The sequence below is a fragment of the Bombina bombina genome, chromosome 8, assembly GCF_027579735.1.
Source record: "Bombina bombina isolate aBomBom1 chromosome 8, aBomBom1.pri, whole genome shotgun sequence".
NCBI classification, from domain to species: Eukaryota; Metazoa; Chordata; class Amphibia; order Anura; family Bombinatoridae; genus Bombina; species Bombina bombina.
The window spans coordinates 126,570,124-126,714,302 of NC_069506.1; the positions used below are offsets into that span (position 1 = coordinate 126,570,124).

The 144,179-nt window shown below is 36.8% G+C and overlaps 2 protein-coding genes across 2 annotated transcripts; both read right to left on the reverse strand.

Annotated features, from left to right (window-relative positions):
• Positions 1–6,392: 6,392 nt before the first annotated feature.
• On the reverse strand, positions 6,393–115,400 carry CLDN19 (claudin 19). The gene is made up of 5 exons (XM_053690567.1): positions 114,873–115,400; positions 57,836–58,000; positions 56,106–56,190; positions 53,844–53,993; positions 6,393–6,992 (listed from the first exon to the last, which is right to left on the reverse strand). Exons 1-5 carry the CDS (start codon positions 115,093–115,095, stop codon positions 6,950–6,952), a joined length of 666 nt encoding a protein of 221 aa, XP_053546542.1. The 5' UTR covers positions 115,096–115,400; the 3' UTR covers positions 6,393–6,949.
• Positions 45,109–48,158, reverse strand: LOC128638545 (uncharacterized protein C6orf62 homolog). The gene has a single exon (XM_053690566.1). The coding sequence runs from the start codon at positions 46,842–46,844 to the stop codon at positions 46,155–46,157; it is 690 nt and encodes a 229-aa protein (XP_053546541.1). The 5' UTR covers positions 46,845–48,158; the 3' UTR covers positions 45,109–46,154.
• Positions 115,401–144,179: the final 28,779 nt, after the last annotated feature.

Sequence of the window (144,179 nt, forward strand, 5' to 3'; positions counted from 1 at the left end):
GTCTATTGTTAGGTTTTCTAGATTTGAAAGGTTTTGAAAGAGTCACACAAATGAAATAACCTAAGCTGCAACGTTATGCTTTCTGTAGTGAATTCAAATGGATTGGAATATGGTTCAACATTAAACATACTATAAAACTACATGTAATTTCTCATCACAAAGGGGGATGGGTGACAATTTATTTTGATAATATGTGTGTTTTTACCATAAATTATATTTCTTAGTAAAGCAAAAAAAAAATAATAATAACATTTTTTTTGAAGGGCACTATACTTTAAAGTATAACATTAAAAACATTAAAGTTTAAAAAAAACACTTAACTATGAGCAAGATTTAGCACCTCTAGACTGCTAGAAGAGACAGGGGCGGCATTGCACAAGCTGTTGGAAGCAATTCCATGTATCGACTGCTACACCACAATATTTTTGTATCCCATAGAAAGTATTTGAAGTAGTTAAAGGGACACTGTACCCAAAATTTTTCTTTTGTGATTCAGATTGAGCATGAAATTTTAAGCAACTTTCTAATTTACTCCTATTATCAAATTTTCTTCATTCTCTTGGTATCTTTATTTGAAATGCAAGAATGTAAGTTTAGATGCCGGCCCATTTTTGGTGAACAACCTGGGTTGTTCTTGCTGATTTGTGGATAAATTCATCCACCAATAAATAAAGTGCTGTCCAGAGTACTGAAACCAAAAAAAGCTTAGATGCCTTCTTTTTTAAATAATGATAGCAAGAGAACGAAGAAAAATTGATAATAGGAGTAAATTAGAAAGTTGCTTAAAATTGCATGCTCTTTCTGAATTACAAAAGAAAAAATTTGGGTACAGTGTCCCTTTAAGTGCTAATTTACACCAGGTTTCCAACGAAAGTGCCCAATTAAAGGGACAGTCTACACCAGAATTTTTATTGTTTTAAAAGATAGATAATCCCTTTATTACCCATTTCCCAGTTTTGCATAACTAACACATTTATAATAATATACTTTTAACCTCTGTGATTATCTTGTATCTAAGCCTTTGCAAACTGCCCCTTTTTTCAGTTCTTTTGACAGACTTGCAGTCTAGCCAATCAGTGCCTGCTCCCAGATAACTTCTCGTGCACGAGCACAGTGTTATCTATATGAAATACGTGAACTAACACCCTCTAGTGGTGAAAAACTGTTAAAATGCAATCTGAAAGAGGTGGGCTTCAAGGTCTAAGAAATTAGCATATGAACCTCCTAGGTTAAGCTTTTAACTAAGAATACCAAGAGAACAAAGCAAAATTGGTGATAAAAGTAAATTGGAAAATTGTTTAAAATTACATGCTCTATCTGAATCATGAAAGTTTATTTTGGCCTAGACTGTCCCTTTAAAGGGACACTGAACCCATTTTTTTTCTTTCATGATTCAGATAGAGCATGCAATTTTAAGCAACGTTCTAATTTACTCCTATTATCATTTTTTTCGTTCTCTTGCTATCTTTATTTGAAAAAGAAGGCATCTAAGCTAAGGAGCCAGCCAATTTTTGGTTCAGTACCCTGGACAGCACTTGTTTATTTGTGAATTAATTTATCCACTAATCAGCAAGAACAACCCAGGTTGTTCACAAAAAACGGGCCGGCATCTAAACTTACATTCTTGCTTTTCAAATAAAGATACCAAGAGAATGAAGAAAATTTGATAATAGGAGTAAATTAGAAAGTTGCTTAAAATTGCACGCTCTATCCGAATCACCAAATAAAATATTTGGGTTCAGTGTCCCGTTAATACACTGTCGGAGGCTGTCAATACAAAACTCGGTGTAGAAGCGGAAAAAAATAGCTTTTTGAGGCCTAGATCCCATTGAAATTTTAAAATTTGCAAATAATGCAAGTGTTTCGATGTAGAAAAAATATGTAATATTTTATGTTTTATTGGAATAGTTGCATTTATGCTCTTATGGAAATATCAGTATGCATTTACATATAAGAATATATGTAAGCACATATTTACAAAATCCAAACTAGACCTATGCCTAAGGCAGCAATAACTATTGCATATATTAATACATTGGAAAATATAATTATAATTAAAAGTAGTATTTGCTTATAGTTTAAAAATATGTATTATAAATAAGTGTATCTTTGTTAAGGTAAGGAGCGCAGACGTTAAACGTAAATTTTATAGTGTAAGGTCGGGTTATCATAGCATTGAACTTGTTATGGCGTGATTTTCAAGAAATCCGACATCGGATGGAAGCATTAACACAATGTTAACTTACACCTACACAAAAAGATTGACTGCACACACTGCGCTAAATATTTAAATGGAAACATGATACTAAAATGGAGCCGTAAGCTACTTTTAGCTGTCAGCAACTTAAAGGGGCATTATACACTAGATTTTTCTTTGCATAAATGTTTTGTAGTTGATCCATTTATGTAGTCCATCTGGAAGTGTTTTTGTAACAATGTATAGTTTTGCTTATTTTTAAATAACATTGTGCTGATTTTCAGACTCCTAACTAAGCCCACAAGTTTTAGATGTAATACTGATGTCTACAGACTCTTGTTTGTGTAATGGGTCTTTTCATATGCAGGGGAGGGGGAAGTGTCTCCCTTTCATGCTTTCCCAGCCCTTTTCAATGGCTGTTCCAGTCTAACCTCATTAACAATGCTAAACTGGGAGCTTCTAAGTACGTGTTTAAAAGTTTTTTTAAAAAACGTATCTGTGTATATTCTTCTTTATAGTATTGTCTATTACATGCAGGTTTATGACAATTGGTGTATACTGTCCCTTAAAATAGAAATAAAATAAAATATAATTAAAAGCACAATAGAACTTTGGAAAAAGAAAATCTCAAATGGAATACAATGTTCTCCTGCTAGGGATTGTCCTAAAAAGAAATATAATCAAAATGCAGGCACTGATGCATACAGTATATGAAAGTCCTGACCAGGATAATGATAAGTTTACCCAGTGAAGAATTATAAATAGAGAAGAGTAGAAGACCCAGGACAGAGCCTTGAGGTACTCCAACAGACAGAGGCAATGAAGAGGAGAAATCGCCAGCAAATGAGACAGAAAAGGACTTGTTAGAAAGATAAGAGTGGATTGAAGAGAAGGAAGTGCCACAGAGACAAAAGAGCTGAGAGTCTGTTGGAGGAGGGGATGTTTAACTGTGTCAAAGGCAGCAGAGAGGTCAAGTAAGATAAGTATAGAGTAATGGCCGTTTTCATCAGAAAGAAGATCATTTGTAACCTTGGTGAGGGCAGTCTCAGTTGAGTGTTGGGGACAGAAGCCAGATTGCAGGGAGTCAAGCAAGGAGTTGGAGGACAGGAAGTGGGTAAGACAGTTGTTAACTAGTTTTTTTCCAGGAGTTTTGATGTTAGTGGAAGCAGTGATATGGGGCAATAGTTTGCAGAAGAATTAGTGTAAAGGGAGAGTTTTTTGAGTATTGGAGTGACCTTTGCATGTTTGAAAGAAGATATGATTTAACCAGTAGAAAGGGATAGGTTTAATATGTGAGTAAGAGCTGGAGTGAGGGTGGAAGAGGAAGACAGAGAAGGTATTAGATGTGAAGGGATAGGATCAAGAGGGCAGGTAGTGAGTCATAAGTAAGACAATAAGGAACCCACTTCATTCTCAGTGGCTGGGGTGAAGATGCAGAGAGTGGCAGAGTTGGTAACCGAGGGTGGAGATGGAAGATTGCAGGCTTGTGTCGGGATGTTGCTCCGGATGGTATGTGTTTTGTTTAAAAAGTAGTCTGCCAGGTCTTGAGCACTAAAGGCAGATGAAGGTGGTGGTGCAGGTGGATAGAGGAGAGAGTTGAAGTGGAGAAGAGTCATTTAGGGTTTGAGGAGTTACTAGATATAAGAAAAATAAAAATAGGTTTGCTTGGCTAAGTAAAGGGCAAAGGTGTAAGAATAAATTAATAGCAGATGAAATCAGGTTCAGAGCGAGATTTCCTCCAGGCACGCTCAGCAGTGTGGGAGCATTTTTGCAGGTAGTAAGTGTTTGCTGAGAGTGCCAGGGCTGTAACTGACAATGTGGGGTTTTGTGTAGTTGGGGAGGAGCAAGAGTGTCTAGTGCAGAAGAGAGAGTATTGTTATAGTGGGTTGTAGCAAGGTCAGGGCAGGATATTGTGGAAGTGTGGTTGAATAACGTTGAAAATTGGGGAGGATCCACAGTGTTCAGATTTCTACAGGTGCAGGGGAGGAGAAGAAGTTTCTCCTGTATATTAAGATTGTGGCATCTACTTATCAAGCCGTCAACCGCAAATACGCCGGAATTCCACAGCGTAATTGAGGCGAGCTTGATTCGTCTTAGTTATCAAAGCCTACAGACCGGCAAAAGTAGAATTTTGTGACGTAACATATGATCCGCTGGTCTCAGTCTGACACAGATCGATGCTTACGTCACTACAGATGTTCTGCCAATAGGATTGAGCTTTCATCCTATTGGCTAATCCAATCAGCCAATAGAATGCGAGCTCAATCCTATTGGCTGATTGCAACAGCCAATAGGATTTTTTCAAGCTAAATTCCGATTGGCTGATAGAATTCTATCAGCCAATCGGAATCTAAGGGACGCCATCTTGGATGACGTCACTTAAAGGAACCTTCATTCGTCGGTAGTCGTCGGAAGGAAGAGGATTCTCCGTGTCGGATGTCTTGAAGATGGACCCGCTCCGCGTAGGATGGATGAAGATAGAAGATGCCGTCTGGATGAAGACTTCTGCTCGTCTGGAGGACCACTTCGCCCGGCTTGGATGAAGACTTGTCCCGGCTTCGTTGAGGACTTCGGCCCGGTTGGATGAAGACTTCTGCTGCTTCCTTGAGGATGGATGTCTGGTCTTCAAAACAGTAAGTCGATCTTCAGGGGGTTAGTGTTAGGGTATTTTAAGGGTGTATTGGGTGGGTTTTATTTTTAGGTTAGGGCTTTGGGCCACAAAAGAGCTAACTGTCCTAGTTAACTACCTAGTTAAAATAAATACAAACTTGCCTGTAAAATAAAAATAAACCCTAAGCTAGCTTCAATGTAGCTATTAGTTATATTGTAGCTATCTTAGGGTTTATTTTATAGGTAAGAATTTAGTTTTAAATAGGAATAATTTATTAATAGTAGGTTTTATTTAGATTTATTTTAATTATATTAAGTTAGGGGTGTTAGGGTTAGAATTAGGTATAGGGGTTAATACAGTGGCGGCGACATTGGGGTCGGCAGATTAGGGGTTAATAAGTATAATGTCGGTGGCGGCGGTGTAGGGGGTGGCAGATTAGGGGTTAATAACATAATGTAGGTGGTGGTGGGCTCCGGGAGCGGAAGGATAGGGGTTAATAAGTTTATTATAGTGGCGGTGGGCTCGGGGAGCGGCAGGATAGGGGTTAATAGGTTTATTAGAGTGGCGGTGGGCTACAGGTGCGGCGGTTTAGGGGTTAATAACTTTATTTAGTTGCGACGGGGTCCGTGAGCAGCGGGATAGGGGTAAAACAGTGTAGTATAGTGTGGGTGTTTGGTGACAGTATACCAATAAAGCTGGGGAAAAGCCGAAGAGCAGCGAGATAGATGACTGTCAGTTAACAACAGTCTGCTGCTCATCGCGCCGTACTTGGTGCAAGGCTTTTTGACAGTTTTTTTGGTAACTTTGGAGAACGTATTCAGGTCCGCGGCAGCAAAGTTAGGCGATCTTAGGCAAGCGTATTGGTGCCGTCGAATGCAAGTAAGTTGACGGCTTGATAAGTAGATGCCTATAGGTGAACAGATGGTGGTCTAAAATAGGAAACGGCGACAGGTGACATCAGAGATAGAGCAGAGGTAGAATACCAGATCAATAGAGTGTTCATTGCGGCAAGTGGGAAAGAGGGAAAATTGTGAGAAACCAAAGGAGTTTGTTAGTGAGAGAAGTTTAGGCAGCAGGGGCAGATGGGTTATCAATGAGGGTATTGAAGTCCCCTAAAATTAAAGCAGATAAATTTGTAGAGAGAAAGTGAGGAAGCCAGGCGACAAAGTTTTCAAGGAATTGTAAGATTGGTCCAAAGGGGCGATAGAAGACTGCCGCTCTGAGAGAGAGGGGGGAGAGCAGGCGAATGCAGTAAACTTCAAAGGAGGAAAAGGAGAAAGATGGAATCGTAGGCAGGTCCTGAATAGGTGTAGGAGGGGGAGATTAAGTTTCCATCAACACCATGAAGTCTCTCACCTAGCCTACGGGTATGGCTAAAGTGGAGACCACCATGTGTGAGAGCAGCAACAGAAACAGTGTCAGAAGAAGATAGCCAGGTTTCAGTAATTGCTAAAAGGTTAAAAGCGTTCTTACAAATCATAAATCTGGTTCACAGTCACCTTGAAAACGATTCATCCTCATATAAATAAATTGATAATTTTGTGTATGTGTGGATAATATTTATATAAAAAATAGAGAGTAAAATATGGTTGTTATTGTAATTTTTATTAAGAAGAAAGTTAGACACACTAAATATTTTAAACTGAAGTACATATCCTTTATATACAGTTTGAAAAAAAAAATACATTTTTGTATAAGTTGTCTATTTTTTTCCCATTTTTTTAATATTCTACAGTTCCTATAGGTCTGCAGTGTTACTGTCTGGCAATATATTGACTTACAGATTTAGCATGTTAGATAAAAAGGCACTTTACAAAGATCTGAAATTTACAGATTAGAATACATTGTTTAAATAATACTAAAATGAAGGAAACAATGAAAATCACAAACATAATATTTTATAGGTAATCAGGCTGTTCTCTTTCATTTACAAAAGCTCTATGGTCAAGTGTTCCGTCCTACAACTTTGCCATAAGCTGCTTTGGCATTTATAAAGTTCAGTAAGAGACTGTTCTTTCAAATGTCGCATTCTTCATGCAGACTCAAAACACCAAATCCTATTTTCAGCCTGCTCCATTGTCCTCATTGCAAAACATGGTCGTGTCTCTTCATTAGAGAGAGTTTCATTTAGTTGTCAGCAATTAACTTGTTTCTTCTTTTTTCTTGCTAGGCACTTTTGTGATTCTAAACAAAATAATGAGCGTATTACAAAACAAAAGGTTATAAATGTTGCTTAATAGGATTATGCTTTAACATTTTGCACAATGGTATAATAAAGTGCACCTAAAATAGAAAAAAAGCAAATGATTCCCTCATGTAGCTTAAACCAGGTTGCCCATACTTTAATGAGATAGGATCTACGTCTTGGGTCTTACTCTTTGTCAGTGGCATATTTAGGTTTTGTGCTTTCCTAGGCACTCAAAATTCTGCTGCCCCCCACCCCCAAGGTTTTAGGCTGTTACATTTTTTGGTCAAGGAGTGAATTTTTTTATGGGGTTTCCAAAATAAATGTTCACACACACAGACACATACACAAACAGAGTTAGTCAAATACACACGCATGCACACACACACACAGACACATAAACACACAGAGTTATAGACATAAACATGCACACACAGACACATACACACACAGAGTTATACAAATACACACGCATATACACACACATAGACACATACACACACACAGAGTTAGTCACATAAACACACGGAATTAGTCACATGCGCACACATATACACACACAGACACATACACACACGGAGTTATACACATACATACACACACAGAGTTAGTCACATGCACACACATATACACACACAGACACATACACACATGGAGTTATACACATACACACGCACACACACACATACACACACATATACTGACACTGACATACACAGACACACATATATCTATTTTTTGCTGCAATATGTATAAAAAACAAACACAGATTTCTTGAAACAATACTTTCCCAAACACAATACTGTATAAAATCCAATCTGATTATATAATATATATATATATATATATATATATATATATATATATATATATATAATTTTAAAAAAGTGAATTCTCACCACTTTAAAAAATGTTAGCAAAAGAAAATGAAAATCATTTAATGTTAATAGGGATTGAAATGTCTGCTTGAGGTTTAAGCTTGGAATACAAATCAAAGTAAATTATAATTGTTGTTGTTATTATTATTATTTTAAGGTGGACATAGAGACCATTTCATACACAACAATAGCAGCCATCTAAAAGGTAAGCAGTGATGAAGCAGTTATATTAATCTGGCAACCAATTAATATGAATAATTAATATTTGGACATTAAAGGGACATGAATTCCAAAATTAAACTGGTTCAGATATAGCTCACAAGTTTAAGACTAGGCTCAGGAGCAGCAGTGTACTGCTGGGAGCTAGCCAGTGATTGGTTGCTACGCACAAATATGACTCTTGTCATTGGCTCACCCAATGTGTTCAACTGACGTCCAGTACTGCATTGCTTTTCTATAGCTGAAATTAACCCCTACAGTGTAATAATAAAATGTTCTAACACATTTAGAGCACTTTTTTCACTTGTATGTCCCTTTAATTTTGTTGGTGTATTTATCAGCAGCAATTGCCACCAACGTGTTACGTTATGTAATTATGAATATTAACAATTAATAGCAGTATAAAATTATTGTCAGCAATATCTCCCATTAATATAGCAGCATCTTGTCAATACACTCCATCCAATAAGATTTTAAATCTCTGTAGTGTAGCCCAAAATAACACTATTGAGTTATCTATAAATTTGACAACAATAATATTATTAAAAAGTAATATTTAATCTCAATGTAAAATATTCCTAAATTCTGACCAGTTAATCTTTATGTACACATTTATTATATTTATGTAGTAACTGAATATCAACTATGCCCAGTTATAACTATCAATTGATAAATACAATATTAAAATATAAAGCAGACTATAGAGATATTTAGATAAATTACTATTCAAAAGATATTGTTTATTATCCCATGAATGGATGAAATATTTCTATAAATTAACATTAACTCAAAATGAATCACTTAACAAATATCCCACATGAATTTTACTAGAACAATTTAGTTAGCCAGAAATGTTAACCAATTCAATATATATAACTTATTTAACAACATTATATCCAAATCTCACTGTAAAATCTTAACTAAACTCCCACAAATCTATTGAAATTTCCAGGGAATACGATTCACTATATTAACTATAATACTTAAAAAAAATCAACCAGAGGTTTTTACACAAATTTATCATCTCAACATATACTAATTAATATAACATTAAATAGATAGTTCCAACCAACACAACTAGTGCAATTTCTAAAATATATCACAGTAACTCAAACTAATTTATAAATATTAATGCCTGACCCTTTTCTCAATAATAATTGACTTAGCGCTAGTATATTTAATATATGAAATACACTGGTCTATTTAATACTAGCGTTGCAATTATAAATTACCTCTTTAAATACCAGCTTCAATTAAACTACAGCAATAAAGAATATCTTTGCTTTGAAACATTAAAAATATAACAACATCAAACCGCTTAATACATTAGCAGTAAACCAATTTGAGAGTTCAATATTCCAGATATTTCTTATGGTCATACGTGAAGGTATCACTATTTTGCAAGGGAACAGGTCACAGGGTATCTCTCTTGCCCAAAGAGATTTTTCCAGCCAGGATTCAGAGAAAGTATGCCCAAACAGTGTGTATCTCTGTTTTACAAGTGAGCCTGTCCCTCTTTCTTGCATAGTGTGGGCTATATCCTTTGACATAGCTCCTCCTTCAATTTAGAATCATTCCATAGAATCTGGGTACGCCTTTAGCTCTCATTGGTTATTGGAAAATGCAGCTCTCCTAACAACCAAATACCTTTTGGTTGCATTCCCTCATGCGAACACTGGGGGGACAACAGGAATTTGGAATGTAGTTTAATTTGTCAACGATATTAACTGCTTAAAAAAATATATATTTTTATAGAAATGTTCATTCAAAACATCCATAATTTCCCAATTTTAATAAACTATTTGTTTAGTATATGGCCCATCTAATACTGAGCGTGTATTTTCAAAACCAAACATGGGTATATTTTGATATACATATTTCCTACTATTTTATATCATATATATATAGTCTGTAAGTAGCAGTCTGATGTAATTATTCATATAGCCATATCTATATTTGAGCATCATTATTATTTACTATTTAATATATATATCTTATTTCATCATTCCATATGTCTTAATAATTTTTGAGTATGGATTAATATCTAGGATTATATTCATAGGATCGCTTATTTAGTAGGCATTCATTTCAAACCCTCTGTAATTATTGGTATATCAGATGTCAGAAATTAAAAAGATAATGTTGTTTAAACATTTTAAATATCAATACAGATACACATTCATTTCATTTCATATCCAAGACAGTATTTTAGACATCAGACACATTACTTATACAATGAGTATAAATGAAATATTTGAAAATCAGTTGTACTTTAAAATCTAAATTTTGATGCTTTCAACTTCTGCCATACCATCAAGTCTGGGTATCTGTGTATTGAGAAGGTACAAAGAGGCCCAGTGATGAATCAATATGCCTGTGCTAATTACTACATCCTGAAGATTTTGCTAGCTACTTCAAATACAAATCCAGACTGAGGGGCATATGTATCAAGCTCCATATGGAGCTTGATGCCCCGTGTTTCTGGCGAGTCTGATGACTCGCCAGAAACAGCAGTTATGAAGCAGCGGTCACAAAGACCACTGCTCCATAACCTGTCTGCTTGCTCTGAGCAGGTGGACAGACATCGCAACAATACAACCCGATCGAGTACGATCGGGTTTATTGACACCCCCTGCTGACGGCCTATTGGCCGTGAGTCTGCAGGGGGCGGCGTTGCACCAGCAGCTCTTGTGAGCTGCTGGTGCAATGATGAATACGGTGAGCATATTGCTCGCCGTATTCAGAGAAGTCTGGCGGACCTGATCTGCACTGGCGGATCAGGTCCGCCAGACTTTCATAACTAGAGGCCTGAATGTCTGTGGTCACTACAGGGATCTATGATAAATTAACTCTTCAGGCAGGAAGCCCTTATATGGACGTACAGACCTGGGCATATTATGTGATAAGCTTCTTTGAAGTGATATATCTTAGAGTCTGACAAATGTCTGCTTTAAACTCTGAGTTGTGTATTTGGGTATAGAGCATGGGGTTTCTTTGTCACCCACCTCAGTCATTTGCAAATGGTCAAAGTACTTCACATAATGCTGAAATATTACAGATATTATATGTTGATATATATATCAATTAAATATCACTCATCAATACCCTGACATAAATCCCCCTCTCCATTTTAAGATATGTGGGACACTTGTATTGGAATGGACTGGAATCCAGAGGTAATTGGTGAGTGTACTAACAGTATGCATCATAGACAGTCTTACTACAAAGAGAGTCCGTTAATTTTGAATCCTCATATTTATGTTCTTTAGCTAGATCTCTTATCTATGCTTTAACTACAGCACTTCATTAGTGAATTTGGGGAAATTAACTTTCATTCTCCCTCTATAACTTTTAGTTGGGAACTAGGGTGGCATGCCTTCAGGTTAATATGGACCCATTTATCCATAAAAGTTTTAATTTTTTTTAAAAAATTATTTTTATTTAGAGAGAAGAGGAAACAGCACAATAAGTCCATGATACATTATGGAAATGACAGACGCAGCTGTGTAAATAACATCATCTACATGTTAACAATCAATATCTCCATCTGTCAAGGAGAGATACAGAAATATGGCTATCAGTACAACAATTATGTCATAGAGAAAACATTATCAAACAGATGTATCTGTCCCCTCCAATTCTCTCATACATCCATTTTATATATTATTATTTTTTAAACTACTACTAACTGTCATAACCCAGTCAACTAACCTCCCCTAACAAGCAAGCCAGTATTCGATTCAATGAGTCCCGGGAGAGGTCTAGTATTCGCTTCGATGAGACCCAGGGGCGAAGGGAGGAAAGAAGAAAAAAAAAATAAATAAATAAAAAAGGGGAGAAGGTAAGGAAAGGGACCAGTCAATATTCAGAGTTACAACACCCATTCGATCATTACATTCACACAGTCTCAGTGAATTCAGTCAGGCGGGTCTCGGTAAGGAAAGACATGAGACCACTCTCCTCTCATGGAGTCTTCTAGAAATATAACAGAGTCTCGAAATAGGGATCCTAATTTTATAGGCAACTGGAGATATTTTGTCTGTAATGACAAAATTACTCTTCCATGACGGAAGGATTTTTCTCTCCTTGGCCTTGTCCCTTCCAAAATTATAAAGATAAACTTTATCATTTATTTCATATTCCTTTTTAGAAGTTTTGACATCATAATAAGTTTTAGCGGCAGTTTCGGTCTTCTCTATGTTCCTTTGAGCAAATGCAAAAACATATTACAGCTGCTTCCTTAAGTTTTCAACATATTGAAGTGCAGTAGCTGTTTTTATTGTTTATTTGATGTTTATTTGATGATAAATTTAGCTCCACTTCAACCCTCAATACCAACGTTGCCTACGGTAGCGGAAAGCTGGAAAAATGTGCTTGTGCACGATTTCCCCATAGGAATCAATGGGGCTGAGCTGGCTAAAAAAAAAACTAACACCTGCAAAAAAGCAGCGTTCAGCTCCTAACGCAGCCCCATTGTTTCCTATTGGGAAATGAATTTTATGTCTGCACCTAACACCCTAACTTGAACCCCGAGTCTAAACACCCCTAATACTACACTTATTAACCCCTAATCTGCCGCCCCCGCTATCGCTGACAACTACATTATATTATTAACCCCTAATCTGCCGCTCTGGACACCGCAGCAACCTGCATTATAGCTATGAACCCCTAATCTGCTGCCCCTAACATCGCCGACACCTATATTATATTTATTAACCCCTAATCTGTCCCCCCCAATGTCGCCGCCACCTACCTACACTTATTAACCCCTAATCTGCCGACTGGACATCGCCCCCCACTATAATAAAAGTATTAACCCCTAAACCGCCGCACTCCCGCCTCGCAAACACTATAATAAATTTTATTAACCCCTAATCTGCCCTCCCTAAGATTTCTGCCACCTACCTACAATTATTAACCCCTAATCTGCCGCCCCCAACGTCACCGCTACTATAATAAAGTTATTAACCCCTAAACCTAAGTCTAACCCTAACCCTAACACCCCCCTAACTTAAATATAATTTAAATAAAATGAAATAAAATTACTATCATTAAATAAATTATTCCTATTTAAAACTAAATACTTACCTGTAAAATAAACCCTAATATAGCTACAATATAACTAATAATTACATTGTAGCTATTTTAGGATTTATATTTATTTTACAGGCAACTTTGTATTTATTTTAACTAGGTACAATAGCTATTAAATAGTTAATAACTATTTAATAGCTACCTAGTTAAAATAAATACAAATTTACCTGTAAAATAAATCCTAACCTAAGTTACAAATACACCTAACACTACACTATCAATAAATTAATTAAATAAATTAACTACAATTATCTAAACTAAAATACAATTCAATAAACTAAAATATAATACAAAAAAAACAAACACTAAATTACAAAAAATAAAAAAAATTACAAGAATTTTAATCTAATTACACCTAATCTAAGGCCCCTAATAAAATAAAAAAGTACCCCAAAATAATAAAATTCCCTACCCTAAACTAAATTACAAAGTAATCAGCTCTTTTACCAGCCCTTAAAAAAGCTTTTTGTGGGGCATTGCCCCAAAGTAATCAGCTCTTTTACCTGTAAAAAAAAAATACAATCCCCCCCAACATTACAACCCACCACCCACACACCCCTACTCTAAAACCACCCGATCCCCCCTTAAATAAACCTAACACTACCCCCCTGAAGATCACCCTACCTTGAGCCGTCTTAAGCCAGCCGGCCACCGATGTTCCAGAAGTGGACATCCAGAGCGGCAGAAGTCTTCATCCGATCGGGGCAGAAGAGGTCCTCCAAGCGGCAGATGTCTTCATCCAAGCGGCATCTTCTATCTTCAATCAACCGGAGCGGAGCGGAGCCATCTTGAATCCAGCCGACGCGAAGCCATCCTCTTCTTCCGATGTCTTAATGAAGGTTCCTTTAAATGACGTCATCCAAGATGGCGCCCCTCGAATTCCGATTGGCTGATAGGATTCTATCAGCCAATCAGAATTAAGGTAGGAAAAATCTGATTGGTTGATGTAATCAGCCAATCAGATTGAACTTCAATCTGATTGGCTGATTGGATGAGCCAATAGAATTGACCTCGCATTCTATTGGCTCATCCAATCAGCCAATCTGATTGAACTTCAATCAGATTGGCTGATTATATCAACCAATCTGATTTTTCCTACCTTAATTCCGATTGGCTGATAGAATCCTATCAGCCAATAGGAATTCGAGGGACGCCATCTTGGATGACGTCACATAAAGGAACCTTCATTCGGCCTTAGGACATCGGAAGAAGAGGATGGCTCCGCGTCGGCTGGATTCAAGATGGCTCTGCTCCACTCTGGTTGATTGAAGATAGAAGATGCCGCTTGGATGAAGACATCTGCCGCTTGGAGGACCTCTTCTGCCCCGATCGGATGAAGACTTCTGCCGCTCCGGATGTCCACTTCTGGCCCATCGGTGGCCGGCTGGCTGAAGACGGCTCAAGGTAGGGTGATCTTCAGGGGGGTAGTGTTAGGTTTATTTAATGGGGGATCGGGTGGTTTTAGAGTAGGGGTGTGTGGGTGGTGGGTTGTAATGTTGGGGGGGGTTGTATTTTTTTTTACAGGTAAAAGAGCTGATTACTTTGGGGCAATGCCCAGCAAAAAGCCCTTTTAAGGGCTGGTAAAAGAGCTGATTACTTTGTAATTTAGTTTAGGGTAGGGAATTTTATTATTTTGGGGGGCTTTTTTATTTTATTAAGGGGCTTAGATTAGGTGTAATTAGATTAAAATTCTTGTAATATTTTATTATTTTTTGTAATTTAGTGGGGGTTTTTTGTATTATATTTTAGTTTATTGAATTGTATTTTAGTTTAGATAATTGTAGTTAATTTATTTAATTAATTTATTGATAGTGTAGTGTTAGGTGTATTTGTAACTTAGGTTAGGATTTATTTTACAGGTAAATTTGTATTTATTTTAACTAGGTAGCTATTAAATAGTTATTAACTATTTAATAGCTATTGTACCTAGTTAAAATAAATACAAAGTTGTCTGTAAAATAAATATAAATCATAAAATAGCTACAATGTAACTATTAGTTATATTGTAGCTATATTAGGGTTTATTTTATAGGTAAGTATTTAGTTTTAAATAGGAATAATTTATTTAATGATAGTAATTTTAGTTTGTTTTATTTAAATTATATTTAAGTTAGGGGGGTGTTAGGGTTAGGGTTAGACTTAGGTTTAGGGGTTAATAACTTTATTATAGTAGCGGCGACGTTGGGGGGGCAGATTAGGGGGTTAATAAATATAATATAGGTGCCGGTGATGTTAGCGGCAGCAGATTAGGGGTTCATAGCTATAATGTAGGTGGCAGCGGTGTCCGGTCGGAAGATTAGGGGTTAAATATTTTTATTATAGGGTTTGCAATGTGGGGGGGGCCTCGGTTTAGGGGTTAATAGGTAGTTTATGGGTGTTAGTGTACTTTGTAGCACTGAAGTTAAGAGTTTTATGTTCCGGCATTAGCCCATAAAACTCTTAACTACTGACTTTTTTTTGCGGTTGGAGTCTTGGTGGTAGAGGGTCTACCGCTCACTTCTTCCAAGACTCGTAATACCAGCATTAGGCAAATCCCATAGAAAAGATAGGATACGCAATTGACGTAAGGGGATTTGCGGTAGCCTCGAGTCGCTGGAAAAAAGTGAGCGGTAGACCCTTTCCTGCCTGACTCGAAATACCAGTGTTAGATAAAAAGCAGCGTTAGGACCCCCTAAAGCTGCTTTTTAAGGCTAACGCAGATCTCACAATCTAGGCGTTAGGGAACTTTTTTCGTATGAAGGCAGCCACATCAAATTTTAGAATTTATTATGGCATCAACCTTTTTCTTCTGAGGATTTAACCCTTCAGAAGTAATTTTATGTCCTAAGAAGTTTACACAGGTACGGCACCACTGAGCTTTTTGTAGGGATAATTTGACACCTGCCCATTTCAATTGGCTGAGGACATGTTTAAGCTCTGGGATGTGTTTTTCAAATTCTGTGCTTTTGATTAACACTTCATCAGCATAGGATAACGTCCCCCTTTCCAGTGCATCAATACTGCAAATTCATATCCTGAATTTATGTTTCCAAACAGGAGTCTTTGGAATGCATATTGGACTTTCTGGAAGGAAACTGCTAGCTTATACTGGTCTTCCTCATGTACCTTTATGGTCCAATATCCCTGCGCACAATCAATGGCAGTGAATATCTTAGATCCCTGCATCTGCGCTAGGCACTGGTCAATGTATGGCACAGGCCAGCCAGAAATGTACACTTGTTTGTGTGCTGACTTAGGACAGCTAAACAAACGCCATTGTCCATTGGGTTTAAGAATACCTAGAATAGGATTATTATAAGAGCTATGCACCTGTCTGTTGATACCCCTTTCTTCCAAGTTCCTTATGATTTTTGCAAGTGAATCATTTGAGGCTAAAGGGAGTCTGTATTGTTTAACAAATACAGGTGGTTCATTTGGATCTGTTGGATTCTTGCAATGTGTAGGTCTGTAGTCCCACAGTCATAAGAATCCATAGCAAAAATATCCTGGTATTCCATCAGGTGTTCTTGTAGCTGTTGGCGTTCATCATCACTGGAACAGCCATTAGCTAAAGAGATTTAATCTTCAACTATTTGCTGAAATCCTGGAAAGATTTCAGGCTGTCTTTTCTCATAGGCTTCTTCAAGCCTAGATGTGAAGTCCCCTTGATTATAATTTACATTACCCCCATGATTCTGGATATTGGGGTATTCTAGTTCTTTGATCGGTTGATCAAGTGCTAGGGAGGCTTCTTCAATTTTACAGATGCCTTCCTCTGAGCTAAAAGGGTAAATAGATTGAATTGAAAAAAATTCTTCTGGCATAGATGCAAGGGATTGTTCTTCAGCTAAGTACCTTTCAGGTATTAGCCCAATTACATTGTTCTGGAATCCAAAAGTATAATAACTGTATTCCAGAGCATATCCTATGGTATTTTCCTTGGATAAGGTGGTTCCTGTGGGGTCATTTTATGCACAATAACATGTATGGGAATAGTTCCAATATTTACCATAGGAGCATGGGCCATTGTTATACCCATATTTTACATTCTCTGGGAGATTCATATTAGTGCTTCAGAAGTTTTTAACTTCTGACCCCTTTTTATCTGTACGGGTTAGAGAAATTTATCAGCCCCAGCAGGTATTGCAATATCATTAGACACCTGCATATTCACACAGTATATGGCATTTGCTGATTTGATTTCAGGGCTGCATTTTCATCCTAAAATACTTCAGGGTCCTCTTTTAACCTGCTCCCGAGGCAAGAGTTAATCAACTCTATTTGTATTTGATTAGGGGGATTATTCAAAACTAAAAACAGGTGTTTAACTGATTTATTACCTATGGAAATAGATAATAAACATTTAGCTAAAATTTTATAGCTTTCAGAGTTATCATCTAGGTCATGGACCCAGTAATCTTGGGGAGAAAGATATTTAATCATTTTAGGATCTATTATTTGTGCTAATAAGCCTTGGCTTATATAGCTAGCTTCCTGTTTTACATTTAATTTAGCATACTTGGTTTTTCCAAGGTCATGCACTTGCATGGGGATAAATAAATCTCCCTTAAGTTTCTCAATCCCTGTAAGGAATTGGAAGTGATCGCCCCCTTTAGGGGACTTAGGATCCCCTAGGTGGAGAGATATGGTTAATACATCACCGTCTAGGGAAATATTGACTATTATCTATTTGTAGGACAGTTATTTCAGGTACAGAGCTATTCCTTAAATTAATTTTGACAGCATCTGGCTTCTCTTCCACCACATGACAGTTATGTCTGGTGTGAGGTATGCTGGACCATTCATAATTAATAGGTATTTTGACTTGTGACCAAATGATATTATTTATGCAATCAATTATGGTACTTAATCGCTTAAGAAGATCAATACCTATTATTAAACGATCATCTGGCAGATCCACTATAATGACAGGGTATCTTATTACCCTGTTTCCCAGCTTTAGCTTTAACTATGCAGTGCCCTAGATATTGAGAGAGTTACCCCCAACACCTTTTAATGAACCTTTTAAATTCAAATTTCAAAAGTTTAGGTTTGTAGGGTGTGAGTTCATTTAGCTGTGTGTAATACCTATAAGATAAAATAGTCGCTTGAGATCCAGTATCAATTAATCCCATAATAGGGTTGGTAACTGAATCCTGGAGCTCAGCAAATACATAATACTTCCCTGCAGTTTCTGCTATTTCACACATGAAATTAGCATGTTTAAACATGGATTCATTACATTACCTAACGCGGTACAATTCTTACCAACCGCCTCCTCTATAATAGGGATAACGGGTTTCCTGCATATTGCATCGCAGTCAGGGCTTTCTTCTCCAGGTGAGGATTGCTCTGCACGTCCACCTATGGAAATAAGGCTTAGGGAGAACTGCAAAAGAGGATAGTTATTAATATTTCCAGGCTGAGGAAACCTGTCCTCACTGTCAGGCTTCTCATTTGATTTCCCTTTTTCTCAGGTAATACCAGAGTATTTATGCTTGTGCCTGTTGGCCACAGGCGGTACTCCAAAAAAAAGGATTATTAGGTTGCTGAGCCATAAGAACTTGACTCATATTAGCAAATTGTCCACATAATTGATTTAACTGATTACTAAATTGTATGTGACCTAAACCAGGAGACAAGAAGGCGCCACAATAGGGTAATAATGTCGGTGCAATTTAATATACTGAGGTGAGACGAATGATACTCACAAGCGAAACGGCACTATGACGTGCCTAAAATTGCAGACCGGGACCTCACAGTCGCCCGGTAGACCAAACAGGGCAGATGCAGCTCCCAGCCAAACATGTGATACGTGCAACCAATCGGGATCCCATCCAGGTACACACCTTCCCTTTCACACTCCAATTGTAGGATAGTTACGAGGAGGCGTGCGATGGCAAGGAACAACAATGTGAACTACTTTCATGCAAAATATGTGATGAAAGGTTTGTGTGAAGAGGGTAGACCAGCTCCAGCAGGATACAAATAAAACAATTTTATTTAAAATGTTTAAAATCCAGATTACAGCCTGATGAAATGGCTCTGTGCAGCTGAGAAACGCATTGCTGGATTTTAAACATTTTAAATAAAATTATTTTATTTGTATCCTGCTGGAGCTGGTCTCCCCTCTTTCCACAAACTTTTCATCACATCTTTTGCACGACCGTAGTTCACATTGTTGTTCCTTGCCATCGCACGCCCCCTCATAACTATCCTACAATTGGAATGTGAAAGGGAAGGTGTGTACCTGGATTGGATCCGGATTGGTTGCACGTATCACGTGTTTGGCTGGGAGCTGCATCTGCCCTGTTCGGTCTACCGGGCGACTGTGAGGTCCCGGTCTGCAATTTTAGGCACGCAATAGTGCCGTTTCGCTTGTGGGTATCATTCGTCTCACCTCAGTATATTAAATTGCACCGACGTTATTACCCTATTGTGGCGCCTTCTTGTGTCCTGGTTTAGGTCACGTACTGTTTGCATCCATTTCGGAAGAGCTGCCTCCCCTCTGGACATATCAGACTTTTTTCATCACTATTCCTGAGCGCACCTCTTTAGGGTGATTATACCCTTGGACTTTGATTACTAAATTGACCCACTTGGTTATATAAGCTATTTCTACCCATTCAATTTTAGATTGCTCACTATTAACATTTAATATGGATATTTCATAGGCCTCTAAGTGATCAATAATATAAGTGGTCCCCCTTTTGGAGAATACAGGTACTGCATTGCTTAAGAATTTAAATTTCTCTTAGGGGTGTTATACACCTTATTATGTGCATTTTGGGTTCTCCTAGGGACCTTATTGTATGGGCTGGAGCGCTCCCTATCTGTCCTTTTTTTACTACAGGGAGATCCCTTATGTGTATTATTATTATATGGGCTATCTGGGTTGCTGGCTCCGCCCTATGACTCACTATAATAACTGGCCTCTCCCTCTGGAGTGTAGAAATTCCCTGAATTTAAAACATTAGGTGACTGCCAATTTGGGAAGTTTATTTCTGAGCCAATCAGGGCGCTATGCATAAATTCTTCCCTTTTTAGTTCACCTCTCACAAATTCTTTTAGGGTTTTCATAATCTCATAATTATTCTCACTATTTTCATCACTAATGGAGGGGGCTTATTATTGCTGAGTTGCTCATTTAAGCTTTCTATTTTAGCGATTCATTTTTGGTTATGTTTATCTAAGGCGGCCATATTTTGTTTAAGTGTAATGATTCCATTTTGGCCTATTTCTAAATTTTCCTCGCATTTGGGTGATGAGCGAATTTAATCCCTTAGCAGCTGTAATTGCCATTCCTTTTCTATCATGTACGTGGATAGTTCATCATTAACACATATTATCAGCGGCCAAAATCTGAGTATTATCTCATCCCGTTTTTTAGAATTCTTGCATTGATTCTTTTTTAATAATTCTTGGAATAATTCACTTGTTTTTTGGCCTTAATGGTAAGCATATCAATATAATCATTTAAATCACCCGAAATATTAAATCTATTTTTTATGTGGCCAATAGCATTCATTCTGAGGGAGTCTGCCTTAGTAAGGGGCAAATTTTGGAGACACATTTCAATATTGTGTATAGATTCATTTGAGTCGCTTCTAGTAATAGACAGTGTGATTATAGCTTAGTATTTAATTGACTTAAAGCGCTAATACAATTTAAAAAAAATTTAATTTTAAAATATCACTAAAAAATGTTTTAGAATAATTTCTGCTTTACTACAAAATATATTATATCAATGTGATAAAGAATAATGATCTACAGCCATGCCACCAATAATGTTGGTGTATTTATCAGCAGCAATTGCCACCAACGTATTACGTATTGTAATTATGAATGTTAAAAATTAATAGCAGTATAAAATTATTGTCAGAGATATCTCCCATTAATATAGCAGAATCTTGTCAATACACTCCAATAAGGTGTTAAATCTCTGTAGTGTACCCCAAAATAACACTTTGAGATATCTATAAATTTGACAATATTATTATTATTAAAAATTAATATTTAATCTCAATATAAAATATTCCTAAATTCTGACCAGTTAATCTTTATATACACATTTATCATATTTATGTAGTAATTGAATATCACCTATGAACAGTTATGTCTATCAATTGATCAATACAATATTAAAATATAAAGTAGGCTATATAGATATTTAGATTAATTACTATTCAATAGATATTATCTATTATCCCATGAATGGACGAAAAATATTTCTATAAATTAACCTTAACTCAAAATGAATTACTTAAATATCCCACATGAATTTTACTAGAAAAATTTAGTTAGCCAAAAATATTAACCAATTCAATATATATAGCTTATTTAACAACATTATATCCAAATCTCACTGTAAATTCTTAACTTAACTCCCACAAATCTAATGAAATTTCCAGGGAATACAATTCACTATATTACCCAAAATAGTCTTATAATACTTTAAATAATCAACCAGAGATTTTTACACAAATTTATCAGCTCAACATATACCAATTAATATAGCATTACATAGTTCAAACTTAGCCACAACAACTAGTGCAATTTCTAAAATATATCACAGTAACGCAAATGAATTTATAAATATTAATGCCTGACCCTTTTCTCAATAATAATTGACTTAGCGCTAGTATATTTGATATATTAAATACACTGGTCTATTTAATACTAGCGTTGCAACTATAAAGTACCTCTTTAAATACCAGCTTCAATTAAACTACAGCAATAAAGAATATCTTTGCTTTACAACATTAAAAATATAACAACATCAAACCGCTTAATGCATTACCAGTAAACCAATTTGAGAGTTCAATATTCCAGATATAACTTATGGTCATACGTGAAGGTATCACTATTTTGCAAGTGTACAGGTCACAGAGTATGTCTCTTGCCCAAAGAGAGTTGTCCAGCCAGGATTCAGAGAAAGTTGTCCCAAATGGTTTGTAACTCTGTTTTACAAAATGAGTCTGTCCCTCTTTCTTCCATAGTGTAGGCTATATCCTTTGACATAGCTCCCCCTTCAATTTAGAATCATTCCATAGAATCTGGGTACGCCCTAAGCTCTCATCGGTTACTGGAAAATGCAGCTCTCCTGACAACCAAATACCTTATGGCTGCATTACCTCATGTCGAACACCGGGGGACAACAGGAACTTGGAATGTAGTTTTATTTGTCAAAGATATTGCTTAAAAATATATAAATTTTTTTTAGAAATGTACATTCAATATATCCATAATTTCCCATTATTAATAAACTATTTGTTCAGTATATGGCCCATCTAATGTAACTGATAATATATTTTCAAAACCAAACATGATATATTTTGATATACATATTTCCTACTATTTTATATCATATATATAGTCTGTAAGTAGCAGTCTGATGTAATTAATCATATAGCCATATCTATATTTGAGCATCATTATTATTTACTATTTAATATATATATATATCTTATTTCATCATTCCATATGTCTTAATCATTTTTGAGCATGAATTCATATCTAGGATTATATTCATAGGACCGCTTATTTAGTAGGCATTCATTTCAAACCCTCTGTAAATATTGGTATATCAGATGTCTGAAAATCAAAAGATTCATTTCACTTCATATCCAACACAGTATTTTAGGCATCAGACAAATCTCATATATATATATATATATATATATATATATATATATATATATATATAGTAGACAATTTCCAGTTCAGCCCACCGATAGCCAACACGCCTGGGTGCAATGATATAGCATCAAATAGAAAACAAGAGAATGCACTCTCAGGACTTTTTCCAAACAACCAATTTAATGGAACGTTTTCGGGGTTCACAACCCCTTCATCAGCATACAGAACAAACAAAATACAACTCATTTATAGTGTTACATACAAATTAAATCACACCAACCATAGTGTCTCTCCAAAAAAGTGCGCCAATATTTCGAGCTTGGAACGCATCTTGCGTTCCACAGTGCTGTCCGAAACCGGAAGTTTCATTACCTCACTTCCGGTTTACGGTTCCAATGTACAATCGTGAACTTAATCATAAAATTGTGCAATCTACATGTCTAAACATTCTTGTGTGACATACTAATGTAGAAAACTTAATATAGACAAACATGTGGAGCATTGTCACAGATGCCTAAAATTGTGATAAATAAATATTAGAAAGTGTTAGTGCATCAAGTTGGCCTGGTGACAGTAACCATGGTAATCGTATACAATATAAATTACCCAAAAGTGCCTTACCTGTGTTAAGTTTAAAACAGAATACCAACTAGACAGAACAACGATTTTCTTAGTGTGCAAAACAGCATAAATTCATGCTGGATATGCTCGTTGCCGTAAAAATAATAATAATGATTAAAATAATAATTGGACCATATATCAGTACGTGTGGTTGGAATGGCATTTTCTAAATAAGAAACAAGTGACATGCTGCAAATATGGATGGAAAAAGTTAAAGTGTATCGCCAATATGACATATAGTAAACTTGGACCCACTGACAGTTAGCATGAATGTTGCTCCAATCGATATGCGAACACATAGATGCATAAAGTGAGAGTAATATGTGGTGAAAGGAATATGTGGGATATTGTAGGGCTGTGCAATTAATCAGCTATACCGCTGGGGCATCACCTCATGTTCATATAAAGTAAATTTGGCCATCGGGCGGTTATAGCATACATCAGCCCAAATACAGATGCAGATGATTATATGTAGTGGCTGGGAAAAAGTATAAGGGTGGAAACCTTATTTTGGAATTATAGCCTCAAACATGACTGCAAAGCAACCTATATCACAAAATAGAAGAGATAATGATAATAAGGACATGTAGCGCATATAAACAATCCCCACATCAGAGATTTCTCCAAGTGGGTATAGTAGTATTCATATCCGCTTTAAGACTGGTGGTGCGTGTTTGAACAATGGGTAATTGCACAGGGCAGACCAGGCTTCCACAGAGAAGATGGAGACAGATGTCCCCCCTGCTCCGTGCCGTTAGGTGCACAACACTTCCCCCTACAAATAGGGGCAAATGAAATGTGTACCAAAACGGAGCCACAATGTCCACCTGACATACCCCAAGTATGTAGCACCCCAATTGTTGATCACATAATGCTCTTAAAGTCCGGCATGGTATTCAAGCCTCCTGGTTGTATCGTGCCCAGTCTGAACATCCACTGGGCCTCGCGTTTCAGAAGTTGCTTGTTCCGGTCGCCCCCCCGATCCAATGGGGGTATGTGATCAATTAGAATGTAACGGATGGAAGACACTGAATGTCCCTTTTTGGCGCAATGTCGCGCTACTGGCTGCTCAGAGTCACCTTGTTTAAGTGCAGTCCTTATGGCGTGGCGATGATTGGCCATACGCTCACGGAGTGTACCAGATGTTTTCCCTATATAAAAACAGGAACATGGACAGAATAATAAATATATTACGTGAGTGGTAGTGCACGTAATAGAGTGCCTGATAGAAAATGTTCGATTTGTGTGTGGATGATGGAATACTTTGGTACCCACTAGGCCATTACATGTTGTGCAGCCCAAACAGCGATAGGATCCCTTGATATTCCTTTTGCTCGTCACTCTGGATGTCAACAGTCTGTACACTATTATACCCCATCTTGATGGACTTAAAGCCATACAAGAACATCTTACGGGAAACCCCCTTTATGAGGGTCCCCCAGTAGAATTCTTACTGTCCCTTATTGAATACTGTCTGTTTAAAAACTATTTTCGGTTTGAAAATAAATTTTATTTGCAAACCGCTGGCACAGCCATGGGTTCCTCCATGGCCCCCTCGTACGCCAACATCTACATGTCACAATTCGAAAACATGTATCTGTGGAACACGCCGAATGTGTCCATCATTTGTTATTACAGATACATAGATGATATTTTCTTGGTGTGGCGAGGGGGCCTGGAGGAACTCCACAAATGGTTTGACGTGTATAACAACACTACCAATAATGTCAAGTTTAAGATGACAGTGGATTTTCAATCCATTCATTTCTTGGACTTAACAGTCTTCAAGGATTCCAATAATCTAGGAACCACATTATACCATAAACCCACTGACCGCAACTCTATACTAAGGGCAGATAGTTGCCATCCCCCAGCCCTACTAAAAGGCATAGTAAAATCACAATGCCTAAGAACAATGCGCAATAATTCTAATGCTGAAACGGGGGTCTCCCAATTGAAAGGAGTGGGTGAGAGGTTCCAGAACAGGGGATACAAGATCCCGGTAATACAGGACGCCATGGAATCCGCTTCAACATTAACACAGACGGATTTGATTCTACCTAAACCCAAAAGGGACACAAGTGATAAGCTCATTATGTCCACCACTTTCACTCCAGCGACAAAAAATGTTGGCCAGATCCTTCGCCAGCACTGGCCAATTATGTCTTCAGACCCTAAGCTCACATTCACTCATAATTTACAACCTATGGTTGGGTTCAAGAGGGGGACTAATCTTAAGGATCTATTGGTGAAAACAGACCCCAAACAGTGTTATCTGACCGGGACCAAAAGGAATATCAAGGGATCCTATCGCTGTTTGGGCTGCACAACATGTAATGGCCTAGTGGGTACCAAAGTATTCCATCATCCACACACAAATCGAACATTTTCTATCAGGCACTCTATTACGTGCACTACCACTCACGTAATATATTTATTATTCTGTCCATGTTCCTGTTTTTATATAGGGAAAACATCTGGTACACTCCGTGAGCGTATGGCCAATCATCGCCACGCCATAAGGACTGCACTTAAACAAGGTGACTCTGAGCAGCCAGTGGCGCGACATTGCGCCAAAAAGGGACATTCAGTGTCTTCCATCCGTTACATTCTAATTGATCACATACCCCCATTGGATCGGGGGGGGGCGACCGGAACAAGCAACTTCTGAAACGCGAGGCCCAGTGGATGTTCAGACTGGGCACGATACAACCAGGAGGCTTGAATACCATGCCGGACTTTAAGAGCATTATGTGATCAACAATTGGGGTGCTACATACTTGGGGTATGTCAGGTGGACATTGTGGCTCCGTTTTGGTACACATTTCATTTGCCCCTATTTGTAGGGGGAAGTGTTGTGCCCCTAACGGCACGGAGCAGGGGGGACATCTGTCTCCATCTTCTCCGTGGAAGCCTGGTCTGCCCTGTGCAATTACCCATTGTTCAAACACGCACCACCAGTCTTAAAGCGGATATGAATACTACTATACCCACTTGGAGAAATCTCTGATGTGGGGATTGTTTATATGCGCTACATGTCCTTATTATCATTATCTCTTCTATTTTGTGATATAGGTTGCTTTGCAGTCATGTTTGAGGCTATAATTCCAAAATAAGGTTTCCACCCTTATACTTTTTCCCAGCCACTACATATAATCATCTGCATCTGTATTTGGGCTGATGTATGCTATAACCGCCCGATGGCCAAATTTACTTTATATGAACATGAGGTGATGCCCCAGCGGTATAGCTGATTAATTGCACAGCCCTACAATATCCCACATATTCCTTTCACCACATATTACTCTCACTTTATGCATCTATCTGTTCGCATATCGATTGGAGCAACATTCATGCTAACTGTCAGTGGGTCCAAGTTTACTATATGTCATATTGGCGATACACTTTAACTTTTTCCATCCATATTTGCAGCATGTCACTTGTTTCTTATTTAGAAAATGCCATTCCAACCACACGTACTGATATATGGTCCAATTATTATTTTAATCATTATTATTATTTTTACGGCAACGAGCATATCCAGCATGAATTTATGCTGTTTTGCACACTAAGAAAATCATTGTTCTGTCTAGTTGGTATTCTGTTTTAAACTTAACACAGGTAAGGCACTTTTGGGTAATTTATATTGTATACGATTACCATGGTTACTGTCACCAGGCCAACTTGATGCACTAACACTTTCTAATATTTATTTATCACAATTTTAGGCATCTGTGACAATGCTCCACATGTTTGTCTATATTAAGTTTTCTACATTAGTATGTCACACAAGAATGTTTAGACATGTAGATTGCACAATTTTATGATTAAGTTCACGATTGTACATTGGAACCGTAAACCGGAAGTGAGGTAATGAAACTTCCGGTTTCGGACAGCACTGTGGAACGCAAGATGCGTTCCAAGCTCGAAATATTGGCGCACTTTTTTGGAGAGACACTATGGTTGGTGTGATTTAATTTGTATGTAACACTAAAAATGAGTTGTATTTTGTTTGTTCTGTATGCTGATGAAGGGGTTGTGAACCCCGAAAACGTTCCATTAAATTGGTTGTTTTGAAAAAGTCCTGAGAGTGCATTCTCTTGTTTTCTATATATATATATATATATATATATATATATATATATATATATATATATATATATATAAATCAATGTAAATATTTGCATAGGAAATTAGTACATCTAAGCAAGTATCCCCGCTTGCTTTCCCCCAGAAATTCTTAATATGCAATGTTTCCAATGCACAAGAGAATTGTGGGTAAGATATGCAAATTAGGTATGCAAATTCTCAGTTTTTTTGCTTCAAAAATACTGTTTTAACACAGCGATCCTTTTAAACAGGAATATGACAGCAAACCAGAAATCACTCACTAGACAAGCCTGTTTCGTTCTTTTTAGAACTCATCAGTAGGAGATAGATTTCTGATTGCTGCATAGGAAAATCTATCTCCTACTGATGAGTTCTAAAAAGAACGAAACAGGCTTGTCTAGTGAGTGATTTTTGGTTTGCTGTCATATTCCTGTTTAAAAGGATCGCTGTGTTAAAACAGTATTTTTGAAGCAAAAAACTGAGAATTTGCATACCTAATTTGCATATCTTACCCACAATTCTCTTGTGCATTGGAAACATTGCATATTAAGAATTTCTGGGGGAAAGCAAGCGGGGATACTTGCTTAGATGTACTAATTTCCTATGCAAATATTTACATTGATTTAATTTTGAGACATGGAGGATTTTAATTTCAGTTTTTTATCCCCCCCCCCCCCATAATTTTAATGAATTTTGGTTTATATATATATACATATATATATATATATATATATATATATATATATATATATATATATATTATTTATACAATCTGAGTATAAATGAAATATTTGAAAATCAGACACAAGTTGTACTTTAAAATCTAAATTTTGATGCTTTCTACTTCTCCAATACCATCAAGTCTGTGTATCTGTGTATTGAGAAGGTTCAAAGAGGCCCAGTGATTAATCAATATGCCTGTGCTAATTACTACATCCTGAAGATTTTGCTAGCTACTTCAAATACAAATCTAGACTTAATGTCTGTGGTCACTACATCTATGATAAACTAACTCTTCAGGCAGTAAGCCCTTATATGGACGTACCAACCTGGACATATTATGTGATAAGGTTCTTTGAAGTGATATATCTTAGAGTCAAATGTCTGCTTTGAACTCTGAGTTGTGTATTTGGGTATAGAGAGGGGGTTTCTGTGTCACCCACCTCAGTCAATTGCAAATGGTCAAACCACTTCATGTAATGCTGAAATATTACATATATTATATGTTGATATATATATATCAATTAAATATCACTCATCAATACCATGACAATTTTAAAAGTAAAACATTGAGAATAGGTAATCATGTAAGTGGAATAATGTTTTACACCACCCTTTATTTCATGTAAACATATACTACATGACAATATAGTATACTGCATAACAATATAGTATACTGCATGACAATATAGTATACAGCATGACAATATAGTATACTGCATTACAATATAGTATACTGCATCACAATATAGTATACAGCATGACAATATAGTATACTGCATAAAAATATAGTATACTGCATAAAAATATAGTATACTGCATGACAATATAGTATACAGCATGACAATATAGTATACTGCATGACAATATAGTATACTGCATGACAATATAGTATACAGCATGACAATATAGTATACTGCATAACAATATAGTATACAGAATGACAATATAGTATACAGAATGACAATATAGTATACTGCATAAAAATATAGTATACTGCATAAAAATATAGTATACTGCATGACAATATAGTATACAGCATGACAATATAGTATACTGCATGACAATATAGTATACTGCATAACAATATAGTATACTGCATAACAATATAGTATACAGCATGACAATATAGTACACTGCATAATAATATAGTATACTGCATGACAATATAGTATACAGCATGACAATATAGTATACTGCATGACAATATAGTATACTGCATAACAATATAGTATACTGCATAACAATATAGTATACTGCATGACAACATAGTATACTGAATGACAATATACTACACTGCATAATAATATAGTATACTGCATGACAATATAGTATACAGCATGACAATAGAGTATACTGCATGCCAATATAGTACACTGCATAATAATATAGTATACTGCATGACAATATAGTATACAGCATGACAATATAGTATACTGCATGACAATATAGTATACTGCATAACAATATAGTATACTGCACGATAATATAGTATACTGCATGACAATATACTACACTGCATAATAATATAGTATACTGCATGACAATATAGTATACAGCATGACAATATAGTATACTGCATGACAATATAGTATACAGTATAACAATATAGTATACTGCATGATAATATAGTGTACAGTATAACAATATAGTATACTGCATGACAATATAGTATACTGCATAACAATATAGTACACTGCATGACAATATAGTATACTGCATAACAATATAGTATACAGCATGACAATATAGTATACTGCATGCCAATATAGTACACTGCATAATAATATAGTATACTGCATGCCAATATAGTACACTGCATAATAATATAGTATACTGCATGACAATATAGTATACAGCATGACAATATAGTATACTGCATGACAATATAGTATACTGCATAACAATATAGTATACTGCACGATAATATAGTATACTGCATGACAATATACTACACTGCATAATAATATAGTATACTGCATGACAATATAGTATACAGCATGACAATATAGTATACTGCATGACAATATAGTATACAGTATAACAATATAGTATACTGCATGATAATATAGTATACTGCAAAACAATATAGTATACTGCATGACAATATAGTATACTGCATAACAATATAGTACACTGCATGACAATATAGTAAACTGCATAACAATATAGTATACAGCATGACAATATAGTATACTGCGTAACAATATAGTATATACAGCATGACAATATAGTATACTGCATAACAATATAGTATACTGCATGACAATATAGTATACTGCATAACAATACATTATACAGCATAACAATATAGTATACTGCATGACAATATAGTATACAGCATGACAATATAGTATACTGCATGACAATATAGTATACTGCATGACAATATAGTATACTGCATGATAATATAGTATACTGCATAACAATATAGTATACTGCATGACAATATACTACACTGCATAATAATATAGTATACTGCATGACAATATAGTATACAGCATGACAATATAGTATTTTGCATGACAATATAGTATACTGCATGACAATATAGTATGCAGTATGACAATATAGTATACAGTATGACAATATAGTATACTGCATAACTATATAGTATACTGCATGATAATATAGTATACTGCATAACAATATAGTATTCTGCATGACAATATAGTATACTGCATAACAATATAGTACACTGCATGACAATATAGCATACTGCATAACACGATAGTATACAGCATGACAATATAGTATACAGCATGACAATATAGTATACTGCATAACAATATAGTATACAGCATGACAATATAGTATACTGCATAACAATATAGTATACTGCATGACAAAATAGTATACTGCATAACAATACATTATACAGCATAAAAATATAGTATACTGCATGACAATATAGTATACTGCATAACAATACATTATACAGCATAACAATATAGTATACTGCATGACAATATAGTATACAGCATGACAATATAGTATACTACATAACAATATAGTATACTGCATGACAATATAGTATACTGCATTACAATATAGTATACTGCATAACAATATAGTATACAGCATGACAATATAGTATACTGCATGACAATATAGTATACAGCATGACAATATAGTATACTGCATAACAATATAGTATACTGCATGACAATATAGTATACAGCATGACAATATAGTATACTGCATACAAATATAGTATACTGCATAAAAATATAGTATACTGCATGACAATATAGTATACAGCATGACAATATAGTATACTGCATGACAATATAGTATACTGCATAACAATATAGTATACTGCATAACAATATAGTATACAGCATGACAATATAGTACACTGCATAATAATATAGTATACAGCATGACAATATAGTATACTGCATGACAATATAGTATACTGCATAACAATATAGTATACTGCATAACAATATAGTATACTGCATGACAATATAGTATACTGCATGACAATAAACTACACTGTATAATAATATAGTATACTGCATGACAATATAGTATACAGCATGACAATATAGTATACTGCATGACAATATAGTATACTGCATAACAATATAGTATACTGCATGCCAATATAGTACACTGCATAATAATATAGTATACTGCATGCCAATATAGTACACTGCATAATAATATAGTATACTGCATGACAATATAGTATACAGCATGACAATATAGTATACTGCATGACAATATAGTATACTGCATAGCAATATAGTATACTGCATGACAATATAGTATACAGCATGACAATATAGTATACTGCATGACAATATAGTATACTGCATTACAATATAGTATACTGCATCACAATATAGTATACAGCATGACAATATAGTATACTGCATTACAATATAGTATACTGCATCACAATATAGTATACAGCATGACAATATAGTATACTGCATAAAAATATAGTATACTGCATAAAAATATAGTATACTGCATGACAATATAGTATACAGCATGACAATATAGTATACTGCATGACAATATAGTATACTGCATGACAATATAGTATACAGCATGACAATATAGTATACTGCATAACAATATAGTATACAGAATGACAATATAGTATACAGAATGACAATATAGTATACTGCATAAAAATATAGTATACTGCATAAAAATATAGTATACTGCATGACAATATAGTATACAGCATGACAATATAGTATACTGCATGACAATATAGTATACTGCATAACAATATAGTATACTGCATAACAATATAGTATACAGCATGACAATATAGTACACTGCATAATAATATAGTATACTGCATGACAATATAGTATACAGCATGACAATATAGTATACTGCATGACAATATAGTATACTGCATAACAATATAGTATACTGCATAACAATATAGTATACTGCATGACAACATAGTATACTGAATGACAATATACTACACTGCATAATAATATAGTATACTGCATGACAATATAGTATACAGCATGACAATAGAGTATACTGCATGCCAATATAGTACACTGCATAATAATATAGTATACTGCATGACAATATAGTATACAGCATGACAATATAGTATACTGCATGACAATATAGTATACTGCATAACAATATAGTATACTGCACGATAATATAGTATACTGCATGACAATATACTACACTGCATAATAATATAGTATACTGCATGACAATATAGTATACAGCATGACAATATAGTATACTGCATGACAATATAGTATACAGTATAACAATATAGTATACTGCATGATAATATAGTATACAGTATAACAATATAGTATACTGCATGACAATATAGTATACTGCATAACAATATAGTACACTGCATGACAATATAGTATACTGCATAACAATATAGTATACAGCATGACAATATAGTATACTGCATGCCAATATAGTACACTGCATAATAATATAGTATACTGCATGCCAATATAGTACACTGCATAATAATATAGTATACTGCATGACAATATAGTATACAGCATGACAATATAGTATACTGCATGACAATATAGTATACTGCATAACAATATAGTATACTGCACGATAATATAGTATACTGCATGACAATATACTACACTGCATAATAATATAGTATACTGCATGACAATATAGTATACAGCATGACAATATAGTATACTGCATGACAATATAGTATACAGTATAACAATATAGTATACTGCATGATAATATAGTATACTGCAAAACAATATAGTATACTGCATGACAATATAGTATACTGCATAACAATATAGTACACTGCATGACAATATAGTAAACTGCATAACAATATAGTATACAGCATGACAATATAGTATACTGTGTAACAATATAGTATATACAGCATGACAATATAGTATACTGCATAACAATATAGTATACTGCATGACAATATAGTATACTGCATAACAATACATTATACAGCATAACAATATAGTATACTGCATGACAATATAGTATACAGCATGACAATATAGTATACTGCATGACAATATAGTATACTGCATGACAATATAGTATACTGCATGATAATATAGTATACTGCATAACAATATAGTATACTGCATGACAATATACTACACTGCATAATAATATAGTATACTGCATGACAATATAGTATACAGCATGACAATATAGTATTTTGCATGACAATATAGTATACTGCATGACAATATAGTATGCAGTATGACAATATAGTATACAGTATGACAATATAGTATACTGCATAACTATATAGTATACTGCATGATAATATAGTATACTGCATAACAATATAGTATTCTGCATGACAATATAGTTTACTGCATAACAATATAGTACACTGCATGACAATATAGCATACTGCATAACACGATAGTATACAGCATGACAATATAGTATACAGCATGACAATATAGTATACTGCATAACAATATAGTATACAGCATGACAATATAGTATACTGCATAACAATATAGTATACTGCATGACAAAATAGTATACTGCATAACAATACATTATACAGCATAAAAATATAGTATACTGCATGACAATATAGTATACTGCATAACAATACATTATACAGCATAACAATATAGTATACTGCATGACAATATAGTATACAGCATGACAATATAGTATACTACATAACAATATAGTATACTGCATGACAATATAGTATACTGCATTACAATATAGTATACTGCATAACAATATAGTATACAGCATGACAATATAGTATACTGCATGACAATATAGTATACAGCATGACAATATAGTATACTGCATAACAATATAGTATACTGCATGACAATATAGTATACAGCATGACAATATAGTATACTGCATACAAATATAGTATACTGCATAAAAATATAGTATACTGCATGACAATATAGTATACAGCATGACAATATAGTATACTGCATGACAATATAGTATACTGCATAACAATATAGTATACTGCATAACAATATAGTATACAGCATGACAATATAGTACACTGCATAATAATATAGTATACAGCATGACAATATAGTATACTGCATGACAATATAGTATACTGCATAACAATATAGTATACTGCATAACAATATAGTATACTGCATGACAATATAGTATACTGCATGACAATAAACTACACTGTATAATAATATAGTATACTGCATGACAATATAGTATACAGCATGACAATATAGTATACTGCATGACAATATAGTATACTGCATAACAATATAGTATACTGCATGCCAATATAGTACACTGCATAATAATATAGTATACTGCATGCCAATATAGTACACTGCATAATAATATAGTATACTGCATGACAATATAGTATACAGCATGACAATATAGTATACTGCATGACAATATAGTATACAGCATGACAATATAGTATACTGCATAACAATATAGTATACTGCATGACAATATAGTATACAGCATGACAATATAGTATACTGCATACAAATATAGTATACTGCATAAAAATCTAGTATACTGCATGTCAATATAGTATACAGCATGACAATATAGTATACTGCATGACAATATAGTATACTGCATAACAATATAGTATACTGCATGATAATATAGTATACTGCATGACAATATACTACACTTCATAATAATATAGTATACTGCATGACAATATAGTATACAGCATGACAATATAGTATACTGCATGACAATATAGTATACAGTATAACAATATTGTATACTGCATGATAATATAGTATAGTGCAAAACAATATAGTATACTGCATGACAATATAGTATACTGCATAACAATATAGTACACTGCATGACAATATAGTATACTGCATAACAATATAGTATACAGCATGACAATATAGTATACTGCGTAACAATATAGTATACTGCATGACAATACAGGGAGTGCAGAATTATTAGGCAAATGAGTATTTTGACCACATCATCCTCTTTATGCATGTTGTCTTACTCCAAGCTGTATAGGCTCGAAAGCCTACTACCAATTAAGCATATTAGGTGATGTGCATCTCTGTAATGAGAAGGGGTGTGGTCTAATGACATCAACACCCTATATCAGGTGTGCATAATTATTAGGCAACTTCCTTTCCTTTGGCAAAATGGGTCAAAAGAAGGACTTGACAGGCTCAGAAAAGTCAAAAATAGTGAGATATCTTGCAGAGGGATGCAGCACTCTTAAAATTGCAAAGCTTCTGAAGCGTGATCATCGAACAATCAAGCGTTTCATTCAAAATAGTCAACAGGGTCGCAAGAAGCGTGTGGAAAAACCAAGGCGCAAAATAACTGCCCATGAACTGAGAAAAGTCAAGCGTGCAGCTGCCAAGATGCCACTTGCCACCAGTTTGGCCATATTTCGGAGCTGCAACATCACTGGAGTGCCCAAAAGCACAAGGTGTGCAATACTCAGAGACATGGCCAAGGTAAGAAAGGCTGAAAGACGACCACTACTGAACAAGACACACAAGCTGAAACGTCAAGACTGGGCCAAGAAATATCTCAACACTGATTTTTCTAAGGTTTTATGGACTGATGAAATGAGAGTGAGTCTTGATGGGCCAGACGGATGGGCCCGTGACTGGATTGGTAAAGGGCAGAGAGCCCCAGTCCGACTCAGACGCCAGCAAGGTGGAGGTGGAGTACTGGTTTGGGCTGGTATCATCAAATATGAGCTTGTGGGGCCTTTTCGGGTTGAGGATGGAGTCAAGCTCAACTCCCAGTCCTACTGCCAGTTTCTGGAAGACACCTTCTTCAAGCAGTGGTACAGGAAGAAGTCTGCATCCTTCAAGAAAAACATGATTTTCATGCAGGACAATGCCCCATCACACGCGTCCAAGTACATATAGTATACTGCATGACAATATACTACACTGCATAATAATATAGTATACTGCATGACAATATAGTATACAGCATGACAATATAGTATTTTGCATGACAATATAGTATACTGCATGAAAATATAGTATGCAATATGACAATATAGTATACAGTATGACAATATAGTATACTGCATAACTATATAGTATACTGCATGATAATATAGTATACTGCATAACAATATAGTATACAGCATGACAATATAGTATACTGCATAACAATATAGTACACTGCATGACAATATAGCATACTGCATAACACGATAGTATACAGCATGACAATATAGTATACAGCATGACAATATAGTATACTGCATAACAATATAGTATACAGCATGACAATATAGTATACTGCATAACAATATAGTATACTGCATTACAATATAGTATACTGCATAACAATACATTATACAGCATAACAATATAGTATACTGCATGACAATATGGTATACTGCATAACAATACATTATACAGCATAACAATATAGTATACTGCCTGACAATATAGTATACAGCATGACAAGATAGTATACTACATAACAATATAGTATACTGCATGACAATATAGTATACTGCATTACAATATAGTATACTGCATAACAATATAGTATACAGCATGACAATATAGTATACTGCATAACAATATAGTATACTGCATGGCTAGTATACTGCATAACAATATAGTATACTCCATAACAATATAGTATACAGCATGACAATATAGTATACTGCATAACAATATAGTATACAGCATGGCAATATAGTATACAGCCTGACAATATAGTATACTGCATAACAATATAGTATACTGAATAACAATATAATATACTGCATGACAATATAGTATACTGCATAACAATAAAGAATACAGCATGACAATATAGTATACTGCATAACAATATAATATACTGCATGACAATATAGTATACTGCATAACAATATAGTATACTGCATAACAATATAGTATTTATGTTATGCGTTTGGTTTTTAAGAAAATCTTAGAAATCAACAAATATAATTTAAAGCAGTTATAAAGGCAGGATTACATTAATCTGTAGAATCTTCCTAGTGAATCTGTAGGGGAAATGATATTACGGTGCTTTTGTAATGTGTCACAAAAATAAATATGCTGTAATATATGTGTTTAATAACAATATTTAAAACCTTTTAGAAAGAAAAAACAAACAACAAACAAAAACATAATAATTCTCCCTCCAAACAGGAAAATGCAATGGTCTAGGTCAGGTCATGAGAGTAGGGAGATGTTTGTCAGTGTGATGTACTTGTGCGTGTAGCAACCGCCCAACATTTCGCAGAGGCTTGTAGGGTCAGGGAAGTGAAGGGACTTGTGGGAGTTGTCCCCCAAGTGTTTTGTGGGTGGGGTTGCATGTGGAAGGTGGGAGGGTCAGATGCGGCCCCTACACATTGTTTTAGGGACTACAGAATCCTTTTATGTATTGAAAAATGTACAAGAATCCAAAAAGTTAAAAACCAGTAGTAACATTTTAGGAGCCATGACTCCCTGGTTCCTGAGATTTATCAAGCCTTGCTCTAGAACACAATTGTTTGTTTTCATCTTGAAGTGTTAGTTTCACTAGTGGTAAAGGAGAAATCACACAGAAACTGTGTGATCTACTGGTTAGTATTTCAAGATCTACTTGTAGACTACTGTCTATATTTTGGGCATAGCTGCTTTTGATTTTTTAAAGGGATATTAAACAGTGCTCCTATAGTAAAACATAATATGTTAAATTAAAGAAAACATAAAAAGAAACTGATTGTGTAAAAACAGCAAACAACGTACTTGTTTTCTTGAAAAACGAGCACTTAGAATTTCTCATGAAGCCCCGATCCTTAGGGAGATACAAGAGTAGACATGTTTTGAACTTAAGTGGCATTCAGTTTCTTCTGAACATGAGCAAAGCAGACTTACTGTGTCTCCAGCAATATCTAAATAGTAAACCAGCTCAAATTACTCTAGAAGATTTATGCCATCAAGGTAGATTAGCTTTCCTGTACAGACCACAGCCTCCTGTGACAGCAAGTAATGTACACTGCACAGATTAAGTTAAAAATAAGAAATAAAAGGTAAACTCCCTTTTAAATGATGATTAATACATATTGCAATGATTTCTACTAAGAATAACCCACTTTTCTAGTGCTTTTTTATTACAAAAAGAAAATTGACTTTTTAACATCCCTTTAAATACCAAAATAATTTTTAGTCCATTCACAAATATCATTAGAATCAAATTAAGGTACATTAGCAGATCTTCTAACCTACCTGCATCTTGCAGGGTTGTCACAGGTTGGGAGGTCTGCACTGGTCAGGGCATATGTTCTTTTTTAAGTCCTGCTCCAGCTCCACTCAGGTCACACCCATGTCCACCCAGAATGCACCTTACTCTGCTTACCCATGATGACTCTGACTTGTCCACAAAACGCTCATGGCCCTGCCCACCAAACACCGGTGGATCTATTCACCTCCCTGTCCAGTGAAAACACCCGAAAATGTTGTGAGGTATTCATAGGCTCAAAAAAGTCTGTCATATGTATAAAGACATACTATTTAAACATGGTAACCTGGTAACATGGTTACATGCAACACAATATTTTTTAATTTTAAAGCTATTTGATTTGGAAAATTACAGGAAGGGGAACTGGGTCTTAAGGCCTTATAGATCACTGATATAAGTCCCAATCTGGTGTAATTGTGGTCTGCAGACTTGTTCCACTGTGAGTTCCTTAAACAAAAAGGAAAAAAGGGTACAAGCATAAAATCCTGCTTAGGCCAAAGTTATGGTAGAAGCCTTGAAATTATACTCTCATACTCATGAGTTTTAGACTAAGCTCAAAGTGTAATGAGCAGATATCCACAGATGGAGCTCAGGTTAAAATATACATTAATTAAAAGGACAACATTATTAGGATATAAAACATATGAACCGCACAAACAAAAAGATAGACGCCATACATCCAGCGTTTACAACTGTATCAACAAGCAGACATCCAATCAGAATATCTAACGTATGTTTCACCAATGGGTTGGGTTTTTCAAGGATATGTCCACTATCACTTTGTGCTCCTTTTGATAGTGTGTTCTTCCATTCAATTGGTCGATACTTTTAACTCTCCAGCGTCTTACTAAAAACAATGTTATGGAGAATTTACAATATCGACCGATTGTATGCAAGAACACGCTATAAAAAGGATCACAGACTGATAGTGGACATATCCTTGAAAAAGCCACAAGCATTTGTGAAATGTATGTTGGATATTTTGATTGGACGTAATGTCACAAGGAGGGTGGGACTTTGTTCAGACAGAAAAGTTGGATGTATCACGTCTATCTTTTTGTTTGTGCTTTTCATGTTTCATGTCCTAATAACCCTAGTGATATGTTGTCCTTTTAATTAATTAATTAATTAATGTATATTTTAACCTAAGCTCTGTCTTTGAATATCTGTTTAACCCGGGTAGGGTCTCCCAATGCCATTACACTTTGAGCTTAGTCTAAAGGTTATGAATATGTGAATATACTTTCAAGGGTTCTGCCATAACTTCAATCTTATCAGGATTTCATGACTGTACACTTTTTTCCTGTTTGTTTGAGGAACTCACATTGGAACAAGGCTGATGACTACAATTACACCAGATCTGGACTTTTAATCACATATCCTTTGTGCACATATACACATTGTAATTTATATTGTCTTTTTGGTGTATTAAACCGCTTTCTATATTTTATTTAGCTTATAGCTCACTGGCTGATCTCCTACTGTATACATTAACAATACCCACAAGAAATTTTTTTTCAGCACAGATATATTTGTTTTAAAAAAGGCAAAAGAAATATAATACAATGTCACGTGTACTTATCTAGATGCAGCAGAGAAAGAAACAGTATTTAATGACACATTGGCCTCTATTTATCAAGGTCTGTCGGACCTGATCTGACAGTGCGGATCAGGTCCGACAGACCTCGCTGAATACGGTGAGCAATACGCTCGCCGTATTAAGCATTGCACCGGCAGCTCACAAGAGCTGCTGGTGCAACACCGCCCGCTGCAGACTAGCGGCCAATAGGCCGCCAGCACGGGGGTCTCAATCAACCCGATCATACTCGATCGGGTTGATTTCCGGCGACAGGTTATGTCCTGCAGGCTCGCCAGAAACACGGGGCATCAAGCTCCATTTGGAGCTTGATAAATATGCCCCTTTAAAAACTGTGGACTTCTTTGTTTCCTGTGTACATTTTCACCCGATTTACATTTTGAGATTTTAAAATATATTTTTCTAAAACTTGAGAATTAATGTCTTTTAACAAAACAAACAATACCAGAGCAGGTTGTCAAGATCTTAATTTTGTAGGTAGTAAATTGGGCAGTACTTTGTGTAAGCTGTTCTTTATAGACAGAGTGGTTATTTATACCATAGACTTCCTATATAGATGGCAAGAAAAGCAATGGAAGTATATTAAAAAATGTACAGGATATTAATAATTATATACTAAGAAGTCATTAAGGTGACAGTTCAGAAAAAAATATGGGCAGACTTGATGGGCTTCTGGCTATTATTAGCGGCTACAAATCATTCGCCTAGATTTAGAGTTCCGCGTTAGCCGTCAAAAGCAGTGTTAAGGGGTCCTAACGCTGCTTTTGGCCGCCCGCTGGTATTTAGAGTCAAGCAGGAAAGGGTCTAACGCTCAATTTCCAGCCGTGACTTTTCCATACCGCAGATTGCGTATCCTATCTTTTCAATGGGATCTTCCTAACACTGGTATTTAGAGTCTTGGCTGAAGTGAGCGGTAGACCCTCTACCGACAAGACTCCTAACACCCATGGAAAGGCTGTAGTTAAGAGATTTATGGGCTAACGCCGGTATATAAAGCTCTTAACTACAGTGCTCTAAAGTACACTAACACCCATAAACTACCTATGTACCCCTAAACCGAGGTCCCCCCACATCGTCGCCACTATAATAAATATTTTTAACCCCAAATCAGCCGACCGCACATCGCCGCCACCTACATTATCCCTATGAACCCCTAATCTGCTGCCCCTAACATCGCCGACACCTACATAATATTTATTAACCCCTAATCTGCCCCCCCAACGTCGCCACTACCTTACCTACACTTATTAACCCCTAATCTGCCGACCGGACCACGCCGCTACTATAATAAATGTATTAACCCCTAAACCGCCGCACTCCCGCCTCGCAAACACTATAATAAATAGTATTAACCTCTAATCTGCCCTCCCTATCATCGCCGCCACCTAACTTCAAGTATTAACACCTAATCTGCCGACCGGACCTCGCCGCTACTATAATAAATGTATTAACCCCTAAAGCTAAGTCTAACCCTAACCCTAACACCCCCCTAAATTAAATATAATTTTAATCTAACGAAATAAATTAAATCTTATTAACTAAAGTATTCCTATTTAAAACTAAATACTAAATACAATAATTATATTGTAGCTATTTTAGGATTTATATTTATTTTACAGGCAACTTTGTATTTATTTTAAATAGGTAGAATAGCTATTAAATAGTTATTTACTATTTAATAGCTACCTAGTTAAAATAATTACAAAATTACCTGTAAAATAAATCCTAACCTAAGTTATAATTAAACCTAACACTACACTATCAATAAATTAATTAAATAAATTACCTACAATTACATACAATTAAATAAACTAAACTGAATTACAAAAAAAAACCCAGTGTACTAAATTACAAAAAAATAAAAAAAGATTACAAGAATATTAGGTTAATTACACCTACTCTAAGCCCCCTAATAAAATAAAAAAGCCACCCAAAGTAATAAAGGTCCCTACCCTATTCTAAATTAAAAAGTAATCAGCTCTTTTACCAACCCTTAAAAGGGCTTTTTGCGGGGCATGCTCCAAAGTAATCAGCTCTTTTGCCTGTAAAAAAAAAATACATCTCCCCCCACAACATTAAAACCCTCCACCCACATACCCCTACTCTAACCCAAACCCCCCTTAAATAAACCTAACACTACCCCCCTGAAGATCTCCCTACCCTGAGTCGTCTTCACCCAGCCGGGCCGAAGTCTTCATCCGATGGGGCAGAAGAGGACATCCAGACCAGCAGAAGTCTTCATCCTATCCGGGCAGAAGAGGACATCCGGACTGGCAGACATCTTCATCCAAGCGGCATCTTCTATCTTCATCCATCCGGAGTGGAGCGGAGCCATCTTCTTTCCAGCCGACACGGATCCATCCTCTTCAACCGAATGAAGGTTCCTTTAAATGACGTCACCCAAGATGGTGTCCCTCGAATTCCGATTGGCTGATAGGATTCTATCAGCCAATCGGAATTAAGGTAGGAAAAATCTGATTGGCTGATTGAATCAGCCAATCAGATTCAAGTTCAATCCGATTGGCTGATCCAATCAGTCAATCAGATTGAGCTCGCATTCTATTGGCTGTTCGGATCAGCCAATCAATTGACGGCTTCTTCTGGAATGAATGTTTCTTTAAGTGATGTCATCCAAGATGGCGTCCCTTAGATTCCGATTGGCTGATAGAATTCTATCAGCCAATCGGAATTAAGGTTAAAAAAATCCTATTAGCTGATGCAATCAGCCAATAGGATTGAACTTCAATCCTATTGGCTGATCCAATCAGCCAATAGGACTGAGCTCTCATTCTATTGGGTGTTCCAATCAGCCAATAGAATGCAAGCTCAATCCTATTGGCTGATTTTTTCAACCTTAATTCCGATTGGCTGATAGAATTCTATCAGCCAATCGGAATCTAAGGGATGCCATCTTGGATGATGTCACTTAAAGAAACATTCATTCCAGAAGAAGCCATCGATTGAAGAGGATGCTCCGCGCCGGGTGTCTTGAAGATGGAGCCGCTCCGCGTCGGAAGGATGAAGATAGAAGATGCCGTCTGGATGAAGACTTCTGCCCGTCTGGAGGACCACTTCTGCCCATCTGGAGGACCACTTCTGCCAGCTTCGTTGAGGACTTCTTGCCGCTTGCATGAAGACTTCTCCCGGTAAGTGGATCTTCGGGGGTTAGTGTTAGGATTTTTTAAGGGTTTATTTGGTGGGTTTTATTTTTAGGTTAGGGCTTTGGGCCGCAATAGAGCTAAATGCCCTTTTAAGGTAAATGCCCATACAAATGCCCTTTTCAGGACAATGGGGAGCTTAGGTTTTTTAGATAGGATTTTATTTGGGGGGTTTGGTTGTGTGGGTGGTGGGTTTTACTGTTCGGGGGGTTGTTTGTATTTTTTTTACAGGTAAAAGAGCTGATTTCTTTGGGGCAATGCCCAGCAAAAGGCCCTTTTAATGGCTATTGGTAGTTTAGTTTAGGCTAGGTTTTTTTTTATTTTGGGTGAGCTTTTTTTATTTTGTTAGGGCTATTGGATTAGGTGTAATTAGTTTAAAGATCTTGTAATTTGTTTTTTATTTCCTGTAATTTAGTGGGGTAATCTAGCTAATTGTTTTGAATTTAGTTAATTGAATTAAATTTAGGGAATTTATTTAATTGTAGGGTTAGGCTAGGTGTTAGTGTAAGACAGGTTAGGTTTATTTTACAGGTCAATTTGTATTTATTTTAGCTAGGAAGTTAGTAAATAGTTAATAACTATTTAGTAACTATTCTACCTAGTTAAAATAAATTTAAACTTGCCTGTAAAATAAAAATAAACCCTAAGATAGATACAATGTAACTATTAGTTATATTGTAGCTAGCTTAGGGTTTATTTTATAGGTATTTAGTTTTAAATATGAATTATTTAGTTATTAATAGTAGGTTTTATTTAGATTTATTTTAATTATATTTAAGTTAGGGGGTGTTATGGTTAGGGTTAGACTTAGATTTAGGGGTTAATAAATTTAATATAGTGGTGGCGACGTTGGGGGCGGCATATTAGGGGTTAATAAATGTAGGTAGGTGGCGGCGATGTTTGGGACAGCAGATTAGGGATTAATAATATTTAACTAATGTTTGCGAGGTGGGAGTGCGGCGGTTTAGGGGTTAATATGTTTATTATAGTGGCAGTGATGTCCGGAGCGGCAAATTAGGTCTTAATAATTTAATTTTAGTGTTTGCAATGCGGGAGGGCATCGGTTTAGGGGTTAATAGGTAGTTTATGGGTGTTAGTGTACTTTTTAGCACTTTAGTTATGAGTTTTATGCTACAGCGTTGTAGTGTAAAACTCATAACTGCTGACTTTAAAATGCGGTACGAATCTTGACGGGATAGGGTGTACCGCTCACTTTTTGGCCTCCCAGGACAAGCTTCTAATACCGACGCTATGGAAGTCCCATAGAAAAAAGACTAAACGCAAATTGCGTAAGTTGATTTGCGGTAAGGCCAAAAAAGTGTGCGGTGCCCCTAAATCTGCAAGACTCGTAATACCAGCGGTAGTAAAAAAGCAGCGTTTTTAGGCTTATCGCTGCTTTTTTTTTTTTTTTTTTTTTTTACCTCATTTATTTAAATTTTCAATGTAATCCAATTTCAAAACAAAAGCTAGATACAAATTTAAACCAGATAAGCACTAGTTTTAGCCAAAGGGAGTAGACTTACACAAGTATAATCAAAAAAGGTGTAGAGACCTTTAAGTAAAGCCTTCTCTCAAAACAGTAGTCAACCTTATTTTCATTGCACAAAATTAAAAAATATTCCTTTCTGAACCAACTTTTTACATCAACCTTTTTTAGTTTACAACTTTATAACTTATTTTCCAGAACCCACAATGATTTTACAGAATTACTTTCATTTAGAAAAAAGTAATATCTGCACTAGCAGGTTTGTGTCGCAATTCCTCTCTCCAGAAAACTATGTGGTTTCTGCAATAACTAGTATTTAAAGACAATGTAGCTACTGCAGACTCCTATGCTATATTTGCATCTGTGCACCCTCTGTGGGGAATATATCGAGTTATGCAGCAACTGGGAGAATAGATTGAAATTAAAAAGTGCAACTTTGAGCTTAAAAAGCAAACTAAGACATAAAAAAAGCAAATGCTGGACAGGATCTTTCATATATAGGTCCCAAATGGGCTTTCATTCTACATCAGTAAATCATGGTTTCATATTACAGAATAGCAGCTGAGCTTCTCTCACCTGTGGCATTCATATTCCACCCTCAATACTGTTATCTAACACTAAATGTTACGTGACATGACCAGTGCAAATGGGAAGACCACCAAACAAAATACCTTGTGCTCTCTGATACATTTGATTTAGTGTGTCACAGTCCCTTCATTTCACATTAAAAGGCTAAAGCAGAGAAGTTGTAGAACTTCCTCTTCATACAAAGGTCCAAGCAAAAAAAAGAAAAAAAAGTTCTGATACAAAATGAGGAAAAAAAAAATCCAGCATGAAGGTTCACAACATACAAGTGTTCTGAGCATGAGTCCATATTCTTCTGGAATTCGGAGAAAAAAAAAAAAAAAAAAAAAAATTGCTGCTAATGTCCAATCTTCCCAGTTGGCTGGTCATCCTTATTCTGGCATGTAAGGGCGGAGGTGATCCTCAACTGTGCCAACCACCCAGTGGGTGAGCTGTTCTTGTGGCAAGTACAAGCAGATGCTGCATAACTTGAATATTGTGGCTTTGCTTTTAGGAGTCTGAAAGTGCTGTCTATCAATAAAGAGGAAAACCGACTGGCTAGGATTGTTTATAACAATTCCAGTCTTGTCCTTTCGGCTCAGTAAGTGCAGAAGATGTTTTTCATAATCTCCATGATGAAATTCAAATTTGGCCTGAACAGGCCTAAAGGGCTCCTCAGATCCCTTCCATCTTGAAAAGAGAAGACAGACAATTTTTTCAATGTCATTTCGAGGCCAAAGAAAAAAGTCCATCTCCTGAGTGCATCCAATTACATCCCTGCGCATGGACTGATAGCGTGGTGCATGAAGCTGTACAACATCCTTCTGCAGAAGCTCAAGGGAACTTTCCAAGGAATAGCTGGAATCCTGCACGCCTTTCAGAATATTTTCTTCATAATTATTGGTCATAACCGGTATCACATCAGCCACTTCAAACAGAGCCGACTTTTTCTTCTTGTCTTTGAAAACAAAGGCAATATATATCTTGAAGTCAAACTGGTCAGCTAGAGACTCTTTCTTCTTTCTTAGCTGAGAGCGCAGTCTGTTCAGAGCCTGTTTCTTGCGAGAATTTGGGTCCCCCATTTTGCAACAGAGCTGATACTAATGCCTATGATGCCTGTTACTAATTTGTGTGTATATTTAGGACACCAGTTCAACACAAACCAGCCATGTTACCCTTTTTTATGTGACGTATTAAGTAAATATAACTGACAGGGTTCTTTCGGAAACACGTGATAATCCTTTGATACTAATGGGGTCAAGAAACAACAGAAAGGGCTGCAGTACCATTACAGACAAGGTGTTATTTTCTGATGGAAATAAGGGAGGCATTTTTTTAAACAAAAAGAGAAAAACTTTCGAACAAAAGCCATCAAAACGTCAAGGATAAGATGTTAAAATGACGTTCCTACAATTAACCTGTACCATAAAAACAAAAGCCATCCTGCAAAGCCAAGTCATCTCTCAGCTAACAAAGGGAAAAAAATAAAACCAATAAATCAGCCCCAATTCTACATTATATAGTTAAAGAATGTTACTTTTCCTTAGATAAGACCCCCTTTTTCAACTTCTGTATGGAGATATTATTTATGTTTGTTGTAGGAAAAAAGTTGTACACAGCAAAAGTCAAGTTGTCCCAAGCAAAAGTCAAGTTGTCCCACATTATCTGGGACCACAGAGCGTATGAGTAGGCCCATGTTTGACCGCTGCTGACACCCACCGGGGAGGAAAACCATTATGACAGGGATAAAGGCAGTAGGGGAAGGGGTGTACTAAAGGAGTTGCACTAAATGGAACTATCCCTGTCAATTGCAATTTTTTCTGACTTCCCTTTGTGGGATCAGCGGTGAGGAATTGGTTTTGTCATGTCGCGATAGAAGGCGACACCATATAACTTAAATGCGGTAGTACGATATCTACAGTGGGAATTAGAAGACTGGACTAGAAAAGTCACGAATAAGGGTGTCACTGATGTCCTAAGCGCAACGGCTGCCTGTCATGTCTGTGCGGTAGGCTGCGTGCGGGTTGTGGGGCGGATGTCTCTGCAGGGGAAGGCTAGTTAGGGCGAGAGCTCCGGGGGGATCCATGTCAAGAGAAGACCAGGGCCCCCAACGGACCCCGCTGCATCCTGGCTGCACCGCTTAGCGGGCCGCACACCCTGCTCCACCCCGACCCACCCATAGTCCGGACCGGGGAGTGCTGTGACTTGCGGGAAGGTGGAGGCTAAGGGGGAAGTTAAGGTAGCGAATCCAGCACACCCTAGGAGTTATGAAGGTCTGAAAATTAAACACGTGCGGCTTCCCTCAATCTAATTGCAAGAATTAAGAAACACAAGCCGGAACACCGGCGGGTGCCCAAACTCCACAGACAAACACCTCGCACACACAAGAACAAGATGGCCACCACTCTTATCGCTGCTTTTTTACTCATAATGCAAGACTCTTTTTTATGTCCATTTTCTGTTTCCACAATGTAATTGTGTGCCTGTATTTTAGTAGTGTGATAACCGCTAGCGTTGGAACACAGATAACTTTTGTTTGTATAGGTAGATTCCTATATAACAATGTTTATGTTGTCTCTTAACTAGTTTATGTCATTAAGCTGTTAGAGATCATAGGTTTAGACTTCAAGAATGTGTTCCACATACTTGATATTAAGATAAATGTCTCCTATAACATCGTTTGCATCTAGTTGAAAGAAGATTACTTGCAGGGCCGCCACTAGAAATTTTGGGGCCCCTGACTTAACCATTGATCAGGGCCCCCCCCCCCCCTCCTTTGACATGTGCAATTTTTGACCAAGTGACTAAAATGTATATGCACTTTATTCTTAATTGTCTATTTAAACTTGGAAATGTTGTAAAGGTAGTAACATACAAACACACCGGCACACTCATACACTGAAACACACACACACACACACTCACACATAAGGATTCACATATAGACACTCTAGCAGACATGCAAAGAAACTCAGACACAGACACCCAAACAGACACTCAGCACTTGTTTACATTGACCTGACAAGTAATGAGGTAAACTACAGTTTTGTAAAAAAAGGAGATTTAGAAAACAAAAAATGGAGTTCTGATTATCTTTTTGTAAAGGAAGATGCCAACTAAATGATGACAACAGCATGCATTGGCTGAAAGGAAGGGCCCTGAACTGCCTAAACAATAATATAAAGGTTAAATGGTGGATTGGTGACTTCCGGAAAGGTCTCATTAGTCTCAAAGTCTGTAGAAAGATGTGAATAATCAGTAGTAAGGTCAAAATGTCCTAAAATGGAACAGACAAAGGACACACACACAAACTCAAACTTGCACATACACACAAAGAAACACCAACAGAGACAGCCTCAGAAAACACACAAAGACATACACACACACACACAGACACCCACAGAAAACACAGAAAGACATACATACACACCCTCACTGAGACATCCACAGAAAACAAACAAAGACATACACACACCCTCACAGAGACACCCACAGAAAATACACACCCTCACAGAGACATCCACAGAAAACACAGACATACATACACACACACCCTCACAGAGACATCCACAGAAAACACAGACATACACACCCACCCTCACAGAGGCATCCAGAGAAAATGCACAAAGACATACACACACCCACCCTCACAGAGATACCAACAGAAAAAAATACATACACACTCATAGAGACACAAACCAAAGCACAAAGACATAAACACAGACACCCACAGAAACACTCACAGGAGGAAACATTTATGCACCTTGCATCCCCTTAATCAACAGTGTGTGACATGCATGATAAAAAAAATGCAGAAATTAAGAGATCACTTTTTAAAGAATCATATTTGTAAATGTGCAAACAAAAATAATTCTGTGAATTCAAAATTGTACATTAATGATCTGGGTAGATGGCTAGATGAAGAAAAGTACTTTTAAAAGGTTGACATATGTTTGTTTGATATTTTCCCCAACAAAGAGCACCACTTCAAATATAGTGTACAAATGTTCCCATCTGTCAGCTGTACTTGTGTATTTTGAAAATGCTGTACTCTATATGGTCTTGGTGGAACCATAAGCTGTGGTACTCATACCATTAGATCTGGTTAAATGCAGGATTTAAGCTTGTTGGTATGCATTTCAAAATTAAGTCAGCTGTAGAGTAAACTGAACAGTTTTAAGTTAACCTGTCTCATTCCAACACTGAGCAATCTTAGTCTGAGAGTATAACATGTTATGCAGATGTAAAAATCTTAGATAAAATGTCTCCTTGTATCTGGAAGGTCCTTGCATAAAGGGGCAGTAAACTGGAATGTAATATATATCATTTGTGTATTGAGGAGGAAAAATTTCTGCATGGTTTTAAATATAGAATTTCTACAGCATTGTCAAATAATCATAAATACACTGCTGCTAAAAAATGTGTTTTTATGGACCCCTGGCCCCCACCATACAACTACTACCACACTGAAGTTACAATCTTAAATTGCACAAAGAAATAAAAAACATTTGCTAAGTAATTCCTATCTCCTCTGCAAATGAAAGTGATCAGCCGTCTGACTCAGGCACATGCTGTACAAACAAAGTGCCAAGTCTGTCTCACACTGTGCATAGTGGTTTAGTGCACACTCAGAAATCCTCTCAAATGCTAATACTTTACTCCTTGTAATAACATTTCCCATGCTGAATTAGCACTCTGCTGTAGTACCCACTGGTGGTTGCCAAAATTTAGTAGTTCTTTACTCATGGGGCCCCCCTAGCCCATTGGGCCCCTGACAGGAGTCACCCCTGTCACCCCCTGATGGCGGCCCTGATTACTTGTCCTCAAAATGGAAAGTTCACGTGTCAGACAGTCTCTCTTTCAATGAAAAATAAGTCCACATTGCATTTGCAGTAATAGCTCTCTGTGATCTCTAATATTGTCGTTTTCAAACAATTAGGCTACAAAATGTCAGCCATTTCTATTACAGAACCACAGATATCCTTGACCAGAATTTAGCCAGTGAACTTTAAACATTAGACACCTCGCCCTTAATTCCTGGATGTTTGGTTAGAAAACCCCAGGTTTGTATTTTTAATTCTCAGCCTCAGTCCCCTCATATGTGGGTTGAGATCTAAAAATCTGTTTTGTCGTACAAAAAAAAAAAAGATTTCTTTTTAGGTAATTATCTTTATTAACATATACGGTCAAATTACAGAAACAAAAAATACATTGGTTATAGATAAAGGCCATATACATATGAGCCTTTAGGTAATAAAAGAAAAGTAGAGGAGATCACCTCGTCCAAAGCACATTAATAAGGTATATGAAGGCCACAAAAGAAATATAAAAATATATAGACTACCATCAATCACTGTAGTCAAGTCCATAATAAATGAAACATCTAATTGTACAACGTAGAGAAAAACGCTCAGTATAAATATGTACTATATAAAATGTAGAAAAAATAGTAACATTGATATGCCTAACTCTCCAAATACAATGGAAACAGTAAATATAAAATGATAATCAAACAAAAAAACAAAAGCTTTCTCTCTCTTTAATATCTTCTCTCTCCAGGGGGAATACTCATCCTAGGAAGGGCGGACCGGAAGAAGGTGCAAACTCCATCTGTAAAAACATAATCACCTAAAACACCAGATCCCATGAGGAGGACAAACTGGGACACATCCAGTCTGGAGTTATTTTAACTGTAAAGTGTGTCCTTTTTTGGGGGCTTTGAATAGCTAGATGAAAGACGTAATCTCTACTAGTATTATATCATTCTTATTATCATTATCGCTATTTTATCATCTATTATTTATAAAGCACCATCATTTAACTCATTGCTATACCAGGTTACATTGCATGCATGAGATTGATATTTATATTACCAAGCTTAAATAGGGGGAGAGGGATGTCCTTCCATTAAAGGGACACTGAACCCAATTTTTTTCTTTTGTGATTCAGATAGAGCATGCGATTTTAAGCAACTTTCTAATTTGCTCCTATTATCAATTTTTCTTTGTTCTCTTGCTATCTTTATTTAAAAAAAGAAGGCATCTAAGCTTTTTTCTTGGTTCAGACTCTTGACAGCACTTTTTTATTGGTGGATGAATTTATCCACCAATCAGCAAGGACAACCCAGGTTGTTCACCAAAAATGGGCTGGCATCAAAACTTACATTCTTGCATTTCAAATAAAGATTCCAAGAGAATAAAGAAAATTTGATAATACGAGTAAATTAGAAAGTTGCTTAAAATTGAATGCTATATCTGAATCATGAAAGAAAAAATTTGGGTTCAGTGTCCCTTTAAGCATATTTAAACATTGTGAGCTACAGGTAGAATGGTTCCTAGCTTATAACGTAAAGCATAAATGACATGGGGGAAGGGGGGAGAGAAAAGTCAGAATGTGGTCACTGTAAAGAGAAGAATGTGTAGATGGGAGATTATCTGTAGTTAGAATGTAGGTAGGAGAAATTGTGACCAACGGTGATATAGCATCCCATAATGAGAGAACTGTAGAAGAATATACAAGGCTTGGAAGCCTTAGGGTGTAAGAATGTGTGAGTGTCTTTCTTTTCTTGAGATCACTTGCGCACCTGTTTGTAAGTGGGTATCTAAAAAAAATAGGGAGGGGAGTGTTTGTTGACTAAGTGCATGCTGTGGTATCACTTAGCTGCCTATTTTTTAGGGCTCTATCCTTTTGAGAGGCTCAGATACAAAAAAAAAATGCAAAGCAAATAACTCTCTCAGCCCCCATCTCAATGTTCATTTTTGCCATTATTACTAGAAATTGATTATTAACCCCAAGTGATCTTCTGTATATATTTATCATGTAAGGAGGCTGAACCAGTAAAAAAAGTTTGTAAACAATCCCTCAATTTAGATTCTTATTATTACAAAGGTAGAGCAATATTATGCTGACATTACTCACACCCTTTAAAGGGCATTAAACACCTCTTGATTTTGCATGAAAATTGTGCCTGTCCCACATTCCCTAGGTAGGCCAAAAAGCAACTTCTGTAACTTGTAAATTCCAAGATATAGGTGCACTTTTCTTTTTGGCCTCTAGGGAGTGTGGGGCAAAACACAATTGTTACACAAAAAGCAAGAGGAGAAATGGTGTTTGTAAATGACCCCTCAGTTTAGATTCTTATTATTCCAAGGACAGAACAAAATTATGCTGACATGATTCACACTCTTTAAAGGGAATTAGACAGCTCTTGATTTTGCACGAAAATTTTGCTTGTCCCACACTGCCTAATGAGACCATAAGCAATTTCTGTAACTTGTAAATTCCAAGATACAGGTGCACACTTTTCTTTTTGGCCTCTAGGGGGTGTGGGACAAAACACAATTGTTACACAAAAAGCAAGAGGTGTTTAAAAATGAGTTGAGAGTGTACAGCAGGATCTGGGCCATGCTACCATATAAAATATAAATATTAGCATTAAAATAAAATAATAAAATATGCTAATTTGGGTTCAGAATAAACAAGTATAGCAGACTTATGCTAAGTCAAGGTTAAAGTGTTATTTTATAAATATATAAAAACACATTTGTGGATTATAAAACAATGAGGTAATGCCAAAAATGATTTATTAGGAAAAATGTATTTGGTCTGTTTTAGTTTATTACATTATCACCTACATTATACTCAACAGGTAAACAAATCAGCACTACATCAAACTTCAAATTTAGCTCTTTTATAATTTAGAATATTCCTTAGTTTTTATTATTATTTGTTTTAGAATTGTTCCCACTACATAATGTGCCTGCTATGCATTATATTAGTAGAGGGGTAGACAGTAAACAGTAGTTGGGTTTTCTGAATCATGCAGAGATATTTGTTAGAGATAGGACAACTTCATAAAGAATTTAACACATTTATTTATTAGTGTAATATTAATTCTGCACACGTAAACAGGAATAAGCACTATTTTATATTTTCAGGTTTGATGATGTAAATAACTTGGATGTTAAAATGAATTTATTTACAAATGGTAAAAAAGAAAAACAAATGAATATCAGTGCATTTTTATAGCAGAACACCTGCGTATAAAGTTTTTTTGTTTTGTATAACTAAGTTAGACGTACTCCCTGGTTGTGGCGGATGGCTGTGACTGTCTGTAGTATTGCTGTCCACTTCTCTCCTCATTCGGACACGAGCAACAAAGAAAAGATCCTCCAAGCATAGTAAGGCTGGCAGCTGCCCACCCTACAAACAACGCGGAGCCAAATTCATACCTGGAATATAAACAGATGTTTATGGTTCAAATAACAGTTCAGAAATAATGGGGTTAAACCATCTGTACTTGCCTGAAAGAAAAAAATCAGTTACCTTTTAGAAGAAAAAGAATATAAATGTATATAACTCTGACAGAACAAGCAAATTGAAAAACTTTATTGTATTATATTACATTTGTTCTCATGATATCCTTTGTTAAAAAGCGTATCTAAGCAGGCTCATGAGCGTGCATGTGTCTATAACACTATATGGCAGCAGTTTTGCAACATTCAGGTAGATTCCAGTCTTTCCCATCGTGTTTATCAAACGTTTTACCGCCTTCAATACTCCTTTTCTGCCATTGGAGCGATTACAATGCAATCAATAACTCAATTTACGTATTGGAAAAAGAGCAAATCAGATCTGAGCAGATATTAGAAAATTCACCTATAGGACGCATGGACTGCATTGACATAGGCAATCAACATTTTTATAGCCAGTGTGGACAAGCCAGGTCTATAAAAATGTTGATTGCCTATGTCCATGCTGTCCATGCGTCCTATAGGTGAATTTTCAAATGTGCTTCGTTCTCTTAATATCCCTTGTTAAAAATATGTGCTTTGTTCTCTTAATATCCCTTGTTAAAAATAAATACGTACATATCATACACCAGTGGGAGCTGCTGCTAATTGGTGCCTGCACACATTTTCTCTTGTGATTGGCTAACTAGATGTTTTCAGCTAGCTGCCAGTAGAGCAATGTTGTCCCTTCAGCAATGGATAACAAGAGAATGAAGCAAATTTGATAATAGAAGTAAATTGGAAAGTTGTTTAAAATTGTATGTTCTATCTGAATCATAAAATAAAATGTTTGAATTTACCATCCCTTTAAAGAGACAGTTATTATTATCTTGTAATTTCAATAAATTATCATAACAGGTGAGAGAGATCACTTTGTTACAGAAATGGGTTTCTTTTGTTATTCATAAATAATTACATTTCTATAAACTGGGTACTAGCAGACACCTGCCAGTAACTAATATGGCTGCTATTAGTGAGAGGGGCGAGGGTTAGAGAGTTGTCTGGGAGGCATCATGTAGGAGGGAGGGTTAAGGAGGGATTCCTACAGTAAAAAATGCCCTAAACCTGTATACTGGCAGCTTTTCTGCCAGTACCTAAGATGGTGGTGACAAGTGGGGGGTTAGGGAGGGAAGAGGGCTGTTTAGGAGGGATCAAGGGGTGAAAGGCATCAGGTGGGAGGGTAATCTCTACACTACCACTAAAGAAAAAATAACTTTACAAGTTACCCCTTCACTGCCTGGAAAAATTAGAAGTGTGGTGTGCAGCTGCAATTACTGGCCTTCAAATTGCCAAAAACCAATGGCAAAGGTTGTAAAAGCTTTTACAACCATTTGTGTTATGACAGCACATGCGATATATAAATAATTTCAGTGGGGAAATCAAAGGTTTTGAAATTTTTTTTAAATATGATTGCATTTAATGGCAAAACGGTGACATGAAATATACCAAAATGGACTTAAATTAATACCTTTGGTTATCTACTAATAATATATATATATATATATATATATATATATATATATATATATATATATATATATAATTTTGATTGGTAAATAAAAAAACAAGTCTTTATTTCTATTTAAATGGAGTGATGCTAAAAAAATGCTAAGGATTCTCAGGTACTATAATCAAGAAGTCAATTTGGCGCCCACCGATATCATGTGACAGTCATCAGCCAATAACAGACTGATATACAGTGTCAACATGCTCAGTAGTAGCTGGCACCATAGAAAGTGTGCACATAAAATGATAGTGGGAAAAATCGGAAAGTCTTTTGAAATTGCATTCTCTATCTGAATATTGAAAGTTTAATTTTGACTTTAGTATCTCTATAACGGGTATACCTTTTTACAGTACAATGTCAGGTTAATCTGATACATAAACATTAGTTTTTGTATTTGCATATATATTTATTTGTGTTGCACTGGTGGCTTGATAGTGATACATTAAGAACAGTTATTATTCGGCAGCACATTGAGCATTTTATAAGCATTTTATTCCTTTTGCTGTATTATGAAAATAAAATAATATTTTTACATATTTGCTCACCTGGCATTGACTGGGGTGTTTGGGTTGAAAAACTCATGAGTAACTTGTGTCGCGTACCATGAAACAGCTATCAACGTTAAAAGACCTGATAAAAAAATACAAAGAACAAGGGTTATTTTATAACCAAAGGACAAAATATAATTAACTAAATAAATTCACTGGGGGTTTGGGGACCATGGGAAATAAATAACATTAAACAAACAAGCATTATAGAAATACTGTATATATTTCAGAACTTAGCTACATTAAACAAATCTAAATAACACATTTACATTTTTGTTTTCAAAATTAAAAATACATTTGGATTTTTTTTAATTTACAAAAGCATAAATAAAAATAAGGTGAACTATTATAATGAATATATTTATATACTGTGTATATATATATATATATATATATATATATATATATATATATATATATATATATATATATATATATATACATACAGTATATATAGATATACACAGCATAAATCAGACATCTTCAAATTTGGCCCTCCATAGGTTTTGGAACTATTTCTCATGATGATCAGCCAGCATATCAGCATCATGGGAAATGTAGTTACAAAACCTCTGGAGGGCCAAGTTTGAGGATGTCTGGTAGATAGATATGATATATATGATATATTAGATAGATTAGATACATTAGATAGATAGATTAGATAGATAGATAGGATAGATAGATAGATAGATAGATTAGATAGATAGATAGGATAGATAGATAGATAGATAGATAGATAGATAGATAGATTAGATAGATAGCTAGACAGATAGATAGATAGATAGGATAGATAGGATAGATAGATTAGATAGATAGGATAGATAGATAGATAGATAGATAGATAGATAGATAGATTAGATAGATAGGATGGATAGATAGAGAGATGGATATATAGATAGGATAGATAGATAGATAGATTAGATAGATTAGATGGATAGATAGATAGATTAGATAGATAGATAGATAGGATAGATAGATAGATAGATAGATTAGATAGATAGATACATAGGATAGATAGATAGATAGATAGATAGGATGGATAGATAGAGAGATAGATAGATAAATAGATATGATAGATAGATAGATAGATAGATAGATAGATAGATAGATTAGATAGATAGATAGATAGATAGATAGATAGATAGATAGATAGATAGATAGATAGATAGATAGATAGATAGATAGAGAGATAGATTAGATGGATAGATAGATAGATTAGATAGATAGGATAGATAGATTAGATAGATAGATAGATAGATAGATAGATAGAGAGAGAGATAGATAGGATAGATAGATAGATAGATAATAGGATGGATAGATAGATAGAGAGATAGATAGATAGATAGATAGATTAGATAGATAGATAAATAGATAGATTAGATGGATAGATAGATAGATAGATAGATAGATTAGATAGATTAGATAGATAGATAGATAGATAGATAGGATAGATAGATAGATAGATTAGATAGATAGATTAGATAGATGGGTAGATAGATAGATAGATAGATAGATAGAATAGATAGATTAGATAGATAGACAGACAGACAGATAGATTAGATAGATAAATTAGATAGATAGATAAGATAGATAGATAGATAGATAGATAGATAGATAGATAGATATATAGATAGATAGATAGATAGATTAGATAGATAGATTAGATAGATGGATAGATAGATAGATAGATATAGTTTAGGTGAGGAAAATTGTGCAATGTTTTTTACCTGCAAGTAAAAACAAAACCCCTCCAGAGACAGCAATTCTGCTTTTTGTGACAGGATTGTTATCACCAACTTTTGTACATTTCATCCCAACAACACTTATAATGATGCCAGTGAAGCCAAGCAGCATAGCGACTACCATAAGCGCCCTTGTGGTCTGGATGTGAACTGCAAAGCAAGCAAACATAATGTTATAAGGAACATATTAGTTAAAGGACCTGTAAATACAGTAGATTTGCATAATAATCAAATGCATGATAAAAAGACAATGCAATAGAACTTAGTCTGAACTTGAAATGAGTAGTAGATTTTTTTCTAAAAAAACTTCAGTTATGTCTATTTCCACTCCCACTGATTCATGTGACACGTATATTCTTGGTATTCTTTAGTAAAATGTAACTACTTTCCATGAAAGTATACACAGGTAGGCTAAGGAGCGTGCACGAGTATTGAACATAATATGACAGCATTGTGTGTAACTTGTAACAATGTTATACATATTGTGCTCAAGAAACATGCACACTCTTGCACATACCTAGGTATTCTCTCATAGAAAAAATCCAAAGTTTCAACAAAGGATACCAAGAGAAAGATGTGTACTTTATAAAAGAAGTAGATTGGAATTTTCTATTAAAATATTGTGGCGATATTGATAGTACAGGGTACGCTATCAATATTGCAAGAACTCGCTAGGATTAGCGCACATATTGGTATTGGTATAAACATTACTCATATTACAAGTTGAACGTTATGTGTTACCCTCAAATGTATCCACAAAACAAAGGAGGTAGTACCGCTGATCAAATTAAAAAGTCACTTTATTTGAAAACAATGGTAAAAACATGGAAGCATCCAGAGTAACGGAGAGCGTAGCACCTGTTGGCTTACATGTTTCGGCACTGAGCCGTATTCATAGCCTGAAGAGGTTAACATAAGTCCCGTAGACCGGAGTGGTAACAGGTGTTTACTTACTACGAGGGATACACTCTCTTTCTTGTACTGCCCAAAAATGTATTACATAACAGTACTAAAAAAAGAAAAAGTTTAACAATTGACATGTGAAACGTATTAAAATAAAGTTTTAGACTCATAGATATATACAGGCATACCTTGTTTTATTGTGCCTCACTTTATTGCAGATAATTTTTACAAATTGAAGGTTTGTGGCGACCCTGTGTTCAACAAGACTATCGGTGCCATTTTCCCACATATAAACACATAAATACACATGAGGATTTGGGGGGTTGTCTTCATACAATGTGGATGACAACCCAATGTGTTCTCTTAATTTATAATGTTTATACAAACAGGGGCATAACAACGTGTCACTGCTTCTTAATTGCTGATTATGCTATACGCAGGGCCCTGGGCAAAACAATTTTGTGGGGACCCTCAGCCACGCCTCCTTGTTCCCCGTCCCCTGTATGCCCGGCCTCCTGTATTGCCAACTCTTGTTCCAACATTCCATGTGTTCTACATAAAGAGTAACAATATATATTACACTTCTTGATACCATAATCACTTCTTCATAAACTAAATACAGGTTGTACATTGCACCCTCTAATAACCTCATCCCTGACAGTCCAGGGTACCCAAAGTGCTGTGTCTGGTGCACTGCTCACTCAACCCAAAGGCCAGACCTAGCTATGATGAGTATCATCTTATTAAAATTAAGCTACTAATAAAAATCTGCTGATGTTTTTTTTTCTCCTCATAATGGGTCTAAATTTAGCAACCAGCATATTATCTATACCTGATTATTTAGAGCAAATTTGTTTAAATGTGACTCCCTGTGACTGGTTACAGCAAGGAGACCAGATATGCAAGTTCTAACAGGGATTCCAATGAATTTCCCCCGAACTGCACTGAATCTACAAAACCAGGCAAGAAAGACATATTTAACCATTTATTTAAGACATTGCAGCCCTGTCAGGCAAATAAAGGGTTAGCAAGACTTTACAATGGATCTGTTAATAACTATAACCCTATTACATTTTGTTTTGTGACATACACTTAAGACATTTGCAGAGGTTAACATGCAATATGTGGGCTTTATGATATAACCTTTAAGAGGTACAAAAAGGTCAAAATAAAATATGTCTGAGTGCATTTAAGTTTTGAATAAAAGCATTTTTGCTGAATATTTATATTAATAAAAAAGCTTTTGTTAGAAACTGTTACTTTTTCAGAGACATATATATATATGCTGTGCATGCCATGTACACTAGCATTAAAATACCCCACCTGCTCAGAGAGTCAATGGAAAATTGTAAAACTCCAATTAAGTAATTGGTTATATGATATATACTACCACTTGCTTTCTGGAATGTGGGCTAATTGGCTTAATATTAGGGTTATTGGAGCAATCAAAAACAATATAGTCAAAGAATGTAACTGACAAGAACATGCAATTTAAGCCCTATCAAATTAACTGAACATGGAGAGTGGAGTAGTAGCGGTAACTTATCTTGATTATAATAAGCATTTGACACTGTCTCACCCAATAAATGTATGCTTTTTGTTGTACTACACTCAAGAATCAAGAGGATAAAAACGATAGTCTTAGAACAGACAGCAGAGGCTTGGGTGAATTCAGTAGAAGGATTGGTGTCCATCAAAGTTCAGTGCTGGTGCCTGTTTTATTTGACAGATTTATTATTAATACAGTACTTGTACTACAGTACTTTTTACAAACAATACAATATTTGTAACATTTTTTTTTGTTTCAGTAAGAGTTAGGCTAAATAGCACCTATTTGAAGGTTAGTAGTTTATGCATTTATAAGGCAGGAAAAGCCAGTTGATTCGTTATTTAGAAAAAGAAAAGTGGGATACTCATTCATACTCAATAGATCAATGGTTAAGTCTCATCTTAAATATTAGGTACAGTTCTGGAGTAAACGCTAATAAAAAAAACGCTACCAAAAGCTACACATAAACTAGGAATTACAAAAATGAGGGTGACAAAAACGGTTCATGGATTGTAATGAGTTATAAAGAAAGACTTTCTATGTGTAATATGTATTGCTTAGATGAGGGAAATTAGATAGGAGATGGGATAAATACAATCAATTATATGAATCTTTTTAGTGCAGAACAATTTCACCTCTGTTCTGACCAATGTGCTGGTGTTTTTTGTACTTTTCTGTTTTTTTCTTTTTCAGCGTCAATGTCAGTGCCTTTTTTCTCACACAATCGTATAGTTGCAACGCAGTTTATGCCTTTTCAGAAAAATATTTTAGTTTGCTTCCATTGAGTCGTTAAAAATGGAGCCTTTAAGCTACCGAAGTAGCTGACAGCTAAAAGTAATTTACGACTCCATTTTAGTACCAGGTTTCCATTGAAATATTTTGTGCATTGCATGCAGTCGCTCTTTTCGTGTAGGTGTAAGTTAACATTGAGTTAAGGCTTCCATCCGACGTCGGTTTTCTTGGAAATCAATTAGTTGCTATGGTAACCCGACCTTACACTATACAAATGTACGTTTAACTGTGCTCCTTACCTGTGATCACCTCTTAAGAGAAACGAAAAACAAAGATACACTTATTTATAATAAATATTTTTAACGATAAGCAAATACTATTTTTTATTATAATTATATTTTCCACTTTATTAATATTTGCTATATGTATTGCTGCCCTAGGCATAGGTCTAGTTTGAATTCTGTAGATATGTGCTTGCATATATTTTTATATGTAAATACATACTGATATTTCCATAAGAACATAAGTGCAACTATTCCTACACATGGGACAACAATAAATATTACTTTTTACAATTTATTTCCACATTGACACACTCACATTATTTGCAATTTTTAAAATTTCAAAGGGAAATAAGTCTCAAAAAGCTCAATTTACCTCTTTTACACCTAGTTGAGCTAGGCGTATTTTTTGTCAATGTATCGACAGCCTCCAACACTGTATTAACGGTTTGCGATTTCATTGGAAAAAAGTTATCGCTTAACGGCTTCTAATACTTTCTATGGGATATGAAAATGTTTTCGGCAGCCGGAGTCCGGCATATTTATCGGTTTGCAAGCTCACACAAACCTAATTATGGCTCATAGTAAATGATAATGGGCTAGGTTTGTAGATACTTATTTGGCTGCTGAGGCGCTTCATTGTTAAAGGGACAGTAAATACCTTCAGCCCGTAACAGGATGACTGATTGTAAGTTGGTGGGCACAATGTGGAGAACACAAATGCTACGTATTAGAATAATGCAACAAAAGTATAATCAAATCTCTATGTAGAATAGATCTGAGACATCGTGTATCAGCCGGGTATATTAATACTATTTATATGACTTGTGTGCTTCTCCTTACCGTGAATGGGACAGGAGTTACAGAAAAAAAAGGTATCTTTTGTTGAACAGCTTAGGAGCGTGCACGTGTATGGAGCAATATATGGCAGCAGTTTTGCAAGAATGTTACCCGTTTGCAAGAGCACTATATGGCAGCACTTTGGATTGGATTTTTTTTTAAAATTGTGTGCTCTGTCTGAATCACAAAATAAATGTGTTTGTGTTTTATATCCCTTTAAGCATGCACACTGCAATAGAAGCATTCATTGCAATTTGTATATACGTTTACTGACTCTTTAAAGGGAAATATTTTATTATTTCACTATTGTTTAATTATAGCAATGTATTGTAACATAAACAAAGTCAGCTTTTGAACGGCAACCTACTTTTGGGATTTAGGGCCCGGTGCTCTAAAGGTTTCTGGGCTGGCGAGATTATTAAAGAATGCTCGCCATTACTTCTCTTTCCTTGGTGGGATGCTCTAATTCTAAAGCCACTTTTTAAGCTGAAAACAGGGTGTCTCCCTAAGGGGTGTATACTGTATTTTCGTATGAAAAGTGCACAATAAAATTCGTATTTGAAACATCATACAAAAAATTGCAGGGAAAAATTGTGTTGTTAAAAAATCGTAATGAAATTGTTCACCAAAAATCGTATTTTATCAAAAATGTAAAATTTTTATGTAAATTACCCAGGAATAAATCGTATTAACTATGCACAGCGTAAATTGTAATTTAAGTACATTGGATGCGCAAACAAAAAAGCAAGAAATTCGTACTTAAAAGTACAAAATACAAAGCGTAATTGTTGTTTTTTTCGTAAAATGGGCATTCCTTGGGTGTATATGAAATTGTCTCTCTAATCCCAGCGTAATCCTGTAAAAGATTTTCGCACTACAGATCCCACAGTTTTTTCTCAAAATACTTATAACTCTAATAGAAAAACACATGCATACAAAAATATAGGCGACTGTTGTAATATGCTATACGGAGAAAGCAGTGTAATGTGATTAATATTGGCTGCAGGATTTAATGTTTAAGGTTCCTAAACCTACAATTCAGATTGAAAAATACTCAGATTAGGTGCGCTTCTGTATTTGTATGATTGAGATTGGTTTTGGCATACTGACAAACATTATACAAACTGAAACTTTGTAGTCTATAAAGTCGTTATCTTTTTACTAAAATTGAGCTCCTGTATTTTTTATTTTTGTATTTTATTTTAGAAAACTATAATGCAAATTTATATTATGTGTCTGCATAAAAACCTGCACATATTGTGCAATAAAGACAGTTTATTACAGTATATTGCTACAGAGACTAATAGTAAAATCTGTTTATTACTAATCATTTCCTAGGAAACAGCAAAGAAAATGTAAAACTACAAGTTCAGGCAACATAAGCAGCAAACACAACAGGTCACATTTTCATTATGAAGCAAGAAGGGGCAATACAACGAGGGGTACCATATTTTTAGGAAAATATACAAACCATGCAAATTAGCATACACGGACAAGCATATGTGCGCAGCAAAATTCAGAAAATAAATCTAACAGGACTTATTTTCAACAAACATTTAGTTCCCACACACTTGAAGTAGTTTCACTATAACAGGGCCTATAGTTCTACATTTAGGGATAGTATACAAGTAAAACGCCATCGTTAGCGCTAGGAGGGTAAACGCATTTGCGAGTGAAAGTAAATGGTTTTTTTTTTGTTAAAGGTTAGGGTTAATTTATTTTGGGTTAACTTAGGGGGTGTTAGGTTAGTGGGTTATCATGCGTTGGGGGGCTGGTGGTTTAGGGGTTAATAGTGTAGTGTTTTACTTTGTGGTGGGGGTTTGGCGGATAAAGGGTTAATAGTGTAGTGCAGAATTTAAACAACCATCCAATTCACTTCTATTATCTAATTTGCTTTATTCTTCAGATATCCTTTGCTGAAGAAATAGCAATGAACATGGGTGAGCCAATCACACGAGGCATCTATGTGCAGCCACCAATCAGCAGCTACTGAGCCTATTTAGATTTGCTTTTCAACAAAGGATATCGAGAATGAAGCAAATGAGATAATAGAAGTAAATTGGAAAGTTGTTTAAAATTGCATGCTCTTTCTGAATCATAAAATTAAAAAAATGGGATTATGTATCTTTAATGCTGTTTGTCTTGATTTAGAAGCTAAAAGGAACCACAACTGTCCCTTAATTATTGGTTACCTACTGGCTGATAAGCAGAACTAATGAACAGTGACACCTTATGAGCACAAGTACAGATATATCCAGTTTACAAATAAACTATAATACTGTTTATTATAGCCTCTTTTAGATGCGCAAAAGAAAAAGAAGAAATACTTTTGTTTGCCTTTGACAATACTGGCCATACCAGGAGAATAATGTCTTAGGGCAACCCTAACCCGTTGACAATGAGTGTGTATAAATATGTAGTCTGCTACTTATATGAGAAATTCACTGTATTCATCATGCTAGTTATTTAATAAGAAAATACACCAAGAGCTCCATTTATCAAACTAGTGCGGACAGGGGCGTACATATGTACCCCTGTCTGCCTTAGCTCGCCTCTGGTGGGCAGCAATCTGCTGGCGGCATTCAGCATTGCACGCAAGCTCTATTTTGCGCTCACGTGCAGCACGCTGATGACTGCTGCTTGATAAATACTGACTGCAGGCTCTCTTGTAAAAACCTGCAGTCGTAGCAAGGCAAAGGGCTTGATAAATCTGGCCCCAAATAACAATGACAGTTGCTATATAAGAATATAATAATTTATCATTTAAAAAGACATTAAAGGGACTTGAAACCCAAACAGTTTTCTTTCATGATAGAGAATACAATTTTAAACAACTTCCCAATTTACTTCTATTATCAAAGTTGCTTCATTCTCTTGGTATCCTTTGTTGAAGGAGCAACTGGGCACTACAGGAATCTAGCTAAACACATTTGGTAAGCCAGTGACAAAAGGTATTTATGTGCAGCCACCAATTAGCACCTAGCTCCCAGAAGTGTATTGCTGTTACTAAGCCTACCTAGGCATGCTTTTCAACAAAATATATCAAGATAACAAAGCAAATTAGATGTAAACTGGAGAGTTTTTTAAAATCTCATGCTCATCCGAATCATTAAAAAAAAATGGATTTCATGTCATTTTAAATAGCTCTTGCTTTAGTGTACAAATTGGGCTTTGTCCCACACTCCCTAGAAAGACTAGAAAGCAAAATCTGCAATTCAGGTTTTCAAAATGCTTAACATTTCCAAAACCAGCTATTGATTTGCAGCATTTGCAGGTCATAGATTTTCATTTTTGGCTTCCTGGAGACAAAACACAATTTTACACAAAAGCAAGAGTTGTTTTATGTATTTTTAAAGACTAAGGCCCTGATGATCAAAAGTGCTACTAGGTGGGGAAATATTCAAAGAGATCCGTCGCTATGTCGAGCAAGCCTGTCAGAATATTCCAAGCTCTCAACATAGCAGCATCACCGAGAGGCGTTTACTATACATGCCAATGGTCGGTGAAGCTGGCTTTAGTAGTGATGTCGCGAATAGCTCGCTGGCGAATAGTTCCCGGCGAACATAGCATGTTCGCGTTCGCCTCGGCAGGCGAACATATGCAATGTTCGATCCGCCCCCTATTCATCATCATTGAGTAAACTTTGACCCTGTACCTCACAGACAGAATATACATTACAGCCAATCAGCAGCAGACCCTCCCTCCCAGACCCTCCCACCCATTTTAGATTCATTTGGAAGGTGCATTCTTAGTGAGAGGAGGGACAGTGTAGCTGCTGCTGATTTAATAGGGAAATCGATAGCTAGGCTAGTGTATTCAGTGTCCACTACAGTCCTGAAGGACTCATCTGATCTCTGCTGTACAGTATGGAGAAACTTGCTGCCAAGGCTACGGAAGCCCTAAGTGTCCCAAAAAAGGAAAGCGTTATCTTCCTAGGACTGCTGTAACTACGGATCCTCTGGATGTCCAAACTTCATCAACAATAACCCCAACGCGTTTCATCTGCTATCGTGCAGACTTTCTCAAGGAGGAAGATGAGTATTGTGATGTGTGAGTTCTTATTGAGGTGAGTTTAAAACTCACACATCACGATACTCATCTTCCTCCTTGAGAAAGTCTGCACGATAGCAGATGAAACGCGTTGGGGTTATTGTTGATGAAGTTTGGACAGCCAGAGGATCCGTAGTTACAGCAGTCCTAGGAAGATAACACTTTCCTTTTTTGGGACACTTAGGGCTTCCGTAGCCTTGGCAGCAAGTTTCTCCATACTGTGAAAGTTCCGGCGGACTTCAGCAAAGGAGTTTATATCACAGAAGAGCAAGCAACTTTGAATAGCTGAGTATTTGGAACGTTTGTTTTGGATAGCCGAAGCTACGTTTTTATGGGCTTTTATTGTTAATAAACATTGTAAGTGTTAAATTTTAAAGCGCAGTTGTATCTGTGTGTTTTATTGCACTTGAGTCTTGTCTGCGCTTTTTTCTTTTAGAGTAAAAATAATTACAATAGCTTCCAATCCGGTCCCCCATTCCTCTCAGAAGGTAGCACCCCCAAACAAGTGGTATCCTTAGGTGCCTCATCAAATTGACGACAACATACTAAAGGACCGACTTCATCCCTTGCACCATACACGATCGACACCCATTTAAAAAGTGATAGTCTGGGGCTCAGTTCTATTCCAGCGTTGAGTTCATGGAGCCCAGATAGGCAGGAGAGGTTTTGCTGGTCCTCCGGCAGTTGGCCGTTGGCATTTTAGCGTATCTCTGTGACACATTAATTAACATTGATACATTGATTATAACTTTAGCGACATAGCTTCATATTTATAAAAAGGAGGTGTATTATTTATAGTATAGTTTATTATAGTGAGTTATTTTTTAACAGTAGGCTGTTAGCTGGACGTTCCAGGGGAGTGTAGTTAGACATTACGTCAGTGTAGGCGATATTAGGGACTTAGCTGGGCATTCCGGGTGTGTGTAGGTTAGGCTTGACGTAGGTGTAGGAGGTCAGGGGGAGTAAGCTGGGCGGCGAAGGGGGAGTATAGGTTATCTGTGACGTAAGTGTAGGCAGTCGGTGGGAGGTAATGAGGCGATGCAGGGGGAGTGACTTAGTTATAAGCATTCAGGGGGAGTAAGTGGGGTGTGCTAGTGGAAGTAGCCTGCACTTTAATTTGAACACATTGACACAAGATCGATATGTTCAAAGCAGCAAAGTGCAGGTTGAGAGGAGGGTAGCCGCCATTGCTCGGACACGCCCCTTTTCTTTGGATATTTAGACAGACCGTCGGGCTTCGATGCCGAGGAGGCCATTGAAACAGTTTCCCGATGGTCTGTCTATGCTTTGAATATCGGGGCCTAAGACTGGACAATGCTATCTATTTTCAGCTACCTTACATTAATTAGTTCTATGAAATCAACGCAATATTATCAGTAAAGCTTATTTTCCAAAAATGTGTTAATATTAAGAGGACATGCCAATAAATTGAGAACTAACTTTTCAACATCAGAGCAGAGTCCTATAGTAACACTTTTTGTAGGTCTGTGTCATACTGCAGAAAAGTACATTCCTTTGTTTAAAAGCTGGGAATGCTGACGTCTGAAATAATCTCTTTGTTTTTCTAATTCCTCCCTTGCAGAACTGCCTGAACTTTCTTACTGGAATTTTAATTTTAAGTGAATGCCAAAAAAGATTTGAGGGAATTTATTAACTTAATTTAAGGGTGAAAACAATGTAACAACACATGTAACAATGATTGGGAAAGATATGAGCGTTCAGACTTTAGCCTTTAGCTTTTGTACTGTGCATAGACGTATAATTACATTACTGTGGTGCATCAAGCAGCAACATTGTTCAGAAATCATAAAATTCATTCATGATCACATACGATTTTGCCTTTTTTATATGCTTGTAGCTAATCTTATTTGTGGCTGTTTGAAGATACATTATTAAAAATACTTATCTTATACGTGCCTAGTTACATTGCAAAAGATTTGTAGTTTAGGAATACTGAAAACATTTTTTTTTCTTTCATAATTCAGATAGAGCATGCAATTTTAAGCAACTTTCTAATTTACTCCTATTATCATTTTTTCTTCGTTCTTTTGGTATCTTTATTTTAAAAAGCAGGAATGTATTTTACAAGCCGGCCTATTTTTGGTTCATCACCATGGATAGCGCTTGCTAATTGGTGGCTGCATTTAGCCACCAATCAGCAAGCAGTACCCAGGTGCTGAACCAAAGATGAGCTGGCTCGTAAGCTTTACATTCCTACTTTTCAATTAAAGATACCAGGAGAACAAAGAAAATTTGATAATAGGAGTAAATTAGATAGTTGCTTAAAATTGCATGCTCTATCTATCTGAACCATGAAAGAAAAAAATTGGGTTCAGTATCCATTTAACAAAATATGAACGTTTCCCGCAAAGTCAGAGCTGCTGGGGAAATGCCCACTAAATACAGTAGAATTGCTTAAAGGGACACTCAAGTCAAAAGTAAACTTTCATTATTCAGATAGAGCATGCAATTTTAAACAACTTTTCAATTTACTTCCATTAACAAAATGTGCACAGTATTTTTATATTTAAACTTTTTGAGTCATCAGCTCCTACTGAGCATGTGCAGAATAAATGTGTATGCATTTGTTATTGGCTGATGGCTGTCACATGGTACGTGTATGCATTTGTGATTGGCTGATGGCTATCACATGGTACGTGTATGCATTTGTGATTGGCTGATGGCTGTCACATAGTACAGGGGGAGTGGAAATAAAGATACATTTTAACATTGTCAGAAAAAAACTAAACAACTAAAGGGAAATTAAAGTCGGAACAGCCAATAGAATGCGAGCTCAATCTGATTGGCTGATTGGATCAGCCAATCCGATTGAACTTGAATCTGATTGGCTGATTCAATCAGCCAATCAGATTTTTCCTACCTTAATTCCGATTGGCTGATAGAATCCTATCAGCCAATCGGAATTCGAGGGAGGCCATCTTGGATGACGTCACTTAAAGGAACCTTCATTCGTCGGGAGTCGCCGGAAGAAGAGGATGGATCCACGTCGGCTGCTTCAAGATGGTCCCGCTCCGCGCCGGATGGATGAAGATAGAAGATGCCGCCTGGATGAACATGTCTACCGGTCCGGATGTCCTCTTCTTGCTGGATAGGATGAAGACTTCGGAGCCTCTTCTGGACCTCTTCTTGCCGGATAGGATGAAGACTTCGGACCCTCTTCTGGACGGATCGGTGATACTCGGCGTGTTGAAGATAAGGTAGGGAGATCTTCAGGGACTTAGTGTTAGGTTTTTTATGGGGGGTTTGGGTTAGATTAGGGGTATGTGGGTGGTGGGTTGTAATGTTGGGGGGGGGGTATTGTATGCTTTTTTTAAATGCAAAAGTGCTGTTTACTTTGGGGCATGCCCCGCAAAAGGCCTTTTTAAGGGCTGGTAAGGTAAAAGAGCTGTTAATTTTTTATTTTAGAATAGGGTAAGGCATTTTTTTATTTTGGGGGGCTTTGTTATGTTTTTTAGGGGGCTTAGAGTAGGTGTAATTAGTTTAAAATTTTAGTAATATTTTTTAATTTTTAGTTTAGTTGATTTAATTGTAGATAATTGTAGGTAGTTTATTTAATTAATTTATTGATAGTGTAGTGTTAGGTTTAATTGTAACTTAGGTTAGGATTTATTTTACAGGTAATTTTGTAATTATTTTAACTAGGTAGCTATTAAATAGTTATTTACTATTTAATAGCTATTGTACCTGGTTAAAATAAATACAAAGTTGCCTGTAAAATAAATATAAATCCTAAAATAGCTACAATATAATTATTCGTTATATTGTAGCTATATTAGGGTTTATTTTACAGGTAAGTATTTAGCTTTAAATAGGATTAATTTATTTAATAAGATTTATTTTATTTCGTTAGATTTAAATTATATTTAATTTAGGGGGGTGTTAGGGTTAGACTTAGCTTTAGGGGTTAATACATTTATTAGAGTAGCAGCGAGGTCCGGTCGGCAGATTAGGGGTTAATAAGTTTAGGTAGGTAGCGGCGACGTTGGGGGGGGGCAGATTAGGGGTTAATAAATATAATATAGGGGTTGGCGATGTTAGGGGCAGCAGATTAGGGGTACATAGGGATAATGTAGGTTGCGGCTGTGTGCGGTCGGCAGATTAGGGGTTAAAAAATTTAATTATAGTGGCGGCGATGTGGGGGGACCTCGGTTTAGGGGTGCATAGGTAGTTTATGGGTGTTAGTGTACTTTAGAGCACAGTAGTTAAGAGCTTTATGAACCGGCGTTAGCCCAGAAAGCTCTTAACTCCTGACTTTTTTCTGCGGCTAGAGTCTTGTCGTTCTAACGCTCACTTCAGCCAAGACTCTAAATACCAGCGTTAGGAAGATCCCATTGAAAAGATAGGATACGCAATTGGCGTAAGGGGATCTGCGGTATGGAAAAGTCGCGGCTGGAAAGTGAGCGTTAGACCCTTTCCTGACTGACTCTAAATACCAGCGGGCGGCCAAAACCAGCGTTAGGACCCCTTAACGCTGGTTTGGACGGCTAACGCAAAACTCTAAATCTAGGTGTTAGTTTGAATTTCAAATGAGCAGTAATTTATTTATAACAATTTTAAAGTTAGTTCTATTTTCCAACCCATTGCATCATGTGACAGTCATCAGCCAATCACAAAATGCATATATATATATATATATATATATATATATATATATATATATATATTCTGTGAATCTTGCACATGCTCAGTAGGTGATGGTGCCTCAGAAAGTGTACATATAAAAAGATTGAGCACATTTAGATAATGGAAGTGAATTGAAAAGTTGTTTAAAATTGTGTGCTCTATCTGAATAATGAAAGTTTAATTTTGACTTGAGTGTCTATTTAAAACAGAAGTAAATTAGAGTTGTACACTATCTGAAAATTAAAAGTTTAAAGTGATTGTCAATTTTCATGGATTTGAAAACATATTCCTGTAGGCAATCCTTATATTAACCTAACCACCACTATACATTTTTTATAAAATTAATAATATGTTGTTTATTTTTTATTTGAAATATCCACGATTCACTGTACCTGCTCCTCCCACAGTTTACTTCCTTATTTTTAGCCATATAACGTATACAGCGGTCCCACCCGCTGTTTACGTCTCGTCAATGCGCGCTCCCGTTTTCATTTCCCATTGCGCATGCGTGAAATGCTGTTTCCGCTGTCAATCAACGATAGTATTCATTGAATTAATACATTCAATGAATACTATCGTTGAGAAGAGAAGGAAAGGATCTGCTATTCCAGCCCGTAATACCACCAATTAAAAATACAATTCAAAATTCGTGTTAAGAATAATAATTAAAATGTATTTTCGGAATTCAAACACTATTGGTTTGCAAACTAAGCTGTCATTAAAAAATACGGAGCCCTTATACTGATGTACTTACCGAGTGGTACAGTAATTCAGAAATGACAAGGCTCCGTAAATTAAAACTATTGCGCATGCGCAAAATGTGCACAAGCGTAAAAGGAAATCGTCTGAACATGATTACAATGCAGGCGCAAAAAGGAGTAGTTATGTCATCGTAAGGGGGTGGGTCCCCCTGTGGTTAGAGCATTGATTGGTTAGTAAGACGTCAATCAGAATGACCAGAAGTAGGTGCGCGTGCCGGGTGGAGGATAAAAATAACGGGAGCCAACGATAAAAATAAAAAAAGAGGTATATAACAACAATATGGAAAATCGATAAATGAAACTACTATTTATTTTTAATACACATTAAGGGTAACGTTTGTCAGGATGCGCACTTTACATTTACTTTAATTCAGGCTTTTGTGTCCCTTTAAGGCAGACAAAAGCTAATTATGCTATGTGTTTTGGACTTATAACTGGACTTCATTATTTTACAATCTTGAAAATACCAGTTTGCAGGCCAATACATGTAATGATATATTATACTTTTTCTATAATTTTTTAACACTTTGGGGCCTATCTATCAAGCTCCGAATGGAACTTGACGCCCAGTGTTTCTGGCGAGCCTGCAGGCTCGCTAGAAACAGCAGTTATGTAGCAGCGTTCTAAAGACCGCTGTTACATAACCCTGTCCGCCTGCTCTGATGAGGCGGACAGGAATCGCCGGAATTCAATCTGATCGAGTACGATCGGGTTGATTGACACCCCCCTGCTGGCGGCTGATTGGTCGCGAGTCTGCAGGGGACAGCGTTGCACCAGCAGCTCTTGTGAACTGCTGGTGCAATGCTGAATACGGAGAGCGTATTGCTCTCGCATTCAGCGAGGTCTTGCGGATCTGATCCGCACTGTCAGATCCGGCCTGCAAGACCTATGATAAATAGACCTCTTTGTGAGAAATGCAGACTGCAGTAACAAACCACCAGTCCCTGGGGTTATCAGGGGATTCAGGGTACAAAAAGCCAGAAATGAGATGTAGTTCAGATAATCACATTGTATTTTTATTATATAATTACTTATGTGTATAGCATCAGGAGTTAAATGTATGTATAATACTCATGGGAGAATAATAGGGAGCTTATGGTACTTGTTGCCTTATGTCTTGCATTATAGGATATGTGTTGGTTATATATCAAGTCCTTGTAATACACACTCACTGGTCTTCTTAAAGCCCAAATGTTTTAATGTATACAAATTACATAGAAACCAAAAATGATGTTTCAGTGAAGATGTTTCTTCATCAGACCAAATGTGACCCAAAATGTCACTATTGTTTTCTATATCTCAATAAACATTTGGGACTATAAGAAGCCCGGTGAGTGCATATTACAAAGATCTGATATCTGCTTTTTGCAATACTGCAATCTGGAATCACAGTTCTTTTGGTTAGAGTGCTAGGTAACATGTGACATCTATCTATCTATCTATCTATCTATCTATCTATCTATCTATCTATCTATCCACCATATATTTATCTATCTATCCACCATAAATGTATCTATCTATCTATCTATCTATCTATCTATCTATCTATCTATCTATCTATCTATCTATCTTTCTATCCATCTATCTATCTATCTATCTATCTATCTTTCTATCTATCTACCTATCAATCATCTATCTATCTATCTATCTATCTATCTATCTATCATCTATCCACCATAAATTTATTTTATCATCTATCTATCTATTCACCATATATTTATCTATCTATCCACCATAAATGTATCTATCTATCTATCTTTCTATCCATCTATCTATCTATCTATCTATCTATCTTTCTATCTATCTACCTATCAATCATCTATCTATCATCTATCCACCATAAATTTATTTTATCATCTATCTATCTATCTATCTATCTATCTATCTATCTATCAATCTATATCTATCTATCTATCATCTATCTATCTATCTATCTATCTATCTATCTATCCACCATATATCTATTTATCTATCATATTGTTGCCTGTCTGTCTGTTATCTATATAGATATCTATCTTTCTATATCTAACATTCATTTATATTATGCAATACTATAATTATGCAAATTACAAGTAACCTATCACAGTCATAGTTGGTCTTAACATTGCAAAAGGAGAAGTAGCAGGTACTCAAATGTAGGTAAACAATTCCAAACTTTATTCCAAACTTGTGTGGAAGATTAAAAAGGTTCAAAGTCCACAAAAAAGGCACAAGACATGCAGGGCCGTCTTTAACACAGTACAAAAGGGGCAGCTGCCCAGGGCCCAGTCTCTGTTGAGGGGCCCAAGAGTCCTAAAAAAAAAAAAAAAGATTTTTTTTTTTTTTTTGTTATGGTTCATACCAGACAGTTGATGTGACACGGGGAACACACACATTCAGTCCTAATACTGTCACAGCCAAAAGTACTCTTCTTATATATTTAAAAAAAAAAAACTGTGCCAGACCGTGCCGGTGTCATGTGACATGCCAAGCTAGTACCATGTGCTGATTTAGATGTGCACTTTGCAGCACTGAATGCAAAGCCCTAACTCGGCATCCAGCCATTCCCACTGCATCAGAAAAGGTCCTACTGGGGTTACCACTGTTACCAGGTAACTGCTCTGGTGGTGGGGATTGTTTCTGGGTAGGGCTGACTGTAGGCGCATGCAGCAGAAAGCTGGAGTGGCAGGCACACAAGGATTTGAGCATCTGTGCAGCTGCATACACTACTCTCTTCAGTCTTGAGGCTGTGTGACTCATCTCACACTGTATCCATGCAGCCTTGGGCAGACAGCATCCAGTCTGCTGGTCCCCTTAGCCCTGCTCTTTCTGCTGTGGCCCTAAGATCAACTAACTGAAGTTTGTTAGAGGAACAGTGCTTTGAAGAAAGGTGTCAGTGGGAAGAATAAGTGAGTGCACACACGCCCCTCCCAATGTAGCATTGTCTAGTGCAGGGTGAGAGGGAACTTGTTCCTAGCAAATAAGTGACATGTGCTGCTGTGGCTGATGTATAGTGTCATGCTGATACTTCACACATTAATGTAAGGTTTATTTTTATAGTTTTTGTTTTCACTGTCGCAGATTTTACAGCTTCCCATATTAGTTCTGCTGTTCCAGTCAGTAAACTTATATTTGTCTGCACCTCCATGCTTCCTCCTCAGTCTTTACCTTGCTTTGCTCCTGTTGGCTGCCCTAAATCTCTTTAACCAGCTAACCTCACACCAGAATCACATTCAAAAGAATAATAAATGAATCCACAGTGGAAGAATTTATATATTTATTTACTTATAAGTACTGCTTAGGTCCAGTTTCAAATATTGCAATTTATTTCATTTTTTTAAAATGATTAGCCCAGCAGTGGATGATCCACTGCTGGGCTAATCATTTTTAAAAAATTATAAAATAAATTGATTTAGTTGTTGTTTTGGGATGTTGGGGTGGAGAGCGAAATTGCATTGGGTGTGGGGGGGGGGGGCAAGAAATGTTTTGCCCAGGGTCCAGTCAATATTAAAGACGACCCTGAAGACATTACACAGGCAGACATACAGGTAACGTCTAACATGTTTCGTGCCCCCTACAGGTGCTTACTCATAGACATGGTCTTAACATTTCTACCAGATTGAGAGAATGCCAAAGGACAGCAACTTAGATGACCAAAACAGAATCAGATATGATGACCATATTACATCCAGCCCAGGAGGGTTTAACCTAAGAAGACTCCAAATCCTGCTGCATCTCACAGGCTACGTATACTGTATATATTTTACTATAACTGATTCATTACCTCACACATGACCCCTCACATAGGAAAATTACTGCAATATAATATACCTTCTCTTATTTTGTTTGTTGTTGTCTCTCACTACGTTATGTCTCTCACTAAGGGCCCAGGTACTGTCGGGATCATTTTTTTCATATCAGAGTAATATATGTTATTTGATACCTGATAATAATAATAACTAAAAAGTTATCTACATTTCACATTGCACATTTTTCTTTTTTCCTTATACTGTGGTAATTTGTCACATTTCTAAATGCATCACACATTGAGGCCTATTTCTCATATGTCTGTCGGACCTGATCCAACAGTGCGCATCAGCTCCGACAGACATTGCTGAATGCGGAGAGCAATATGCTCTCCTTATTTAGCATTGCACCAACAGTTCTTGTGAGCTTCTGGTGCAACGCCGCACCCTGCAGACTCCCGGTCAATCAGCCGCACAGAAAACACAGTCGGCTATATTATGAGTTTTGCGTTAGGAGTAAAAAAGCCTCATAACGCTGCTTTTTCACTATCGCTGCTATTACAAGTCTTGTAGGTATAGCTGTACCGCACACCTTTTGGCCGTCACGCAACATAACTACCTCACTTTTTAAAAAGTCATTTTTCAATGGGACTTCCATAGCACCGGTATTACGAGTTTGCCTGTCCGGCCAAAAAGTGAGCAGTACAGCCCATAACTACAAGATCCATACCGTAAACTGAAAGTCAGTAGTTATGGGTTTTACGTTACAAAGTTGTACCAAAAACTCATAACTAAAGTGTCACAAAGTACACTAACACCCATAAACTACATATCAACCCCTAAACCGAGGCCCTCCCACATCGCAAACACTAAAATAAACTTATTAACCCCTAATCTGCCGCTCCGGACATTGCCGCCACTATAATAAACATATTAACCCCTAAACCGTCGCACTCCCGCATTGCAAACACTAGTTAAATATTATTAACCCCTAATCTGCTGTCCCTAACATCGCTGCAACCTACATTACTGTTATTAACCCCTAATCTGCTGCCCCTAATGTCGCCGCCACTATACTAAATTTAGTAACCCATAAACCTCTGGCCTCCCACATCACCAAAAGTAAATAAAAATATTAACCCCCTAAACCTAACCCTAAGTCTAACCCTAACCCCCCTAACTTTAATATAATTAAAATAAATCTAAATACAAATTACTATTATTACCTAAATAATACCTAATTAAGACTAAATACAGGTGGCCCTCGTTTTACAACGGTTCAATTTACACCGTTTCAGAATAACAACCTTTTTATCCAGTCATGTGACTGCTATTGAAAAGCATTGAGAAGCAGCGCATTTATTAAAATAGCCAGTAGGTGGAGCTATCCGCTTGTGTTGCAGCAAAGCCAAGCAAGCTGAAATTAATCAGTTTAACCAGACCTGAGCTATCGAGCAGATTTCAAAGGAACAAGATCTTCCTGTCTATAAATCAGTCCAGATTGGAATGCATAGAAAGAACTGTTTGCAGAAAAATGCAAGTAAAGTCTGTGTTGTGTGATTATTTTATTAGGTTTATAATGCTGTTTCGCATTTAAAGTCTTCATTTCAAAGCTTTAAAAATAATGTATTAGGTGTTACTTATGACAATTTTGAGAGGGGCCTGGAACCTAACTCCCTCACTTCCCATTGACTTACATTATAAACTGGGTTTCAATTTACAACAGTTTCGATTTACAACCATTCCTTCTAGAACCTAATCCTGGCGTAAACTGAGGGTTACCTGTACTTACCTGTAAAATAAACTCTAAGCTTGCTACAATATAACTAATAGTTACATTGTAGCTATCTTAGGTTTTATTTTTATTTCAGGGGCAAGTTTGTATTTATTTTAACTTGGTAGACTAGTTAGTAAATAGTTATTAACTATTTACTAGCTACCTAGTTAAAATAAATACAAAGTTACATGTAAAATAAAACCTAACCTGCCTTACACTAACACCTAACATTACACCAAAATTAAATAAACTACATTAATTAAATACAATAAAATAAATTACAAAAAAAATGATTGGGGCAGCAGATTAGGGGTTAATAAGTGTAATGTAGGTGTCGGCGATGTCAGGGGCGGCAGATTAGGGGTGTTTATACTCGGGGTTTATGTTAGGGTGTTAGGTTTAAACATAAATTTTCTTTCCCCATAGGAATCAATGGGGCTGCATTACGGAGCTTTACTCTCCTTTATTGCAGATGTTAGGCTTTTTTTTTCAGCCGGTTCTCCCCATTGATGTCTATGGGGAAACCTTGCATGAGCACGTAAAACCAGCTCAAAGCAGCGCTGGTATTTGTGTGTGGTATGGAGCTCAATGCTGTCATATTGCCCGCTAACGCAGGTTTTTGGAAAACCTGTAATAGTAGCGCTATTAAAGGTGAGAGGTGGAAATAACTTGCAAGTTATTACCGAGCCGCTCATAACGCAAAACTTGTAATCTGGCCGAGTAAAGATATATTTTTTACCTCTGTGATTACCTTGTATCTAAGACTCTGCAAATTGCCCTCTTATTTCAGTTCTTTTGACAGACTTGCATTTTAGCCCATCAATGCTGACTCCTAGGTAACTCCACGTGCATGAGCTCAATGTTATCTATATGACACACATGAACTAATGCCCTCTAGTAGTGAAAAACTGTCAAAATGCATTTAGATAAGAGGCGTCCTTCAAAGTCTAAGAAATTAGCATATGAGTCCACCTAGGTTTAGTTTTCAACTAAGAATACCAAGAGAACAAAACAAAATTGGTGATAAAAGTAAATTTTAAAGTTGTGAATCATGAAAGTTTACTTTGGACTTGACTGTCCCTTTGATAAACAAATTACAAACAACAACCTTAATGAATATTGTAGAAATGAAAGAAAATAAATTGTGACAAATGACTAATTGAAAACAATATTTTGGCCTGTGCACATGTATGTGAATGCTTTAGAACACCCATGGGCAGCCGCTGGAGACACCCTTCATTCTATCCAGTGAGAATACTTTAACATAAAAAGCAGACGTGAATATTTTACAACTATAACCAATTTCTGACTTAAACCATGGTTCTCATTTTATATGTGAGATATCATTTATTGGGCACCTCAAGCAACTATAGATGTTAATGGCTGGAATGTCCACAAACAAAATGGTGGAAAATATGGTGAAATGATGATCAATTAATTTCAAACATTATCCCTTATTATCCCTTTACAATAAGGCCCTTTGGCAACCTCATGAACATCTATCAATCTAGGCCACTCATCCTATGACATTATTTAGGTAATATCAATTTGCACAGATTCTTTTTACAACAGTTCCTACAGGACGGGACCTGGGTGTAACCTGGGGATACCAGTGTTTATTTATTTTTAAATAGTCTTGGGCACTGTAATGCATAATATGTGTCAGGCAAATACATTATAGGGACCTTTACACACAAATCACTAAAGCTTGCTTGCTATACAAAGTGTATCTCTTTGTTATAAATGTTTTTTCATTGCTAAAAGTTTCTCACGACTGCTGTCCGCTCTGGTGTTCATTCTTGACAAAGATATCTTACATTTTCAAGATAGTTATAAACAATTATGCTTTGTCTTATTATAAATGAACTAGTCCTAAAGTTTGTGTACACAGGCCATTTTTTGCAGCACAGTGGTTCCACCCCTTTCTCTTTCTCTCCCCCCCTCTTTTTTGCTCTCTCTCTCCCCCCCTCTCTTTTGCTCTCCCTCTCTCCCACCTCTCTTTTGCTCTCTCTCCCCCCTCTCTTTTGCGCTCTCTCTTACCATCTCTTTTGCTCTCTCTCTCCCTCTAATTTGTGCTCTCTCTCCCCCTCTCTTTTGTGCTCTCTCTCATCCCCTCTCTTTGGCTCTCTCTCTCCCCCCTCTCTTTTACTCTCTCCCCCCCTCTCTTTTGCTCTCTCTCCCCCCTCTTTTGCCCTCTCTCTCTCTCTCCCCTCCTCTCTTTTGCTCTCTCTCCCCCTCTCTTTTGCTCTCTCCTCCCTCTCTTTTGCTCTCTCTCCCTGCTCTATTTTGCTCTCTCTCCCCCTCTCTTTTGCTCTCTCTTCCCCCTCTCTTTTGCTCTCTCTCTCCCCTCACTTCTGCTATCTTTCTCCACTCTCTTGTCTTATTATAAATGAACTAGTCCTAAAGTTTGTGTACACAGGCCATTTTTTGCAGCACAGTGGTCCCACCCCTTTCTCTTTCTCTCCCCCCTCTTTTTTGCTCTCTCTCTCCCCCCTCTCTTTTGCTCTCCCTCTCTCCCACCTCTCTTTTGCTCTCTCTCCCCCCTCTCTTTTGCGCTCTCTCTTACCATCTCTTTTGCTCTCTCTCTCCCTCTAATTTGTGCTCTCTCTCCCCTTCTCTTTTGTGCTCTCTCTCATCCCCTCTCTTTGGCTCTCTCTCTCCCCCCTCTCTTTTACTCTCTCTCTTCCCCCCCTCTCTTTTGCTCTCTCTCCCCCCTCTTTTGCCCTCTCTCTCCCCTCCTCTCTTTTGCTCTCTCTCCCCCTCTCTTTTGCTCTCTCCTCCCTCTCTTTTGCTCTCTCTCCCTGCTCTATTTTGCTCTCTCTCCCCCTCTCTTTTGCTCTCTCTCCCCCCTCTTTTGCTCTCTCTCTCCTCTCCCCCCCTCTCTTTTGCTCTCTCTCCTCCCCTCTCTTTTGCTCTCTCTCTCCCTCCTATTTTACTCTCTCTCTCCCCCCTCTCTTTTGCGCTCTCTCTACCCCTCTCTTTTGCACTTTCTTTGCCCCTCTCTTTTGCGCTCTCTCTCTTCCCCTCTCTTTTGTACTCTCTCCCCTCTCTTTTGCTTTCTCTTTTGCTCTCTCTCCCCTTTCTTTCGCTCTCTCTCTCCTTTTGTGCTATCTATTGGCCATGCCCACTCCCGCCAGATCACGCCCCCACCACGGTCGCTCCCGTCGCCCACGCCCCCATCAAGCACTCACCTGGCCATGCTATTCAAGCACGCACCTGGTCACACCCCCACTACAGTGCTCCCATCCAGCCACGCCCCCCACCATAGCCACTTTTGTTCACACTCTCTGCTGCTCAAGGCCAGGTATGTTTTTCCTTGTGCAATCTCTACTGCGCATGACTGCATCTGACAAACATGCCTGGCCTTTTATTATATAGGATAGTGATTTTCTTTTTTGCTAAATAATCAGAGAGAGACTGACAATGACTCATTTATTGAGAAATAAAAACTATAAACTTGTGAACCTCTGCAATGAACAACATCATGTGTCTTGCACATTTGGAAAGATTGTGACCCATGTTTATCTACACGGAGTATCTGCTTTGAGATGTGAGGCTCCTCTGTTTTGTTGTTTTGCTTTAAAGGGACAGTAAAGTCAAAATTAAACTTTCATGATTCAGATAGGGCATGCAATTTTAAACAACTTTCTGCTCATGTATTCTTTGTTGGAAGCTAAACCTAGGTAGGCTCATTAGCTGATTTACAGTATCTCACAAAAGTGAGTACACCCCTCACATTTTTGTAAATATTTTATTATATCTTTTCATGTGACAACACTGAAGAAATGGCACTTTGTTACTATGTAAAGTAGTGAGTGTACAGCCTGTATAACAGTGTAAATGTGCTGTCCCCTCAAAATAACTAAACACACAGCTATTAATGTCTAAACAATTGGCAACAAAAGTGAGTACACCCCTAAGTGGAAATGTCCAAATTGTGCCTAACGTGTCAATATTTTTTGTGGCCACCATTATTTTCAAGCACTGCCTTAACCCTCTTGGGCATGGAGTTCACCAGAGCTTCACAGGTTGCCACTGGAGTCCTCTTCCACTCCTCCATGATGATATCACTGAGCTGGTGGATGTTAGAGACCTTGCGCTCCCCTACCTTCTGTTTAAGGATGCCCCACAGATGCTTAATAGGGTTTAGGTCTGGAAACATGCTTGGCCAGTCTATCACCTTTACCCTCAGCTTATTTAGCAAGGCAGTGGTTGTCTTAGAGGTGTGTTTGGGATCATTATCATGTTGAAATACTGCCCTGCGGCCCAGTCACCGAAGGGAGGGGATCATGCTCTGCTTCAGTCTGTCACAGTACATGTTAGCATTCATGGTTCCCTCAATGAACTGTAGCACCTCAGTGCCGGCAACACTCATGCAGGCCCAGACCATAACACTCCCATCACCATGCTTGACTGTAGGCAAGACACACTTGTCTTTGTACTCCTTACCTGGTTGCCGCCACACACGCTTAACACCATCTTAACAAAATAAGTTTATCTTGGTCTCATTGGACCACAGGACATGGTTCCAGTAATCCATGTCCTTAGGCTGCTTGTCTTCAGCAAACTGTTTGCAGGCTTTCTTGTGCATCATCTTTAGAAGAGGCTTTCTTCTGGGACAACAGCCATGAAGACCAATTTGATGCAGTGTGTGGCGTATGGTTTGAGCCCTGACAGGCTGACCCCCACTGCTTCAACTTCTACAGCAATGCTGGCAGCACTCATATGTCTATTTCCCAAAGACAACCTCTGGATATCACGCTGAGCATGTGCATTCAACTTCTTTGGTCGACCATGGTGAGGCCTGTTTTGAGTGAAACATGTCCTGTGAAACTACTGTATGGTCTTGCCCACCGTGCTGCAGCTCAGTTTCAGGGTCTTGGCAATCTTCTTATAGCCTAGGCCAGTGTTTTTCAACCAGTGTGCCGTGGCACACTAGTGTGCCGTGAGAGATCCTCAGGTGTGCCACGGCAGACTGACAACAGTGTGACATATTTTTTAAACTTTGCTTTTTTTTTACTCCCAGTGCAGGGGTAGTTTGTAGGAGGCATGGCATAACAGCACAATACATACAGTATGTGTGTGTTTGTGTGTATGTGTATATATATATGCTGTATTAGGCTACAATGTGTGATTTTTTAAAAATTTTGGGATGGTGGTGTGCCACAGGATTTTTTAATGTAAAAAAGTGTGCCACGGCAAAAAAAAGGTTAAAAATCACTGGCCTAGGCCATCTTAATGTAGAGCAACAATTATTTTTTTTAGTTCTTTGCCATGAGGTGCCATGTTGAACTTCCAGTGACCAGTATGAGAGAGTGTGAGAGCAATAGCACCAAATTTAACATACCTGCTCCCCATTCACACCTGAGACCTTGTAACACTAACGAGTCACATGACACCCGGGGAGGGAAAAAATGGCTTATTGGGCCCTATTTGGACATTTCCACTTAGGGGTGTACTCACTATTGTTGCCAACAATTTAGACATTAATGGCTGTGTGTTGAGTTACTTTGAGGGGAAAGCAATTTTACACTGTTATACAGGCTGTACACTTACATTGTAGCAAAGTGTCATTTCTTCAGTGATGTCACATGAAAATATATAATAAAATATTTACAAAAATATGAGGGGTGTACTTACTTTTGTGAGATAGTGTATAAGCCCTTGAAGGCCACCTCTTATCTTAGTGCATTTTATTAGCTTTTTACAGCTAGACATTGCTAGTTTATGTGTGTCATATAGATAACAGCACTAATTGGCTGAAATGCAAGTTTGTAAAAAGCACTGAAATAAGGTGGCAGTCTGCAGAGGCTTAGATACAAGGTAATTACAGAGGTAAAAAGTATATTAATATAAGTGTTGGTTATGCAAAACTGACAAATGGGTAATAAAGGGATTATCTATCTTTTTAAACAATAAACATTTTCAAGCAGACCGTCCCTTTAAACTACTGTAACATCTACCTCAGAGCTAAGTATATCACCACTATTACTGATACAGAATTATCAGTGAATATATTCTGATTACACTTTAAGCATTTTACTTTTTTTAATATTTAAGTATTTATCAATAAACTGTATTACATTACATTTTGTCTGACTCCCTTACCTACCGCTATAAAATCTGTGCCAACAGAACAGGTAGGATCTTGTCCCCCAATGTGCATATAAAAACACTGTGCAAAATTTGACAATGGAAGTAAATTGATAAGAGTGTTAAAACTGCATGCTCTGTCTGAATCATAATAGTTTACTTTGATTCGAGTGTCCCTTTAAGTCTCATTTTTTGTAATAATCAATTCCCAAATTCAATAATTCAAAGCAATCATTTAAATATTTAAAGCCTCATTTATCAAGCTGTAAACTTTCGGCAAGATTACGAGTTTTGCATTATGAGTGGCTCGGTGCTAACTTGCAAGTTATTGTCACCGCTCACCTCCCTATAGCACTGCTATTACAGGTTTTCATAAACCCGGCGTTAGCAGGCAATATGTGAGCGTTGAGAAAAATTGAGCAACATACCGCACCCAAATACCTGCGCTGCTATGAGCTGGTTTTATGTGCTCGTGTACGATTTCCCCATAGACATCAATGGGGAAAGCCGGCTAAAAAAAAGCCTAACATCTGCAATAAATCCTATTGGCTGATCCAATATTTGTATTTATTTTAGCTAGGTAGCTAGTAAATAGTTAATAACTGTTTACTAACTAGTCTACCTAGTTAAAATAAATGCAAACTTAGCTGTGAAATAAAAATAAAAACCTAAGCTACATACAATGTAACTATTAGTTATATTGTAGCTAGGTTAGGGTTTATTTTACAGGTAAGTATTTAGTTTTAAATAGGAATTATTTAGTTAATGATAGTAAGTTTTATTTAGATTTATTTTAATTATATTAAAGTTAGGGGTGTTAGGGTTAGACTTAGGGTTAGGTTTAGGGGTTAATAAGTGTAGTTAGGTGGCAGCGATTTTGGGGGCAGCAGATTAGGGGTTAATAATATTTAACTAGTGTTTGCAATGCGGGAGTACGACAGTTTAGGGGTTAATATGTTTATTATAGTGGCTGCGATTTCCGGAGCGACAGATTAGGGGTTAATAATTTTATTTTAGTGATGCGGGAGGGCCTCAGTTTAGGGGTTAATAGGTAGTTTATGGGTGTTAGTGTACTTTTTAGCACTTTAGTTATGAGTTTTATGGTACAGCTTTGTAGCGTAAAACCCATAACTACTGACTTTCAGTTTACGGTATGGATCTTAATGGTATTGGCTGTACCGCTCACTTTTTGGCCGGACAGGCAAACTCGTAATACCGGCGCTATGGAAGTCCCATTGAAAAAACACTTTTTGAAAGCTGCGGTAGTTATGTTGCGTTACGACCAAAAAAGTGTGCGGTACAGATATACCTGCAAGACTCGTAATACCAGCGGTAGTGAAAAAGAGCCATAACGCTGCTTTTTTACCCATAACGCAAAACTCGTAATCTAGTCGTTTGTTTTTTTGCATCAAAATCGAGGAACAAGCTGTAATCCATATTCAAAAAGTCATAGGACACTCATGGTATAGAATATGTAAATGAACATTCTTTTCTACAATATATGAGCACTCGTGCACCATTCAACACATTGTTTTTCAATAATATAATTAATTTAATTATAAGTTTGTGTGTATATCCACCTCTAGATCTGCAATTTATATTCTAAAGTTTTTAGGTGGAGGACATAGTATAAATTAATAAGGCATCCAGGTAGATATCTTCAACATTAAAGAAGACATTGTCCGGAGCTATATAAAGGGCAAACATAACAGTTTTTTTTTATTATTTCTAAGTGAAAAAAAGGAAAAATGAACTAATTGTCTCAGCTTTACCTCAACTTTGTCCCTTCTCTCCATCATAAGCCCTGTTCCATCTATTTTATATTTCTTTGCCATTATCAACTAGGATTAATTGCCTTGGTGGCATTTTTATTTATTTTTGTTATTAGTTGTTTCACATATAAACATTATCAGTAATGCAGTGTTTCAAATAATATTAGGTAAGGCATAAAGCATTTTATCTGTAAAGAAAGGAAAATAGCGTAGCTCCGACTCAGTAACATTTATTTAGGCAACGTTCAAGAGCTGTACATATTGCACTTACATGAAGTAAGAGGAATAAAAGCACATCAGACATTCAAATTGCCCTCCTCATTATAGCCATTCCGCTTGCTTCTGTATGTCACCCGGGTCCTAGTTTATCCTATTGATGAAAACGTCTCTTGCTGCTTTCTGCACTGGTGACATAGTAACAGAGATATGGAAGCCTGCAATGTCACAGAAGACTTAGGTGGATGGGAACTAGCTGCTACCTGCAATATTGTGACTTCATGAGACCGGTATTCCTCTTGAGAAAGCCTGCATGGATACAGGGCCGGATTTACATCTCAGGTGCCTGTAGGCACAAAAACCTGAAGCGCCCCCCCCCACCCCCCCACCCCCCCTAGAAAAAAGTGGAAAAAATGAGGACTTTTTTTTATTATTATTTAGGACAACTAAAAATAAATATTAGATGTAAAATTACATTTTCCCTTTTATGGAGATACACAAATACACACACCAATTGCAATATTTGTTGTAATGGAAGCTACACCAAAAATCAATATTCACTTGACTCAAATGGCCATACAATTTCTATTATGTATAACAAAAACAAATCATGTTAAACTTTTAATGCAAAATATTCTAAAGAAAACCCTATTTAAAGGGACATCAAATGTGACAGTTTGCTGGGCATTTTATTATTGCACTAGTGCTTGCAGAGAAGTGTGTTAGCCTCTTGCAAAAGAGTTAAACACATAGTCAATGTCAGTTCTGAGACAGCAATACACATCTGTGCAGACCCAGATGGGCTCATAGGACATGTTTATTGACAAGCCATTAGTGTATTGCTTTTCTGGAGATGACTTTGACTATGTGCTTAACATTTTGTTGGAGTCAAACACAGTTTTGTGTAAACAATAGCAATATTAAAACTAGCAGCATGCAAGCTCATCACCATCAACAACCTGTGCAGCCAGTGGAAGAAAATATAAAATGTAGGGAAAAAAATCTTGTAAACTCTGATATTTTTGGTACAAACACACACAGATGTTACATTTATTTTGTTCTGAAATATAAATATCATATGATGTTGCTCTCAAAGGAAAACATGGAATGTTGTAGATTATATGTAATCCAGGGGTCAACAAATGTGTTTAAAATTAGAATTTAGAAATTCAATGGGAGGGGTTTAGTTTTAATCTTTGCCCCTCTCTCCTTCATGGCTCCCTCAACTGCTGTAACATATTCCCAATGAAACACTCGACTTTGTAGGCACCTGGCAGCACAATTCTTACTAAAATAAATGCCCTCATAAAAAAAAAAAAAAAAAAAAAAAAAAAATTTTTTTTTTTTTTTTTTTTTTTTTTTATTATTGACAGGCAGGCGCCCCTCACTGCAAGGCGCCTGTAGGCACATGCCTACTGTGCCTAATGGGAAATCCGGCCCTGCATGGATAGTGGGCGAAATACGTTGAGGTGTTTTGTCCCTCGCTGGCTTCAGTATCCCTGTTACCTGCGCTAAGCCAATAATGCACAAATAGTTGCGGTCCTCATGCAGTTCTGTGCTGTACTATTAATAATAATGTTCTCAAGAAGTATTACATTTTACAGAAGTATTTTGAATTGCGCTTGAGGAGAACACTTAACTCCCCACTTGTAAGGTGAGCATGCTAATGTGATGCCCTGTTCTATCCATTAAAAGCTAAATTTGTTACAGTCCACTAGATTGTGTTTTATTCTTAGCGCAAGACCAATTGTAAGATAACGCACCCTTTACATGATTTCGCTCCAGTTTTAATCTAGGCCGATCATATATTACAATTACATTTTCAGTTTATTATATTTTTAAAATCCTTATTTTGTTATTATTTACTCTCTCCTCATCCTGCTAGAGTTAACAGATCTGTAAAAAAGGCTCTGCTCTACAAGTGTAAACCTGTTAACAATACTGAGGGGCCGAATTATTAAAGTGCGGATGGACATGATACGGACATGTCCGTCGCTCATTGATAAATGCCGACAGCATATGCTGTCGGCATTTATCATTGCACAAGCAGTTCTTGTGAACTGCTTGTTCAATGCCGCCCCCTGCAGATTCTTCCACTAGCAGGGGGTGTCAATCAGCCCGATCGTATAGAATTGGGCAGATTGATGTCCGCAGCCTCAGATCAGGTAGATAAGTTATGGAGCAGCGGTCTTTAGACTAAAGACTCGCACGGAAACAGGGGCATCAAGCTCCATTCGGAGCTTGATAATTTGGCCCCTGAGAATTGAAGCTGCTATAACAATCACAGGGGATATCCAACAACTGCCTGACATTTTACAACCAGCAATTGTCAAAACTACAATCCAAACAGCTGAATGGTTCTTCTTGGAATTTGGCAGGGGGTACATTTAATGGTTGCCTAATGCCTAGCAGAATTTTCAGAGACATTTGCTTCCTTTCTATTCATGTGCAGTATTAAAAATGTATAAAATTCTACCTGGGCACAAAGAAATATATTAAAACTGCAGTAGTTTGTAAGATGTGTATCTACTGCATTGCTTTAGGTTTGCATACATGAAAAGATATTTAAAGGGACATAATACTCATATGCTAAATCACATGAAACTGATGCAGTATAACTGGAAAAAGCTGACAGGAAAATATCACCTGAGCATCTCTATGTAAAAAAGGAAGATATTTTATCTCACAATCTCCTCAGCTCAGCAGAGTAAGTTCTGTGTAAAAAGTTATACTCAGCTGCTCCCAGCTGAAGGTAAAAATAAAAAAAAATGAAGAAATGAACAGCAGCCAATCAGCATCAGCAGTGCTGAGGTCATGAACACTTACTATGATCTCATGAGATTTGACTTAACTCTCATGAGATTTCATAGTAAGCTTCCTTTACCTGATTGGTGAAATAATATGAGAGTACACGAGGCTCATCCTTTCAGCTGTCCCAGGACAGACACACTAAAATGCTGCTTAGAAATCCTTTACAATGGGAGGTGGCTACTGAGGAACTTTTGAGGTAAAATATCTTTCTTTTTTACATAGAGATGTGCAGGTGATATTTTCTAGTCAGCTTTTTACAGCTATGCTGCATCACTTTCAAGTGTTTAAACATTTGGGTATTATGGCCCTTTAAGCCAAAAAAAAAATTATAATCTCTGATAACACAGAGCATCCCCAATGGTGCACATGACCTCAATTGTTAAGGTTTCTGGTTCAACTCTTGCTGGTTTACAGATTGTCTACAGGAAGTAAATTTAATGTCAATTTTTTTTTGTTAATGACAGATTTCAAATTCTTATTAAAATGTAAAAAATGTATGTAGATTCCTTTTTGCAAATGTGTTTCCTATGGCCTAGATTTAGAGTTTGGCGTTAGCCGTGAAAACCAGCGTTAGAGGCTCCTAACGCTGGTTTTAGGCTACCGCCGGTATTTGGAGTCACTCAAAATAGGGTCTAACGCTCACTTTTCAGCCGCGACTTTTCCATACCGCAGATCCCCTTACGTAAATTGCGTATCCTATCTTTTCAATGGGATTTTTCTAACTCCGGTATTTAGAGTCGTTTCTGAAGTGAGCGTTAGACATCTAACGACAAAACTCCAGCCGCAGAAAAAAAGTCAGTAGTTAAGAGCTTTCTGGGCTAACGCCGGTTTATAAAGCTCTTAACTACTGTGCTCTAAAGTACACTAACACCCATAAACTACCTATGTACCCCTAAACCGAGGTCCCCCCACATCGCCGACACTCGGAAAAAATTTTTTAACCCCTAATCTGCCGACCGCCACCTACGTTATCCTTATGTACCCCTAATCTGCTGCCCCTAACACCGCCGACCCCTGTATTATATTTATTAACCCCTAATCTGCCCCCCTCAACGTCGCCTCCACCTGCCTAAACTTATTAACCCCTAATCTGCCGACCGCAAAGCGCCGCCACCTACGTTATCCTTATGTACCCCTAATCTGCTGCCCCTAACACCGCCGACCCCTATATTATATTTATTAACCCCTAATCTGCCCCCCACAACGTCGCCTCCACCTGCCTACACTTATTAACCCCTAATCTGCCGACCGGACCTGAGCGCTACTATAATAAAGTTATTAACCCCTAATCCGCCTCACTAACCCTATAATAAATAGTAATAACCCCTAATCTGTCCTCCCTAACATCGTCGACACCTAACTTCAATTATTAACCCCTAATCTGCCGATCGCAGCTCACCGCTATTCTAATAAATAGATTAACCCCTAAAGCTAAGTCTAACCCTAATACTAACACCCCCCTAAGTTAAATATAATTTAAATCTAACGAAATTAATTAACTCTTATTAAATAAATTATTCCAATTTAAAGCTAAATACTTACCTGTAAAATAAATCCTAATATAGCTACAATATAAATTATAATTATATTATAGCTATTTTAGGATTTATATTTATTTTACAGGTAACTTTGTATTTATTTTAACCAGGTACAATAGCTATTAAATAGTTAAGAACTATTTAATAGCTAAAATAGTTAAAATAATTACAAATTTACCTGTAAAAGAAATCCTAACCTAAGTTACAAATAAACCTAACACTAGACTATCAATAAATTAATTAAATAAACTACCTACAATTACCTACAATTAACCTAACACTACACTATCAATAAATTAATTAAATACAATTGCTACAAATAAATACAATTAAATAAACTAGCTAAAGTACAAAAAATAAAAAAGAACTAAGTTACAAAAAATAAAAAAATATTTACAAACATAAGAAAAATATTACAACAATTTTAAACTAATTACACCTACTCTAAGCCCCCTAATAAAATAACAAAGCCCCCCAAAATAAAAAAATGCCCTACCCTATTCTAAATTACTAAAGTTCAAAGCTCTTTTACCTTACCAGCCCTGAACAGGGCCCTTTGCGGGGCATGCCCCAAGAAATTCAGCTCTTTTGCCTGTAAAAAAAAACATACAATACCCCCCCCAACATTACAACCTACCACCAACATACCCCTAATCTAACCCAAACCCCCCTTAAATAAACCTAACACTAAGCCCCTGAAGATCATCCTACCTTGTCTTCACCATACCAGGTTCACCGATCGGTCCAGCAGAGCTCCTCCGATGTCCTGATCCAAGCCCAAGCGGGGGGCTGAAGAGGTCCATGATCCGGCTGAAGTCTTCATCCAAGCGGGCCAGAAGAGGTCTTCCATCCGATTGAAGTCTTCATCCAAGCGGCATCCATCCGGAGCGAAGTGGCAGCATCCTGAAGACCTCCACCGCGGAACATCCATCCTGGCCGACGACTGAACGACGAATGACGGTTCCTTTAAATGACGTCATCCAAGATGGCGTCCCTCGAATTCCAATTGGCTGATAGGATTCTATCAGCCAATCGGAATTAAGGTAGGAATATTCTGATTGGCTGATGGAATCAGCCAATCTGAATCAAGTTCAATCCGATTGGCTGATCCGATCAGCCAATCAGATTGAGCTCACATTCTATTGGCTGTTCCGATCGGTTTATTTAAGGGGGGTTTGGGTTAGATTAGGGGTATGTGGGTGGTGGGTTGTAATGTTGGGGGGGTAGTGTATGTTTTTTTTTACAGGCAAAAGAGCTGAATTTCTTGGGGCATGCCCCGCAAAGGGCCCTGTTCAGGGCTGGTAAGGTTAAAGAGCTTTGAACTTAAGTAATTTAGAATAGGGTAGGGCATTTTTTTTATTTTGGGGGGCTTTGTTATTTTATTAGGGGGCTTAGAGTAGGTGTAATTAGTTTAAAATTGTTGTAATATTTTTCTTATGTTTGTAAATATTTTTTTATTTTTTGTAACTTAGTTCTTTTTTATTTTTTGTACTTTAGCTAGTTTATTTAATTGTATTTATTTGTAGCAATTGTATTTAATTAATTTATTGATAGTGTAGTGTTAGGTTAATTGTAGGTAATTGTAGGTAGTTTATTTAATTAATTTATTGATAGTCTAGTGTTAGGTTTATTTGTAACTTAGGTTAGGATTTCTTTTACAGGTAAATTTGTAATTATTTTAACTATTTTAGCTATTAAATAGTTCTTAACTATTTAATAGCTATTGTACCTGGTTAAAATAAATACAAAGTTACCTGTAAAATAAATATAAATCCTAAAATAGCTATAATATAATTATAATTTATATTGTAGCTATATTAGAATTTATTTTACAGGTAAGTATTTAGCTTTAAATTGGAATAATTTATTTAATAAGAGTTAATTAATTTCGTTAGATTTAAATTATATTTAACTTAGGGGGGTGTTAGTATTAGGGTTAGACTTAGCTTTAGGGGTTAATCCATTTATTAGAATAGCGGTGAGCTCCGGTCGGCAGATTAGGGGTTAATAATTGAAGTTAGGTGTCGGCGATGTTAGGGAGGGCAGATTAGGGGTTAATACTATTTATTATAGGGTTAGTGAGGCGGATTAGGGGTTAATAACTTTATTATAGTAGCGCTCAGGTCCGCTCGGCAGATTAGGGGTTAATAAGTGTAGGCAGGTGGAGGCGACGTTGTGGGGGGCAGATTAGGGGTTAATAAATATAATATAGGGGTCTGCGATGTTAGGGAAGCAGATTAGGGGTACATAGGGATAATGTAAGTAGCGGCGGTTTACGGAGCGGCAGATTAGGGGTTAATAATAATATGCAGGGGTCAGCGATAGCGGGGGCGGCAGATTAGGGGTTAATAAGTGTAAGGTTAGGGGTGTTTAGACTCGGGGTACATGTTAGAGTGTTAAGTGCAGACGTAGGATGGGTTGCCGCATAACAAACAATGGGGCTGCGTTAGGAGCTGAACGCGGCTTTTTTGCAGGTGTTAGGTTTTTTTTCAGCTCAAACAGCCCCATTGTTTCCTATGGGGGAATCGTGCACGAGCACGTTTTTGAGGCTGGCCGCGTCCGTAAGCAACTCTGGTATCGAGAGTTGAAGCTGCGTTAAAAATGCTCTACGCTCCTTTTTTGGAGCCTAACGCAGCCTTTATGTGGACTCTCGATACCAGAGTTATTTTTATGGTGCGGCCAGAAAAAAGCCGGCGTTAGTTTTTCGGGTCGTTACCGACAAAACTCCAAATCTAGGCCTTAGTGTTCCTATTGTAATTATTGCTTTTCTGTTTTTTGCTAGTGGTTCTTGTTTGCTGTGCGAGATATCGTGTATTGGGCACTTATGCTCATTTATCAAGCTGCAAAAGCATCTTCTGTACCCCTTAAAGGGACAGTCAAGTCCAAAAAAACTTTCATGATTCAGATAGGGCATGCAATTTTAAACAACTTTCCAAATGACTTTTATTATTAAAGGGACATGAAACCCAAAAAAATGTATTTCATGATTCAGATAGAGAATACAATTTCAAACAACTTTCCATTTTACATGTTCATGTGCAGCAGAGAACCTAGGTTCTAGTTTTGATTGGTCGCTGCATATATAAACTGATTGTCATTGGCTCACCCATGTGTTCAGTTAGAAACCAGTAGTGCATTGCTGCTCCTTCAACAAATGATACCAAGAGAATAAATCAGATAGATAATAGAAGTAAATTAGAAAGTTGTTTAAAAATGTATTCTCTATCTGAATCATGAAATAAAATTTGCTTTGTTCCCTTGGTGGTATTTTTGAAAAGCTAAACCTAGCTAGGCTCAAACTGATTTCGAAACCGTTGAAAACCGCCCCTTAGCTCAGAGCATTTTGAAAGTTTTTTACAGTTAGACAGTACTAGTTCATGTGTGTCATATAGATAACATTGTGCTCACTCCAATGGAGTTATTTAGGAGTCTGCACTGATTGATTAAACTGCATGTCTGTCAAAAGCACTGAGATAAGGGGGCAGTCTGTAGAGGCTTAGATAAAAGGTAATCACAGAGGTAAAAAGCGTATTAATATAACAGTGTTGTTTATGCAAAACTGGGGAATGGGTAATTAAGGGATTATCTATCTTTTTAAACAATAACAATTCTGGTGTATACTGTCCCTTTAAGACCGCTGCTGCTTTACCATAAATAGTTATATAAATTAATGACAAGAAAACCAACTGATAAAATTCCCATTAGCAGCCTAACGAGAATCCATAAATCTAACCCACTGACTCTGACTAAGCACAATATTAAAAATCAAACAAGTTTGTTACATTTAAAATCCCAAAGTGGATGGAAGGAACAAGATTTCTTGGATCACTTTCCCAAGTTCCATAGAAAGCAGACTATGGGGTCCATTTATCATTGTGCAGACAGACATGATCTGCTATAGCGAACCATGTCCGTTGCACATCGATAAATGCCGACAGCATACGCTGTCGGCATTTATCATTGCACCAGCAGTTCTTGTGAACTGCTGGTGCAATGCCGCCCTCTGCAGATTTGCGGCCAATCAGCTGCTAGCAGGGGATGTCAATCAACCCGATTGTATTCGATCGGGTTGATTTCTGTCCGCCGCCTCAGAGCAGGCAGACAGGTTATGGAGCAGCGGTCTTTAGCGGTCTGTTTCCTGCGGGCATGAAGGCTCGCCGGAAACACGGGGCAGTAAGCTCCATTCGGAGCTTGATAAATAGACCCCTATAAGGGTTTATCAATAAACCCTAATCCTTTAATTTAAAAAAAAAAAACTCAGACCAATGAAATGCTTTGATTTATTTTCAGTGTAAACTTCCTTCAGCCCAAAACACCTTTGGAAACAATGTAGTAGCATTTTTATGCCTTTCAAAAAAAGTTCGTTCTTCGACTCATAAACCACTGACCTCAGTTCATCATCTCCCGGGAAAAAAAACTTGTTCCTCACCATTGATTCTTCAAACATTTAAAGGGGTAATAATCCCTTGGGCCAAGGTCTGGTGATATGGGCTTCCTATTGTGCACATTTACTAAAATGAACTGTATTGAGCCATATGATACCCCATGGATGCAGTTGTTTTGCGTATTGCCAGTCTTTGATCACCATTTCATCATTTTTTACACAATCTCTTCAGTAACAACCTTTGGTTGGTAGAAGTAGAGCAAGAGGTATCATCACATGACTCTCATCTCAGCTTAACTAAAGGGTAAAATGGAGCAAAATAATATAGAACAAACTTTTATTGCAGTGATGTAAACTTGGAGTGCCCCAGTTAGGATTAGTACTTATTGATCTACTCTTGTAAATGGACTTTTACCTTTTGGTAAAAAGCTCTGATTCTTTTTCCTGCCCACAAAAATGTGAAGTTTATGCAGTAGACAGCCATCGACATCTTATAGGCACATAAAAGTGTAAAAAGTAAATGCTGTTATGTTTTACAGCTTTTTATGATTGCCCGTTGCTTGCATATAACTACTCCTACAATATCCCGAAAGTATCCACTACTGAAATGAATATAATTGAAATGTAATTAAGACTAATGTTTCATCTATATTCACTCCAGATGGGGAGATTTTAACAATGTCTTTGCAACTATTGTAGTGCCGCACAGCTCTAGCCGTTGCTAGGGACGCGGCGCCTGCTGTTATGCTCGTTGCCAAGGGGGGATTCAGCTCCTTTCTGTGTGCGGTGGTGACGAACCCTGCGCCTATGTAACTCACTTGCAACCTATCACTGCCCAAGAATAGGTGTTACTTACTGTTCTCCTGGGTGTTCTTTGTTCTTATGCTGGACTGTTATATTGTTGCTGACCCTTGCTTGTCTGACCACTCTGCCTGTTTACCCCTTAACTGCTGGATTGATATTCTGCTGCTGAACTCTGCTTGTCTGACCACTCTGCCTGTTTTACCCCTTAACTGCTTAATTGATATACTGCTACTGAACCTTGCTTGTCTGACCACTCTGCTTGTTTAACCCCTTTTGCTCTGGATTGCCTTACTGTTGCCAAACCCTGCCTGCCTGACCATACTAGTGGTTTACCTCTGCACTGCCTTACTGTTGCCAAACCCTGCCTGCCTGACCATCCTAGTGGTTTACCTCTGGACTGCCTTACTGTTGCCAAACCCTGCCTGCCTGACAATACTAGTGGTTTAACTCTGAACTGCCTTTCTCTGGTTTCCTGCCTGTTGCCGCCGAGGACTGTTCTGCCTGTGGTGAGTACCGCTTACCTCATCTTACAAACCTCTGCTCTGGGATATTCCCTATCTTTCCAGCTCGATGCCGGGATAACAAGACTACTGGCCGAGTTCGGTCTGATAGCGGAGTATCCCACGAGCATTACAACTATCTTATATTAGAGCTGCTTGGTAAAATACATAAAGACCCTGTCTTGTACAATAACAACAATTACATTCATGTTGCTGTTTGCTGAATACACTACTAACAAAGGAAGATCCCATATCTTGGCAACCTTAGATCTTGATCTTGTTGCATTTTAGCCTCACCTTTAGTATGATCATACTCTCATATGTTTGCTTCTAGACTGGACATACTTTTGAGTACAACCAGGGCCAAAATGGGAATAAAATGCAGCCTTGGAAAATTTGGAGACCAGCCCTATTTTTCATTGAGTCAGTAGAATGCGCACGCTCCATTTTTCTGAAAGGGGATTACTGGGATACTAATTCCCCCAATATTTTTTTTCAGAATTAAATTATAGTTTGTGTTAAACAAAAGTGTTGGATTGTTGTTATATATGCACATCTACTATTCGAATACATCTATTATTCAAAACCCAGCTGCTGCAGCCAACCGGAAAATCTCCTGGTATCCTGGTAGGCCAATGCAGCCTTGAAGGGGCAGTCAAGTCCCAAAAAAACTTTCAGATTTCAAATAGGGTATGTAATTTTAAACAACTTTCCAATTTACTTTTATCACCAATGTTGCTTTGTTCTCTTGGTATTATTAGTTGAAAGCTAAACCTAGCAGGTTAATATTCTAATTTCTTAGACCTTGAAGACCGCCTCCAATCTAAATGCATTTTGATAGTTCACCACTAGAGGGCATTAGTTCACGTGTTTCATATAGATAACATTGAGCTCATGCACGTGAATTTACCATGCAGTCAGCTCTGATTTGCTAAAGTGCAAGTCTGTCAATAGAACTTAAATAAGGGGGCAATCTGCTGAGGCTTAGATACAAGGTAATTACAGAGGTAAAACATGTATAATTATAACTGTGTTGGTTATGCAAAACTGGGGTATTGTTAATTAAGGGATTATCTATCTTTTAAAACAACAAAAATTCTGGTGTTGACTGTCCCTTTGAGTACGACCCTTATCTGTATCCTATCATAATCATTATCTCTTTTTATGTCTTTTAATATGAAACCCATTGTGCAAATAATGAGACGTAAGTTGGCCACTTGTAAATAAAAATAAATAATGTCATTTTTATTTGGAGTAGATTTATACTTTAAAAGCTGTTTTTGTAAATCTAATATTCTGGATTTGATACTGTTGTTTAAATGGGTGTTAAAAAGTGAATATAACTTTGCATATTAATATGCACAATAGGGACAATATTTTATACTATTTGCTAATTAAACCATTCACTGGTTTACAAGACCCTCATGATGTAAATGAAAGGGACATTACACACAACATTTTGCTCTGCTCTATTAAAAATAGAATATTTCAAAATGTATTACACACTACTTGCATAAATGGATGTTTATATTCTGACATTTTTTTTCATGTGGGAGTTGTCCCTATTAGCCTGTGGGCAATAGATACCTGGGTATGAGTTGTACACAAACATGCACTTCCTGTTAGTTTGAATTCAAATTTAAACAACTTCTACTCAACCTTATTTATCGAAAAAACATAATTTATGTAAGAACTTACCTGATAAATTAATTTCTTTCATATTAGCAAGAGTCCATGAGCTAGTGACGTATGGGATATACATTCCTACCAGGAGGGGCAAAGTTTCCCAAACCTCAAAATGCCTACAAATACACCCCTCACCACACCCACAAATCAGTTTAACGAATAGCCAAGAAGTGGGGTGATAAGAAAAAAGTGCGAAAGCATATAAAATAAGGAATTGGAATAATTGTGCTTTATACAAAAAAATCATAACCACCACAAAAAAGGGCGGGCCTCATGGACTCTTGCTAATATGAAAGAAATGAATTTATCAGGTAAGTTCTTACATAAATTATGTTTTCTTTCATGTAATTAGCAAGAGTCCATGAGCTAGTGACGTATGGGATAATGACTACCCAAGATGTGGATCTTTCCACGCAAGAGTCACTAGAGAGGGAGGGATAAAATAAAGACAGCCAATTCCTGCTGAAAATAATCCACACCCAAAATAAAGTTTAATGAAAAACATAAACAGAAGATTCAAACTGAAACCGCTGCCTGAAGTACTTTTCTACCAAAAACTGCTTCAGAAGAAGAAAATACATCAAAATGGTAGAATTTAGTAAAAGTATGCAAAGAGGACCAAGTTGCTGCTTTGCAAATCTGATCAACCGAAGCTTCATTCCTAAACGCCCAGGAAGTAGAAACTGACCTAGTAGAATGAGCTGTAATCCTTTGAGGCAGAATTTTACCCGACTCGACATAGGCATGATGAATTAAAGATTTCAACCAAGATGCCAAAGAAATGGCAGAAGCTTTCTGGCCTTTTCTAGAACCGGAAAAGATAACAAATAGACTAGAAGTCTTTCGGAAAGACTTAGTAGCTTCAACATAATATTTCAAAGCTCTAACAACATCCAAAGAATGCAACGATTTCTCCTTAGAATTCTTAGGATTAGGACATAATGAGGGAACCACAATTTTTCTACTAATGTTGTTGGAATTCACAACCTTAGGTAAAAATTCAAAAGAAGTTCGCAACACCGCCTTATCCTGATGAAAAATCAGAAAAGGAGACTCACAAGAAAGAGCAGATAATTCAGAGACTCTTCTGGCAGAAGAGATCGCCAAAAGGAACAAAACTTTCCAAGAAAGTAATTTAATGTCCAATGAATGCATGGGTTCAAAAGGAGGAGCTTGAAGAGCCCCCAGAACCAAATTCAAACTCCAAGGAGGAGAAATTGACTTAATGACAGGTTTTATACGAACCAAAGCTTGTACAAAACAATGAATATCAGGAAGATTAGCAATCTTTCTGTGAAAAAGAACAGAGAGAGCAGAGATTTGTCCTTTCAAAGAACTTGCGGACAAACCTTTATCTAAACCATCCTGAAGAAACTGTAAAATTCTCGGAATTCTAAAAGAATGGCAAGAAAAATGATGAGAAAGACACCAAGAAATATAAGTCTTCCAGACTCTATAATATATCTCTCTAGATACAGATTTACGAGCCTGTAACATAGTATTAATCACAGAGTCAGAGAAACCTCTTTGACCAAGAATCAAGCGTTCAATCTCCATACCTTTAAATTTAAGGATTTGAGATCCTGATGGAAAAAAGAACCTTGCGACAGAAGGTCTGGTCTTAGCGGAAGAGTCCACGGATGGCAAGAGGCCATCTGGACAAGATCCGCATACCAAAACTGTGCGGCCATGCCGGAGCTACCAGCAGAACAAACGAGCATTCCTTCAGAATCTTGGAGATTACTCTTGGAAGAAGAACTAGAGGCGGAAAGATATAGGCAGGATGATACTTCCAAGGAAGTGATAATGCATCCACTGCTTCCGCCTGAGGATCCCGGGATCTGGACAGATACCTGGGAAGTTTCTTGTTTAGATGAGACGCCATCAGATCTATTTCTGGAAGCTCCCACATTTGAACAATCTGAAGAAATACCTCTGGGTGAAGAGACCATTCGCCCGGATGCAACGTTTGGTGACTGAGATAATCCGCTTCCCAATTGTCTATACCTGGGATATGAACCGCAGAGATTAGACAGGAGCTGGATTCTGCCCAAACCAGAATTCGAGATACTTCTTTCATAGCCAGAGGACTGTGAGTCCCTCCTTGATGATTGATGTATGCCACAGTTGTGACATTGTCTGTCTGAAAACAAATGAACGATTCTCTCTTCAGAAGAGGCCAAGACTGAAGAGCTCTGAAAATTGCACGGAGTTCCAAAATATTGATCGGTAATCTCACCTCCTGAGATTCCCAAACCCCTTGTGCCGTCAGAGACCCCCACACAGCTCCCCAACCTGTAAGACTTGCATCTGTTGAAATTACAGTCCAGGTCGGAAGAACAAAAGAAGCCCCCTGAATTAAACAATGGTGATCTGTCCACCACGTTAGAGAGTGTCGTACAATCAGTTTTAAAGATATTAATTGAGATATCTTTGTGTAATCCCTGCACCATTGATTCAGCATACAGAGCTGAAGAGGTCGCATGTGAAAACGAGCAAAGGGGATTGCGTCCGATGCAGCAGTCATAAGACCTAGAATTTCCATGCATAAGGCTACCGAAGGGAATGATTGTGACTGAAGGTTTCGACAAGCTGAAATCAATTTTAGATGTCTCTTGTCTGTCAAAGACAGAGTCATGGACACTGAATCTATCTGGAAACCCAGAAAGGTTACCCTTGTCTGAGGAATCAATGAACTTTTTAGTGAATTGATCCTCCAACCATGATCTTGAAGAAACAACACAAGTCGATTCGTATGAGATTCTGCTAAATGTAAAGACTGAGCAAGTTCCAAGATATCGTCCAAATAAGGAAATACCACAATACCCTGTTCTCTGATTACAGACAGAAGGGCACCGAGAACCTTTGTAAAAATTCTTGGAGCTGTAGCTAGGCCAAACGGCAGAGCCACAAACTGGTAATGCTTGTCCAGAAAAGAGAATCTCAGGAACTGATAATGATCTGGATGAATCGGAATATGCAGATATGCATCCTGTAAATCTATTGTGGACATATAATGCCCTTGTTGAACAAAAGGCAAGATAGTCCTTACAGTTACCATTTTGAACGTTGGTATCCTTACATAACGATTCAATATTTTTAGATCCAGAACTGGTCTGAAGGAATTCTCCTTCTTTGGTACAATGAAGAGATTCGAATAAAACCCCAGCCCTTGTTCCAGAACTGGAACTGGCATAATTATTCCAGCCAACTCTAGATCTGAAACACATTTCAGAAATGCTTGAGCTTTCACTGGATTTACTGGGACACAGGAAAGAAAAAATCTCTTTGCAGGAGGTCTTATCTTGAAACCAATTCTGTACCCTTCTGAAACAATGTTCTGAATCCAAAGATTGTGAACAGAATTGATCCAAATTTCTTTGAAAAAACGTAACCTGCCCCCTACCAGCTGAGCTGGAATGAGGGCCGCACCTTCATGTGGACTTAGAAGCTGGCTTTGCTTTTCTAGAAGGCTTGGATTTATTCCAGACTGGAGATGGTTTCCAAACTGAAACTGCTCCTGAGGATGAAGGATCAGGCTTTTGTTCTTTGTTGAAACGAAAGGAACGAAAACGATTATTAGCCCTGTTTTTACCCTTAGATTTTTTATCCTGTGGTAAAAAAGTTCCTTTCCCACCAGTAACAGTTGAGATAATAGAATCCAACTGAGAACCAAATAATTTGTTACCCTGGAAAGAAATGGAAAGTAGAGTAGATTTAGAAGACATATCAGCATTCCAAGTTTTAAGCCATAAAGCTCTTCTAGCTAATATAGCTAGAGACATAAACCTGACATCAACTCTGATAATATCAAAAATGGCATCACAGATAAAATTATTAGCATGTTGAAGAAGAATAATAATATTATGAGAATCATGATCTGTTACTTGTTGCGCTAAAGTTTCCAACCAAAAAGTTGAAGCTGCAGCAACATCAGCCAATGATATAGCAGGTCTAAGAAGATTACCTGAACACAGATAAGCTTTTCTTAGAAAGGATTCAATTTTCCTATCTAAAGGATCCTTAAAGGAAGTACCATCTGACGTAGGAATAGTAGTCCGTTTAGCAAGGGTAGAAATAGCCCCATCAACTTTAGGGATTTTGTCCCAAAATTCTAATCTGTCAGACGGCACAGGATATAATTGCTTAAAACGTTTAGAAGGAGTAAATTAATTACCCAAATTATTCCATTCTCTGGAAATTACTTCAGAAATAGCACCAGGAACAGGAAAAACTTCTGGAATAACCACAGGAGATTTAAAGACCTTATCTAAATGTTTAGATTTAGTATCAAGAGGACCAGAATCCTCAATTTCTAAAGCAATTAGTACTTCTTTAAGTAAAGAACGAATAAATTCCATTTTAAATAAATATGAAGATTTATCAGCATCAACCTCTGAGACAGAATCCTCTGAACCAGAAGAGTCATTAGAATCAGAATGATGATGTTCATTTAAAAATTCATCTGTATAAAGAGAAGTTTTAAAATATTTTTTATGTTTACTAGAAGGAGGAATAACAGACATAGCCTTCTTGATGGATTCAGAAACAAAATCTCTTATGTTATCAGGAACATTCTGAACATTAGATGTTGATGGAACTGCAACAGGTAATGGTACATTACTAAAGGAAATATTATCTGCATTAACAAGTTTGTCATGACAATTAATACAAACAACAGCTGGAGGAACAGCTACCAAAAGTTTACAGCAGATACACTTAGCTTTGGTAGTTCCAGCACTAGACAGCGATTTTCCTGAAGTATCTTCTGACTCAGATGCAACGTGAGACATCTTGCAATATGTAAGAGAAAAAACAACATATAAAGCAAAATTGATCAAATTCCTTAAATGACAGTTTCAGGAATGGGAAAAAATGCCAAGGAACAAGCTTCTAGCAACCAGAAGCAAAGAAAAATGAGACTTAAATAATGTGGAGACAAAAGCGACGCCCATATTTTTTTAGCGCCAAATAAGACGCCCACATTATTTGGCGCCTAAATGCTTTTGGCGCCAAAAATGACGCCACGTCCGGAACGCCAACATTTTTGGCGCAAAAGAACATCAAAAAATGACGCAACTTCCGGCGACACGTATGACGCCGGAAACAGAAAAGATTTTTTGCGCCAAAAAAGTCAGCGCCAAGAATGATGCAATAAAATGAAGAATTTTCAGCCCCCGCGAGCCTAACAGCCCACAGGGAAAAAAGTCAAATTTTTAAGGTAAGAAAATAATTGATTCAAGTGCATTATCCCAAATATGAAACTGACTGTCTGAAAATAAGGAATGTTGAACATCCTGAGTCAAGGCAAATAAATGTTTGAATACATATATTTAGAACTTTATTAAAAAAGTGCCCAACCATAGCTTAGAGTGTCACAGAAAATAAGACTTACTTGTAGAAAGCCAAACCAGTACTGAAACGAAAATCAGCAGAGGTAATGGTATATATATAAGAGTATATCGTCGATCTGAAAAGGGAGGTAAGAGATGAATCTCTACGACCGATAACAGAGAACCTATGAAATAGACCCCGTAGAAGGAGATCATTGAATTCAAACAGGCAATACTCTCCTCACATCCCTCTGACATTCACTGCACGCTGAGAGGAAAACCGGGCTCCAACCTGCTGCAGAGCGCATATCAACGTAGAATCTAGCACAAACTTACTTCACCACCTCCATAGGAGGCAAAGTTTGTAAAACTGATTTGTGGGTGTGGTGAGGGGTGTATTTGTAGGCATTTTGAGGTTTGGGAAACTTTGCCCCTCCTGGTAGGAATGTATATCCCATACGTCACTAGCTCATGGACTCTTGCTAATTACATGAAAGAAATAAATAAACATTTGTAACTGTTCCTATGACACATATAGTACATGAGAGAAACATTTTTAGTAGTGTCACCTTAAATTTAAGGGGTATTGTTAATTTTCTGTGTATTCCATCTAGGAGGACATAAGGGCTTGTCTCTATCGACCAACAGAACTGAAAGTCATTCATATCAGTAAATAAGCAATGAATAGCTAAGCATGCAGTATACATTTCCTGTTTGTTTTAATTTAAATAAATTTTACTTAAAGGGATATAAAACCCAACAATTTTCTTTTGTGATTCAAACGAGAATACAATTTTAAAAAGATTCCAATTTACTTCTATTTTCGAATTTGCTTTGTTCCATGGTATCCTTTGTTGAAGAGATATCTAGGTAGGTTTCTGGAGCACTACATGGCAGGAAATAGTGCTGCCATATAATGCTCTTGCAAATGTATACAATTCTTGCAAAACTGCTGCCACGTAGTGCTCCAGACAAGTGCATGCTCCTGAGCTTACATCCCTGCTTTTCAACAAACGATACCAGTAGAACGAAGAAAATTTGATATTAGAAGTAAATTAGAAAGTTGTTTAAAACTGCATGCTCTGTTATCATGAAATATATGTCATTCATGAATATATATTGAATTCTGTTTTTTATAGACATGAGCGTTTGTTTTGCACAATCTTCAGTGAAATAGGATAATTGATTTTATAATATGGTACTCAATAGATTGTTGAACTTGTTAAATATAGACTTTAAAACAAAGAAAAGATTATTGATAGTGAAACAATACTTACATTGGTTAAAGATTAAAAAAAAAAAACCTTGGGGCACGCAGTGAAGAAAGTCTTTTTTTATTTTAATAAACGGTTATCTATAAATTCCTATTTTTTTTTTTTTTTTTTTGCAGTGAATGCACTGTTGTGCTTTATGCTCACTAATTATTACTATCAGTGGAAAAATTGGAGAGCTGTTTTTTGCAAAAATGTGTGTTTTTCTATGGAGTAAGCTTCAGAAACAGTGATGTGATAGAGCAATTTAATGTACAGTTTGATTCACTAGTAAAACAATTACAGTCTTATTATTCCTTACAATAGCCTTCTGTTTCTGGTACAGCTCAGCTAATCAGCTTATAGATAAAAGGATGGCAGTGCATATGCATTATAATATAACATATATATATATATATATATATATATATATACTGTATATATATATATATATATTGTTTGTATACAAATATATATATACTAGTCCTAAAGCCCGTTCACACGGGCCGTGTGGTTTTATTTTTATATTCTCTCTCCCCCCTATCTCTCTCTCTCCCCTCTTTCCCCCCCCCTGTCTCTTTCTCTCTCTCTCTCCCCTGTCTCTCTCTCTCACTCTCTCTCCCCTGCCTCTCTCACTCTCTCTCCCCTGTCTCTCTCACTCTCTCTCCCCTGTCTCTCTCACTCTCTCCCCCCTGTCTCTCTCACTCTCTCCCCCGTGTCTCTCTCACTCTCTCCCCCCTGTCTCTCTCACTCCCGTCTCTCTCACTCCCCTGTCTCTCTCTCTCTCCCCTGTCTCTCTCCCCTGTCTCTCTCCCCTGTCTCTCTCTCTCCTCCCCCCCCTCTATCTCTCCCCTGTCTCTGTCTCCCCTGTCTACATAAGTCCAGACCCAATTTTTTTAAGTACAGAGCAAATGTTTGTTTTTAAAATTAAAATATGTGTTTTGTATGTGCTGTATAGCACATAGATAAGTCCGGACCTTTCAAATGACCTTTCTATCACTGCGTTGCGCATTTGTATTAAGTTTTGTGAAGCCTCGCAACGCCTTCAACTGCTAGTCACGCGACTACTCGCGCCGGTAGCTCGTGCTGAGGCTATGTTTGCGTGCGCGTGGGTGCGCGTGCGCATGCGTGCTAAGTGTGTGTGTGTGCAAGGGTGCGCGTGCGCGTTCGGCCAAGTAAGTGTGTTAATGGCTAAGTGTGTGGGGATAGGCTAAGTGGCGTGCGGGCAAGTTTGTGGGTGCGAGTGTGCGCGTGCGAGGTACAATGGCTAAGTGTTAATGGCTAAGTATGTGGGGATAGGCTAAGTGGCGTGCGGGCAAGTTTGTGGGTGCGAGTGTGCGCGTGCGAGGTACAATGGCTAAGTGTTAATGGCTAAGTATGTGGGGATAGGCTAAGTGGCGTGCGGGCAAGTTTGTGGGTGTGTGGGTGCGAGGGTGCGCGTGCGAGGTACAATGTGGGTGTGTGGGTGCGAGGGTGTGCGCGTGCGGTGAGGGTGCGCATGCGAGGTACAATCTGTCAGCTGTGCCGAGGTGCGCGTGCGAGGATCTAAGGCCAAGTGTTTGTCTCTACTGCGCAGGACGGCTTCAGACAAACACTTGCCTTTTATAATATAGGATTTGTATATATATATATATATATATACATATATATTTATATATATATATATATATATATATATATATATATATATATAGTTTTATGTATGTATGTTTATATATATATATATATATATATATATATATATATGACCTTCTAAAAGTATAAAAGGAACACCAAAGTCAAAATAGAATTTTAATGATTCAGATAAAGCTTGCAATTTTAAACAAATTTCCAATTTACTTTTATTTATTTATTTTTCTACAATTTACTGTTCTCTAATTTGGTTCATTCTGTTGGTATTCTTTGTGGAAAAGCATACCTAACCAGGCTCGGGAGCAGCAATGCACTACAGAGAGCTAGCTGCTGATTGGTGGCCTCTTGTCATTGGCTCACCCAGTGTGCTTAGCTAGCTTCTTGTAGTGCATTGCTGCTCCTTCCACAAAGGAGACCAAGAGAATGAAAGCAATTTTATCATAAAAGTAAATTGGATAATTGTTTAAAATTGTTCTGAACCATGAAAGACAAATGTTGGGTTTCATGTCCCTGTTATTATATTTAAACCAATTCTAGTGTGGAGGAAGCAGAAGAAAACTTTTGTGTTAGAGATATATACATAAGGGTTTTGTGCTTGAGCATGTTATCACTGCTTGTATTGGGCAATAATAGACCATGCGGGTTTACATCACTATACAGAAAATTGCTTAAAACTCAAATAAGATTGCCTGCCATTGGTAGTTTTATCAAACTATTGTATTAAAGGGACAGAGTTCTCTAATCTTTTCTACCATTTAAAGTGATGGTAAATTCAGCCAAACTGCTCCACATATTTGTAATAGTCTTATCCTAACTAGCATATCGATATGCTTTTTTTTATTAATAAATATATCAGCACACTGAATAATTTCACTTGTAATCCTGCTACGTTACCGTTTTTAATTCAGCCTCTCTCTAAAATTTTCGAAGCTCCTTCTTTGAGTGGCATCTGTTCTAGCCAATCAGAGCCACCATGCGCCCCATGTTAAACTCTATCTGCACGCTCCCGTGCTCAGAACGCTGTAATCTTACTAAAATGCGCATGCGCGATACCAGCTGCACTGTTTACTGTAAGCGGAGCTGTGGATTCCCTTATTCTGTTGCACAAGTAGTGTAAATAGTTGCGCATGGACATTTTAGTAAGATTACAGCGTTCCAAGCACAGGAGCGTGCAGATAGAGTTTAACATGGGGCGCATGGTGAGGCTCTGATTGGCTAGAACCGATGCCACTCAAAGAAGGAGCTTTGAAAATGTTAGAGAGAGGCTGAATTAAAACCTGTAACGTAGCAGGATTAAAAGTGAAATTATTCAGTGTGCTGATGTATTTATTAATAAAAAAGCAGATCGATATGCTAGTTAGGATAAGACCATTACAAATATGTGGAGCAGTTTGGCTGAATTTACCATCCCTTTAATGCGTTCTCAATGGTCCATGTTACCTTCTGGAGAATATTAAATTATTTACAAATAAGCTTAGTTGATAAGCCTTCAAGTAAAGGAAAAAGGAGAGATAGTCATGAAATTCTGTTATAAAACCGTATTCATATTCTTCAAAGCTGTGCCTCAACTCTGAAGTGTGTATAGCGTTTTATCCCTCCCTCCAAGGAAAGGATGGTAGAAAACCTGAACTCTATAAAATAAAATTGTATTACAATTAAAAACAGTATTAACAGATTGTCAGCTGCCAAAGACTTCTACAATATTAGAAAATAACTTAGTATTACAACTGCATTATTAACCATGAGTATTGCAGTCAAACAATAGTCTTACCCTCCTCATTACGTATCAACAAAATGTAACGGGTGGATTTTACAAAAAAACTATTTTGGAAACATTTATCTATATAACTACTTGCTGGGTCTGTGACCAAACTTTAGAATTTGGGTTTATAGTTGACGGGGGCTGCAGGGCCATATAGTCTCACCTGAGGTCTAATATTGGCTACTAACTGGTGCATACAGAATGAGAAGAGCGCTCAATAGGAATGAACAACAGCTCAGTAGCTTGTTCGATGGCGATTTACCACCTAGGAGCAGCCTCTTTTAGAACCTACAGTGCTATGTGGTCTTACCTGAGACAACAATCATAGCCCCCTACTTCTTTCCCCTGATCAGCCTCTGGTTATCCAGTGTTTTTGTGTAGGACAGCTGGCGACCCAATAAGGTAAATTTGCTTTAGTGCGATTGGCTACGTAAGAGCAGGGGGGGGTGGGATTGCACAAGAAAGACCTTGCACAATCTTACCTTCCGCTATCTGATGCTGCATTCCAAGTGGAGATAATAGTAGGACAGATTGTCTACTTGAGAACTTGTGCGCCTGCAGCTTAATAAATGCTCTCATATGTGTCCCTGCATTTATGCTATTTATTGTTTAATAATCATAATGATATATTTTAATCTTTTCATCAACTAACAGGCTCTTGTCCAATGGGCTTTTGAGACTTAAATAGAAAGTAACATGGCATATTCAATTAACTGTACTAGAAACTATTAAAAACATCAGAATTCACAGCATGACACATAATTAAATAGACAGTGCACCCTAAATTTTTCTCCATTTTAATTTGTTCTCAATGATTGATTTTACCTGCTGTAGTGTAATAAATTGTTTAGAAATAGCTAACTGCTCCCTCTAAATATTGGGTTTTGATAAGCAAACAGAGATATTATAAAGAAGTATATGTGTACAGAAAGTGATAAAATAAGGAGATATGATTTCTCTGCAAGCTCAACCCATTTTAAATGAGTTGTGGTTTCAAAGAACAAAACCAGCTATTTCATAAACTAAAATAAAAAGAGTTGCAATTTCTCATTAATGTTATACTCTGCAGCTGGTATAACAAGTCATTGTTCATTTGAAGGGATACTAAACACATACATTTGCTGGACACAAAGATACATTCCAAGCAAAGATGTGCCTGAGAATAATTTGCAGATGTGTTGCTTACAAATATAGGGCTGATCACAATCTTGCTCTTATTTTTGGTAGATAACAATGTATGTACAACGGCTGGAACTGTAGTTTTTTGAGTGACCACAATCATATAATGCTTAATGCTTACGAGATTTATTACATTGAATCCCAAAGTGCATATTTTAGATTTTTTCTTTTTAAGATTATAGTTGTTTTTATTTTTATTTTTATATACAGAATAAAAGATTTCAGCTATAGTATGATGTATAAAATTACGTGTTAGGATAATGCAAACAACTAATCAGACAGTAAAGTAAAAAAAAAACTTATATGGATTTGATAGCGCATGACATTTTAAACAACTTTTCAATTAACTTTATTATTATTATCAATTTTGCTTAGTTCTCTTGGTATCCTTTGTTAAAGAGTATTCCTGAGTGAGCTCAGGAGTTTACACGTGTCTTAACCCAACCCATATGGCAGCAGAGTTTGCAACAATGTTTATAACAATGTTATACATAGTACCAAACACTGCTGCCATAGAATGCTAAAGTCACATGCATGCTTCAACCTTTTATAAAGATATATAAATATACAAAAGAGAGAGTATAGGTATCATTTTACCCCCCAAAAAAACAGAGATTTCAGCATACTTTCAACCATAATATTTTATTATTAACTGCAAGAACGGGCATGGACTGTGTATAGAAATAGACCATGAAAGTCTGAAAATAGTGAGAAAAAGAAAAAACTATTTATTATCACCAGTGCTAAGTCAGCTCACAACATTATAGTTCAGATGGGCCCATATAAAGAAAAACCCTTGCAACACCTCCACTAGCAGGTGACTTCGCCACAAGTGCGAAAATCTATCACCATAGTGCACTTTGAGGATCTTTGAAGAATATTTGTTCAGGCTATTATAGACCTCCCTACCCCTCTTTTTCATATTTTATAAATATACCTACTCTTTAACAAATGATACCAAAAGAACAAAGAAAATGTGATAATAGAAGTAAATTTAAAAGTTTTTTAATTTTGACTTTCATTTTCATTTAATTTACAGGCCAATGTAGTCTGGATTAAGACTGATTCGGTAATAATTTGCGATTGGCAAAAAGAACAAAACACCATGAAAACAGTCTGAAACAGTCCCACGTGTTATAGAAAGATGCCTAATTTCCAAGTTAGGTTAGTTTCAAAATAAAGCAAAGTATCTTTGAAGTGTCAGACGCCTGCTGAGAAAATGAGTTAGCAAACTAGCGGCTAGATTACGAGTTTTGCGTTAGGGTAAAAAAGCAGGGTTAACAGGTCCTAATGCTACTTTTTTACGCCCGCTGGTATTACGAGTCTTGAAGGTTTAGGGTCACTGCACACTTTTTTGGCCTTACCGCAAAACGACTTACGTAAACTTCGTAAAGTCTTTTTTCTATGGGACTTCCATAGCGCCGGTATTACGTGTCTGTCCTGGGAGGCCAAAAAGTGAGCGATACACCCTACCCCGTCAAGAGTCCTACCGCATTTAAAAGTCAATAGTAAGAGTTTTACGGTACAACGCTGTAACATAAAACTCATAACTAAACTTCTAAAAAGTACACTAACACCCATAAACTATCTATTAACCCCTAAACCGAGGCCTTCCTGCATCGCAAACACTGAAATAAAATTATTAACCCCTAATATGCCGCTCCGGACACCACCGCCACCTACATTATATTTATAAACCCCTAATCTGCTGCCCCCAACATCGCCGACACCTACATTATTTTTATTAACCCCTAATCTGCCGCCCCCAATGTCGCCGCCACCTACCTACACTTATTAACCCCTAATATGCCGCCCCCAACGTCGCCGCCACTATAATAAACATATTAACCCCTAAACCGCCGTACTCCCGCCTTGCAAACACTAGTTAAATATTATTAACCCCTAACCTGCCGCCCCTAACATCGCCGCCGCCTACCTACATTTATTAACCCCTAATCTGCCGCCCCAACGTCGCCGCCACTATACTAAATGTATTAACCACTAAACCTAAGTCTAACCCTAAACCTAACACTCCCTAACTTAAAGGGCCATAATACCCAAATGTTTAAACACTTGAAAGTGATGCAGCATAGCTGTAAAAAGCTGTCTAGAAAATATCACCTGAGCATCTCTATGTAAAAAAGAAAGATATTTTACCTCAAAAGTTCCTCAGTAGCCACCTCCCATTGTAAAGGATTTTTAAGCAGCATTTTAGTGTGTCTGTCCTAGGACAGCAGAAGGGATGAGCATTGTGCACTCTCATATTATTTCACCAATCAGGTAAAGGAAGCTTACTATGAAATCTCATGAGAGTTAAGTCAAATGTCATGAGATCATAGTAAAAGAGTTCATGACCTCAGCACTGCTGATGCTGATTGGCTGCTGTTCATTTCTTAATTTTTTTATTTTTTTTACCTGCAGCTGGGAGCAGCTGAGTATAACTTTTTACACAGAACTTACTCTGCTGAGCTGAGGAGATTGTGAGGTAAAATATCTTCCTTTTTTACATAGAGATGCTCAGGTGATATTTTCCTGTCAGCTTTTTACAGTTATACTGCATCAGTTTCAAGTGATTTAGCATATGAGTATTATGTCCCTTTAAATATAATTTAAATAAATCTAAATACAAATTACTATAATTAACTACATTATTCCTATTTAAATCTAAATACTTACCTATAAAATAAACCCTAAGCTAGCTACAATATAACTAAAAGTTACATTGTAGCTATCTTAGGGTCTATTTTTATTTTACAGGCAAGTTTGTATTTATTTTAACTAGGTAGAATAGTTACTAAATAGTTATTAACTATTTAATAACTACCTAGCTAAAATAAATACAAAAGTACCTGTAAAATAAAACCTAACCTAAGTTACAATAACAATTAAATAAATTAACTAAATGAAATACAATTAAATAAAATAAATTCAATTAGCTAAAGTACAAACCCCCCCACTAAATTACAGAACATAATAAACAAATTACAAGATATTTAAACTAATTAAACCTAATTTAATAGCCCTATCAAAATAAATAAAAGCCCCCCCAAAATAAAAAAAAACCCCTAGCCTAAACTAAACTACCAATAGCCCTTAAAAGGGCCTTTTGTGAGGCATTGCCCCAAAGTAATCAGCTCTTTTACCTGTAAAAAGAAATACAAACAACCCCCCAAACAGTAAAACCCACCACCCACACAACCATCCCCCCAAATAAAATACTATGTAAAAAAACCTAAGCTCCCCATTGCCCTGAAAAGGGCATTTGGATGGGCATTGCCCTTAAAAGGGCAGTTAGCTCTTTTGCAGCCCAAACCCTAAGCTAAAAAATAAAACCCACCCAATACACCCTTAAAAAAAACTAACACTAATTGGAACAGCCAATAGAATGCGAGCTCAATCCTTTTGGCTGATTGCATCAGCCAATAGGATTTTTTCTACCTTAATTCCGATTGGCTGATAGAATTCTATCAGGCAATTGGAATCTAAGGGACGCCATCTTGGATGACATCACTTAAAGGTACTTTCATTCGTCGTTAGTCCATCGGATGAAGAGGATGTGCCGCGTCGGATGTCTTGAAGATGGACCCGCTCCACGACGGATGGATGAAGATAGAAGATGCCGTCTGGATGAAGACTTTTGCCCGTCTGGAGGACCACTTCGCCCGGCTTGGATGAAGACTTCTCCCAGCTTCGTTGAGGACTTCGGCCCGGATGGATGAAGACTTCTGCCGCTTCCTTGAGGATGGATGTCGGATCTTCAGAACAGTAAGTCGATCTTCAGGGGGTTAGTGTTAGTTTTTTTTTTTAAGGGTGTATTGGGTGGGTTTTATTTTTTAGCTTAGAGTTTGGGCCGCAAAAGAGCTAACTGCCCTTTTAAGGGCAATGCCATCCAAATGCCCTTTTCAGGGCAATGGGGGGGGGGGGCTTAGGTTTTTTAGATAGTATTTTATTTGGGGGGTTGGTTGTGTGGGTGGTGGGTTTTACTGTTTGGGGGGTTGTTTGTATTTTTTTTTACAGGTAAAAGAGCTGATTACTTTGGGGCAATGCCCCGCAAAAGGCTCTTTTAAGGGCTATTAGTAGTTTAGGCTAAGGGTTTTTTTATTTTGGGGGGCTTTTTTATTTTGATAGGGCTATTAGATTAGGTGTAATTAGTTTAAATATCTTGTAATTTTTTTTATTATTTTCTGTAATTTAGTGGGGGTTTTTTGTACTTTAGCTAATTTAATTTGATTTATTTAATTGTATTTAATTTAGTTAATTTATTTAATTATAGTGTAGTGTTAGGTGTTATTGTAACTTAGGTTAGGTTTTATTTTACAGGAACTTTTGTATTTATTTTAGCTAGGTAGTTATTAAATAGTTAATAACTATTTAGTAACTATTCTACCTAGTTAAAATAAATACAAACTTGCCTGTAAAATAAAAATAAAGCCTAAGCTAGCTACAATGTAACTATTAGTTATATTGTAGCTAGCTTAGGGTTTATTTTATAGGTAAGTATTTAGTTTTAAATATGAATATTGTAGTTAATTATAGTAATTTGTATTTAGATTTATTTAAATTATATTTAAGTTAGGGGGTGTTAGGGTTAGGTTTAGACGGTTTAGTGGTTAATACATTTTGTATAGTGGCGGCGATGTTAGGGACAGTAGGTTAGGGGTTAATAATATTTAACTAATGTTTGCGAGACGGGAGTGCTGCGGTTTAGGGGTTAATATATTTATTATAGTGGCGGCGATGTTGGGGAGGCAGATTAGGGGTTAATAAGTGTAGGTAGGTGGCGGCGACATTGGTGCGGCAGATTAGGGGTTAATAAATATAATGTAGGTGTCGGCGATGTTGGGGGCAGCATATTAGGGGTTCATAAGTATAATGTAGGTGGCAGCGGTGTCCGGAGCGGCAGATTAGGGGTTAATAAGTATAATGTAGGTGGCGGCTATGTCGGGCGACAGATTAGTGGTTAATAAGTGTAAGATTAGGGGTGTTTAGACTCTGGGTTCATGTTAGGGTGTTAGGTCTTTTTGTCTTTTAACGCCGGGTTTGTAAAAACTCGTAATACCAGTGCTGTAGGTAAGTGAGCGGTAAGAGAAAACTGCTTGCTAGCACCGCACAGCTCATAACGCAAAACTCGTAATCTAGCCATAGGACTTCACTGGAATCTATTACAAAAGTAAATATTGACACTCAGATAAATAAGCTTCACAAAGTAACATAGATTCATTTTTACCTCCCTTTATGAATAATTAATTTCTCTATGACATCAGTTCATGTTCAAAGAGAATAAATCATTAAAAAAAACATGGAGCAAGTTTTCCTTTTCCAGTTTAAAAGGATAGAAAGGTCAAAACTGAAATGTGCATGCGTACTTTTCATTTTTAAATAGAAATATTTTTGCAATATGTTTCCATTAGCCGAAAATATTAATGTATTTCAGTAGCATATGCACATATGTTGTTAGGAGCCGTGCACTAGCATTCAAACACCATGGATGCTCAAAGAGCTGTCTGTCATGTCTATTGCATCTGTGAATTTGTTTCATACCAGCACCTAATGACTCTCTGAGGGGGCGTGGTTTGTACTGGTGCACAGTATATTGTAAAATGTTTATATTTAAAATTAAAATGTAGACATGCACATTTCCGTTTTGACCTTTCTATCCCTTTAAATTTTCTTTAAAGAGGAAGTATCAGAAGACCTCAGAAAGCTTTGCTACAGGAAATAGTTTTCAGGTCAATAATTTACAGTGTTTACAAATTCTTCATCATTGTAAATTATCTTCATTTTATTTTATACACACAGCTGCCTACTCAAATGGGAACTCTAATATTTTTTTTGTTGTTTTAATATGACATATCAAAATATGTTTCATTATTTTTTCTTCTTTTTTTTTAAAGAAAATTCATGTTTTTCTCATGCATAAGTTAATGTATTTTTATTATACTTGCAAAGGCAGGTCCCTTTTAACCAGTAAGGCAAAACTGTCCTTATTAACTAGTGAGGCTTGGAAGGAAGTACACAGTCAATACTAGATTATTAGTTTTAATTTAAACAGCTTCTAGTTAACATTTCTCAGGGGGAAAAGAAATATTTCTGACATGTATACATGCTACTTTTTCACATGAATGATAGAAAAAGATTCAATAGACTGCCCCAAAGGCTCATGTTCTGTTATATCTTTTATTACTTAATCACTAGAATAACTGATCTGTGTCTGTCTTTTATGTAAAAGACAACACTTCTATAACATATGCAGTATTCTTTATTTGCAATTCAAAAATAGATGGAAAGAAAATAAAAAATTAAAAGGTCTAAGCAAAAAATGCTATGTTTTTCATCGTAAAACTTAAATATAGAACAAACACAAAATTGGAACTAATAATCATAATAATAATCTAAGGACAATTTAGTAACCGATATACAGGTTGTATACTAGAAAATAAGAGACATTTTCTTTAACTGCATTGCTTGATATGATATTCAGCTACCTATTTAGAAATAGTTATTCGCTTTAATTTATTCATACATTTTTAATGTTATTAAATATTATCATAAGAAAATATTAAAAACAAACAAACAAAAGAAATGTATTTTAGATGTTTAAATATGACATGGTTTACAAAGTATATATATATATATATATATATATATATATATATATATATATATATATATATATATATATATACAGAACTGAAGAAACATATAATTATTATAAAATTGTTATCATTACTTATAGTTACAAGAAGTGGTTTAATAAAATGATGTAAGATCTATTCATTCTGTGTGCCAGTGTTACTTACCGTCCAAGGACAGCAGCGAGTCGTAGACTTTACATTGCACCTGCCCAGTGCTTTGGGAAGCACAAGACATCCATAGTCCCTCATACAGCCCTACAGCTGTGATAATAGCATCCCCTGCATAGGAAGATTGCTTCCATTGGGGTAATGCTGTAGTTGATATGATACCAATCCACCCTCCTAGAGCAAGGAAGTAACCAAGGAGCTGGAATCCTGAATTGGCCATAGTTTTATTGATATAAATTTTGTTTGTTTGTTTTTTGTTGTTGTATTTTGTTAACCCTGTGTTCCCAAGCAGTTAGTGAGCATCCAATTCAGGTTAAGTTTATTAAAGAAGTAGATAAGAACAGTTATCTTCACTAATCTCCAAATCACTGAAAATACCAGACCAAAAAGACCCAGTTCAGTAGCAAGAGATTAGAAGGTTCTTCCAGGTTGGCATCTGTAAGGGACAGTTGGGTGTTGAAAACTTCATGTTCACACTTCACTGAATCTCTAGGGCACCCAGGGGACAAAACAGTAATAAAGAAAAAAAAATACAAACTCTCATGTCCTGATGTTTAAGCAGCCTGCAGAATGCAAGGGGGCTGGTCCACTGATTAATGGAATTTCATAGTAACACCCACATAAGAAAGGACATAGCTCACATGGAATTTAGGATTAACACATTGAGCTCTGGAACAGTATGCTACATAATCAAGCATAGAGTCATTGCCAGCCTACACACCGCTGCAGGGATTCCTAATATTTAGCAACAATATAATTTAAAGTTGTCCTTTTCATTGTAATTTGCACTGGTTTTTAATTGAATCATGGTCTGTCTGTCTGGCTGGTCGGTCTGTCTGTCTTACCGTCTGTCTAATTCTTTTTCAAGACCTACATATCCACTTTAGTACAGAAGAAAATATAGGGTAGGTCTGCATCTCAGTTCCTTATTACATTGTAGTTAGCCCTCAACCACAAATAACTTATACAAAACAAAGGTAGGGCTCTATCATTTAGATAAAGTGCAGGTGGAAAGAAGTATTAGCTAGAAACCCATATATAAAAGGTAAAGCATGACAACTCATAGGCAAAGGACACCTTCATAACAGTTTCACACTGCTCTATGTGCTAATAACACAGTGAGGGTTAAACAACTGCTATTTGTGTTTATATCTTTTGTGCCAGGAACACATAGAGGAGAGGTTTTTAACACCTTTGTTCCTGTAACATATAGAGTAAAGGTTTTACTCATTTCATTCCATCTCTAGGTTGTTGTATTTACCAGTTCATCCAATTCCTGTGTACATGGGCCAACCCAATGTTCTGCCCTCTACAAATATGGTTGCAACCTTTCAAAGATGGCTACCGTGATGAAGTTACTTTGGGCATGTGTGGTAAAGTCACTCATATGCAGTATTAGTTCTCAATGGCTATCAACACTAGGCCAGCAGTTGCTTTTACAGCACATAAATAACATCACTTAATCATAAGGAGGTATATTGGAAAAGTTGCCACCAACAACCATAATTTTTAATGATACACAAAAAGAGAGCAAAACTCTCTTGAGTTTTTTCCCCACAAATTACAATAACATAGTAACATAGTAACATAGTAGACGAGGTTGAAAAAAGACCGAAGTCCATCGAGTTAAACCTATACAAATATACAGTAAAATACTTACAAAAAACTCCAGTTAAGCTTAAATAATCCCACTAAAAGGTGACCCATTTAATACAAGCAATCATATCCATGAATTTTGTTTCTAGACAGAAATGTATCTAAACAATTTTTAAATGTATACTGTATATGGTATTAGCATTCACTACCTCCTTTGGTAATGAGTTCCACAATTTTATTGCTCTTACAGTTAAAAAAACTTTTCCGTTGCAGGAGATGAAATCTCCTTTCCTCCAACCTTAAATTGTGACCTCTTGTCACAAAACTTTTTCTTGGAATAAACAGAGCTTCGTCCATATCTGTATATGGGCCTTGAATATATTTATATAAAGTAATCATGTCACCTCTCAAGCACATTTTGTCTAAAGAAAACAGACCCAGTTTGGCTAGCCTCTTCTCATAGCTTAAATTCTCCATTCCCCTTATTAGCTTTGTGGCCCTTCTCTGAACTTTTTCTAGTTCTGCAGTATTTTTTTTTTGCGTTCGGTCCCCAGAACTGCACTCCATACTCAAGTTGAGGTCTTACCAGGGCTTTATATAGTGACAGAATTATACTTTCCTCCCTTGAATCAATGCCTCTTTTAATACATGCTAGTATCTTATTAGCCTTTGTAGCCACTTCCCTGCATTGTGCACCCATCTTTAGCTTGTTATCTATTACTACTCCCAAATCCCTTTCCTCCTCTGTTTGGCTAAGTCTTGTTCCATTTAAATAATAAATTGCCTGCTTATTTTTACTTCCAAAATGTAGAACCTTGCATTTACCCGTATTAAATCTCATTTTCTATTTACTTACCCATACTTCTAATTTTTGCAGATCCCTTTGTAACGAAAGTTCATCTTGCTCTGACCTAATGACCTTACTTAACTTAGTATCATTTGCAAAAATAGAGATGTCACTATTTAATCCTTGCTCCAAGTCATTTATAAAAAATATTAAAAAGAACAGGGCCCAGTACTGATCCCTGGGGGACTCCACTGATTACCTGTGTCCAATCTGAGTATGATCCATTCACTACTACTCATTGTTCCCTATCTTTTATCCAGTTATTTATCCATGAGCTAACATTTTCAGCTATTCCCTGCCCCTTCATTTTGTGCATTAATCTCTCATGTGGCACTGTATCAAATGCCTTTTGCAAAAATCTAAGTATTTCACATCAACTGATTCCCCTTTATCTATATTTTTACTTACATCCTCATAGAATCTAGATTAGTTTGACATGATCTATTTCTCATAAAACAGTGCTAATTTGAACTCATAATCTTGTTTACACAAGTATGCTCATCTATATAATGCCTTATAATCCCTTCAAATATCTTCCCCGCTATTGATGTCAGACTAACAGGTCTATAGCTTCCTGGATCATCCCTGCTTCCCTTTTTGAAGAGTGGCACCACATCAGCTTTACGCCAATCCTGGGGGACCATGCCTGAGGATAATGAGTCTCGAAAAATTAAGAGTAGAGATTTGTCTATAACAGTGATACATTCCCTTAACACCCTTGGGTGAATTCCATCTGAGCCTGGAGTTTTATTTAGCTTTATATTATCAATTTTTTTCCTGATATCATCTATACATAACACAGTTAATGGTATGGGCTGGCATGTTCTAGTTTGTTCCAAAGTATCCTCCATTAGTTCCTATCTTGTGTATACTGAAAAAAATAACTGGTTTAGTACCTCAGCCTTCTTCCTGTCACTATTAATCATGCTACCATCCACACATTTAAATGTACCTATATTGTCCTTCTTAGATTTTTTGCTATTTATGTACTTAAAGGGACAGTCTAGGCCAAAATAAACTTTCATGATTCAGATAGAGCGTGTAATTTTAAACAATTTTCCAATTTACTTTTATCACCAATTTTGCTTTGTTCTCTTGGTATTTGTAGTTGAAAGCTTAACCTAGGAGGTTCATATGCTAATTTCTTAGACCTTGAAGCCCAGCTCTTTCAGATTGCATTTTAACAGTTTTTCACCACTAGAGGGTGTTAGTTCACATATTTCATATAGATAACACTGTGCTCCTGCACGTGAAGATATCTGGGAGCAGACACTGATTGGCTAGACTGCAAGTCTGTCAAAAGAACTGAAAAAAGGGGCAGTTTGCAGAAGCTTAGATACAAGATAATCACAGAGGTTAAACATTATTATTATAACTGTGTTGGTTATGCAAAACTGGGAAACGGGTAATAAAGGGATTATCTATCTTTTAAAACAATAAAAATTCTTGTGTAGACTGTCCCTTTAAAGAACCTTTTAGGGTTTGCAATTAATTTTTCATTTTCAATTTTGGCTAATTTGATTGCTTTTTTGCATGCTTTGTTACATTCCTTATAAATATTGTATGTTAAGTCTGTACTATTTTCTTTGAATAATTGAAATGCCCTACGTTTTTTCCTAATTTTTATTTAGCCACATTGGCTTGGATTTTTAAATGCTATCCATTTATCCTCTGTATTTTTATTAGAGAATACTTTGTCCCAATTTATGTAACTATCTCTTGCTTATATACTTATGTTTCTAACCAAACCTTTAAACAAAGTGTACACAGACATTTAAATAGGTTGAAATTCAGACTCAGACTGGATCTCAGGAATTATCATGAGGCTGGATTGTCTATTCACTGTCACAGTTTTGTGTGATTATCAAGGTAACATTCACTTATATGTTTGCGTTATTCATGTCATTCATGGACATGTTCAGATAATTTTCCGGCACATACATTTTTCCTATCACAGCTGATATTTAGGATTCTTAGATCTTCCTTTCAGTGCCTGTTTTTTGTATCATGATGATAATTAGTCCTCTGGCTTTTTCCTGACCACTTCCCTTCTGGCACATTGTGGAATTTTCACAGTTTAGGAGCTCAGCCCTGATGCCCCTGGCACGTAATGAACGTGTACTCTAATTGTATTTGAATAATAAATTGTTAAAAACAAAACATTACTTTCATTATTTCCCTTGTTCCCTTTAAAATGCTGCAAATTCCCTAAACCAGTTACAAATCAGACAGTGGTTATATAGAGCAGTGGGCAATCCCATTTGCAGACAGCCAGAATTGGCCACACTAAAGTAAAAATTGAACTTCCATGATTCAGATAGAGTATGCAGTTTTAAGAGACTTTACAATTTATTTCTATTATCAAATGTTGTACATTCTTTTTATATACACACTAAGGCACCAGCTCCTACTGAGCATGTGCACAAGTTCATAGGGTATACGTATACTAGTCAGTGATTGGATGATGGCTGTCACATGATACAGGGGGCTGTCAAATGGGGGTAAAATAATCTTGCCAGAAAAAAAATCTTCTGCATTGCATTGTCTTTTTATTATGCATGTGTTAATTATGGAATTCTACTATATTTAGTGGTCCTTTAAGGGAGATAAAATAGACATATTCATTAGAGCTTTCAAGTAGTTTTGCAAATATTAAAGGGACACTGAACCCAAATTTTTTTCTTTTGTGATTCAGATAGAGCATGAAATTTTAAGCAACTTTCTAATTTACTCCTATTATCAATTTTTCTTCGTTCTCTTGCTATCTTTATTTGAAAAAGAAGGCATCTAAGTTTTTTGGGGTTTCAGAACTCTGGATAGCACTTTTTTGTTGGTGGACTAATTTATCCACCAATCAGCAAGGACAACCCAGGTTGTTCACCAAAAATGGGCCGGCATCTAAACTTACATTCTTGCATTTTAAATAAAGATACCAAGAGAATGAAGAAAATTTGATAACAGGAGTAAATTAGAAAGTTGCTTAAAATTTCATGCTCTATCTGAATCACAAAAGAAAAAATTTGGGTTCAGTGTCCCTTTAATAAAATTACCGTTTAAAATGTTACTAGAGCCCCACACCAAATATCTACAGAACTTATAGAGTAGTTTAAATACGCAATAAACTGCTATATATATTAAAATTAATAAATGTATCTATTTTCATGAAAAATAATACACAAATAATATTGTAATGATATAAACAAATATAAAGAAATAAATCTAAAGGATATATCCTTGTACTGTATTGTGTCAAATCAATTTGTAATCTTGACACACAAGATTAAACACCTCTTATTTCCTTCACACTGGTATTCTCATAAACTGCTGCAGAACTAACAAGTAATGCTGAAAAACATGCATGTACCGACCAACGAAGAGAGCGGGAGGAAGTATAGGTAATAAAATAACACCTATAATAACCAACAAAATAACTAACTCACAATGTGTGACCTCCTCCAAAGAAATGTCCAGATATCCCACTTGGTGATTCATAAAGAAGAGCATGTTGGCATTCCCCGGAGATGATTTCTGGGGAAGAAATAGCCATACATGTGAATTTACTCATTTTTATATATACTGTCACCGGAATACATTTCTTTGGGGACTTGTGTGATGGCACAGCTTTAGAAGGTTTCCCCGAATCATTGATGGGGATAATGTAGACCTGGCTTCAAATAGACGGTATTGGTATGAGTGAAGGATTTTGTGCTATTTAAATACCTTATATCTTTGTGAGATCCCACATTGTGTTATTTTATTCACTACACTTAGATCTACCTCACGCTCTCCGCTCTCTTTGTTGGTCTGCACTTGTTTGAACATTTATTTTTATATTTTTAGTTATTTTGCAGTTCAGTAGTTAATTGCTGAAATACACTATGCATATATATATATATATATATATATATATATATATATATATATATAAAATGTTTAGGTATGTTGTCAGCATTCACGGGTAATCTTTAAGGTAAGGGTTTATCAACTCACTGCATACATTAATATTAGCAGAGAGTGAGTGCACGGGGATAGTAGAGTCAAATTAAAGAAATTAAGCTATAGAACTCTACCAATAGAGGAAAATGCTATCCTGTCCATCACTGCCCTATAATCCCCCTATAAAAAACTCAGGTGATGACAAAAGACAGAGAGTCAGATCAGTATGTTGTATTTATATTACTTCAAAAACGAAGAAAAATTCACAACATAATGAAATTCATGATCCCTAGTATATGGGTAATTGTGAAAAGATGTAGAATTTGCTAGTGGCAATAATCACGTAGTCCTTAATGTGCAAAAACAACACCTATCTAGAGAACTCTCTAGGCTAAATGATTAAATTGGAGTCAGGGGTTCAAGGGGATAACTAAAGGAGCAGAGGAACTGAGGTAAGAGAATGTTAGTGTATATTTTATGCATCCCTGAAGAGTCTTTAATGAGCGCTTGAAAGTTTGAAAACTAGGGGAGAGTCTTGTAGAGCGAGGTAGAGAGTGCCACAAGATAGGGGACATTCTGGAGAAGTCCTGTACATGGAAATGTGAGGAGGTAACAATAGAGGAGGAGAGGAGGTCATGAGCAGAGGGATGGGGACGTGAGGGAGAGTATCTGGAGACGAGGCCGGAGATATAAGGTGGAGCAGTGTTATTGTGGTCCTTGAAAGTCAGTCAGGATTTTGTGTTTTATTCTGGAGGTTAGAGGAATCCAGTGAAGGGACTGGCAGAGAGATGCAGCACACACATAAACGTTCCAATTTACTTGTGTTATCAAATTTGCTTCATTCTTTTAGTATCCTTTGATGAAGGTGCAGCTATGCACTACTTGGTGCTAGCTGAACACATCTGGTAAACGAATGACTAGAGAGATTTATGTGCAACAACCAATTAGCAGCTAACTCCCAGTAATGCATTGCTGCTACTGAGCCTAATCTGCTTTATTGACATTACTGATAAATTAACATTAGTGATTTAACATAACACAGACAAGCACAGATCATTTCATAGCATGTTTTTCTAAACAAACATTTTACTAGATAATATTAATATTGGCAGACTGTAGACTTGTTCTGTTTGTTTAGATGTGTTATACATAAGTATAACCAGAACCCATTTATTATACAAACATTCATAATATATTATCTGCAAGTGATTTGTTAACTTAAACAGCTTCTTAAAGTGACATAAAACCCCAAATTTTTATTTCATGATTAAGTTAGAGCATTCATGTTTGAACAGCTGTCCAATTGAATTCTATGATCAATATTGCTTCATTCTTTTTGTATCCTTTATTGAAGGAGCAACAATGCACTACTGGAAGCTAACTTAATACATTGATATGCCAATGACAAGAGGAACACATGGGCAACCACCAAATAGCAGCTAGCTCCTGAGCCTACCTAGGTATACTTTTCAACAAAGGATATCAAGAAAAAGAAGCATATTAGATAATAGAAGCAAATTGAAAAATTGTTTAAAATAATATGCTCTATCTGAATCATAAAAAAAAAAAAATACATTTGTTTTTTGTGTCCCTTTAACTTTTTGGTGACGTATATAAATAAACTGGGTAATTTATCCTCCGATAATGATAAAGGGAACAATACACAGTTTATACACTTTCTTTATTTTACATAGCAGTATTCTAATCACGCAGAAACCTCGTTTTCAGCAATGTTTGACAGGAGTTTTACCTTTCTTATTCAATACTCCTAATATCTTGAAAATACACTGTGGCTGGTTTGGCCAATCTTGTCAATTTCCAATGTTTTTTTTTATCATTTTAGTTTTTGTTTGTTTTTATTTTTTTTTTATTTGCCATAATGCTGCAATTAACTAAAATTCAAGCCCAGAATAAAAAAGCTTTCTTTATATATAAACATCTAGTTTGCTGCTTTTGTTTTTCAGTGGCAAAACTTCGCCTAGCACTTATCATGTTTGGAGGAGCCAATCTGGACTTAATAAAGACTAGTTTAGCCGCTATCATGGTGCAAGCAACATTTGTATTGATTTGCAGTATCTTTTCCATTCCCTTCTGCTAAAGCTATGAATAGAGGTAGAGTTTGAGCGAGATGTAGAGGGGGAGGAGGTAAGGGGTGATAGCGTAGTTAGTGCAAATAATGGGAGAAAAGAGGGGTTGAGAGAGGGCTGGATGGTGATAGTTAGAAAGAGGGAGAGTAATGGGTGTGGTGGTTTTCTGATGCTAAGAGTTAAATGGCCAGTGGTGCATTGGGAGGAGCCAGTTATGGTGCCCCACACTAAAGTAGACAGTTCTAGATTAGGGATGGACAAAGTCTGTCTGGCGCCAGAAGAGCCCAGTCCTCAGGGACAGCTCAGGGAGATAGAGGGCTGATACCTCATCATAGGCGGGAGGGCATGAGTCTGCTGGTCCCTAATAAGAATAGCAAGAGCAGGGAGAAGCAGTACTCTGCGGAGGATATGCCAGTTCAGATTGATCTATTTAATGAGGGCACTACAACTGGGAGATGATTATAGGACCACTAAAGTCAGGGCCGGAGCAGTACTTCTACTCTGTGTTACACTCCTTTGTGGGGGTTAAACACATAGCATTGTAGGGTTGCTAGTTTTAAAATTATATGGTCTAAGGCACTGGTTTTCAAACCTGTCCTCAAGCATCCCCAACAGGCCAGGTTTTCAGGATTACCTTGGATGACAGCAGGTAAAATAACCACGGTTACTAATCAGCTGATTATTTTACCTTTGCTCCAGTTCAGATATCCTCAAAATGTGGCCTGTTAGGGAGGCAGAAGACAGGTTTGAAAGCCAGTAGTCTAAGGAATTAGAGCATGTCATTTTTGGGCTGGCCCTTTTAGCTATATACATTGAAAACTCTTGGAAAATGGAAAAAACAAAGGGGCCAGATCATGAGTGGAGCTAACAGTTACACTCAACTGATAAGGGATTTATGGTGGGTGTTTATGCTAGAATGATTACATCGTCCTCAGAGCTCTGGTTAACTGTTTTGCGAAAACAAAAATGTGTCAAAAAACACTTTAAAAATACATTACAAAGTACAGTTACACTCATAACACTATCTAATAAAAATTATTACAAAAAAATATTGCACACCAAAGTTATTAGGGCTCTAACATATGAGGTCTCAGGTGTTGGGGGGGGAAAAGGCAGGCAAAGGGCTTTAACATAGAGATACATACATATACATGTCTAAAGATAAATATGTATATATATATATATATTATATATATATATATATATATATATATATATATGTGTGTCCATATCTATTTACAGACATATATACACATATAAACACATAAATACATATATACACATAAATACATATATACACATATAAACACATAAATACATATATACACATATAAACACATAAATACATATATACACATAAATATATACACATATAAACACATAAATACATATGTACACATATATACACATAAATACATATATACACATATAAACACATAAATACATATATACACATAAATACATATATAAACATATAAACACATAAATATATATATATATACATATATAGACATACAAATAGGTGCAACGGAGCTCTTTGCAATTAAGTAGATGAAAACATGTAAAACATATGTATGCAATATTCATATTTAATAAAGGTTTTAACTATGTATTTACTGTAAACATTTCACATTCCAATGTTCTGCACGAGCGCAACCCCACAAACGCAAAAAACTTACTTCTATTGGAGTTAACACTCTAGCGGGAGCGCCAAATAATACTCCAATCGTAATCCAGCCCTAAGTGTTTGGGCAAATATGTGTCTGTATATAATACATATATATTCACACTTGTATACATACATACATATGTAAATATATATTTTAAAAAAATTGGAGATGTATTATATATGTGGGTATATTTCCCAACCACTCTTTAACAATACACGCACCATATGTGTCTGATAAAATTACATTAAAAATAATAAGCTACAGTGTGTGCTAATAGCAGGAGCACAATTTGTGTCGACACTAAGCTCTTCAAAACCTGTATTACTCATTGGCATCTTATGTCTGTTTACTTTAATATAATTGATTGCAAGTATATTATAAATATAAATATTTTTTCTTCAGCAGCGGCATTATTTTAAGCTGTAAAAAGGGAGACAAGTTTGAATATCCCTTAAATGAAGAGGGTAGATACACTTATAAAGGCTCCTATATAGCATTCCCAGCCTTTCCTGAAGCGCCCCCCATGTCTCAAGCCAAGTGCCTACAACCCTATCCCTTTAAGATATGCAATCTCAATGCCTGTTGAAGCCACATTTGAAGGACCAATCACCTCTAAGTATAAGCTTCCCCACATGTCACATCATCTGTCACCTCTTCTTCTTCCACCACAACCTTGCCTTACTGCTGCCTTATTGACTTCTACCACCCACTCTGCTAATGTTGCTGTAGTTGTGATGGGAGACTCTCTGTGTGCAGAAACAAATACTGAAAGAACTGCATCTAACCCAGCGGGACAATATAAGGGCAGTCTGGCAGCAGCAGCTTCTAATGGACACGCAAACAGCCTGACGCTCAGGAGTGCAGAGACAATGGAGTTTAATATACAAACGTGATTCCCACCACCAGTGTAGATCCCACCTCTGTATCCACATTTGAGAATGTTGAGGAATTTTAAAAAAAGTACATGTGATAAACTGCCAATTAAATTATTGTTGCTTCTATGTGAAATCTCCAGTTAGTAATACTTATGACATTAAACCTAAAGATAAGCTATATCATTATTTCATATACCGTTTTAGCATCCATTTATGGACCTAGATGATTCTATGGGCCCCAGTTATCAAGCTGCAAAAGCAGCTTCAGGGGCCCCAGAGTTTCAGGCAATGCCACTTAAAATGTTGCAGAGTAAAAATCATCCCGATCCGATTGGGCAGCGAATCATGTCCACCCAACCTTTGCTAAATAGAGCGCTATATGTACATTACATTCAGAGTCATGACAATAATGACTAAAGTCAATAACTCATACATAAATTATATAAACCTTGACATGCATTTTGCATACAATATATTTTTTTTCTTTCGTGATTTAGATAAACTGACTCTCCAATTTACTTCTATTATTAAATGTTCTTGGTATCCAGTGCTGAAGGAGCAGCAATGCTCAACTGGGAACTAGTTGAACACATCAGCTGAGCCAATGACAAGAGGCGTATATGTGCGGCAACCAATCAGCAGCTAGCTCCTAGTAGTGCATAACTGCTCTACAGTCTACCTAGGTATGCTTTTCAACTGAGGATGCCAAGAGAACTAAGCAAATTAGATAATAGAAGTAAATCGGAAAGTTGTTTAAAATTGCAAGTTCTTTCTGAATCACTAAAGCTTAATTTGACAGAGAATTTGAAGACTACAGGATTACAATGCAGATATCAAGTTTTCTTCTGCCTTTTGTATGGCCTACAGTCTTGCAAATAATTGTTATAAGAAATAAGTAATTCATTAAAATAATCAAACATTTCAAAATATTATTTAACATTATTTAAAATGTTTATATAAAATGTATTTATTAATGGTCTTATAAACAAATAAATATAGTAAATAAACATATACAAATGCATTATGTTTTTATCTGGTATTTAACTTGATATATTATTCACTGCGGCAAAAATTAATATATCGAAAGATAAATTAAAGTAGTCTTGTATTTGTAAAAATGCAAATCTTGTTCAAAAAAGACATAAATAATTGTGTAAAAAAATAATACAACAAAAGATAAAGTAGTCTTGAATTTGTAAAAATGCAAATCTTGTTCAAAAAAGACATAAATAATTGTGTAAAAAAATAATACAACAAAAGATAAAGTAGTCTATTTGTAAAAATGCAAATCTTGCTACAAAAAGAAAACTATTATTTTTAATTTGGGATAATTTGCACAAAGTAAAGGATATATAGTAAAACTCCAGCCTTTTTGTGTCTTATTTCTTGAATTGCTCCAAAGTGATAATTCCTCAAAAAAAGATGGAAAGATAAACAGTTACATTTTAACAAACATCAGTGATTCCCACAGCCAGTTGCTCTATCGTGTTAAAGGATTACTTTCTGTTATAATTTTTAAGCTAAACAACTAACATATTAAAGTTAATAAACATTCATTAAAACCTACTGACCTATATTTTCTCCAAAACGAAGTTTCATAACGTTCTAAAAGTTATATATTTTATTCGCCGATGATGTCACGTTATCCTGCCCACTATTTTCAGCACTGCATGTTCAAAATACTTAAACCAATAACTTTGGCCTAGATTTGGAGTTCTGCGGTAGCCGTGAAAACCAGCGTTAGAGGCTCCTAACGCTGGTTTTGGCCGCCCGCTGGTATTTGGAGTCAGTGATTAAAGGGTCTAACGCTCACTTTTCAGCCGCGACTTTTCCATACCGCAGATCCCCCTACGCCATTTGCGTACCCTATCTTTTCAATGGGATCTTCCTAACTCCGGTATTTAGAGTCGTTTCTGAAGTGAGAGTTAGAGCTCTAACGACAAAACTCCAGCCGCCTGAAAATAGCAGGAGTTAAGAGCTTTCTGGGCTAACGCCGGTTCATAAAGCTCTTAACTACTGTACCCTAAAGTACACTAACACCCATAAACTACCTATGTACCCCTAAACCGAGCTCCCCCCCACATCGCCGCCACTCGATTAAAATATTTTAACCCCTAATCTGCCGACCGCCACCTACGTTATACTTATGTACCCCTAATCTGCTGCCCCTAACACCGCCGACCCCTATATTATATTTATTAACCCCTAACCTGCCCCCCACAACGTCGCCGCCAGCTACTTAAAATAATTAACCCTAATCTTCCGACCGCAAAGCGCCGCCACCTACGTTATCCCTATGTACCCCTAATCTGCTGCCCCTAACACCGCCGACCCCTATATTATATTTATTAACCCCTAACCTGCCCCCCACAACGTCGCCGCCAGCTACTTAAAATAATTAACCCCTAATCTTCCGACCGCAAAGCGCCGCCACCTACGTTATCCCTATGTACCCCTAATCTGCTGCTCCTAACACCGCCGACCCCTATATTATATTTATTAACCCCTAACCTGCCCCCCACAACGTCGCCGCCAGCTACTTAAAATAATTAACCCCTAATCTTCTGACCGCAAAGCGCCGCCACCTACGTTATCCCTATGTACCCCTAATCTGCTGCCCCTAACACCGCCGACCCCTATATTATATTTATTAACCCCTAATCTGCCCCCCTCAACGTCGCCGACACCTGCCTACACTTATTAACCCCTAATCTCCTGAGCGGACCGCACCGCTACTATAATAAAGTTATTAACCCCTAACCCGCCTCACTAACCCTATCATAAATAGTATTAACCCCTAATCTGCCCTCCCTAACATCGCCGACACCTACCTTCAATTATTAACCCCTAATCTGACGACCGGAGCTCATCGCTATTCTAATAAATGTATTAACCCCTAAAGCTAAGTCTAACCCTAACACTAACACCCCCCTAACTTAAATATAATTTACATCTAACGAAATAAATTAACTCTTATTAAATAAATGATTCCTATTTAAAGCTAAATACTTACCTGTAAAATAAATCCTAATATAGCTACAATATAAATTATAATTATATTATAGCTATTTTAGGATTAATATTTATTTTACAGGCAACTTGTAATTATTTTAACCAGGTACAATAGCTATTAAATAGTTAAGAACTATTTAATAGTTACCTAGTTAAAATAATAACAAATTTACCTGTAAAATAAATCCTAACCTAAGATATAATTAAACCTAACACTACCCTATCAATAAATTAATTAAATAAACTACCTACAATTACCTACAATTAACCTAACACTACACTATCAATAAATTAATTAAACACAATTCCTACAAATAAATACAATTAAATAAACTAGCTAAAGTACAAAAAATAAAAAAGAACTAAGTTACAAAAAATAAAAAAATATTTACAAACATAAGAAAAATATTACAACAATTTTAAACTAATTACACCTACTCTAAGCCCCCTAATAAAATAACAAAGCCCCCCAAAATAAAAAATTCCCTACCCTATTCTAAATTAAAAAAGTTACAAGCTCTTTTACCTTACCAGCCCTGAACAGGGCCCTTTGCGGGGCATGCCCCAAGAATTTCAGCTCTTTTGCCTGTAAAAAAAACATACAATACCCCCCCCCAACATTACAACCCACCACCCACATACCCCTAATATAACCCAAACCCCCCTTAAATAAACCTAACACTAAGCCCCTGAAGATCTTCCTACCTTGTCTTCACCATCCAGGTTCACCGATCCGTCCTGAAGAGCTCCTCCGATGTCCTGATCCAAGCCCAAGCGGGGGGCTGAAGAGGTCCATGATCCGGTCAAAGTCTTCATCCAAGCGGGGCAAAAGAGGATCTTCCATCCGATTGAAGTCATCATCCAGGCGGCATCTTCTATGGTCTTCCATCCGGAGCGAAGCGGCAGGATCCTGAAGACCTCCAGCGCGGAACATCCATCCGGCCCGACGACTGAACGACGAATGACTGTTCCTTTAAGGGACGTCATCCAAGATGGCGTCCCTCGAATTCCGATTGGCTGATAGGATTCTATCAGCCAATCGGAATTAAGGTAGGAATTTTCTGATTGGCTGATGGAATCAGCCAATCAGAATCAAGTTCAATCCTATTGGCTGATCCAATCAGCCAATCAGATTGAGCTCGCATTCTATTGGCTGTTCCGATCAGCCAATAGAATGCGAGCTCAATCTGATTGGCTGATTGGATCAGCCAATCGGATTGAACTTGATTCTGATTGGCTGATTCCATCAGCCAATCAGAAAATTCCTACCTTAATTCCGATTGGCTGATAGAATCCTATCAGCCAATCGGAATTCGAGGGACGCCATCTTGGATGACGTCCCTTAAAGGAACAGTCATTCGTCGTTCAGTCATCGGGCCGGATGGATGTTCCGCGCTGGAGGTCTTCAGGATCCTGCCGCTTCGCTCCGGATGGAAGACCATAGAAGATGCCGCCTGGATCATGACTTCAATCGGATGGAAGATCCTCTTCTGCCCCGCTTGGATGAAGACTTTGACCGGATCATGGACCTCTTCAGCCCCCCGCTTGGGCTTGGATCAGGACATCGGAGGAGCTCTTCAGGACGGATCGGTGAACCTGGATGGTGAAGACAAGGTAGGAAGATCTTCAGGGGCTTAGTGTTAGGTTTATTTAAGGGGGGTTTGGGTTAGATTAGGGGTATGTGGGTGGTGGGTTGTAATGTTGGGGGGGGGGTATTGTATGTTTTTTTTACAGGCAAAAGAGCTGAAATTCTTGGGGCATGCCCCGCAAAGGGCCCTGTTCAGGGCTGGTAAGGTAAAAGAGCTTGTAACTTTTTTAATTAGAATAGGGTAGGGAATTTTTATTTTGGGGGGCTTTGTTATTTTATTAGGGGGCTTAGAGTAGGTGTAATTAGTTTAAAATTGTTGTAATATTTTTCTTATGTTTGTAAATATTTTTTTATTTTTTGTAACTTAGTTCTTTTTATTTTTTGTACTTTAGCTAGTTTATTTAATTGTATTTATTTGTAGGAATTGTGTTTAATTAATTTATTGATAGTGTAGTGTTAGGTTAATTGTAGGTAATTGTAGGTAGTTTATTTAATTAATTTATTGATAGGGTAGTGTTAGGTTTAATTATATCTTAGGTTAGGATTTATTTTACAGGTAAATTTGTTATTATTTTAACTAGGTAACTATTAAATAGTTCTTAACTATTTAATAGCTATTGTACCTGGTTAAAATAATTACAAAGTTGCCTGTAAAATAAATATTAATCCTAAAATAGCTATAATATAATTATAATTTATATTGTAGCTATATTAGGATTTATTTTACAGGTAAGTATTTAGCTTTAAATAGGAATCATTTATTTAATAAGAGTTAATTTATTTCGTTAGATGTAAATTATATTTAAGTTAGGGGGGTGTTAGTGTTAGGGTTAGACTTAGCTTTAGGGGTTAATACATTTATTAGAATAGCGGTGAGCTCCGGTCGGCAGATTAGGGGTTAATAATTGAAGGTAGGTGTCAGCGATGTTAGGGAGGGCAGATTAGGGGTTAATACTATTTATGATAGGGTTAGTGAGGCGGATTAGGGGTTAATAACTTTATTATAGTAGCGCTCAGGTCCGCTCGGCAGATTAGGGGTTAATAAGTGTAGGCAGGTGGAGGCGACGTTGTGGGGGGCAGATTAGGGGTTAATAAATATAATATAGGGGTCGGCGATGTTAGGGCAGCAGATTAGGGGTACATAGGGATAACGTAGGTTGCGGCAGTTTACGGAGCGGCAGATTAGGGGTTAAAAAAAATATGCAGGGGTCAGCGATAGCGGGGGCGACAGATTAGGGGTTAATAAGTGTAAGGTTAGGGTTGTTTAGACTCGGGGTACATGTTAGGGTGTTAGGTGCAGACTTAGGAAGTGTTTCCCCATAGAAAACAATGGGGCTGCGTTAGGAGCTGAACGCTGCTTTTTTGCAGGTGTTAGGTTTTTTTTCAGCTCAAACAGCCCCATTGTTTCCTATGTGAGAATCGTGCACGAGCACGTTTTTGAGGCTGGCCGCATCCGTAAGCAACTCTGGTATCGAGAGTTGCATTTGCGGTAAAAATGCTCTACGCTCCTTTTTTGGAGCCTAACGCAGCATTTGTTTGAACTCTCGATACCAGAGTTAAATTTATGGTGCGGCCAGAAAAAAGCCTGCGGAGCGTTAACAGCCCTTCTACCGCAAAACTCCAAATCTAGGCCTTTGTGTTTAAAGCGCCATTTTGAAACCTAGGTATTGTAAACGGATTGGTACAGAGCAAAGGATACCCACGGAGTGGGTTTGGAAAACAATTCAATTTGCAGACAAGATTTCTGATATACGGTAGAGATATGTTAATGAAATGCTATTGATAAAAAGCGTATTTGGGGTAGTTAGTTAGTAACAGGCATAGAAAATATTTACTTACAGTGGCCCTTTAAAGAGCTATTTGCAGCACTTTCAGTACTCGCATGGCTTCTATGCAGTGTCAAGACATTGAAAAAGGGCACGAAACGTTGCTTATTTGGACCCTGTATGCACAATAAAGGTCGTTTTATTCATCACAGCTGGAGATTACTTTTCTTTGTGGATCTTGCTGGGCTTGGTAAGTCTTCTCCGTGCTTCTGTGAGTAGTAGGTGCTGTATTTAATTTACCTGTTTCAAAGACATAACACCATCAAGACTTGAAATCAAATACTGTATATTATTATATTCAAATATTATTAAAACAATGACTGAAAGTTACTTGGGACTTTTAAAGGTACATGAAAGTCAAAAATAATATTTGAGTGTAAAGTTTAATAAAATGTTTAGTTTTTTGTTTTTTTGTTGCAACTTAACTCCTTTTAACCCCTTAAGGACCAGCGACGTACCCTGTATGTCGCTGGCCTTTTTTTGGGACATGATTGTTTTATAGCACGGTCTTGCCACCAGCGTTGAGACTGCTCTATTCCACAAAGCCTGCTGGAGGGAGTAAATTAATAGTGTGTTCTTGCTAGACTTGTGCTATTATGTCCTGAAAAAACCCTTAACAACCAATGACATACAGGGTACATTGTGGTCATTAAGGGGTTAATGAGAGTAGACTGAGGTAGGCTCAGGATCATACATGCATCTCAAACTCTGCGCAACATTGTTAAAAACAGTGCTGCCTTATAAATAGTGCTCAGGATACATGCACTCTCCTGAATGTACCTCAGTATTCTGCTATGTAAAGATGTAAAGAGCTAAGATTCATTAAATAAGACTGGGAAAAATAGGTAAATTTGATTTGATTTGATAGAAATAAAGTGGATTTTTTTTACAGTCTATCAGAATGATGAAAGATTAATTTAGACTTCCATGTTTAATTAACACAATGTGGCCTATCTATCAAGCTCCGTATGGAACTTGACGTCCCGTGTTTCTGGTGAGTCTTCAGACTCGCCAGAAACACAAGTTATGGAGCAGCGGTCACAAAGACTGCTGCTCCATAACCCTGTCCACCTGCTCTGAGCAGGTGGACAGGAATTGCCAGAAATCAAACCGATCGAGTACGATCGGGTTGATTGACACCCCTTGCTGGTGGCCCATTGGCCGCGAGTCTGCAGGGGGTGGCGTTGCACCAGCAGCTCTTGTGAGCTGCTGGTGCAATGCTGAATACGCAAAACATCAGCGATGTCTTGTGGACCTGATCCGCACTGTCGGATCAGCTCCGCAAGACATTTGATAAATAGGCCCCAATCTATGCACATAGGGCTGGTCTGCAGAGGCTCATCAGCACTGCATTGTCTCTAAAACAATTTTAGAAAGGAAAATTTTAGCTTGAGACCTATTTCCTATTGTATAATATATTGGGGAGATATCTGATTTGTGTTAAAAAAATAAAACTGTATACAACTTAAAGGGATATGAAACCCAAAAATGTTCTTTTGTGATTCAGACATAGATTACCATTTTAAAAATGTTTCCAATTTACTTCTATTTTCAAATTTGCTTTCTTCCCTCTATATTCTTTGTTGAAGAGATACATAGGTAGGTATCTGGTGCACTACATTGCAGGAAGTAGTCCTGCCATCTAGCGCTCCAGAAATGGTCCGGCTCCTAAGCTTACATTCCTGCTTTTCAACAAAAGATACCAAGAGTACAAAGAAAATAGAGAATAGAAGTAAATTAAGTTGACTGAATCAATTATTTTTAGGTTTCATATTCCTTTAATCTAGATATATATCAACATATATATCTAGATATATCAACACATTGATTAAATATAGCATTTAACAGTGCTCAGAGAGAAGCTGCAGAGTACGCCAAGCTGAGAAATGTAATGATTGCGACCTGTGCCCCTTCAGCGCACTTTTTAGACCAGCTGCTTTTGTTTTCACTCAGCGCTGTGTTTTGTAAATTGAAGTGTGTGGGTCTCAGCTCAATCACGTCAGGGTTTTTGAACAAAGCCACTTATTCAGACATCATTTATTCAAACAGTTTGTGTATTTGCAAAATAAAATCACAACAAAAGAATCATATGCTTGTATGAAGTGGCCCAGCAGCTAATTACCACAAGTAGCTGACTGCTGGGGAAGAAAAAAAAATCTAATAGATGCAAACTTGTGCTTTGTTTAAACAGGGACTGCACTTGATTCAGCTTTACATTTTTTGTATAAAACAATTGTTTTAAAATATTCATTTTTAAAGATGAATTGCAAATACAGTGTTCATATACATAGTGTGTGGATGTGTACAGCTATCAAAAAAGTCTCTACATAAACATGTTGCATATATACATACAATTACATAGAACCATTGGGGCCATAAAGGTCTTTTTGTAGTAGGACCCCCATTATCTCTCAGCCTCCTCAATTGCTATTTGACATTTTTGTAATGCTAAGATTCATAATGTGATGTTTTATCCCACAGCACAACACTGTATGCTTAGCCTGTTTTATAAATAAAAGGTTCAAACATACTTTAAAGAAATATTATATTTATATCATAAATTAAACTTTTATGATAAAGACGTTGGGGTAGATTTATTAATTAAAGGGCGAGCGGACATGATTCGCTGTAGCAAATCATGTCTGTTTGACCTTGCTAAATTCCAACAGCATACGCTTGTGCAATGCTACCCCCTGCTCAATGGCGGCCAATGGGCCGCTAGCAGGGGCCGTCAATCATCCCGATCGGATCGGGATGATTTCCGTCTGCCACCTAAAAGGTGGCGGAGAAGTTAAGGAGCAGCAGTCTTACGACCACTGCTTCTTAACTTCCGTTTAAGGCGGACCTGAAACGATGGGGCTCTGAAGCAGCATCACCGCTTAATAAATGGAGCCCAAAGCATGACATTTTAAACAACTTTCCACTTTACTTGTTTTATCTAATTTCTTTGCTCTCTTGATATACTTTATTAAATTGTAAACCTAGATAGACTTATAGGTCCTCAGGAGCATGCACGTGTCCTTAGCGTTCTATGGCAGAAGTGTTTGCAACTTTGTATAATATTTCTACAAATATTTTTTACAAACATTACTACCATAGGGTTCTAAAACACGTGCACAGGTTCTATGAGCCCACCCAGGATTACTTTTCAACAAGGCATGTCAAGAGAACAAAGCAAATTTTATCATTAAAGTAAGTTGTTTAAAAGTGCATGTTCTATCTGAGTCACAAAGTTTAATTTTGACTGTTCCTTTAAAAAGCAGCAATTAATCATGTTCAATATATTATTTGGACTGAAGTAAAAGAGATTTAAAATAAATCTGATACATCAGTGTCAGCAGTTTACTTATGACTACTGCTTGCTGGCTGATAATAACAACTGTCACAGGTCTATTGGTGGAGAGGGCCACACTGTTGTACCTTATGGAAATGTAAGGCCTTAGACGAGAATGGAACTAAGAGGTGAGGCACTGAAGGGAGTGAGCTGGCTGTGTGGCAACAATGTTGCATATGTAGTGAAGGTCTCTGCTTATCGGTATAAGTGTTCAGGGTTGGAGGGCCTAAGCTTCTGTTCCACCTGCTTCCTGAAACTTATTTTCCTCCCTCCCTCCCTGGTTAGGCTGGCAAGTGGTTGTACAGGTGCTACTAGGGGGCCTTAGTTATTCTTGCACTCTCATGATAAGTCGAACTAGACGAGGTAGGTCCAGAATGGAAGTTTTTCTCTCCCCTTAAGAGATCATGTTTCACGACTAGACCTCCTGTGGCCTCCTGGTTGTAGTTTGTATTCAACAAATCCTAGCTAGGTGGGCTTTTTTGTCTCAGGCTATTGACTACGTGAGTGATGACCACGAGGAGGAGTGACGTCCCCAGGAACGGACCTGCGGGTGCTCCCCCTAGAGTGTTTGGTCGAAGGCCCAGACCAGCATAGCATGGTTTTAGTACTAGGGCAACGATTGTCGCCAGGTTCCTTTTTCTTTGAGGCTGTTTATATGTTGCTGTTTTGTTAATAAATGTGGCCTCGCGGTCTTTAACCCAACTCTCTATGTGTTTGTGTGTTTATTTCCTAGTAGTTACGTTTAGCCACAAAAGGAATAGGGCCTTCAATCCCTTATGGTCACAGTCTATTTATGTGTTCTCTGTAGGTGCTGCAATATTTGTGCTGCATCATCAAGGACATGGCTGTCATTCTGTGATCTGATTTGTCATGTATATATCAGTGTCATGCTGATCACGCCTTCTTAAGGTACTATTGTGCCCATGAAGACACATGTGCATTGGTCAGTTAACTGCATGTGTTTTTTCTTATTGAATTCTTGATACTGATTGACCTGAATTTGACTTGAAATGTTTTATTCATCAAAGCATTACATCAACATGTGTCAAGGTCGACGTTTCGGCTCAAACATTAAGCCGTTTTCAAGATCATCTTAAAGTATCAATGTTACCAACTCAGCGTCTAAACTGCCATATATGTTTACATGTGTGTACATATGTATTTATGCATTTATATGTGTATATATGTATTTACATATATACATATAAATACATATGTATACATATATATATATATATATATATATATATATATATATATATATATATATATATATATATATATATATAAATGCATTGAAGCCCTTAGCAGTCAAGTAGCAGAAAGCATGAAAAATCATATTTATGCAATATTCATAAACTATGTATTTACTGTAAATATTACACATTCCAATGTTCTAAGTACTTAGTGTTTTTATATATTGTACCAAAATACCTTAATCGATATATAGAAATATGTATTTATGAATAAATAGAACATATTCTTCTATGTAAAGAACATTGGAATGTGAAATATTCATGTTTCTTGTTGGGTTAACGCACTTGAGAAAATGTGATTGGGTTTACACAACCTGTTGTGTGTTTTTTTCCCACTTTTTATGCTCCATTGAACCTTAACACGTTTGCAATATTCTATTTTAGTCTTTTTGCTTGCGATGAGTTGTCAAGCAAGCAAAAACTTTTTACTTTTACTTTACTACTTTACTTTTACTTTTTACTTTCAACTTACGCACGCTAGCTGGCGTGCGCAAAAATCCGAAGTCGAGCATAGTTAATGCAGGAGCGGAAAAGCACTTTACTCGTAATCTAGCCTTAATTCAGTCTTGGCTATATTGTTTAATATCATTGGAATTACACACTTACACGGTTTTTCTTTTTAGGTATACCAACACTGGACATTCTTTTCATTTCACTATTCACTAATTATTATTTTCATTTGGTCACACATATACATTTTTTAACTATCTGATTTTTCTAGACATTCCTATTATATGCGCATATATAAACGTATGTAAGCTATTTCTGATGCAGTTTTTATTGTATTAGTATTGGTAATTGTTTTTATTATTTTAATTGTGATAAATATATTATTGATAATTTTATTGTCATATAAAGATCACACTTTAGCGGGTTTTCAAGCGCTTCTTACATGATCTTTTTTATCATTTGAATTAAAGCATATTTAGGGGGATAATTATCAAAGCCTCGACTATGCTGCATTTGCCGGCACCAATACGCTCGCCTAACATCGCCTAACATTGCGGCCGCTGACCTGAATACGCTCTCCATATTTATAAAAAAAGCCGGCAAAAAGCCACACACCATGTACGGGGCGATGAGCATCGGACTGTTGTTAACTAACAGTAATCGATCTCGCTGCTATTCGGCTTTTTACCAACTTTATTTATACCCTGTCACTAAATGCCGCCACTATACTAAAATGTTTAACTCCTATCCCACCGCTCCGGGACCCCGCTGCAACTGTAATAAAGCTATTAACCCCTATCCCGCTGCTCCCGGACCCCGCTGCAACTGTAATAAAGTTATTAACCTCTATCCCGCCGCTCCCAGACCCCGCCGCAACTGTAATAAAGTTATTAACCCATATCCTGCCGTTTCCGGACCCCGCCGCCACTAAATAAATGTATTAACCCCTAAACCTCTGGCCTCCCACATCACTACCATTAACTAAACCTATTAACCCCTAAACTGCCAGCCCCCCACATCACCATAAACTAAATTAACCAATTAACCCCTAAACCTAACAACCCGCTAACTTTACATTAAAATTACAACATCCCTATCTTATAATAAATTTAAACTTACCTGTAGAATTACAATAAACTATATTAAACTATTAAGTAACCTACCCTAACTATTGCACTAAAACTACCAATTAAATGAACTATATTACATATTAAAAAACCCTAATCCTACTCAAATTATTTAAATCTACTATTAAAAATTACTAAATTACAAAAAAAAATAATCGCTAAATTACGGAAAAAAACCCCCACAGTATCAAAAATAAAAATGAATTACACCTAATCTAGCCCTATCAAAATTAAAAGCCCCCCAAAATAAAAAAATCCTAGCCTTGAGCTCTCATCCTATTGGCTGATTGGAACAGCCAATAGGATGAGAGCTGCTCAAATCCTATTGGGAACAGCCAATAGGATTTTAGCAGCTCTAATCCTATTGGCTGATTGGAACCTTTCAGCCAATAGGAATGCAAGGGACGCCATCTTGGATGACGTCACTTGCATTCAAGTTCCATTTTAGGGCGGCGACCATATTGAAGAGGAGCTCCGCGCCGGATGTCTTCAGGATGGACCCGCTCCGCGCTGGATGGATGAAGATAGAAGAGGCCGCATGGATGAAGTCTTCGCCGGATGGATGAAAATGGAAGAGGCTGCCCGGATGAAGACTTCTTGCCAGCTGGATGGATCCTTCAAGCTGAACTTCAAAAACTGTAAGTGGATCGTCGGGGGTTAGTGTTAGGTTTATTTAAAGGGACAGTCTATACCAGAATTTATATTGTTTTAAAAGATAGATAATCCCTTTATTATTCATTCCCCAGTTTTGCATAACCAACACAGTTATATTAATATACTTTTAACCTCTGTGATTATCTTGTATCTAAGCCTCTGCAAACTGCCCCTTTGTTTCAGTTCTTTTGACAGACTTACAGTTTAGCCAATCAGTGCCTGCTCCCAGATAACTTCACGTGCATGAGCACAGTGTTATCTATATGAAAAACATGAACTAACACCCTCTAGTGGTGAAAAACTGTTAAAATGCATTCTGAAAAGAGGTGGCCTTCAAGATCTAAGAAATTAGCATATGAACCTCCAAGGTTAAGCTTTCAACTAAGAAAACCAAGAGAACAAAGCAAATTTGATGATAAAAGTAAATTGGAAAATTGTTTAAAATTACATGCCCTATCTGAATCATGAAAATTTATTTTGGACTAGACTGTCCCTTTAAGGTTTTTTTGGGTGGGTTTTATTTTTAGAGTAGGGTCTGGGCAGGTAAAAGAGCTAAATGCTCTTTTAAGGGCAATGCCCATATAAATGCCCTATTCAGGGCAATGGGGAGCTTAGGTTTTTTAGATAGGCTTTTTATTTGGGGGGTTGGTTGGTTGGGTGGTGGGTTTTACTATTGGGGGTGTTTGTATTTTTTTTTACAAGTAAAAGAGCTGATTTCTTTGGGGCAATGCCCTGCAAAAGGCCCTTTTAAAGGCCATTGATAGTTTATTGTAGACTAGTTTTTTTTATTTTGATAGGGCTATTAGATTAGGTGTAATTAGTTTTTATTTTTGATACTGTGGGGTTTCTTTGTTTCGTAATTTAGTGTTTTTTATTTTTTGTAACTTAGCGTTTATTTTTTTTGTAATTTAGTAATTTTTAATAGTAGATTTAAATAATTTGAGTAGGATTAGGGTGTTTTAATATGTAATATAGTTAATTTAATTGCTAGTTTAATGTAATTTTAGTATAATAGTTAGGGTAGGTTAATTAATAGTTTAATATAGTTTATTTTAATTCTACAGGTAAGTTTAAATTTATTATAAGATAGGGATGTTGTAATTTGGGATGCTGATTATAAGATAGGGATGTTGTAAAGTTAGTGGGTTGTTAGGTTTAGGGGTTAATAGCTTAATTTAGTTTATGGCGATGTGGGGGCCTGGCGGTTTAGGGGATAATAGATTAATAGGGGGTTTAGGGGTTAATAACTTTATTTAGTTGCGTCGGGGTCCGGGAGCAGCGGGATAGGGGTTATTACTTTTATTTAGTGGTGGCGGGGTCCAGGAGCGGCGGAATAGGGGTTAATAATTTTATGTAGGTTGCGGCGATGTCGGGGCAGCAGATTAGGGGTGTTTAGACTCAGGGTTTATGTTAGGGTGTTAGGAGTAAACGTTAATGGTTTTCTACCATATAAATCAATGGGATATCTGGCAGCATCAAACATAAGCTTTCGCTGCTTTCAGACTCCCATTGATTCCTATGGCATCCGAGGCCTCCATGGTGGCGGATTAAAAACCAGGTACGCTGGGACGGAATAGCCGTGAGCATACCGGTTAACTATTTGATAACTTTGAAAAAGTGTCAAATAGTGCCGAATGTGTATTCGGAACATCTATAATGACGTAAGCATCGATCTGTGTCGGATTGAGACCGGCGGATCGTATGTTACGTCACAGATTTTAACTTTTGCCGGTCTGTAGGGTTTGATAACTAGGTTGAATCAAGCTTGCAACAATTACGTTGCGGAATTCCAGCGTATTTGTGGTTGACGGCTTGATAAATATCCCCCATTATCATTGCTGCAACTGTGCAATTTTGGCCATGTTTTTCTGTTTCCTATTCAAAGCATCTTTGTACTACCTACACCACTTTTTATTACATCACAGGGAATATGCAAAAAGCGCACACTATGAAAGTTTTATTAAAGGGATACTAAATCCAAATTTTTTTTTTCGTGATTCAGATAGAGCATTCAATTTTAAGCAATTTTCTTATTTACTCCTATTATCAATTTTTCTTTTTTCTCTTGCTATCTTTATTTGAAATAGTAGAAATGTAAGGTAAGGAGCCGGCCCATTTTTGGTTCAGCACCTGGGTTACATGCTACCCAGGTACTGAACCAAAAATGGGCCGGCTCCTTACCTTACATTCTTGCTTTTTCAAATAAAGATAGCAAGAGAACAAAGAACAATTTATAATAGGAGCAAAATTGCATGCTCTATCTGAATCACGAAAGAAAACATTTGGGTTTAGTATCCCTTTAATAACATGTTTACATCAACATACATGTGTCATTTTTGCCATATGTATCATTGTACTGTATTGTAACAGAATTTGTAAAACTGTTTAATAATTACCATTTACAGGGTTTTTTCAACACACATAGGACTTTATATAGCATTATCAATGGCTAAGCATTTTGGCACAAAATGGTCTTAACAATATTTTACGTCTTGATCACTTTCTGTTCCACAAAAACAAACAATATGTTATTAACATCTAAAATTAAGAAAACTAGGTCATTTGGAACAAAAAATTGGAAGTCATTCAGCCTTGGTTAAAGAATCTTAAGCCAAACCATTTAATAGAGGAAAAACACATTCCACTTAAAGAGTATTGAACTCTGACAATAGTACTGCAGGGTCCCTATCCTCGTCTGCAGACAGATTTACTGAATGTTCTTACGACAGTTATTCAGGCACCATTAAAAACAACAAATGTCTGTCAATTTAATCCAAACAAAGCTGATTTTTTTGGACAAGGAAAGAGCTATGAAATGTCGTTCAATGTTGCTTGTAATTAAAGTTAGAAAAGATTAGAGATCCCTGTGAATATTCTAAGATGAGCCAAAGGCACTTGCAGCCTTCTGGGGGAAAAACAGCTTTCAAAATACTCCATGTGTGCAATCTTTGTTATATCAGAATGTTTTAGGTAACTTAATGGCACAATGTTGTTGATCATTTGATTCTAGGATACTTCCATAGAGGTGTATTTGAGAAAAACAAATTCAATAGCTAAAATTCCATCTTCTATTTTCTATGTAGCATAGATAAAAAAGAAACATAACAGCTATCCCTTGAGTCATATATTGAACTGTATTAATTGGTTTGGTCATCCATTAACATAGTGAATGCCCCTAATCTACAGTGTTTCTAATTATACTTTTTATTTTATGAATACCAAGAAGAATCTCAAAAGCTTGATGGATTCCTGAGTAGCAACAAAACTAGAATGAAAGAAAAGAGAAAAGAAATCCCAGTTTGACTTAAATGAGAAGCTAGATTGCTCAGTTTATAGCAGAGCTATTTGGCTTCTGGAAATTACTATATGAGGCCTACTTATCAAGCCGTCAACCGCAAATACGCTGGAATTCCACAGCGTAATTGTGGAGAGCTTGATTCCCCTTAGTTATCAAAGCCTACAGACCGGCAAAAGTTGAAATCTGTAACGTAACATACGATCTGCCGGTCTCAGTCCGACACAGATCGATGCTTACGTCATTACAGATGTTCCAAATGCAAATTCGGCACTGTCTGACTACTTTTGCTAGTAAACAAATATCTAACAGGTACGCTCGCCACTATTCCGGCCCAGCGTACCTGGTTTTCAGCGTACCTGGAGGCGGCGGATTCCCTAGGAATCAATGGGAGTCTGAAAGCAGCGAAAGCTCATGTTCGATGCTGCCCGATATCCCATTGATTCCTATGGGAGAATAAAAGTTACGTTTACACCTAACAACCTAACATGTACCCCGAGTAAACACCCCTAATCTGCCGCCACCTACATACTTATTAACCCCTAATCTGCCACCCCGACACCGCCGCCACCTACATTATACTTATTAACCCCTAATCTGTTGCCACGACACCGCCACCACCTTATTATACTTATTAACCCCTAATCTACCGCCCCGACATGGCCTCCACCTACATTATACTTATTAACCCCTAATCTGCCGCCCCGCCACCGCCGCCGCCACCTACATAAAGTTATTAACCCCTATCCGCCACTCACGGACCCCACCGCCACCTACATAAAGTTATTAACCCCTATCCCGCCGGAGTCCACCGCAACTAAATAAATGTATTAACCTCTAAACCCCCGGCCTCCCACATCAATAGCACAATATTAACTCATCTCTATCTTACAATAAATTTAAACTTACTTTTATATTTAAATGTAACTATATTAAACTATTAATTAATCTACCCTAACTGTTATACTAAAATTACATTAAACTATATTAAACTATTAATTAATCTACCCTAACTATTATACTAAATTACATTAAACTATATTAAACTAATAATGAATCTACCCTAACTATTATACTAAATTACATTAAACTACAAATTAAATTAAATATATTATATACTTAAAAACCTAACCCTACTCAAAAAATTGAAATCTACAATAAAAAATTACAAAGTTATAATAAATAACAAACACTAAGATCCACTTTCTGAAGAGCCGACATCCATCCTCAACGAAGTCGGAAGAAGTCTTCATCCAAGCGGCCGAAGTCTTCATCCAAGCCTGCAGAAGTCTTTACCCAGACGGCATCTTCTATCTTCATCCATCCGGCGCAGATTGGCTCCATCTTCAAGACATCCGAGAGCATCCTCTTCTTACGACGTCTTCTTCGGAATGAAGGTTCCTTTAAATGACGTCATCCAAGATGGCGTCCCTTAGATTCCGATTGGATGATAGAATTCTATCAGCCAATCGGAATTAAGGTTGAAAAAATCCTATTGGCTGTTGCAATCAGCCAATAGGATTGAGCTTTCATCCTATTGGCTGATCCAATCAGCCAATAGGATTGAGCTTGCATTCTATTGGCTGATTGGATCGGCATGGTGGGTTTTACTGTGGGGGGGGGTATTTGTATTTTCTATTTACAGGTAAAAGAGCTGATTTCTTTGGGGCAATTGTGATCTTGTGGGAATGCACCATAATCCTGCAAGATTTCCTTCCCATAAAAGTTAAAAAATTTGTAATTTACTCAGA

What these genes read in the sequence shown, in the direction of transcription:
- LOC128638545 (XM_053690566.1), bottom strand. Translation starts at nt 46,844, where the DNA reads ATGGGGGACCCAAATTCTCGCAAGAAACAGGCTCTGAACAGACTGCGC.
- CLDN19 (XM_053690567.1), bottom strand. Translation starts at nt 115,095, where the DNA reads ATGGCCAATTCAGGATTCCAGCTCCTTGGTTACTTCCTTGCTCTAGGA. An exon ending in GGTTTTGTTTTTACTTGCAG is followed by an intron (nt 56,191 to 57,835) that starts GTAAAAAACATT and finishes TTTTTTTATCAG; the next exon opens with GTCTTTTAACGTTGATAGCT. An exon ending in AACACCCCAGTCAATGCCAG is followed by an intron (nt 53,994 to 56,105) that starts GTGAGCAAATAT and finishes TTTATATTCCAG; the next exon opens with GTATGAATTTGGCTCCGCGT.